Source organism: Coenobita brevimanus, chromosome 1 (assembly GCF_032717465.1).
Source record: "Coenobita brevimanus isolate Jiangsu-jjx chromosome 1, ASM3271746v2, whole genome shotgun sequence".
NCBI lineage: Eukaryota > Metazoa > Arthropoda > Malacostraca > Decapoda > Coenobitidae > Coenobita > Coenobita brevimanus.
The window spans coordinates 55,079,746-55,223,924 of NC_136954.1; the positions used below are offsets into that span (position 1 = coordinate 55,079,746).

Below are 144,179 nucleotides of genomic sequence, written 5' to 3' on the forward strand. Positions count from 1 at the left end.
TTGCCCTAGCATAATTTCGTTGTTTGGATATGGCAACACTGCTCTCTGCCTCGCATTCTTCAGTCCACGCCTGACTGCCTTAAGTGGCTGTTGTGGTTGTAACCACACTATGATATGAGCCTCTTGCCTCCCACTTGCTTTCCACATGGCCCCAGGACATAAGCCAGCCTCACCAAAGGCTAATACCTGTAATACAATTAGTAAGAACTCCAAAGTGACAAAACGATCAAGTTATGACCTTAGCAGAGAAAATTGTGTTACTGGACAAGCTAAGAAACAACCGTGCGAGTGTTTGCTATCACCAGTTAATGCATCTTTTTATTTTGTACTGTTTTGTTAATAAATGTGTAGATAATTGTGTATTACAGTGCGGTGTTTACGTTTTTCCTTCATAATGGAGTATGTGCTTTCAATCTTGTAAGAAGGTATTTCGGGATGAGTATGGAGGTTTCGGGACAATTCGCAGTCACAACAAACACAAAACAATTCGCCTTCATTAATGAAGATAGCTATGGGTGACGCTAGAATATAATTCAAAGGCGACTACAGCGAGGAAGAAACAAGTTAATTATTGACTAAAGGTGCAACTAATAAATAATATCCAGAACCTACGCTACTGAACATAGACTTTGCTGGATCCCCCTGAAATATAGTTATTAAAGTATTGATTAATTAATAATAAGTATATTGATGAAAGTATTGATTGGTATATTTATAGAATGGCGGGGAATCGTCCAGGGTGCGAATTGTTCTGAAGGGGAATTGTCCATGTTTTGACGGCGAATTGTCTCGCAATCAGTATGGACATGGACTGTGTGATGGGCAGCATGGTGGACACAAGTGCAAGTTTTCAATTGTTAATAGAGTATTCGCGGAATTGACTTTTCGCGGGGGTTACAAGAACGTAACTACCGCGAAATATGCGGGATTACTGTACTATTTGGTATAAGAACAGGGCATAGGGCTTATTTCAATGGATGAAATCAGTGGAAATTCCAGGGAAGATTTACTTAGCGTTGAATACAGTGTGGTGGCCTGCAATGATTAGGTAGTTCCAGGTGAATGTAAATATCACTTAGGCATCTCCCTTCCTTTCTTATGTATATTTTTATAACAAGAATAGATTATACGGCATATTTCAAGGGGAAATAAACAGCGAAAATCAGCGAATGAGTGCACATGAGGTGCTGTCAGGTGATAATTAGCCAATTCCAGGTGTATGGCACTCTCACTTGCCTTATTTCTTTTTTGTATATATTATTTGGTATAAGAATAGGGCATAGGGCTTATTTCAATGGATGAAATCAGTGGAAAATTCCAGGGAAGATTTACTTAGCGTAGCACGGCCGGGCAGGTGAGAGGAGAGGGTAATGGAGGGGAGGTAGGGAGGGAAGTCAAGAACGGGGAGAAATGGCTAAATTGTCAACAATGGATGGGAGTACAGATGAGATTAGGAGTGCTGACTAGTGCTGGACATTGGCAGTACTGATAGATGATACAAGCCACCACTTGAAAGCCCAGGCGAATTCAAAATAACACAGAATCACAAAAGTGAAGCCCCGAGGTATGATCCCTTGCTCCCAAGCGTCACGAAAGTGACGCCCTGTGGTTAAGGGGTTAAAGAAAAGGAGGAGGAATTATAATCTTAAAAAAGAAAAATCTAAGAAATAAAATCAAAGAAATAAAAATAGATACCAGGTATACCCGGCCCAGGCAGAACTTATTGCACTGGAGATTAACACATCTAAAGGGAAATTAATTGTGGCAATGTTCAACATGCCACCCAAAACAAACCCTTGGGAAAGAGGTGAATATGAAGACCGGGCAGAAAGTACAATTCAGAGTTTAAGAACATTACTACATAGAATGGAAGAGAAATCTGAAAGAATTATATTAACTGGAGATTTCAATACAAATATAAATTGGAATACTCTTGATGTAAGAAGCCATGAAAGCTGTTGGGATCAAAAGCTCCTGGACCTTGTGCAGTTTTTCCTAACACAGCATGTAAAGGAAAACACCAGAAAAAGAGGACATGATGATCCATCACTACTAGATCTTATATTTACTAGGCAAGAAAATGATATTGACTATGTAATGTATCCCTGCCCATCTGGCAAAATCAACCATGCAGTATACAGCTTCATAATTGCATATGACATAGTTACCAGTAATGAGAGTTACAAAAACAGTCTAAACTACAAAAAAGGCAACTATCATGACCTGAGGAAGTCAGATTGGGAAAAGGAGCTTAGAGGACAAAACTTAAATATTATATACAGAAAATTCTGTGACTTTTATGAAATAGGAGTCCAAAATTACATCCCTCAGCACAAAGAAATGGAAATGAAAATAAAAAAATGGTTTAATAGAGAATATAAAAAATCAAAAGAAAAAAGACTTGCTGTGGAATAGATACAGAAGACAAAATAGTGAGAGGGCATATAACAACTATAAACTGACAAGAAATTATTATACAAAGATAAAGAGGAAGGCTCAGAGACAGTTTGATGAAGACATTATAAATAAAAGTAGTGATCAACCTATTTTACAGCTACATCCAAAGCAAAACCAAAGTTAAACATAAAATACAGTCTCTTATTGAGGAGGGGATCATCTATACACAAGGGAAAGATATTTGTGATGCACTAAATAAAAACTTCCAATCAGTTTTTACAAAAGAAAATAATTTTGAAAGAGATGATATGGAACATGCATGCTCACACATATTACCAGGTATACAAATATCAGGAAAAGAAGTACGTGAAGAGTTACGTAAATCAGACTAAGGAAAAGCATGTGGTCCTGATGGAATTTCAGGTTGGGTGCTACATGAATGTGCAGAAAAGTTAAGCAGATCATTGTATTTACTATTCAAGGAATCCTTAGGTCAATGTTAACTACCTGATGTTTGGTAGAAAGCAAACATTGTTCCCCTATTCAAGAAAAGGAATAAACAGAATCCACTCCAATACCAACCAGTATCACTGACCAGTGCTGTAAGACACTAAAAAACCTGATAAAAATTTGAGTAAACTATCTAGAAGAAAACAGTATGATAACAGAAAGGCACTTCAGTTTTAGAAAGGAAAACCATGAATTACTAATCTATTATGCTACTATGATACAGTTCCTGAAACATCACAGAAAAGAGAAGGATGGGTGGACAGTAGCTATTAAGATTTCAAGAAAACGTTTGTCAGAGTACCGCACCAAACACTTTTATGGAAACTGTACCATCAAGAAGGTATCCAAGGCAGCCTGTACTGTTGATGCAGGATTTTCTCAGAAAAAGGGAAATGAGAACAGTACTAAGGGGAAATTACTCATTATGGAGGGAACTGACTAGCAGAGTTCCACAGGGCTCAGTGTTGGTACCAATTATGTTTTTAGTAGCTCTATGTAACTGGACAGTAACACTGGAAATGTAAGCTATCTAAATATGTTTGCAGATGATGCAAAAATACAAAGGAAAATGACTAAAACAGATTTTTGCAAAGGGCTACAAGAAGAATTAAATACGATTCATGAATGGAGCAATAAATGGCAAATGGAAGTTAATGTGGACAAGTGTCATGTAAGTAAGTTTGGTAAAAGTAAGAACAGACCAAATTGGGATTATAAGTTAGGAAGATCAACCCTACACATATCAGAATGGGAGAACGACCTTGAAGTGATTATCAATAACAGACTATTTCTGGCTGACCATATCACTGAGAAGATACATAACATGTATACACTGCTTGCTAATATGAGAATATTGGTAGCATTCACATATATAAATGAAGACATGCTCAGAAAGATAAAATCATTCATCAAACCAACCCTGGAGTATGCATCAGTCATCTGGAATCCTCATCTCATAAAACACACAGATAAGATTGAAAAAGTACAAAGGGCAGCTACAAGATGGGTACCAAGCTTAAGGGATCTAAGCTATGAAGAAAGACTAGAAAAACTGATACCCACACTACAGGACAGAAGGAAAAGAGGAGACATGATTATGAATCTCAGGGAAACAGAAAATAGACATAAATGAATACCATATATAACCTATGGGGAAGCATCACCATGAGGACTCTGCAAAAAACTACATAAAAAGAGAGGTGAAAAAGACGTAAGAAAATTCAGTTCCCCAAATAGGGCAACTGATCAGTGGAATGCACTACCGAATGAAGCAGTAAGTGCTAAAACTACTGTATTCATACATTTATGGATATGTATGATAAAAATGGTTTAATACACAGGACAGCACAAGCTTGACTCATTCCTGTTAAGATACAATCAGGTAAGAACAATTGGGAAAGTACACACACACACACACACACACACACACACACACACACACTCTTTAATTTTCCTACACACATTCATTGTTTGCATATGACAAAGGGTCGTGTTTTGAGGGAGCCTGGAGACTTTCTAACAATGTTTTCTTACTGATATATTCTGTTGACCTTGGACATTAAAATTCACTTATTATTTTCACATATCCATTTTAAAACTATCTATCTATCTATTGCCAGAAGCCTCAATCCCGTTTGGGGTGGCCACAAACAAATTGCCTCCAAGTCGCCCTGTCCCCCGCCGTTTCACTGCCCTGCTCCCAACTCACACCCCCCTCTCTCATATACCTCTCCACCCCATCCCTCCATCTCATCCTCGGCCTCCCTCTCCCTCTTCCCCCCTCCACCTCACTCACATACACTCTCTTCGTCAGTCTTTCACCCTCCATCCTCTCCACATGGCCAAACCACCTCAGTGTGTTCCTCATAATGCTTACTACCACATCCACATCCACACCACAACGCTCCTTTATATCCTCATTCGTCAGCATGTCTCTCCATGTGACTCCACAGGCTCCTCTCAAATAACTCATTTCCACTGCTCTCACTCTTGACTTGTGTCCTTCCAACAACGTCCAAGCTTCACTACCATACGTAGAGTTGGCATCACAATACTGTCATGTAGTAACTTTTTCACTTCCATGCTCACTTCCCTGTTTCTTATCACTGCTTTCAAAGAACCAGCAACTTTTCTTCCCTGCTGTACCCTTCAAGCACTTCACCCTCCAAACCTCCATCCTTACTCATCACACTACCCAAGTACTTAAACGTACTCACATTTTCCAATTCCTCACCATCCAACCTCGTTGTACATTCACTGACTTCACCTCTCTCAAAGACCATCACTTTACTCTTCCCGACATTCACCTTTAGATTCCGTTTCTTACACACTCTCCCAAACTCATCCACCAAGCCTTGCAGCTCCCTTTCATCTTCACTCAACAACACAGTATCATCTGCAAACAACAGTACAGAGAGTTTCCAAGCATTACCCTCTCTCACCAGGGCCACTCCAACATCCACTACCCTACCTTGTACCTCTTTTATTACCCCATCCATGTACAGATTGAACAACCATGGAGACATGACACATCCCTGTTTCAACCCAACTTTCAAAGAGAAAAATTCACTTAGTTCACCATCCACACGCACTGCAGCCTTCGCACCATCGTACATACTCTTCACAGCATTCAACAACTTCCCATCTACTCCATATATTCTTAACACTTTCCACAATCCTTGTCTATCCACCCTGTCATATGCTTTCTCCAAATCCATGAAAGCCGCACACAACTTCTTTCCCTTCTCTAGAAACTTTTCCACTAAAGATCTAAGAATGGATATCTGATCTACACAACCTCTTCCCTTCCTAAAGCCTCCCTGTTCTTCTCCAACTAATTTCTCTGTTCTTTCTCTAACTCTGTCAATAAGTATCCTACCATACACTTTTCCTATTATACTAAGAAGACAAATGCCCCTATGATTACCACACACTTCTTTTTCCCCTTTTCCTTTGTACAAAGGAATAATTATACCTGACTTCCAATCCTCCGGGACTCTACCTTCCTCCCAGGCCAATCAGAACATCTTCCACATCCATTCTACTACTCTCTCTCCCCCATGCTTCAGCATTTCACCGCACACTCCATCAATTCCTGGGGCTTTCCCCTATTTAACTATCTTCATTGCTTGCACAACTTCTATCCTACTTATTTCTTCTTGTCTTCTCACCTCCCTCCTCCTCCCAGCCATTCCCCAGCCACTTATACTCGCATTACTTCCATCCTCTACGTTCAACGATTCCTTAAAGTGTTCTCTCCATCTGCTCACTTTTTCTCCCTTCTCCACTAGTAATCTACCATTTTTATCTTTCACTCCCCAACTAACTTCACTTCCACCCTGTCTTACTCTTTTCACCTCTTTCCAGAACATTTTCTTACAGTCCCTCCACTTCACACTCAAATTCCTTCCAAATTCCTCATCCACTCTCTTCTTACTCTCTCTTACTAATCTTTTCACCTCTCTCTTTCTTTCTACATATAACTCTCTCTTCTGCCTCTCAACTTCTTCCACGCCCCTATTTCTCATCCATTCATTGTATGCTTTCTTCTTTTGTGCCACAGCCTGTCTCACCTCTTCAGTCCACCACGCTGTTCCTTGCACCCCCATCTGTCTTCTCTTCCTTCCACACACCACATCACATGCTGCACATATTTCTTCTGTAAACATCCGACACACACACCTTCCACGTCTCCCATCTGCTCCAATTCATATTTGCCCAATCGTTCCTCCACTTCTCTCTTATACTCTGCCTTTTTCTCATCCTCTTGTAACCTTTCCACTCTCCTTGCAACTACTCCTTCCTCTCGTCTTTCCCTTCTTCTATTCCTCCATCTTACTTGAATCCTAATTCTGGCCACCACCAAGTAGTGGTCAGAAAGTCCACTCCCCCAACCTCTATAAGCTCTTGCATCCATTACACATCTTCGCATCCTTTCGTCCACACACACATAATCAATCATTGCCTTCATTTCATTCAGTTCACCACCCACCCTTCTCATCACTCGCCATGTATACCTGTGGATCATTTTATGCCTGAAAAGGGTATTGGCTATCACCAACCCCCTTCCAGCACAAATGTCCACTAACGCACTCCCATTCTCATCTATCTCAGCAGGCACACCCCACTCACCAACTATTTCATCCACCTTTACATTCCCAACTTTACCATTCATATCACCGATCAAAAACACTCTCTTATTCCTTCCAAACTTTTCCATGCACACTTCTACATTTGTCCAGAACTCTTCTCTCACTCTTTTAGCACGATCTTGCGTTGGCGCATACACACACACAATCGCCCACATTTGTATTCCAAATTTCAACTTTACCCACACAATCCTTGACCCAACTGATCTATACTGTCTTATGCTCTTCTTCCATCTTTTACTCACAACTATACATACTCCTTCCTTTGCCCTCTCATTCTCACCTTCTCCTGCACATATACCCCATCCATACTCCCATTCTCACACTTTCTCCTCTCCATTTTGTTTCAGTTATTCCACATACATCTACTTTCGTACCCTCAAGCACCTGGACAATCGCTCTCTCTTTCACCTCATCATTCACTCCTCTTACATTCCATGTACCCATTGCCAAGTTCTTTGTCCGGTCCTGGGTCGTCATCGTTTGGTCAGTCCTTGTCCGAGGCTTCTTGTTTGTTTTTTTAGTTAGTTGTTTTCCGGGGAGGGGCACTAACCCTCCGCCAACCCTTTTAGTCGCCTTTTACGTCAAGCAGGGATACTGGGGGAGTATTCTTGAAAAAAAAAAAAAAAAAAAAAACTACATTAAAATACTCACATGAGGTAACCAGGATACATCACAAAGGAAGTGGTGATAGAAAACCTCCTTAACTATGAAACTTGGTGTCAAAACCTCAGATGCACCACTCACCCTCAACTGTTTTGGAGTAGGGTAATATGGGCCATGGAAGTTCCTTGGCCTAATATCCCTTAGCTCCTCCTCAGTCAGTTGACCTCTTTCCAGTCTCCTGAAGTAGTCCTGGATGTCTTCAATCTTTTCCATCACCTCATTCTTAATATCCTCCTCAGTGAAATCACTATTGGACCGTTTTTTCTCAAAGTTCAGCCAATAGTTTAACTCATCAGGTATTTCTTCAATTTCTTCTGGGGAAACCCCTTCTCCAGCAGGAAACCTAAAGATAGTATCCTCAAAATCTCTCAACTGTCTTCTGTACTCCTTGAACCCTGGGATTCGACCTCCTCCTGATATATTACACGGAAATGAGTCATCATACGTAGGTTCAAATAGCTGGGTATTATCCACTGTTAAAAGCCCCACTAGTTCCTCTTTTACAGCAGCTTCAATAACTTTAGCACCAGCCCTCTTCACATTTACCTTGCCCCTCTTCTTTCTTCTCTGTTTCTTATGCTGTATCTTTGATGGCAAGTGATACAACTCATCGGGATAGTCAACATCAACTGATCCGGGATCCGTTTCAGAAAATGTATGAGTGTCTGTTTCAGAGAAAGTGTCAGTACCAGTGCTCTGGAAATCATCAGTTGTACTAGCTTCATCCATGTAAGATGGTGGATGCAATGCTTCAATAATTTCATCTTTCCTTAAATAACTTTTAACTTTTCTTGGGCGAGCATGTGATTTAGGCACAGCAAAATTATGGACATTTCTCTCAGGTAGATTTACTGGTAGCTTGTCTCTTTTGCTCTTGTTCAATTTTTCCTTTTTTACTTTCTTTCTTTTTTTTTTATGGTCACTTGCACTGCTGGAAGACTCACCAACACATGCACTTACTGGTATTCTATCCATGATTTCAGCAACATTACAATTCAGATTCAACAGCTCTTGGTCCATTTCCTATCTATAAATGAAATTACATGCACTGTTCACTGAATAGTGGTAATGTTTTTGCTTTTTAGACAATTCACAATACCACTTCACGTCAGTCCTGTTGTTATTCTCACTGTTTTCTTGTTGAAAGTTGGTCAAAATTTCTGTGCTCCTCTTTCTTTTTTGCTTCTTACACTGGCTGACTCTTCAGTTACTATCACATTACTTTCACCACATGTCACACTCTTTTCTCTACTTGTTTTTTTTTCCATTTCAAAACACATTTTTTTTTTTCTTTTTCTTGCCCTTCTTGTCTTTAGATTCTCTGCATTCCTTCAAGTGCTTATTTTATCTGCATTCCTTCAAGACTGCCATAGCTCTATCTGCTGGAGGAGTTACAATTTTCTCCGGCCCCTGACACTGCTTCTCTTACTGTGCTGGTTCCTGCTTTACTCTGGAATAAAAATTCATACAAAAACACCATGAAATCGATTACTGCTGCTACTACTATACTACTATGAGTATACTTCATGGTAACCCCTTCAATCCAATGACATCACTTTCATTTTAATCAGAACACCACTACATTTGGTATAACTGAGATATTTTGTTTTAAAGGGGTTAATGAAGGCTATATCTATCCCCTCCAATTAAAAAAAAAAAAAAAATTTTCCTTAACTGAATACACTCCAGGTTACCCTTGTTATTTGACTGACTGGTTTGTGTTCATTTTCTTACAAGATCCCAAGATTTTTAGCACCCTTTTATCACTTCCCAAATGACATTTTCATTTACGAAGATACAATCCCATACTGTGTCTCGCTTCCATACAACAATAAGCAACAATCCATAAGAACCCCATATGCAAGGCACAGTTATCGTCTCTTTCAAATGGGCCACATATTGTATGCACTTGCTACCTCACACCAGGAGTTGACTGTAGCACCAGTCGAGCAGGGCACTATTCCCATGGTGGATGGAAAGCTGAAGACAGGGACAGATGGAGCTCACATTTCATCAACCCTCAGGACTAGTTCCTGACTATCCCCCTTTGCTGAACTTTTTCAGTGTTTCATTAAAACAGAGAGTATGCCAGCATGCTCTCCAATACAAATTCCTAGAAATGTCAATACCAAACTACATGCACAGTACACACTACACTTCCTTTTCAAAATTAAAAAATAAAAGTGGCGTCCAATAAACAAGCCTCGGAGTCCCTGGGGGAGGGGGGGGAGGACATAAATGCCCCCACCATCCGCCCCTCTCCCGGGAACAACTCATGAGCTGCCTGGAACCACTGTCTGACTCACTTCTTCTTCCTCATTTCTGCAACATTCGTGGCCTTTCCTCTAACCTTCTCTCTGTTGAGCACCACCTCTCCTCCTCTAAACCTCACCTTCTCTTCTTAACTGAGACTCAGCTGTCTGATGCAACTGACAGCAAACACTTTTCTGTATCCTCCTATTTTCTCTACACTCATTTCAAAGCCGAAGGTGGCTGTTGTGTATATTTACACAATGACTTATCTTGCTCTCGTGTTCCTGAACTAGATTCTTCAGAATTATCTACACTCTGGCTTCGGCTTTCCTGTCATTCTCTGACTAAATATATCTGTGCTGTTTACTTATTCCCTAATTCTACTGACTATGAAAAATTCTTCGACTATCTTACTTCTACGATGGAACACATTCTATCCATTTCTCCTTTCTCTGAAATCTCCATTCTGGAAGATTCAACGTTCACCACCACCTTTGGCTCTCCTCTCCTTTCACTGATCCATCTGGTGAACAATCTTACATCTTTTCTATCCTTAATGACCTAGAGCAGCTTGTACCTCACCACACCTGAATCCCTGACTGCTTTGGAGAGAGCTCCAACATACTTGACCTCTTCCCTACAACTAATCCTTCTGCTTACACTGTTCATCTTTCCTCTCCACTGGGCTCCTCCGATCACAGCCTTATTACCTTAACCTGTCCTATCACTCCGGTACAGCCTGTGGACCCTCCAAAGAAACGTCGTCTGTGGCACTTTGGAGCTGCAGATTGGGAGACCCCCAGGCAGTATTCTTTGATTTTCCCTGGAATGATTATCGCTTCCATGGCCGGGAGCCATCTGAGTGAGCCTTGCGCATTACGGAGGTTATTCTCTCGGGCATGAAGGCATACATTCCTTTCTCATATCCTTTGACTAATGCAAGACAACCTTGGTTTAATCATGCACATTCTAATGCTCTCCACAACAAGGAGAGGGCCTATAAAAGGTACCAGAGCCAACCCACCCCTGAATCACATCCTTTTTATGCTTCTGCCCGGAATCATGCAAAGTCTGTTCTTCGCTCTGCTAAAAATAATTTCATCTATACTAAATACTGTACTCTCAACTCTCTAACTCGAATTCTTCCCGCTCCTTCTGGCACCTTGCCAAAAAACCTTTCCAACAACTTTACCTCATCATCCTTCCCTCCTCTTTTCTACTCTGATAGCTCTGTAGCTATTTCTTCTACTGATAAACCAGATCTCTTCGCTCAGACTTTCTCCTTCAATTTCACCTTAGACGATTCCGGTGCTGTTCCTCCATCACTTCCACCCTCAGACTTCTCCATGGCTGACATTAAAATTTCTTCAGCTGATGTATTTTCTGCCATCACTGGCCTCAATAATAACAAGGCATATGGGCCTGATGGGGTACCTCCTGTTGTCCTCAAGAACTGTGTTTCTGTGCTCACACCCTGCCTAGGTAAACTCTTTCGCTTTTGTCTGTCAACTTGTACCTTTCCTTCTTGCTGGAAGTTTGCTCTCATTCAGCCAGTCCCAAAGAAGGGTGACCATTCCCAATCCTCTAACTATCATCGAACTGCTTTAACATCCAGTGTCTCAAAAGTTTTCGAGTCTATTCTTAACAGAAAAATTTTAAAGGCATCTTTCCTACTACAACCTTCTTTCTGATCGTCAGTACGGGTTCTGTCAGGGACACTCCACTGGTGATTTTCTCACCTACCTTTCAGACTCTTAGTCATCCTCCTTTCGGGACTTTGGCTACAGCTTTGCCACTGCACTTGACATCTCAAAGGCTTTCGATTGAGTCTGGCATACAGTATATCTTTAATTTCCAAACTGCCCTCTTACGGTTTCTATCCTTCTATCTGTGCCTTCATCTATAGCTTCCTTTCTGGTCGTTCTATAGCTGGTGTTGTAGATGTCCATCATTTTTCTCCTAGATCTATCAACAGTGGTGTTCCTCAGGGCTCTGTCCTATTGCCAACTCTCTTCCTCATATTCATCAACGACCTTCTAAGCTGTACATCTAACCCTATCCACTCGTACGTTGATGATTCCATCCTTCACCTTTCCATTCGGTTCCTGCAACGTCCATCTCAGCGGTTACTTCAACAAACAAGGGATGAGGCTATAGCACACCGATTGTCTGACTTAGCTCGTATCTCTGACTGAGGTAAAAATAATTTTGTTGTTTTTAATGCACAAAAGTCTCAGTTTTTACACCCATCAACTCGACAAAATCTTCCACAGGAGTTTCCACTAATATTTAATAGTATCCAGCTCAATCCTGCATCATCTTTGAACATGCCTGGGGTTTCATTCACTCGGGACTTATCTTGGAAAGATCATATTACATCTTTTTTAAAATCTGCTTCCAAGAGATTAGGTGTACTAAGCTGACTCCGTACCTTCTTTACCCCAGCAAAGTTGTTGACTTTAAACAAGGGTTTTATTCGCCCCTGTGTACAGTACACCTCTCCTGTATGGGGAGGCTCCCCACATACAGCTCTTCTCAATAGGGTGGAGTCAAAGGCTTTTCGTCTCATTAACTCTCCTCCTCTTACTGGCTCCCTTCAACCTCTGTCTCTTCACCACACTGTTGCATCTTTATCTCTTTTCTATCACTACATCAGTGGTCACTGTTCCTCTGAACTGTCTACTTGCATCCCTCCACCTCTACGACGGGCGTGTAGCAACTGTCTAGCAACAAACTCTTATCCCTTTTCTGTCCAACTCTCTAATGCAAGAGTTAACCATTATTCCTTCATTTATGCAACAGGTCAACTCTGGAACTGTCTCCCTCTGTCTGTATTTCCTACTTCTTATGATCTGTCTTTCAAACGCAGTGTCCAGGAATCTCGAAATGAACGGATCTTGAATTTGGCTCTCTTTTGTATTATTCTTCACTCTCATCTTAAATGTCAGGACCAACTGCCTAGCCCCGGGCTCCTACGCTCCTCATGGGGCAGCGTAGGATTGGATGATGGATGGATGGATGGATTGTTTTCTTCTTGGAAAGAACGGTTTGAGGGCTCCTGGCCTTTGGTTCCTTCTTCCTTGCATATATATATATATATATATATATATATATATATATTCGTATATATATACAGTGCTCGTCAGAAGTATGGAGCACCCTGCGTCTCTCCTGAGAAACAAACCTTTCAACATTGAAAAAACATATAAATACTGTAATGCATTTTATTTACCTTTAGTGCTTCGTAGGGTAGCCTTTACGTTTCTTCACGGACCTGAGACGTCTTGGAAGTGAAAAGGCAAGGCTCCTGAGGTGCTGGAGGGGTATTTTGTACCAGGAGTCACGAATGGTGGCTTCCAGCTTAGGCAGAGAGCTCACGTCTTTCCCTTGGAGACTCTTCTTTACGAGGTACCAGAGGTTTTCAATCGGGTTGAGGTCTGGGCTATTTCCTGGCCAGTCTGTCATGAATAATACCTCGCAGTCACGAAGCCAATTGGTGACCGATTTGGCCTTGTGAGCAGGTGCACCGTCCAGCTGAAACACCCGTGCACCTGTTAGCTCGAAGGAGTCTGGTAAATGATCACACAGAAGCTCCAGGTAAACATCCTGATTCACTCTGAGGTTCTTGGGAAGTACAACAAGCTTCCCCAAACCCTTCCCTGAGAAACAACCCCATACCATGAGTGAATCAGGATGTTTAACTGTGCTTTCTACATACCGTGGGTCAAGTGGGTCACTACCTTTGCGTCGATACACACGTGCTCCTCTGTTACAGGTAACACTAAACGTTGCCTCATCAGACCACAACACTGACAACCATTGCTCCTCACCCCAGGTTAGATATTTCTTAGCAAAGGCAAGCCTACGAATTCTCTGGCTCTTGGTGAGAAGAGGCTTTTTCACAGGCCTGTGACTTGTGTAACCAAGCTCATGCACCCTACAAGACACTGTTCTCACTGACACCTCACCAAACACTTCTGGGTTGCTCTCCTTAATTTTCCTGGCACTCACACGAGGATTAAATTAAAACATTAACAGACCTAGGGGAAGTTTTCCTAGGCCTATCAGACCTCGGTTTCTTTGTGGGAACTTCACCACTGTTTTCCTCCTGAAACCGCACACACCAACGATGCACTGTCAATCATGCCACACCAACCAATTCACTAATTTCCTTTGTCTGGTGGCCTGCCCCCTTTAGAGCAATGATCTGGGATATGATTTCACTCGATAGTTCACAGGTAGGTGCCATAACAAAGTTGTGAAGGTCAAAACACTGCGGGACACTCGGTAAAAAATGGCGCAATTTGAGAGAGACACTCGGCAGAGTTCCTCTCTCTCAGGCAGCCCGTGGGCGACTGAGGCGGGAACCAACCAGCGCGTCAGAAGGACTCAGGCTACAGTGACGTCATGCTCGGAGCTCAAACTTGTGGCTCAATTCTTACCCCCCAAAATGGGTGATTCTTTTGGGGCCATAAGTATTGCGCGCCCGGCGGACAACGCTGAATACTTCTGACAAGTACTGTATATATATATATATATATATATATAAAAGTCCTGCTCACATCACCAGCTTTGACTCCCCTGCCTAGTATCCTTTGCCTACCTTCTTTCACTTGTCTATTATTACTCTTCTGGGCCAGTATGCACAAAGCTCCATCAGGAGGCAGCCTTATGTGAAATATTTAAGGCAGGCCTATGACTTCCTCAAAGGCCTGTATATAATTACACCTGACCTTGTCTTAAGGTTGACTTAAGTTTATTCCATCGACCTTCTATGAGTGGACCTACTCTGTAGGGAATGTTGGTGGAGGGAGGGAATTATATGTGTCAGCAAAGACCATGTCAACCAATCATATGGCAGAACACAGAAACACTGGGCCAATCACAAAGCTGGGATGCAAGAAGAAGACATCCCAATTTTAGTGACGAAGAGATTTACATAATTATCAAGGCAAGTGAGAAGAGAAAATTTCTGGGGCAAAAGTTTGGACGGAGTATAACAAAAGAAATGAAAAAAAGTGCATGGAAAAACATTGCTGAGGCAGTAAGGAGAGTCAGCACTATTCCTCACCAGCGCAAAAGCGTTCTAAAAAGAATTTATGTGGCACACAAAGTCATTTTAGAATGCATTTGTACTGGCAGAGAAGAGAAATATGAGATGACTGGAATAAGGATTTGCTTTGTTGGACAAAAATACTGAGCTTGCGGTTCCAAAGTCCTTATTTTCTGCAAAACAGCTGAGTGGCAAGTAAGGGGTGGAGTAATGGCTGGTCACGTTTTCGTTTTCGGTTTTAAAAGCTCCAATATGCTTGCATGTGTCGGCCTTGGTCACCTAATGGCGGCTCTCCACGCTGCACGATCCACTGCAGCCTCCCTGTTCAGTCCCTTAACCCTGAGGTCACACTTAATGACCTCGTCCCATGTCTTTCTCGGTCTACCCCTCATAACCCCACCCCCAATATTAACACTTCTCACCTTCCTCACCCAATTATCATCCCCCATCCTCTCCACATGTCCAATCCATCTCAATCTACCTCTCCTCATCACAACACCAATACACTCCAGTCCCATCCTACCTCTCAACTCTTCCATCGTAAACCCAGCCCCTCCAGGCCTTGGACGCAGGGACGCACTGCACATCCACCTAATCATTGTCATTTCTGTATGTCTGAGCCGGCGAATATCTTCCTCCTTCACTGCCCGGGTCTCACTACCATACAGCATTACACTCCTAACACATGCTGCATACAAAGACCCCTTAACACATAGGGAGAGTCCTCTCAGTGTCAGGAGAGGCAAGAGCTCCCTGAACTTCTTCCAACCACTTCTCACCCTAGCCACAGAGCTAGCTCCAGCCCCACCTCCAGCACACAACATGTCTCCCAAATAACAAAACTCTTCCACACACTCAAGAGATTCACCAGCAAGTTCAATCCTTTCACGTATGACAATCTTCACCTGCTCACCCCCACACGACATACACATAAAATCAGCATTATTTCGCAGTCTACCTCTCATACAACTACATCTCTTATGCACTCATTTATCACACACACCGCACAAGATGGAATTACTTCCCACACCCTTGTGGCAAACTGCACATGGCCACTGTCCCTCGTCTTTGACAGTACCGCCACCAACCCTAGATATCATCACTTTTGTTTTATCTGCATTTACCCTTAAACCCTTTTGCCCCATACCATCTCTCCACTTCCTAAACCTTTCCTCCACCTCCCTTTCGTTCTCCGCAATCAACACCAAATCATCAGCATACAACAACTCCCACGGGAGTCCGTTTCTAAAGTCACGTGAAAGGGCTTCAAGTACCATGATAAACAACATGGGACTCAAGACTGACCCCTGATGCACACCAACATTCACGGAAAACTCATCACTCAAATCTCCATTCACTCTTACCTGGGTGTGAGCACCCACATACATAGCCATAACCACCCTAACCAGCCACTCCTCCAAGCCAAGCTTTCTCATTGCCCACTTCACCACCTCTCTAGGGACTTTGTCAAAGGCCTTTTCTAAATCAACAAAAACAAAATAAAGATCCCTTCTCCTACCAATATATTTTTCCTGAAGCTGTCGAACAATGAATATGGCATCAGTGGTCCCCCTACCTGGCATATACCCAAACTGCATCTCATCAATATTCACTCTTTCTCTAATCATACCTTCTAAAACTCTCTCCATTACCTTCATTATCTGATCTAAAAGCTTTATACCTCTATAATTTCCTCTTTCCAGGGCATCACCCTTCCCTTTATACACATTTACAATTACACTCTTCAGCCAATCATCTGGGACAACACACTTATAAATAATCCCATTTATCAGGTCAGTGACTAAACTCACCCCTATATCGCCTGAGGCCTTCAACATTTCGGCTGTCAACCCAGACACACCTGCTGCCTTCCCTACCCTCATCCTGCCTATTGCCTCACTCACAGTAGCAGTATCAATCAAAGGCCAAGGGCCAGACACTGGATCTGATGGCTCCAAACCTTCTCTGTCCCAGTCAAACTCCTCATTCTACAACAGGTTATAATGTTTTCACCATGCATCTTTAATATCCTCACTGTTCACCACTACCCTTCCTTCACTATTCTTCACACACTGCTCACCTATAATATCCCGATTATTCCTCTTCACTTGACCTGCCACCCTAAATATCATATTTTTCCTTTCCCCATGATTTAGGTTATTAAGTAATAGTCTCTGTGACTCAGACTTTGCCCTGTATACCTCTCTTCTAGCCCTAGGCTTGGCAGCCAAATATTCCTCTTTGCTACCACCCTTCTTCCATTCCTGGAAAAGCCTTCTTTTCTCCTTAACTGCAGCTTCTACACCCTCATCCCACCACCAAGTTACTTTATGTCTTGGTGGTCCTCTTGTCCAACCGCATGTTACATCAGTAACTCTCAAGAATTTGTTCTTGAGGGCTCTGTACTGTTCATTAACGCCTCTGTCTACAGCTCCCTGTTCAGCCACCACTCTCCTCAACTCGCTATAGAAGGCATCCCTTACTTCTTGGTTTTTCAGCTTCCATATTTTCCTCCTAGATACATAAGTCCTCTTTTTCATCCCTTGTTCTTTAAGCACCATATCACAAATCAATAGTTTGTGCTGCTGCACACACTCCTCACTTCCTATAACTTTAACATTCCTCACTAACCTCCTATCGGCCCTCCTAACCAGAAAATAATCTATCTGACTGCTATTTCCCCCAGACTCATACGTAATTATCCTACTGTCTCTTTTCCTAAAATATGTGTTGCACACAATCATGTCTGTTGCCTCCCCAAACTCGAGTATCCTTTCCCCTTCTGCATTCCTTAGACCATACGCACATCCCCCATGCACTCCTTCATAACCTTGTGCTGCTTCACCTACATGACCATTTAAGTCCCCTCCCAAAATCACTATCTCATCATCCCACATACCACCCACTACATGTATTAAATCATCCCAAAATCTATCTTTCTCTGCTTCATCCAATCCTGCCTGTGGAGCATATGCCGATATAATCGCAGCTATCTTTCTTCCCAACAGAATTTTCACTACCAATATCCTATCGCTTACTCTCAAAACATTCATAACATATTCCACCCATTTCTCCGCAACCATCACACCAACACCTCCATATCCGTCTGTCCCCCCCTGCCAAAACAACTTATAGCAACAGTCCTTCCCAACAATCTTTCTGGCTGATCCACCCCTGTACCGGGCTTCCTGCAAACACGCCACATCCACCCACCTCCTACTGAATGCCTCAACGGCTTCCCCCGCTCTTCCCTTCAAACTTCCCACGTTCCATGAACCCACCCTCTACCCAAGGCAAACTATACCTATTTTGGGGTACCCAAGGAAGCAGCCAGGTCACCCACAGTAATGATTACCAATGATCTCACCAACTGGCCGCAATGTTTACTAACCATCACTGCGACTGGAGACATCAGTGTATCCCATGTTAAAACAATCAGACACTTAATGATTTAATCAAACTTAACCTAACCTCACTTGCATTAGACAGCCAGTTTTCAAATGCAAAAAATGCGTTATGAATGTTAAATATGGCCAGCTCCTGGCAGACGTTGGAAGAGATCCGAGGCAATTAAATATGAAATTTTCATGTTAAATATATATAGTATTTCCAAAAACAAATTTAAAGTGGAATAGACTCAAACTAACGTGGTCTACAAGTAGGTTGTGTCAGATTACCTGGATCAAGTGATGTGAATTATCAAAAACTGACCACTGGCTATCAAATGCATGTGAGGTTTGGTTGGAGTAGGTTTGGTTATATCATTAAGTTTCCCACTGTCTTGACACGGAATACACTGACACGTCCAGTTGGAGGGATGGTTGGTAAACAATGCGGCCGTCAGTAAGATCATCGATAAACACTATCACAGGTGACCTGGCCACTTCCTTAAATACCCCAAAATAGATATAGCTTTCTTTTTCCAATCACTTCTTGCAGTCCCAATGTGGTGCTTATGAAACAAATTAAGATCGTGTTTGTTATGATGTAGGTGGAATCACCGTGCCTGTTTGGTAAAGAATTACTGAAAGGAGGATACAGAGACAGTTCACGTAGCTGAGGCCAACTGACCAAAATCATCAGAAGGTATCTTTAACCCTTTAAATGCGGATCGTCACGTTTGCGACGCTCAGCAAAAAGGACATAACGGCGGAGCGTCGCGTTTGCGATTTTAGTAAATTTTGAATAACCGCGGGCAGGCAGTCTCCAGCTGGTATTGTGTATCAGTACCACCACCCTTTAGCTACTTTTAGCACACTTGACCTTTGTACCACTGACCTCCGTTGTTGCCAAGTATCGCATTTTTCCCCCGTCCCCCCCCCCCACGGCCCCTGCCAGCCTGGCTGTGATACATGGCAGCGCTCTGAGTGCTCAGAACTGTAAATCTACGCTCTCCTCTCACAAGCAGTTTATGGTAATAGGAAACACTTGTTTCCCCAGTTGTAACACTAGCTTTTTTTCTCACGGTTTGCCCCTGTTTAGCGTCAGTTTACCGCAGGCTTTCAAAGTGACATTATGGCGAGTTCTAGCTCTTCCGAGTCAGTGCAAGCAGCCGACAGGAACGAGAATAAAGTGACGGGCGTAAGGCAGAATAAAAAGCGTGCCGTGGTGATCTTTTGGGAAGTAATATGATTGAAAATAATGTAGTATACATGTTTTTAGCTGTGAAAATGGAAATGTTTGTTGAGTGACGGGAAGACCGCCGCCGCACTGCATGTCAGCCGTACGCTCCGTTGATTTTAGCCTCATTTTCAGTGCTTATTGTACAAATACGGATTTCTAACTACCTTTACATTGTAGTATAAAGTTTACTGTGACAGAATGAGGCTGTGGTAGAGGGGAAACCGGGTTGCTGGAGGTGTGAAAGTGAAGATTTGGTTACTCAACTTTGCAAGTCTCCACAAGTCCTTGGGTAGTCCACGAAGGCTCAATACCTGTCTCTGGAGAAAGCTGAATGTAAGTACTATCTGCCATACCAAGTATAATGTTCTAGGGTTAATCTCTGATTTTTGGCGAATATTTTCCTACAGGTACTCAGACCGCGATACAACCCCGCCACTCGGGGGGGAACGACTGTACACGGCCACGTTTAAGGGGTTAAAGAAAAGAGCAAATATTTTGCTATACGCATGAAAGAGGATAAGAGTGACCCTAGCAACTACAGACCTGTGATCTTTACAAATGTACTATGCAAAATTATGTACGGTACAGTAACCATTGTTAAGGCAATGAATAATTAAGAAAATCAAACATACAATACAGTCACTATTTTCGGGATATATACTCTCGTGAAATATCATTTTGCGATGGCAAGGGAATGTTTTTTTCCAAGGAGTCTTACAATTTGCCTACGATTTTCGTTAGCCCACGCATCTCTGCAGTCACTTGTTTTGAACCGACCATTGAGGAGATGTTAGAAACAGACGAACAAGTCAATGACAACGAAGTTCAGGAACTCTTACCTGTCCCACCAGGTGAGCCAACATCTCGCCAAATCACAGACTTGCTGGCAACCACTGCTCATCTGAAAGAGCAAATTGAGGAATGTGATGGGAGGAGAGAGATCAGGGACACTTTCCTCCCGATGGTGGATAGACTTGTGGCTAATTACAAGGACCTTTTCAATGCCATAGTTCATGCATGTCATCAGACTCTGATAACATCATTCCTGTCCTCTCGTATTCAACAAGTCCAGGCTTTGGAGAACATACAGGCTTGGGAGGACGAAGGTGGTGTGGATGAGGTCATTGATGACACTGGGGACCTTGATGAGCTCTCACTGGATTTTGAGGGCTTTGATGTTGAAGCATCGGGAAGTGGTGGTGTGGGGGACTCAACAGTGGTGGCGGGGAGCAGTGAGGGGGCAGATGGTAACAAACCACCGCTCACAGCCTCAGAACTCATCATCTTCAAGCCCCATCAAGCAATTTAGCCTAACTGTCAATGTTAGTAAATTCTCTGTTCAGTAATATATTATGTCTGATTAACTGTATGTAATTCACAGTAAGGGTACCGTATTGTGTCATTAATGGGTAGCTAAGGAGGAATGAGGTGGCTGACCCCAGAACCAATTACCACTTATAACATGTAACGTATACACACGAATTTCGCGAGTTTAAGTTTCATGCCGCAATTGCGGTACCAATTAGGTGCAAAAATAGTGACTGTACTGTAATTTGCCCAGAGACAGACAATGTGGATTTGTATCATGAGAGTCCACAACATGCTGTCAAATGAGAAGCAAATTCTGTCCAGTTCTAAAATTAAAAGCCTGAAATATCGAACCTAGGCTTGAAAAATACAGATTTGGGGGTATTTATTACTAAGAGGACCATACTCACTTCACTGATGATTGGAGTAATTTTTCAGGTTCTTTTTTGCTTCTGAGTACAATCCAGGGCATGGAGGTCATCGGATTTCTAATAAAAATTACATCTGACAAAATTTTTGGTTCCACAACAATAAACCTAATGTATCCGATATCAAGCAGGGAGGCAGCAGGGCCATCTTAATTACCTCTCTCCCACACAGCCCACGGCTAGACTGAAGGCTGTGCCATCTGGTGGCGCCTTTGCTCCAATGAACGCTCTTTTTTACTTCGCTCAAATGGGAGCGGCCAATCAGAGTTAGGGTACCTATATACTGAGAGTAGCGACAATTCAAGACTGGATGCCATTTTGACTCCAGCCTAGCGCGCACATTTACTCCTCCCTGCCCGGCGTGCATGCTGGTCTCTCTCTCTCTCTGGTGCAAAGCCACAGTACTCTCTCTCTCTCTCTATCTCTCTGGTGCAAAGCCACAGTACCGTACTCTCTTTCTCTATCTCTCTCTGCTGCAAAGCCACAGTGCTTGCTGTGATTACCAAAGAAAGCATAATATACGAGCAGATGGTTCAAGATAATGAATGAGAAGTAGGATGTTTACAATCAATTTTCACTTTATACAATGCTAGGCTTAACAGTACATGCAACACTGTGGGACAGGACCTACTGATCACTTTATATTTTTAACTAGTTTTCTCATTGCTATAATTTTACTATCAAGTTTTATCTTCTTTTTCTCCTGTTTTTTTTTAAGTTCTCCATTCATCTTTTTGTGGTGGAAATACATGCGAGAGTTAATGAACTCATAATAAGGGTTGTGACAGGTGGGAAGTTCAAAGTCTTTTATTAAATTTATTGCTTCATCCATGAGTTGTTGTTTTTTTTTAATTTGCCTTTCCTATTAAATCACTTTGACCTTTCCTAAACATAAGCTCTACTTTGAGGCTTGTCTGACACTGTAATAAGTTGTCGTTTTTTATACACCCTTAGCAAAGTAAGGTCTGCTACTTTGTGAACTGCCTGATCGGGTGATGCTATAACTTCTCCCAACTTACAGGTGGTTTTTGTGTTTTGATGCTGTAAACACAATAACCTATCAAGCTGTATATACTGTTACTCTCTGTCACTGGAAGTCCAGCTCACATTCATCAATGACGGATTTTGTTTATCCATATTTTCCTTCTTTCTGGATTTGCAGGAAATCTGTACAGCATAAACCCTTTCTCTGACCTATTACAGTGGTCCCTTGCATTTAGAGATTTAAATAAATCTAGTCTGGCGAAACCATCATTAAATGCAGTTTACTTTATATGGGAAAAATATTAATTAGTCTGAACCCATCCTCCAAGTCACTCTTTTGATCACTAATTTCCTACTTTAAAAGCTGAAAATGAAACAATGTATTAGCAATACATTATGCATATATAGTACTGTATGGGTATACATCTACTCACCAGTGAAAAACGTTAAATGCTCGGCACTGAGAGAGAAAAAAAAAGCACCCAAGGTCGCCAGACGCTCACAACAATGATAACAATGGTGGTCTGGTGGCGGGCGGGCAAGGCATTTCATGCCCTACCTTGCTAAAAGTGTAAGACAATCGCTAAATGCGTGGGATTGGTACAGTACCTATTCTAACCTATTGCTAAACACGAAAATCGCTAACTTGAAACACGCTAAACACGAGGGACCACTGTACTCCATCCATAGACACAGCAGCACGGCATCACGTCCACTTTTATCAGCAAGATTCAAGCAACTGTGTGGAAAAAGATATTACAATGTAGTAAGTGAGTGACAAAGTGAAGTCAAAATGGCGACCAGGGGCCTCATTTTCTGTTATACTGGGACCTCCTATGACGCTACTCTGAGTATGTAGGTATTCTAATCAGAATCAGCAATCTCAAATTTCCTATTCAGATTCCCTCCTTCGATTCAAATTTAGTTTCAACATGGAGCATCTTTGTGATGGCTGTTCCCCTCTTCCACTACAGATTTTGAAGGATGTGTATGAAGATAATGAAATAAAATTAGAAATTCTAGCTGCACATGGCGTCCTTCCATCATCCGTGAGGTGTCCACGTTATGAGCAACCCTGCACATACTGCAAGGACAAAAGACAATGGGTTTGTGATGGTATATAAGTTATTCCCAAAACCAAGAAATACAGAAGATGTGGCTTTACTGTTACTCACTTCAAGGGAACCTTTTTGGAAGAGACCCATATTCAACTGTGGAAAGTGCTTAGTTTTGTAATCCTATGGCTTGATAAGAAATCTGACCACAAATATACTCTTTCAAATTTGCAAATTTCTCTCAGGGTGAGCATTGACTGGCATTCATTTTGTTCAGAGGTGACTGAATATTGGTTCAACAGTCAGGCTCCCATTCGAAGAGATGGGGTAACAGTGGAAACAGATGAAACCTTAGTGGTTCACAGAAAACACAACCATGGTCGTGTTGCCAGTGGAAAGGAGGGTGAAGTCTGGTTGTTTGGAGGGATCGAGCGAAAATCATCCCAGAGGTTCATTCTTCCATCGACTGATCCACTAAGGGAATAAAGGAATCGTCAGACACTAGTCTCAATTATCAAGTGTTACATCAGACCAAATTCCATCATCGCCAGTGACATCTGGGCAGCTTACACCGGTCTTTGTAACGAAGACTACACTCATCAGGTAATTAATCACACGGAACATTTTGTGGACCCAAAGACAACAGAATCCACACTCAGAACATACAAAGGCTGTGACGGGATGCAAAGGAGTATACCACATGTCCAGGGATCCGTCGCCAATATCTGAAGTAATATTTGGGTCACTATATCTTCCTGAAGGATCACCCTTGCTTTCCCCTCCATGAGTTTCTGCAACAAGCTGCTCTCCTGTACCCGCCACAGTCGGAATGCCAGTGCCAATGACCACAGATCCCTGTCCCTCACGACTCTGATGAGGACCCTGACAATCCTGCCCCACCACATTCTCGTTTACCAATAAGACTTATCAATAAAATCAGCCGGTTCGCTATTGATCTATATAGATCCAATTGCCCGCCTCCATTTCCACCTGTACCATGTATTTATCATACCTTTCCTTAAAAATATTTATTGAGGACACACTTACTATATTCTCTGGGAATCTTCCAGTGACTGATTAAGGTTCTCTGTGGGCAAATGTGTTTCCAGTTTATGATTTATTGAATTGCTTATTGTACAGCTGTCTTGAGTTCCCTTGTACATTGGTATCTGTCCTTTGAAAAAAGCCTAAATGATTTATGTTCTCATGTTCTTCCAGTATCTTATAGACTTCAATCATATCTCCTCGTCTTCTACGCTCCTCCAGTTTTGGGAGGTTAAGAGTTTGAAGATGTTGTTCATAGGTATGGTGTCTGAGATGTGGGATTGTCCTAGTGGCTCTTTGTTGAACTTTTTCAATTTTGTTTATGTTTCCTCTTTGCTGGGGAGACCATACTTGAATGGTATTCTCCAGCTGAGGTCTAACATATGTCCTGTAAATAGTGGTGAGGCCCTCATTCATCCAATACCTGAATGTTCTCTACAATAGTCCAAGGATACTGTTTGCTTTAGACACAATCCTATCTATGTATATGTCAAATTTTAGGTTGTCACTAAATAATAGCCCCAGGTCTTCTGATGTGAACTCTGATATATTAACCCCTCTGATGTCATAGGTGTGCCGTGGATTGTTCTTTCCAACATGCATAACTTTGCATTTAGGAGGACTGAATCTCATTAGCCACTTATCAGACCATTCTGCCATATTGTTTACATTGCCTTGTATTATTTGGCATTCTTCTGGTGTATTGACTAGGCTATATATTTTTGTCATCTGCAAAGATTTTGCATGTGGAGCTCACCATTTTGGGGAGGTCATTGATGTATACTAAGAACGACAAGGGACCTAGTACAGAACCTTGTGGGACACCACTTGATACCTTAGTTAAGTCAGACTTGACACCCATTATTTGCACAGTTTGCTCTCTGTTAGCAAATCTTCAATCCAGTTTAGCACATTTCCTCCCACCCCAATTTTCCGCAGCTTGTAAATTAGCCTGGCATGTGGAACTGTATCAAAGGCCTTGGCAAAATCAAAGAAGACTACGTCAAAGGAATGATTATTGTCGTGCATTTCTGACCAATCTTACAGCATTTCTAGCAAGTTTGTTGAGCAAGATTTCTCACTTCTGAACCCATGTTGGTTTCTGCATAATACAGTACATTTCTGTCTTTGAATGATTTTACTATACCTCATACCAATTAATCTGGCCAGGCATGCATGGCAACACTATTCCCCCGCTGAGATTCTGATTGGCTGGAGGTGTTTGTTCGATTTCATTGTTGCTTAAACCAATACTCTCTTTATAATCAGATGTGATACTGAGTTGATCAACAATACAATCATCAAAAGCAATGAGAAATCCGTTATATACTTAACAACAATGAGATTTTCATACGAAGATAGAGATATGAGTCAATAAAGTATTATTGTAGTCCAAGCCAAGGGCAGCATTCGAACAATTCCTTTATGTCTCTGATACTCCCTAATATAACAGAAAATTATGGACACCTGCTTAAACTAAGCATTGGTATTACACATATTTAAATTTTAAGGTCAGTCCACATACTTAAATCACGCCACAACTCTCCATAATTAAAAATTTTAATGAAAAGACGAGTTCTGAGGGGAGGGAAGTTTGAAAAAATTGCGAAAATCAAAGTAGGCTATAGGAAAACTTTTTTTATTATACATCCTCCATTATCACAGTACGGACTGATCTTAAAATTTAAATGTGTTATACCAAAGCTTAGATTAAGCAGGTGTCCTTAATTTTCTGTAATACAGTATCAGAGAGTGTCGGAGACATAAAGGAATTGTTCAAATGCTGATCTTGGCTTGGGCTATTATAATACATTAATCCCTCTAATATCTGAATGCCCACTATCCGGACATCCCCATTAACCGGACATAATCATCCCGGGATCCAATATTCCCAAAATGGTCCGAAAACCGCAAAAAATTCGAGGGGGGGGGGGAACGATTTTTTTTTTCCCGCCCATAATTTGAACTTGGCACGTGGGGCGCAGGACAGTTTTTGTTGAGGCATGTCATTCCTCCGATATCCGCTAGAGCGCCCCTGCATCCTCCCCACTTTCAACCTGTCTCTCGTCACGAGTGAATGCTCGTCGTCATGGCTGCCCACGTGCTCACTTTTGTGGTGGTGCCTTACCTCCTGCAGGCCCTCCTGCTGCTCTCGGGCCTCTTATTAGTGTGCGTGATGATGGCCCCGCCGCCTGAGAAGAGGAAGAGAGTGGTATTGACTCTGGAGAAGAAGCAGGAGATATTGGAGAAAGCAGATGCGGGATGGACTTCTTCACACATCCTCCGCGAGTTTAACCTGGCCCGATCTACTTTGTTTGATATTAAGAGATCCCGAGACAAACTCATGCAGTACACGGCTGACTTCTCGTCGAGAAGCAAACGCAACGTGGAGAGGAAAGTGGTTTACTCCCAAGTTTGCTGAAGTCGATAGCTCCACGTTGATTTGGTATCGACAGCAACGTGCTGCTGGTGTGATGGTACGTGGTATGGAGATGAAGGCTGCTGCTGAGAAATTCGCCAGGCTTCACGACGCCCTAGATTTCAAGGCATCCAAGGGTTGGCTCTTCGCGTTTCAGTTACGGCATGGCCTTACCAACCGTAAGTCTCGTGGCGAAGCTTTGGACACTAACGAGGATGGAGTTGACGAGTTTTGGCACAAGGTGAAGGACTTGATCGACAGGGAGGGCCTCACTCTCGGTCAAGTCTACAACGCTGACGAAACTGGTTTATTCTATAGCTCTTTGCCAACGAACACTCTAGCCGAGGAGACGGAGAAGCGTGTACCTGGCTGCAAGCTCTCCAAGCAACGGATATCTGCTTTGTCTTGTGCCAATGCTAACGCCATGCACTGGCTTAAGCCCGTTATTGTTGGCCGTGCAAAGCAGCCTCGGTGTCTTCGCGGGGTGATGGATGTCCTTCCTGTCATCTGGTACCATTCTTTGAAGGCATGGTTCACAGCCCAGATCTTCAAAGACTGGTTCCACCGCCATTTCGTCAAGGAGGTCATACATTACCAGACGGAGAAACTGGGAATCCCACGCGACCAGGTAAAGGCCCTCCTTCTCCTCGACAATGCACCTGCCCACCCGTGCGACAAGGACTTGGTGGCTGAGAATGGCCACATTAGGTGCATGTTTCTGCCACCTAATACTACTGATCTCATCCAACCAATGGACCAAGGAGTGATCATGGCAACAAAATGCCTATACCGCCAGAAGTTCTTGGACGAGGTGATGGTTGTTCTCGAGGATGAGGATGAGAGCAGGGAGGGACGGGACACGCGAGGCCAGCGGACTTTGGAAAACCCTTGCCGCTACAACATCAAGTCTGCAATCTACAACTGAGCCAGTGCATGGAAGGAAATCCCTGTCAAGACTCTACAAAATGGTTGGTCTTGTCTGCTTCTCGGAACGGATGCGGAGTATGATTTCCTAGGTTTCGACGTAGATGACTTCCATGCACGTCTACGTACGCAGGCGACGATGTTGATGTGGACAACGTGCGTGAGTGGTTGGATGACGACGAGGGCGATCCTGGGTATCAGACCCTGTCTGATATCGAGATCGCATCTTCAGTTGCAGGTGTCAGTACCCAGCTTCAAGATTCCGACGAGGACGGCGACGATGATGCGGACTCCTCTCAGCATGACACTACTCCAGCCATCCTCAAGCTGAGAGCACTCCGGGAACACCTAGAGTTCGTTCTGGACTACCTGGAACACTCGGACTGCGACAGGGAGATGGGGCCCTTGGGACTTGTGGAGGAAGTGCGTGCTTTCAGGCAGCGCATCATCAATCGTCAGAATTGTCGTTCCTTGCGTCAATCAACGATTGACAGCTTTTTCAGGCCCGTGACCCTCGCTGTGCCCAGCCTTGGCTCCACTCCGTTGCCTCCCCAAGACAGGCCCTCATGCTCCAAGCCAGAGCCCAGCACATCAGCCACGGTGGAGTCACCGCTCAACGTGAGTTTGCGTCTGTCTTCAGAGTCGTCTGCAGTGGATACGCCATCACCACGACCCAGCGACGCACCCCTAGGTCACCTCCCTGTGCTACTCTCAGACTCTGACAGTGATTAGACGCCAAGAACTTCTCCACTAGACCACACGAGAATTTACAGTGTTGTGCAGTGAAAAAAAAACAGTGCATTGTGTTAACGATTTGGAGTTGTGAGTGAAAAGACAAAAATTTAATGGACCGTAACTGTAACATAAGTTAACAAGTGTTTTTGGTTTAGAAAATGGTTTTAAGAGTGGAAAGACTTAAAGTGCAGAGTGCAACACTTATTTCATTAAGGTACAATGGAGCGCAAGTAAGACAAGAGTGCGCACTATGAAGAGAATGGACTTCTGAGTGCGAATGACTAAGTTCAGTGCAAGACTTCATGAACAGTGTACTGCAAGTGCTTCAGGAAATCCTTCTTACTGTCAGAGTCTGAGAGGAGGCGGTTATTCATCGAGATGGCCAAGGACTTGCTGTAAGTGGGCAGAATGTTTCATACTGTACTCTACTGTATTTTCCATACTATACTTACATCAAACACCTCATTTCACTCTTTTATGTCCCTTATTGGTGTGAATATGCTGTGTCTTAGGTGCTATGCATGTGCAGTAGGGAGGTGTTTTTCTGAGTTAGGCTAGGTTAGGGTCCATAACTACCAGTCCAGGAGCCAGGGCCTTGTAAGTACCCAGAATGTTGAATATTGTATGAACCTACCTCAAAAACCTCATTTTATGCTTCTTTTGCATTTATTTCAGTCTTTTATATCCCTTATTGGTGTGATTTGGGTCTTAAATGGGTGCTATGCATGTCCAGAGGGAGTTGTATAGGTGTCTTTCTGAGTTAGGGTCATTAAGTACAAGTCCAGAAGGCTGGGGCCAAATATCCGGACAGGACCACTATCCGGACATGCCTATGGCTCTATTATGTCGGATATTGGAGGGATTACTTTTGTTGATTCATATCTCTATCTTCCTACAAAAATTTCACTGATGTTAAGTACAGTAAAACCTTGATGTAACGGACTTCAATAGACCAGAATTCGCTTTTATCGGACTCGAGGAACTACCGGATTAAATTCTTATACTGTATATCGGAAAAAGTCTGATAAAGCCAGAAGCAGTACGGACTGCCTGAACGCTTTAGCAATGTTCACCACAATAAGGTAAATAAAAGACATGTTTATGAGTGTACAATACAGTATTATTATACATACAGTAAGTCCTCAATATACGAAAGGGATAGAGACCAAAAAAAACTTTCGTAATTCGAAATTTCATATATCAGGAGCGTTGTGGTGTTGATGTGGATGTGATAGGAAGCGTTATGAGGAACACACTGAGGTGGTTTGGCCATGTAGAAAGGATGGAGGGTGAAAGACTGATGAAGAGAGTGTATGTGAGTGAGGTGGAGGGGGAAAGAGGGAGGGGGAGGCCGAGGATGAGATGGAGAGATGGGGTGGAGAGGTATATGAGAGAGGGGGGTGTGAGTTGGGAGCAGGGGAGTGAAATGGAGGGGGACAGGCCGACTTGGAGGCGATTTGTTTGTGGCCACCCCAAACGGGATTGAGGCGTCTGGCAATAGATAGATAGATAGATAGATAGAACAATTTTCCCCATTGAAATATACATATAAATGGGGGGATGCGTCCCAGGACCCCCCAGACGCCCATCTAAACTTTACCCCCCCCCTATTAAGAAGTAAGTAATACCTGTATACAATTGCAGAGGAGGTAGCCATATTCTTGTACATCTCCTTTTTCTTCATCACAGTCCCAACAGTGGAAACAGCAAGGCCTAAAGCACGCCCGGTCTCCGAGACTCCATGCCCCTCCTCATGGGGTCTTGTAATTTCCAATTTCCTTTCCAGAATTAGAGTACAGTGCTGCTGCTTCTTTGCAGCAGGCTCCCCCAATGCTGGAGATGATGCAGGGCGCTTGGGAGGCATGGTGAAACAATACAAAAAGGTGAAGGGCTGCGAAAATATCCTCACATACAGCGAAGCTGTGAGGAGAGGAGGGACATGGACTCAACTGAGAAGTGCGCGAAAATTTGTTTACAAAAGAGGGGTTAGTTCATTTTCTCTCGGCAAGCAAGCACGGTGCATAGCACCACGTCCATTTTGAATTTTTCATACAGTATTCCATTAACTCCTTCATAGCTGCCGGCCTTGAACAACACTTCACTGTTTTGGTATCAGTGACGTTGAGTTAGGGTGAGTTATAAAAAGTTGCGAACAATTACGGGAAGGGAACGAAGGTCACTGGAGTGTTTACACAACCCTACTCTACCATCCCATCAGTCAGGCGTTCTCTTCACTCCAGATGTATTCGCCAATGTTTACATGCTTATGTTACATGCACCCTAATTTTGAGTAAGTTTCTTTCAGCAAGAGAACATAATTTACCATCCTCAAAATAGTAACAAAAATATAGAAGACAAACAAGAGGAATATGAACTGAATTGGTAAGGTCTTTAGGCTGTATGCTTACACGAAAGATTTTGGGTTTTAGGTTTCCTGTCAGCCAAGAAACCATTTACAACGCTGGGTGGTAACCATATAACCAAACCATACGTGCTCCCTACGTGCCAACAAGTGGGTTGGTGGAGGGTTAGTGCCCCTTCCCTTAAAACAAATAACTCAGAGTCAAGTGGCCACCCCTTACGGGATTATGGCGTCTGGCAATAGATAGAATAGTTTTAAGAGACGATATGGAACAAAAAAGTTTGCTAATCAGAAAAATAAATTACGCTTTCGTCCCACATGTTCTCGTAGGTTAGCATTCAGTTCCACATTCTTCGTTAGGTATCACTCTTCCCAGTATATTTCGGACCGACTAAGCACAGTTATTTCTGCTCCTTAGAGTTAGTGTACATATACTGCTCATTCTTTTGTTTGTTCTTATGTGTATGTGCAAAAGAGAGAGGGCTGATACAAACAATAAGGTATTCCATTATCGCTTTCATAACTGGTGGCCCTGAACAACGCCTTACTGTACAGGCGTCAGTGACATTGAGTTAGGGTGAGGTATAAAAAACTGCGAGCAATTATGGGAAGGGAACGAAGGTCACTAGTGTGTTTACACAACCCTACTCTACCACCTCAAGCAGTCTGGCGTTCACAGTTCACTTCGTCCCAGATGTTTTCACCAATGTTTACATGCTCATGTAACACGTATCCTAATTTTATTAATTCTTACACGAATCATAGCAAATCACAGGATGGGTTTAGAGGAAAAAATAATTAAAAAAAAAAAGCCCGGTGTGCCAGACGAGTCTTTTCACATATGTAAGAAAAAGAAATTGATTTTAGAACTTTGAAAAAATGGTCCCAAGAAAAAGAAATTGATTTTAGAACTTTGAAAAAATGGTCCCAAGAAAAAGAAATTGATTTTAGAACTTTGAAAAAATGGTCCCAAGGCCAACCAAGGAAGCACGCAAATATCTGAACCCACATCCATTGAGGAGGCTAAACATACGTTGTACTTTAAGCTATAAAAGCACCTTACCAAATCAGTTCTTCCTGATGGTCTGTTATATTTTTCAGATTATTTCTGGGTTGGTAAATACCGGTACAGTAAACGTTTCTTATTAAATCTGTTTCCCTGTCATTTTTAGCTGTTCTGGTGTGACAACTCTTGTTTATTTTGTTAACGTAATGGCGGAAAGGATTGTTCTTCCCTAAGTGTTTAACTAAACCTGGCCTAACCGAGCTTATCTGTACCTAATAATTTTTTAACCTAACCTAACCTTCAGTTGGGAAACGATATCCACCTTTGAGCACGCTGAGTTTCTTCCACTGTGCTGGAAACGATCATAGGGGAAAGTGACGACAATAAAAGGGAGGAAATTTTTCAGCAAGAAAAAGTAATTTACCAAACTGAAAGTTGTCAGAAAAAAACAGAAACAAACTGGAGGTATGAACTGAATTGGTACGGTAATGTCTTTCTGCTGCTTCAAGTGTACAATGAAAGACAAGTATCTTCCCAAAGTCTGACGAATATAGCGAGAGAAATCGAACCATTTAAAACACGCACTGTTAGAAACGGGGTTTTCATTATATTTCGCCTGGTGTAAATTTTCTTCATACTGAACTGGGAAGATAGCTGTGTCTTTCATTGTACATTTGCAGGTAAATAAATGAATCTAACGGTACTTGTGTTTTGTTTCCGCCAGATTAATTGTGATTTCAGACTATTCAGACACTTCTTCACACCATATACAGTAGTCTGGATAATCGGGCTCTCTCTGTATTTCCTTTAGTATCGATTTTCATATCATCCAGACAGATATTTTTGTATTATGGAATTTGCCCTATATCAAATGCTTTCGTGCCATCGAAAATTCGTACTTCGGGTTTTCGTATTTCGAGGACTCACTGTATTATACCATATGGTTAATGTAATGAAGTTATAACACAGTTCAGTACTGCAATAGTAGTCTATCTATCTATCTATCTATTGCCAGACGCCATAATCCCTCATGGGGTGGCCATTTGACTCTGAGTTATTTGTTTTACAGGGAGGGGCACTAACCCTCCACCAACCCACTTGACACGTAGGGAGCACGTATGGTTTGGTTATATGGTTACCACCCAGCGTTGTAAATGGTTTCTTGGCTTACAGGAAACCATTTGGCTTGTCACTCAATGTAAAGCCACCTGTAACGGAAAGAAAAGCAATAAGCAGTGACAGGAAAGATGGGAGAAATAGGAAGAGAGGAGGGCAGGCACAGAAAAAGAATGACAAAGCCTAAGGAAGAAGTAGGCAGCACTACATCAAGTGAGTGGATGATGGTCGCCACCACCTACCACTAACAATGGTAGTCAAAATAGTTTAAAAACCGTTTTTGCAATCCCCCTGCTAATTCGGACCTTTTCTGATATATCGGAAAAGGTCCGAATTAGCAGGGGGAAGCCTGGATGTTGCTTTTATCGGAATTTCACATTTTTCAGAATGGTTTGGGCCCCAATTACCGGTAGTCTGTTATAGTGAGGTCTTACTGTATATAACGGATTTCTTATTGCTTTTGGCGACTGTACTGTCGACAAACTCAGTATTACATCTAATAATAGAGTATCAGTTTTAGCAACAACGAAATCAAACAAACACCTCTAGCCAATCAGAATCTCGGTGGGAACAGTGTTGCCATACATGCCTGGCCAGATTAATTGGTATGAGGTATAAGTAGTCCCTTATTGTATCTTCATGAACCTTTCTGATAACATTTGTCAGGTTCACTGGACTATAGTTTCCTGGCTTGCTTCTACTACCACTTTTGAATAAAGGAGACACTAAAGCCTTCTTCCAACTCCTTGGTACTGTAGCAGTTTGAAATGAACAGTTGAACGGAATCGTTAGTGGCTCACTAAGGTCCTCTGCTAATTTCTTTAATACTGTACTTTAGGGTGTATATTATCCGGTCCTGGTGCCTTATATTCATTTAGTACACAGAGTTTGGCCTTGACTGTTTTTGTCAATCTGAATGAAGTTAATCACCTCCTCAAACTCCTCAAAATAGAAGTCTAGTGGCTCTGGCACTTGGTCACTAGGTGATGCAGAAAATCGCTTAGCCAGAATACATCTTGGTCCTCCTCATTTATGAAAACGGTACTGAATGGAAGAAGTTCCTTAATACATTGGCTGTTTCCTCAGTAATATGATGTAAGCATACCATCAGACTTTTCTACTTTAGTTAAACAGTCTTTTATTCTCATGTTGCTGTTAATGTATTTATACAGTGCTTTAGGGTTAGCTTTTACCTCACTGAAGAGCTATAATTCATAGTTCCTCCTTCTTTTCCACAGTGCCTTGGTACAAACATTTCATTTTTTAACATGTTCTTTACAGTATGTGTTCTCCAGTTTTGGTTTTCCAAATACATGTATCTAGCCCATGCACAGTGTTTTTCACAGCCTTTTCTGAAGTCTTATCGAGCCATGGTTGTTTTACCTCTCTTTGGTTTATATTCTTTTTTGGTATGAATTCCTTTATTCCTTCAGTAATTTTCATCTCTGTCCCTCATTTCATGCACATTTAAACCAAGTAATGTTTCTTTCCAGTTTATTTGCCCTATTTTCTCCCAGAATTTGTTGTAATCACATCTAAAGAAGTTAAACTTATTTGTTTCACCTTCAAACTGTGGTGGTGACATATATATGTAGTCAAATCAATAACACCATGAACACTTCTACCCAAGGGATTTGAGACGTTTATTTCCTCGATGGAGTTTTCTTCACTTGTGATGATGAGGTTACGAGTGCTTGGTCGATGATCCCCCTCTTACCCTTGTGGCCTTTGTAATATGCGGAAATAAAAATCTATCTTCCAAGCTGTCCAGGAATTTTTGTTCCGGTGAATTTATTCGTGTTAGCGTAGTTTTAGTTCTCGAGTCAATATTCGGTAAATTGATATCACCTGTGAGGAGCACATTGCATTTCATAGTGCCGATTTTTTCATACACTTGATGAAATACTCTATCGTTTTGTTCTGTTGACGTTCCTTTTCAATAAATACATCCTAAGGTTAATAGATTTGGTTAGGTTAAGGTGCTGGTGACCATCATCCACTCACTTGATGTAGTGCTGCCTACTTCTTCCTTAGCATTTATCATCCTTTTTCTGTGCCTGCCCTCCTCTCTTCCTATTTCTCCCATCTTTCCAGTCACTTCTTACTGCTTTTCTTTCCCTTACAGGTGGCTTTACATTGAGTGACAAGCCAAATGGTTTCCTGCAGGCCAAGAAACCATTTACAACGCTGGGTGGTAACCATATGTGCTCCCTGCGTGTCAACAAGTGGGTTGGTGGAGGAATAGTTGCCCTCCCTGTAAAACAAATAACTCAGTCAAATAGCCACCCTGTACGGGATTATAGCGTCTGGCAATAGATAGATGGATAGGTTAGATTTGGTTGGGTTGGGTTTGGTTATGGTTAAAACATGTTTTTCCGATAATTTATGTGATTTTCACCTTCTAAATCCTCAGTTTTGCTTCGTTTTCCCTCATTTCCCCACCCTAAACCCCGCATTCCCACGGGTACCCGGTACCCTATATTGTTGGGGAGGGGGAGGGGGGGCAAACAAAGCATTTCCGACGGAAATGATGATCAAAATCACACGAATCAACAAAAACCATCAGAAAACAGGTTTTAACCATAAAGCCGAGCACAGCCCTCTTACCCGGTAGTAATATTTACCAATTTTGGTACATCAGCTACCACGTCAATGAGTTCATACTGTTTTCCTCCCTACTGTAATTAATATCATATATGCAGTTGCTTGATTATTTCCTTACCTTACTAAACGTCTAAAGCTGCTGACAATAAAAGCGCAATGCATCCCTGACAGCACTTTATTTGCAGTCTGAAATAATCGAGTCCTAACAGCGGTTTCCAACTTTGTTGACAAACCAACTGGAACAATCTTAACATGTGCAACACGAAAATTTGATCTTCTTCTTCTTCTTCTTAGGTTGAGGGTAGTGAAGCAGTGAAGCTTGTTAATATAACTTACTCATTCCCAGTGGTTTTCCTGCAGCTGAATATCATGGGGTTATCAAATAATTTATAGGCTGACAACGCAGTACTTACGATGGGTCTCAATGGGTTGCACATGAGAACATAAGAGTTTCTAGCATTGCCTCCGCTAACAGTGACAACATTTTTCTGGATCATAGTTTTGTAATATTTTTAAACTACAGTATAGCTTATTTGATACAAAACACGGAAAATTAACTGAAGCGTGTAAATACAATAGTTATCCATACCTTGATATAAGAAAACGGAAGTATCTTACACTATTTTACGACAAATAACTACACGAAACATATAATAAGCAGTTTATAACATGGAACTTTATAATCCCGTAGAAGTAGTCTTACTAAATCCGAAGCGAGGAAAATATTTACATGTATGAGTTTAAGAAATTATGAATGTCGGTTGTGTGACGTCATGTGTTTGGCTTGTGTTGTGGTCCTGCGATTATAACCATGATATTTAACTGTTTAAGGCTGCTTTGGCTCCTATATCTCCCATTATGTGTTGTAACAGGTAGGTCACTAATATGGGAGTGAATATGGCTGTATATTACCGTTCCAGGTGATAAAAAGTGGTTGTAAGTGAAGGCTGAAAATGAAAACCCCACCCATTTAAACTTCCATTCTATTTCGCAAGCACGTAATATATCAATTTCATAAATTATTCCTGAGCCTTATTTAGTATCAGTAAATGGAAAACTTGACATTTCTTGGCTTGTGGTAAACTTGCAGCCTTCTGAAATACATTTACGGTCCTATACCCGTTCAATCTCGGCATAGTCAATTTCCGGTAGATATTCGGAATAATGTTTACAAAAAAATAAAACCAGATTCCCATGAAGTAATAATGGGAATCAATACGCAGCACAGTTCCATGTCAACTTTCTTCAGTGACGTTTCTTCAGCAAATAAAAAATAAGCCAGGTATTGTGGGGTCTTTAATGCGTACCTGTCCTGGCGATTTGTTTACATTTCGTCCATTTAAAGCCAAAGCAAGTTTTATACACTATGGCACAAGTGCCTGGATGATTGTAAAAGTAAATTATGAGGGATCTCTATTCAGATATCAGATTAGACTGCAAAATGAAAATAAGTGGACATTACCATACAGAACATTATAGGATACAGAACACTAGTAGGGAAAAGATTTGGGTAACTCCTGAGCTAATAAATGGCTATAGAATCATATCTCGGAAAATCACATCGTGCTATTTGTATTTGTGTTCTGCTACCTTACACGAACGTGGGAGGTTGGGTCAGGAGAATGAAGATATACTTAACCCTTTTACTGACATTATCATACATAGATTCTCTTTACAGTGCCTTTTTTCTTGTTCTTTGTCTTCTTTTTAAAAATTAATATTAAAATCACCAGATAAATTGATTAATCCTAGGACAGAAATCTTTTAGTGATGGGATTATTGGTGATCATTTCAAAAACTACTTATCACCAATGGACTTCCCTAAGGCATTCAGATGATTTTGTTGGGTTTGAGGGCATCAGCACCACTAAAAGAGAGAGAGAAAACATGGTGGAAATTACCAGTATGAAGCTTCCTTGCCATCATTTAGAATTATCAGTTTTACGTTTTTACTCCAGTACAGTACACAGGTTATTGAAATACATTTTCAGTCACATTCTCATGTACCAGACCTAAAGTGCTTTATAAGTCTAATGCCTTTACTTGTTTTCAGACTATTGCGAGTATCCACTTCTCGATGATGCCTCACTTCGAGCATCCTCAGAGCTAGTAACTCGAGAGGCAGATAAAGCCAGGCTATTTGGTGAGTATTTAAATGTAACAGCATTGTAAACAGTAAGCACAAAAACTATGGTACCACATTGTGATAAGGGGAATTATTTTGTGACAATGATTTTATGTTACATATTCCTGTTACATTATGCTGTACAGTATTATGGTATTCATTCACTTATAATATGCTCTGCTTATGGATAGATGTTGCTTAACATCATCTGCTCTGTTTTAGATTTGAAGTCATGGAAACTGATAAAGCTGTGTCAGTGTCCTGCCCAGTGTAATGATGGTAGCATACAGTATAGGATCAGTGTACTGTATGTCCTGTTCTGGAGGAGGTTCACATTTTAAAAATATCTTACATTAAATACATTATCAGGTTCAGCTCAGTGATATGTAAATCATACTCTCTCATTAGTTTTTTAGGTAACAGCAGTATTTAGCTACTAGCTAGTGCTGCTTTTAAGATAATTAGTGAACTGATAGCAGCCATTTTTCATTCAGTGTATAATGTACTCTGTACTGTATATTACTAAACTCTTGAGCTAAAGTTTAATCTGTTTCATGTCTACTTTCATAGCACAGATGCTGCTTAGGACTTTCCATTTAGAAACTGCAGTTTATTAAATCAAGAATATAACAACAGGATATTTATTATTGACTATAGTTATGCACATTGTACAGTTCTTGTGTTTGTTGCATAAGAAGGGGGATGTTGTACTAGATGCACTCCTGTATTTCCTTCCATGCATTTTGATTAACGGTGTTGGGTTTTTTCTCCTTCAATTTCAGTTTAAATTGTAGCTAGTACACATAAACTTCAGTTTTTACTATACAGTATATGCCGCTTAATGTGTGCCAAACCAATATGCATGTCATGTTACAGCACCTGGTGAAAATTTTTGTGATAGCTAATATTTATAACTTTTGTTATTTTTTTTTTTTTTTTTTTTTTTTTTTTTTTTTTAAATGTGAAGCTAAAGTACGTGGTGAAACCTTTTGGCATATTAGATGAAGCAAGGATTCCATGGGCTGGAATAATGAGTGAGTGGATGCTTGGCCTATTGAATTGGGTAAACTTGACTGTCTGGACACTGCTACTCCTCACCCCATCCTTGGGTAGGAAAGGAGGCCAGGATGATGATGATGATGATAATTATGATTTTGGCTGCAAGGTTTAAAATAAGAACCTCAATATGACAGTTAATGCTCGAGTCTGGCATTACCCACAGAAAATAATAAGTAGGTAAAATACTCTGTATTTTAGTTCACACGTGCATCAAAGAATTTCACATTTAACATGTTAAATGTGTTGTATATATATGAGGATAAAATTTTATAATACATCCGTTCTCCAGAGACTATGAGTGTTAAGAATCATCATCATCATAATCATCATCATCCAGATCTTCCTATCCCAAGGTTGGGAGAGGTAGGATCCAGAGTGCCAGAACAAAACTGATACAGTGAGATACTAATTACCGATACCAATAAATACAATATAATAATGTAATACCACTACTGGTTTGAGACTGAAGTATGTGTTTCACTGTTAGTTGGGGAGGTACTGCTGGCTGATGTTGCAGACTCCATTGCCAGATTGAGTTTGGCAGCCTGACAGGCTGTATGATTTTGAATGTTAATTCATGAGAATAAAAAGGGCGAGGGGAGTACTTTGCGTTCCGTGAATTTGTAGACATAATTTGTACTACGATTATATGAATAATCAGATCTCTTTGGTACCTGGATGCCATCCAGTAAATATATACTTAATGTCTTACTGTCTGAATTGTTTTTGTTATTGGCAAAGAACCACAGTATGTGTGGTAATAATTTTCTTTTTCATAGGTTTGTGAGGAAGAAGTGTGGTGGCATCCAGTGTTGACTCAAGGCTAACATGGACCCATAACACTTAATGCAGAGAGAGAAAAAAAAGATAAACTTGAACATACTGCAAGTGTTGTGTAGAACTGATTGTATTTATGAAGTGGATGAAATATAGTTACTCATACTGTGTAATACCAAAGAGGAAATCTATAATCATGGAAAGTATTAGATGGGCTTTCAACACTCGCCTCTGGACACCTAACAAAGCTGATTGGATGACAGCACTTTCCCTGATCCAGCCGGAAGAGAAGGAACGAATAGGGCAATTTGTGTTCAGGAAGGATGCAAAGTCATCGATGGCAGGAAGGCTTATGATGCGGAAATTTGCCACTGAAGTCTTGGGCCTTTCGTGGTCTGAAGCAAAGTTCCAGAGAAGTGAGAAAGGCCGTCCATATCTGGTGAACATGCCAGTGCAAAGATCAGGTGTAGATTTCAATGTTTCACATCAAGGTGGTTGGGCAGTAATGGCAGCTGATGTTGGGAGTAGTATTGGCATTGATGTTATGGAGGTGGAATATAGTGGAGGCAAGAGTGTTCCCGAGTTCTTCCACACAATGAGACGTCAATTCACCTCCAGTGAGTGGAGTCAGATATACAGCTTCAATGATGAGGCTGGGCAGCTGGCATCATTCTACCGTCACTGGTGCCTCAAAGAAGGAGTGGTGAAAGCCCTCGGTGTTGGCATAGGGTTTGAACTCCAGCGTGTATCCTTCCAGCTAGCTACAAAGACACTCCCAGTCAACAAGATCACAGCAGATACTCGTGTGAAGATAGATGGGAGTTTTGATGACTGCTGGCAATTTGAGGAAACACTGCTTGACCCCACTCACTCAGTTGCTGTTGCCCGACGTTATGACTCTCCACAGACTGGTATCAGAGTAACAGAACTAGTTCCATTTACCCAGCTGAGCTTTGATGACATGATAGCCAGTGGAGAGCAACTGACTTGTCCAGATGAAACAATGGCAGAAGAGCTTGTAAAGAAAGAAGAAACCCCCTGGTGAAATTGGAAAATTGCCAGAAAGACAATATGATTTGAACATCATTATACAGTAGATCAGTGTTATGTTTCTTTAAAAATATACTTGTTATGGGTTCAGTATTATGTTTGCCTGTCAACTGTATTTTATTTGGCAACTGATAGCCGTTGTTTTAATACTGTATAATCCTTATTAAGGCAGTTTTAAGAGGCTTATGTAGTGCTAGAAGGTAGTATGAAAGTTACTATCCAGGCCGCTCATGCATTGGAAAAATTCATGGTTGTCATGGGGCAACATAGGATTGGATGGATGGATGGATGTCACTATTAAAGCTGATAATGTTTGTATATGCTTTTATCATTGAAGCTGATGACCTTGAGTTCACTTGTTCAGTGTGGGATGGTCTGGGTAGCACCACTTTCCATGTTATGATTTACTATTACCAGTAGTCTTTACAGTGTTTGGGGGTTGAGGCACCAGCATTTGATGAAGTGTGTCATTGTGTTATTGAACTGCTGATTTTCAGGTCTGTGTGATCACTGGCTACATGAAAATGCATATTGGTTTGGTGTATCATTTCTGTGTATTGCACATTAGTAAATAAAACAGGGAGGATGTGAGGTCTTTGATTTATTTATACATGATTGACATTTGCAGCTGAGAGGTGCTTGTTGCAATTTTCCAACCATATACAATACACTTCACTTGCTGATGATAAAACTACAATATCATGGTTGTATTTTAAACCAAACAGACTGATTTTACGCACTCATTTCTGATAATAGTGAGTTTGGGAATGCTTAAGTTTTGCTAATGCATCACAGTAATTGATATTAGTACTTGGCTTTCATCAGCAGCCTGTGTAGTGTAATGTGTGGCCTGGTGTTTTTCTTGGTGCTCTTCATTCTCTCTCGCAGGTGTTGGGTACTGCAGAAGCTTTCACTCTATCTACATCTGTCCCACAGCATAAATAGTCATGTATGGCAGCATCAGCCAGTAAGGATACATGTGGAGGGTGTCATAGTGTCAATCAATCAATCAATCATTTCCTGTTGCACCCCACGGGATGCATAGGGCCTCAATGAACTCTCTCCACCAATATTTGTCTCTTGCCATCTCCTTCAGGTCCCACCAACACTCCTCTCCTGCTTCTTTTTTCATTGTCCTCAACCAGGTTTCCCTCGGCCTGCCTCTACCTCTTCTTCCTCTAGCAGTCCACTCTGGCACATCCTGTATTAAAAAAACTAAAAAAACATTTTACTGTAACTTGTTCAGTATTTATGCTTGAAAGAAGAAGAAATATTTTAAGTTGTTTACGAGTACAGTATTGCTTTGACTGTAATGAAAGCCTCTGATGTATAATACCAGGGAGTACATTTTGCAGATGCAAGTTTTTGTTTTATGTAACCAATTTTAATAGATACCAAGCTTGGTCAGTAACAGTCATACACAGTAGTATGTTTGATGCAGAGTGGTTGTGGGAAAAGAAAAAAAAAATAAAGAAAAAGTATGCCATAGTCTACTGCTTTTTGTCACTGGTGAGGGTTGTGTCCTTGGTGGTGGAAATATCACTGAAACCTGATGTATATTGCCACAACATGAAGATGACAGTATGTTAGTGGGTTCATAACATTCAGCCCTTGCAGTACACTACATATATATCTTGCAACCCTAAAGGTATTCATACTACCTGTTGTAGCTATCTCAGCTATTCAGAGAATCCTAAGATGGTGGTTTTCCCAGCTTCTGTAAACAGTTCCACTGCAGTATAGGCTATATGGTTAAATTAGAAAACTTGGTTGCCTGAAATTCTGAATATTTTTTTTAACCTAATTTCTCCTACTATTTTTTGGTCTTAAAGATTTCTGGAAGCTAGGTTAATGCTAAATGGCTAACAGGTAACTTGACAGTATTATGATTGCCATTTCAACTACTGGTATATTTCAGGCATAAGAGAGGAAGGTATTGATTAGTATGAGAAAGATGTGAACTGTCATGTATTACATATGATCACAGTACTGTAATAATATTCAGTGACTCCGAATGATGTTGACTGTGACTCTGGATGCATTCGTACAAAATGGTAAGTACTGTACAGTAATAAATAAACTCCACAGTTTTACTGTATTAGTATTAGGTGCATTGTATGCTATGCATGAATCACCCTTTTCTAAGTTACAATACTATGAATACTAGTGCTGCACAGTAGTGCTTGATGTACTTCCTCTGATTGTGTTGTGGATCTTTTTTATCTTTCTTGATTCTTAATTATTTCTCCTCCTTCCCCTTCTTTTTTTTTAAACATGTTGGCAAGGCATCATTTCTCCATCTAAGTAATATTGGTCCATTTGTTACATTATTAAAGGTTTCATTCATAATTCCTGTTGTCTGCCTTGTTGACATGATGGTGGCCTTCCATGCTACACATACTGGCAGCATCAGTGCTCAGTTACAGTCCCATAACCCTGAGGGGATTTTGTAGGACCTCATCCCAAGTTTTAAGCTGTACCCCTTGGTACTCTACCTTTCACATTCACACTCCAATTGTGTTGTAGTCATCCCTTTCTGAGTGTTATTTTTGCTCAGGTGTCTGCCCTTTCCACTCCTCCCTCCTTTCTGTCCTTCCTTTACTGTCTTTCTTTACTTCACTCTCTCCTCGTCATTCTGCCTATAGGTGACTTTACACTTCTGTTGTCTTTCTTTCCTCCATTCTTTTCTGTTCCTTCTGCCTATGGGTGACTCTACACTGAGTGGCAAGCCGAATGGTTACCTGTACACCAGGAAACCACCTAGTATGCTGGCTGGTAACCATATAACCAAATTATAGTGCTTGGTGGTTTAGTGGGTAATTAAGGCTCTCCAGTCGAATTGAGCTGGTGAAAGTTTATATCCAAGGGATGGTTGGGGTTTATTGCTCTTGTAATGCCATGCAGGGATGAATGAGGCTGGTCACTCTCATCTTAAATGTCAGGACCAACTTGCCTAGCCCTGGGCTCCTACGCCCCTCATGGGGCAACGTAGGATTGGATGATGGATGGATTTTGCTTTTAGTTGCATTCACATTCATCTTTCTTGTTGATTCTCTTTCAGGTCCACCATTGTGTGTAAATTTCTTTCACTTGCACTGACATGCCACTTTCGTCAGGTGTCTCTAGATTCACATTTTTGAGAGTAGGTTTATTCCTGCACAATGCATTGTTGCAGTGAAACACTGCTATGATGTGTTGTTGCATTATTGTCAGTCACTTTCCCCCCCCCCCCATATACTGTGCTGAAAACCTATTTTCTTTAGTAGCTGTGTATTACATATGGTGTTTTAATGTCTTTAAAAAAGTGGGAGCACATTCCTGCACTGTAAATGAGTATTACTTTTATTGTCTTTTCTGTATTACTTCTCTGTGACTATTATGTAATAATGTTTCTCACTTCCTTGACTAAAGTATTAATAGAAAGAATGTGATCCTAAAATGTTGCCTGTCATCCATAATGCTTGCAGTCAGTACAAGTTACTTTGTATTATGTTGGCTGTCAGTCCCTAACTGCCTTTGCCTGTTTTGCTGTGCTAGTTAGTAATCTGGTTCTTCCCCCAAGCATTGTGTACAGACACACGCATGAGATGCAGGCTGAGCACCCATTGCCTCTCCTAACAGAGCCAACAGCATGGACTGCCAGGAATGCTGACTACCTCCAGTTTCTTGAGGTGGACCTAAAGGATACCATGAATGTGACGGCCATTGCTACCCAAGGCCGTGAGGACTCTAAGGAGTTTGTCACAGCTTACACCATAGAGTACGGTCGAGATGGAACCCTCTACTCCGTTGTCTTGGGCTTTGATGGAAGTGTGTGGGTGAGTTCAAGCAGTGGGATGGCAAAGATGTTACATCAACATTTGAAAGCATTTGTGTAGTATTGTACTTTGCACCTTATGTACTTGAGGGATTTTAATGCTTCTGTGTATATTTATGCTCTCAGAAGTATAGCTATGTACCAGATATACTGTATATATTGCTACTTATTTTAATGACAGCTTTGACAGTGATGTGACAGTGGGTTGGAGGAATGGAGCAGCATTGATGTGGATGGACATAAAGTTTTGATATTCTGCATTTATGATGCTCACAGTATTTGGTATCAGAGCTGTTCAGGATTTGAATACAGTACTAAATCAGCTGAATATTTTATTAACGTACGGTATTGTCTAGACAGTATCTCCTAACTGCATTTTAACTTTTAAGCATCTAGCTATGGTGTTGGGTGTGCAAAAAGGAAGTCCTCTGCTGTGTGCCTCCTGGGAAACCTTGTGACTCTCTTAACCAGTATCATGACACTCCCTGAGGGCCTTAAGAATAATTTATGACAACTGAAATGAGTTTTGTCTTGGATTCTTGAAAGCCCTTGTTATTGTATTCTGGCAGTTGTGAGTGATTTCATATGTTGTCACTGGAATTCCCATTATTGGTACGGTACTCGAACAATTAAGTCCAGTCTCATACTTTGGACAGAAGTGGTTGTTTAGCTGAACTCCCATGATTAGACACTGCTTTTGCATTTGATAGTTGTGGTTCTTGGTTTTAGAACCTTTCCAGTGTTGCTGTAATATTAATGGCTGTGTATATGCATGGTGTAGCCACTGCATGACCGGTACTCCCTGCAGTCGAGTATAAGTGATGAATAAACCCATTCATTTTCTTTGGTTGTCATAGTAGAGTAGCTGGTGCATTATTCTGTATGAACAGTTTGACACAAAAGTTCACTTAATGTTTCACCTATTTTATTTCTTACTTTGCTGCACAGGCAAATCTTCTCAAACTGCGAGAAACTTGATATGTTCCTCAGATTACTCGTTTTTATATGATGCATCCTGGAGGAAAGTGACAGACGTGTCCTTCATGTGAAGTAGATGCAGTGGAACAAAAGGTGAACTTTTTACCAAGACTGTATCACTCTGATAGCTCTCAGCCTACACGAGTTTTGTTTTGTGTAATTATGGCTTACGTTGTACAGAAAGTTGTCATCTGGGGAGGTAAGTTCGTGTGGTTTGGCTTTGGAAGAAAAAAATAATCACCATGGTCATCACAGTAATTTTAGGTGCAGGTGATCTAATGTCAGAACACTTCAGTCGGAATGACGGCCTTGGCAAGCACAGAGATTCGATCTCCAAGAGGTGGCTGGAGGTTTTTCAGTTATGGATTACCATCAAGGGAAGTAGGCTGATCACCTATTCTTAAATGTGCTGTACCGATGGGAATGTATTAGAGTTTGATGAGAAAGGGTAGATTGAGATGGTCTGGGCACATGGAGAGGATGGAGGATGGCAAAGGGGTGTGGAGGGTGAGGTATGTGAACATTGAGGGTAGAGTTGCAAGAGGTTGACCAAAAAAGACTTAAGATGAAGTTATTGAGTGTGACCTCATGGATAAAGGACTGAATAGATAAGCAGCTTGAGAATGAGCAGTGTTGACAGCAGCCATCAGATGATCAAAGCCGATGCATGTAAGTACAGTATGTTGGAGTTTTTATAAATGAATGGACAAATCAGACTATGATAGCTTTGCCTCAGGTCTTTCCACTTTAAAGGGGGTAATATGGGACTGACTGTTTCCAATACTGTTGTATAATACAATACAGTACTATACAGTATTGTAAATGTGAGTAGGTATTGCAATGTGCTGATTTTGCAGATGTTAAGGATGTAACTGTATCTAAGTGGGTTGCACAAACTGGACAGGATAAGCAGTTTATAGTTTTATGAAGGTTCTCGAGAAAAGAAATCTTGCTCAATCAGAGGAAAGTTTACCTAGATGGTCACATAAAGAGATAAAAGGAGGTGAAAAAGTAAATACCACAATATTTAAAGGTAGAAGGAGACACGGAAGACAAAGATGGATTGATAAAGGTAAATGAACATTGAAAATGAAAGTTGAAATCTAAGGAAGCAAGAGATCTGACAAAGAAATATATCATGTACTGGGAAGGATGAAGTGTGTATGGAAATGGAGACAACAATTGTACTCCATTGTAGCCCATTTTAACTTGGTAGCAGATGAAATGTTCTCTACCTATCATGTGTTGCTAGAGTGGTGTAACTAAATGAAGCACACAGTATGGAAGGCTCATACCTATGAGTTGTAGGTTAAAATTCTGATGGCTTCAATGATGTATGTGAAAGGATGATGGCCTATTGCACTGGGTACACTGTTGGTTGTTCTCCTACTTTTGTATTTTTCATTTCCTGTTTTTGGAACCGACGTACCCTGTTTATCAGTGACAACAGGGTTGCGGGATGAATTTAATTTGAATTCATGGTACATAATTTTCTGTTAATTTTTCAGAACCTTGTTATGACAGAAGAGGACATCTTAATCACTGAAAAACTTGCAGGCTTATTTATCCATTATGTAAGAAACATTTGCATTCCTTGCACACATCATGAAGGTGCAGATAACTTGTTTAATGTTTCTTTATTTAAAGTTAATATTGCAGATGGTGTACAAGATTACAGTAATTTGCATTATACTGTATTTATATTGTGTTTCTTTTATCCTCAGAGATGCTGCCAGTGAGACTAATGTTTAACTGATAGTTACTGTACCTACAATGCTGTCCTTTCAGAGTACTGTATATATACAGGAACTTTGTGTTACATTTCGTCTGTCTTCTGACCCTGTCAATTGTTTCCTCTTTTGCATGCCAAAACACAGGAGACCTGGCATGGTCAGCCTCACTGAACAACTACTACCAACATCTGACTGTTTCTCTGAGTGAGAGGAACATTGTGACCAAGATTGCAACGCAGGGGAAGCAAAACACACGCGAATTCATCACCGAGTACATGATTCAGTACTCAGATGATGGGGATATTTGGAGAATGTACAGGGGCCCAGATGGAAATGCTAAGGTAGAGAAGGATGTTGTAGGGTTAGGACTTGTTGAGCCTTTCAGTGCGTGACAAATCATTATTTTATCTTAGCTAACAGCTGATGGTTTTATGAAGCTTCAATTAGTCTACTTTGCTCTAGTGGTTATACAAACAGTAACCTTTTCACAAAAGGCCCATCATACTGGAAGAGTTAAGGGGGCAGAAATTTATTTTTATGTCATTCAGAGTGTTATGAGAATGGTTATGGGAAACTGAAATACTGTACTGTATGTTAGTGGTCGTACAGATAAGGACCACGGAACGTTAGGAAAGTGTCAGGAAAGGAAAGTACGCAAAATACAGTAAATAGCTAAGGAAGAGCTGTTATGAAGTATCCTAAGCCAGTGCAGATACGACCCCAGACCACTATTAAAATTCATAACAATAGATCATATGCATTCCAGGGAGATTATATAACTATAAAGCCACTACACTCTGGGATGTCTTTTTTTCATTTAGTTCTTGCTCTCTTATGAAGATACTGTTCAGCTTAGGATAAACTCTTCAGACTGGAGGGGTTAGATACAGCCTAGTAAACCCATTCACTATAAGAGGATTTTCCTAAGTTTAATTTAAACTTCCAGTACTATTGCACCACCAGTGAGGTAAAAAGGGCATCATGTGGATTTAAGGGTTTTAAATAGAGACTGAGATGGTGTATACAAGCTTGTAATATCAGAGTCATTTGTTAAACTTCTGATAAAAGTACAGTGTGCTTGGCATCTCAGTCATACTGCTGGATGCTGATGAGGGATGCCTTCATGTTGTGGCACCAATATAACAGTGACACCTCTGCCCAGTTATACAAATCTCCCTCAGTTCCCTCGTTCCCCCAGAAATGGTGGACTGCAGGAGGAGGATAACATCAGCCGGCAGTCCACTGGGTTCACATTTCAGATGAATGTGGGGTTATAACAACTACTACTACTACTACTACTTCGGCTGATTGCACTCTGTAATTAATGAAAGGCCAGTCTCACCTAATCCTCACAGCAGCTCCTTAAATGGGTGTCAGGAACTGAGGACTGCAAATACATTCACTATCCCACTTTTTAGATCATGACCATTAGTTAATGAGTATGAGGAATCTTTGAACCTTCATGCATCTTGCTTGCTTTCATGGATTTACTTTGATTTCATGTTTGCATCTATTCCTTGCACGTCTTCAATATCACCCCAACCTGTTGCATTGTGGGCATTTTTCTGTATTGTACTGATCATTTTAGTTTTGTTTTGAGATTCGGTGCAATGTACTGTATACTGTACAGCATATGGTGTGGACTTAAATATGTACTGTAGTCTCTGATTACAAGTGTACCCTATTAGCTCCGTCAGTACAGTAGTATCCTTTCTTAATTAATTCTGAGTGCCATCAGATTATTTTACTTGGCCTTGGAGATGCCCATTATTGCTGATGGGGATAAAACCATCTAGGTTAATCCCTTCACTATGCAGCCATTCATCTCTTTCTTGCAGTTGCCAGTCAACCTCTTGTACTGAAGGTGCTAATCAGTCATACACTTGGCTTCTTGTAATTTATATTGTTCCATTATTTGCAGATCTTGTGATTGTTGATTGCCTTTCTTTCAACTGCTGTACCAGTCCTTGTCCATACTGTCCAGTAATAACTTATTAGCTGTCTTATTTTATTTACAGGTTGGAAAATTTTATTACTGATAGTATTTTTTATTTATTTTTTATTTTTTTCAGTGTTTGTTAGTGATGTAGAACTTTATTAAATTCATATTGCATCACTTGTGGTATAGTTACTATATTAAAAATAATGTACAAGTAGTATACAGTTTAGTGCTTCCAGTAGTACTGTACTTGTCATAGAATGTGTTTGTTGTAAAGTTAGTGTACCTGTATTTGTTTAACAGGGTATTGTACCAAGTTGCTTTCTGGATTATGAAACTTAGTAGAAAGCATAATATCATGTATACTAGTATCCATTACAAAGATGAGTTCACACTATATACTAATCCCTCCATCTTTCTCCCCCTTCCTCCATATCACAGCAGTAAAATTTGTCTACGATGAATGTGGATTTGGAGAAAGCATATGACAGGGTGGATAGACAAGGATTATGGAAAGTGTTAAGAATATATAGAGTAGATGGGAAGTTGTTGAATGCCGTGAAGAGTATGTACGATGGTGCGAAGGCTGCGGTGCGTGTGGATGGTGAACTAAGTGAATTTTTCTCTTTGAAAGTTGGGTTGAAACAGGAATGTGTCATGTCTCCATGGTTGTTCAGTCTGTACATGGATGGGGTAATAAAAGAGGTACAATGTAGGGTAGTGGATGTTGGAGTGGCCATGGTGAGAGAGGATAGTGTTTGGAAAACTCCTTGTACTGTTGTTTGCAGATGATACTGTGTTGTTGAGTGAAGACGAAGGGGAGTTGCAAGGCTTGGTGGATGAGTTTGGGAGAGTGTGTAAGAAATGGAATCTAAAGGTGAATGTAGGGAAGAGTAAAGTGATGGTCTTTGAGAGAGGTGAAGTCAGTGAAAGTACAGTGAGGTTGGATGGTGAGGAATTGGAAAATGTGAGTACGTTTAAGTACGTTTAAGTACGTTTCTGGTTCATATTAATGCTCTCTTATCTGTCACTCACAATCCCGTTCACTCATATGCAGATGACTCAACACTACATAGTTCATTCACACTCAGACATCCATTTACAAAGTCTAATATCTCTACCTCTCAACTCAGTACAGCCATCTCCATAAATCAAGATTTACCTACAATCAGTGAATGGGGACAAAACAACCTTGTCTCTTTTAATGCTAGTAAAACTAAATATATACAGTTTACTAACAGACAGATATTGCCAGATTCGTACATTACCTTCAGTGCTACTAATATTCCCATCTCCAAAAGTATTGAAATTCTTGGTGTCTCACTTAACAATGCCCTCAGCTGGACCTCTCATGTCAGATCACTTGCTAAAACCGCCTCAAAGAAACTTGGATTATTGTACAGAGTCCGTAACTTCTTCGCCAATGAGCAGTTAGCTATAATTTATAAGAGTCATGTGCACTCTCAGCTTGAATATTGTTCACCCTTGTGGAATGGTTGTGGAGAGGTTGCATTAAGACAACTAGACAAAATTCAGAATAAAGCTGTTAGAATCATTAACAACCCTGCCATTACATATAGACTACCTCCCCTGCAAGTAAGAAGGAATGTTGCCTCCCTTGCATTATTTTACAGATATTTTTTTGGCAAATGCTCAGACGAAGTTGCGTCCATGGTGCCACCTCTCCATGCCTTCCCTCGTGCTACACGGGCATCTGGTAGCGCTCATGACTGGAATGTCACTCAACCATATTGCAGAACTTCTGCCTATCTGAATTCTTTCATTCCCCAAACTGCATCTCTCTGGAACTCGCATCCCCAGAGTTGTTTTCCTCCAGATTTCAACCCACAACTGTTCAAGTCTAACTGTTACAGATATTTTATGAATAGACGACACCAGTAATCTGGTGTATGGATTTTTTTTTTTTCCCCATTTGTTTTTCCTTCCTCCGTTCTGTTATTTAAAAAAAAAAAAAAAAAAAAAAAAAAAAAAAAAATTGGGTAGTGTGATGAGTAAGGATGGAGGTTTGGAGGGTGAAGTGCTTAAAAGGGTACAGCAGGGAAGAAAGGTTGCTGGTACTTTGAAAGCAGTGATAAGAAACAGGGAAGTGAGCATGGAAGTGAAAAAGTTACTACATGACAGTATTGTGATACCAACTCTAACGTACGGAAGTGAAGCTTGGATGTTGTTGGAAGGACACAAGTCAAGAGTGAGAGCAGTGGAAATGAGTTATTTAAGAGGAGCATGTGGAGTCACATGGAGAGACAGGCTGACGAATGAGGATATAAAGGAGCGTTGTGGTGTGGATATGGATGTGATAGGAAGCGTTATGAGGAACACACTGAGGTGGTTTGGCCATGTGGAGAGGATGGAGGGTGAAAGGCTAACGAAGAGAGTGTATGTGAGTGAGGTGGAGGGGGGAAGAGGGAGGGGAAGGCTGAGGATGAGATGGAGGGATGGGGTGGAGAGGTATATGAGAGATGGGGGTGTGAGTTGGGAGCAGGGCATTGAAATGGCGGGGGAGAGGGGGACTTGGAGGCGATTTGTTTGTGGCCACCCCAAACGGGATTGAGGCATCTGGCAATAGATAGATAGACAGAATGTGGAATGTACAGTGTATTTTGTTGTTTGGCATATTTGGCCTAAAATTTTGGATATTTATAAGTTGATCATAGCTAACTCAATGCACTTAGTAATGATATAATTTTTTATTTAACTATATAACCAACAGGTGTTTTTCCATCAGCTGACAGTAAAATTTATCTTGACAATATAGAAACTACCATTTGACCCAGGATACAAAATAAAGAGCTTGCAACACTTATTACTGCAAAGCAGGGGCCACGTAGCAGCTTCATATTTGGCTTGTTCATACTTCAGTGTGTCAACTGTGATATAGTAAGACTGAAATGGGTTTCTGATTAAAGACTGGCATACCTTGCCTCCCAACATACAGCTGATATCATTTGTACAACTTAGTGCCTGGTTAGAATTATGAATAAAAAATGCACCTCAGCATTCAGTGTACTCAGAACATGCACAGATGCTGACTTTAGAGAAGACAGTAAGTAAGATCAGCAACAGACCACCAGCCTGGTATGGGCACCCAACTTGTCAAACCAATCAGAACATTCACTGTATCATCACTGGATGCTCATAATATCTAATCTAAAAATGACCCCATGTTTCTTCTTAAGGAATGCAGGGGTTGGTCATGGTACAGCAGATGTTTTCCATAGACTGGAAGCTAAACCAAATACCAAAATCAGCTAATTACTTCCAAACAGTTGCTGGAAGCAGTTTGGAAAAAAAGAAATTTGATAAATGTAATAAGTTTAGTAAGAATGTGCGAATCTCAGCTTGGACTCTGACTCTGTATGCAGTCATTAAGATCACTGAGTGATTGTATTCGTGACATAATGTTTCCAACCTGTAGTTACCAAGCTTGTAACCACATTTCACTCTCAGGGTAGTTCCTCCAAGGGTCAATGGTAGCCACCCATCTACTACCTAAAGGATACACATAAATACCCATAAAATGCTTAAGACACAGAAACTAGAATTACCATCTCCATATGAAGGCTGCACAGATTATTGTATCAGCAGTTAACAACCTCCAAGACTTGTGACACATACAAAAACATACTGTATTAGTACAGTGTCCGTAATAGTCCATCAAAGCAAAACCTTGACCCACAGACAACCCAGATATACAGATTAAACATAATTTTGCACTGTCCATCAATCACACTACTGAGACAACAACTAAAATTCTTATGTGTCTTAAACCTGTGGTCCACTTTGATGGAAATGGTTGGGCATCTTGACTCCAAGTCTGCTTAGTCAGAGCTGATAATGAGTATATAAAATAACAACAATAACAATCCTTTTGAGAGCAACTTGATGCCTCGTACTTCTAGGTTGTTTTGTTATGATAGTTGTGGAGGTGAACCCTAACTGCTCTGATTGTTGGATGTTACAGCTTTTACTTTTGTCAGTAGCTGAAATGTCTCTTAGATTTTATTCCAGTTCATATTTTTGATTGCATAGAAGATAGCTTTGCTTGGTTGAAATAATTATACTGTACCAGTACTTGATTTGGTTTTGTCATTAGGGTATGAAAGCTCTGCTGATTTTGCTGCATTATGTCTATAGGCAATAGTTATACTAAGAATTTATGCTTCTCTCCTGAATACTGTTTGTCTTTACACTCTGGTCCTTTGCCATCATTTGTAGTTGGATGAGTCAGACACTGTAGCTGAGACTCATTAGAAGCTATTCATGGATCAGACATGCCTGCTTTCCCAAGTTTCCTGATAAACATTTATTTTCTCTTTTTCTGTGTTTGACTGCATATCTAATATCAGAACTTCTACATACTGCAAGCTGCTTGTACTGTATTACAATTATAAGAATTCTCTGGGCCATACAAACTGTGATAGCATATATTGGCTGAAATTACCACTACTTCAAACTCAGTACCTCTGTTCCAACCATTTTCATTTAATTTCAAGCTAATGGCATTTTAACATATTGTATCATACCATGAATTGCTAAAAGATTTATTTATTTATTTATTTTTCCATATTTGTTATATAGTGAAGATTTTAAAATATATCTTAGTGTCAATTTATCATTATGCATGATACAATATTGTGTCTGAAGCAGTTCCATATATAGGAGTATTAATTTAATGTTCCCCACAACAGTATTGATTTAATGTTTCTCATACTGTCCCAAATAGCTGAGAACATACTATTCAAGTGCAGTATGCCCCATTATGTCACCTTTTCTGTATGTCTTGCTGTTAACATTACAGTATATTTCAAAAACTGCCAATTATAGTTCCAGTGCTGTCTCTAAAGCTGATCTACCAGTTTCATCAGTTTATAATACCAGTTGTGTAATAAAGGTTGAGGTAATCTGGAACTCATCAATAGGCCTATATTGAGGACCACCTATGCAATTCTATGATCATCCAGGCTTTTATTGTATCGTAAAAATCAGAACTCTGAACCAATACTGAGTCAGCCATATGCACAACAGGCATTTCCCGGGAACAAAGATGGCAATACGGTTGTGACCAGTCTGTTTGAGACGCCCATCATCGCACGCTACATTCGAATCAAGCCCACCAGATGGCGGGATCGAATATCCATGCGACTGGAGTTGTATGGCTGCAAATACAGTAAGTAACATCTTCATTCCTTGAAAACTTCCAATCATTTATCTGTGACCAGGCACCTTTATCCCAAAGAGGGTAGCCACAAACAAATCACCTCCATATTACCCTGCCCTCTGCCATCTGACTGCCCCTGCCATCAAGAATTTGGCAGTTATTGTTGGTGTTTGGTTCCTGGGGCTGAATTCACTGATAAACTTATGATCAGTTCCTTGTCGTAACCAAGAACTGTTTTTGCTGGAAGAACTAGAGACAAGATTCTGCAGTCTCCATGAGAAAAAATTCTTAGTTACATGATACTTTTACTCTCATATGTAAATTTGTTTTAACTATAAGGAGAGAGAGGAGAGGGTTCAACACTCTCCTTTCCTTGTCCATGTGAATCTGGGCCCTGTTTGGCTTTTCTTTGTAATACTCTGTTGTAGTATAATTTAGGAATTTTACAGGGGTCACATACAAAAAAGCCATGTATTCACTGAAAGTAATCCTGTACATTTCTGCTGTACTCTGTTCATGGTGCTAAGTATTACAGTATTTGTACATGGATCCTTGCCTGTTCAGTATCCTTTCCACAGCCTTAGTCAATCAGTGTCTGTGGGGACTCAAAATTAATCATTACCAGATTAGTATTATTTCCACAGCCCCAGAGTCAATCAGTTTCCTTAGGAATTTGAACTGTTGACATGTATAAACTCCTTTCCACAGCTTTTGAATCAGTGATTTTCCTTTTGGACTCAGAATGAACCCTTGCTAGTTTATTATCCTTTCCACAGCCCTAGAGTCTGTCAGTTTTCACAGGGACTCAAAAGGAACCCATGCCATTTTAGTATCATTTTCACATTTCCACAGTTCCCAAGTCATTTTCCATGGAGATTCATAATGAGCCGTTCCAAGTTATGTATTGTTTCCACAGCCCCTGAGTCGATCAGTTTTAGAGGAAACTCCATGGTTGTGATGGACTACACCCACGTGCCTATTCGTTCACTGAGGGATCACATTCGTTTCCGTTTCCGCACCACCCAACCTGACGCCATGATGATGTACAGCCGAGGCACCCAGGGCGACTACCTTTCCCTCCAGCTGGTCCAGAATAGAATGGTGCTTAATATTAATCTAGGTAAGTCTGGTGTTGGAACAAACTGCCATGATGTCTTCTGTGTTAAGGCAACATTGTCATTCTCTCCATGACTTCAGTTTAACAAGAAATATCCTCTTGTAGTGGCAGAAAATCAGGTGTCAGAGATGGTATTGATCCATCTGTCCATCCAATCCTACGTTGCCCCATGAGGAGCATAGGAGCCCGGGGCTAGGCAGTTGGTCCTGACATTTAAGATGAGAGTGACCAGCCTCAGTCATCCCTGAGTGGCATTACATCAGCGATAAACCCCAACCACCCCTTGGATATAAACCTTCACTGGCTCACTCTGATTGGAGCGCAATAATTACCCACTAAACCACCAGGTTGATATATAAAATTTTTGTGTAAAGTTGAATTAGATATCAAAAAGCAGGACCTTTACATTGCATTCCACCAGTTTCAAAATGAAATAGATATGATGTACTGTACTATCATAGTAAAGGTCCCAATCATACCACCAATGTTGAGCTGGATAAAGTCCCAAAAGGCTTACTTGGAATATCAGAGTACAGTACATCAACATATTTTATGCTGATTTTCCTTTGAATTCATATGATGAAGCATGTATTTGTGTGTATGAAATTTTTATTACCAGACTGAGCTTTTCTTACGGCGAGTCTTAGTTGCCTAAAGTTGAATAGTTTCGTGGAAATAGACTACTTGAAGCCAAAGACTAATCCCCCCCCCCCCCCATATACAGATTGTTTTGTGTTAGTGTATAGTAAGTGTACGGTAATTTCTAAATCGGCTGTATGCTGAATTCTTGCATTGTGAAGATGATGGCAAGCCTCCAGTACAGTATATGACAAAATTTCTGAAGCCACTGTTGAAGATAGAATGTGTTTGTCCTTGGTGTCACTGCTGACTGCACCTTATAATGTTGGATGCTGGCTTATCACATATAATTACCTTAGGCATTCCACAAATGTTTAGCTTATATGAAGGGATTACCTTCCTCTTTGTGATTTAAGTTTTATGCATGATGGCCATTACTGTTACATCATATCAACCATACGCATTAGTAGGGAAAATAATTCAGATGCCTGTCATTCCAGGATCAAAATTAATGACCTCATTGTCCGTGGGATCACTACTGGATGACAATGCTTGGCATGATGTAGAAATTCGCAGAGAGCAGCAGAACATTACTTTCCTGGTGGATCGTGTAAGAAATGACGACATAATCTTTGGAGACTTCAAGAGGCTTGATCTTAATCAGGAGGTATGAAAGAAAAGTACAAAGCTGAGCCTCTATTCCACTGAAACTTTATATAGTACTGTACATACAGTTTAGTTAACTTACAAATTAATTATTAGTTTAAAAGCATTGTAATGTGGGCTACAGGCAGTGCTGATTACAGGTCAGGAATGTGTTACAAAATAACACAACTTTTTTCATACAACTGGTACGTAAATTAGGGAGTTGGCAAGTCAGAGTGGGGCTTTAATAGGAAAATTTTTATGTAATTAAAGGGCACTTGATGGTAACAAAGAACATGAAAGTTGCTTATAAGGAGGATTAACTGTATTGGCATTATGCTTATACAGTATTTCAGCTCAAATTAGGTCTTTCATAGCATAAAATTTCTATTTCAGCTCAAATTAGGCCTTTCATAGCTTAAAATTTTTTGGGTTTGATCCCTTTGTGAAGAAGATTAGGGTGATTATTAATTTGCTTTATTAAAGGTGTTAATATGTGTTTTCCCCCTGCAGCTATACATTGGAGGAGTGCCAAACATGCAGCTTGGTATGAATGCTCGGTATAACTTCACTGGCTGCATGGAGAACCTCTTTATCAACGAGACGGCCATCATCCCAGAGATGAGGAATACCGATGACTACTACTCTTCCTATTATAGCCGACCAAAGTACACCAGAATCAACACTTCGCCTACCTGTCCTGTGAGTCATAACCCATGAAACTGAGATTTGCATGAAGCTGAATTACTGTACTTTAGCCTTTATAAAATCTTTATATCTCTGTCATCCTGTAGGGGTTAACAGGTAAAGTTTTCATTCTTGCCCCCCCCCACCCACTCCCACCACCCACACACACTTTTCTTTCCCCCTAATACCACACAGTTATGTGAAGAGGTTTGAAGAATGGGAGGGTAGTAGGTGTTGGGGAGATGATAAAATGAACCAGAGAATGGATTGCTGAAAAAAATAATAGAAAGCATGTGACAAGAGTTATGCACTTTACATGGACTGCACCCTAAGTTATCTGGATTTTTGACAGAGGTAGGTGGGGGTGCTCACCATCCACTCACTCGATGTAGTGCTGCTCTCGAGTGACTGCCCTTTCCTTTCTTTCTCTTGTCTTTCTTTCCTTCATTCTTTCCTCTTCCTTCTGTGTGTGGGTGACTCTACACTAAGTGACAGGCCAAATGGCTTCCTGTACACCAGGAAACCATTTACTATGCTGGGTGGAAACCATATAACCAAATTATGGCACCTGGTGGTTTAGTGGGTAATTGTGGTGCTCCAGTTGGATTGAGCTGGTGCAGGTTTATATCCAAGGGGTAATTGGGGTTTATTGCTCACATAATGCCACTCAGGGATGAGTGAGGCTGGTCACTCTCATCTTAAATGCCTGGACCAACTAGCCTAGCCCTGGGCTTCTATGCATCTCAAGGGGCAATGTAGGATTGGCTGATGGATGGATGATAATGATTAGTATATGTACTACATCTTATGCCAACGGCCATACCACGTTGAGTACACCGCTTCCCGTCCGATCAGCAAAGTTAAGCAATGTTGGGTCTGGTTAGTACTTGGATGGGTGACCGTCTGGGAACACCAGATGCTGTTGGCATAACGTTCTCCCTACTTGTCAAGTGAGGTTGGTGGAGGACTAGTGCCCCTCCCTGTAAAACAATTAACTCTAAGTCTCGGCCACCCCGTTTGGGATACATGGCGTCTGGCAATGAATGAATCATGTGCAATCCATGATGAGCAACCTTTCCAGAGAGAAAGAGTTTACTTTATAGGCAGGTGCTTCTGGAATAGCTGAGAATTATATTACAAAACATTTATTTTAATTACATAATTTATGTGGTCTGCTCTTCACAGTTTGGAGACTCGGCTGACCTAACACTGACATTCCTAAAGCGTCAGGCACATCTTCGCTACCCAGCTTTTGAGGATCTTCGTACCATTAATGTTTCCCTTGAGTTCCGGACCTACGAAGACGATGGTATTCTTATCTACCACAGTTTTGCCACCAGTGGGTATTTTAAGGTAAGTTTGCAGGCAGTCTGAAACTTTCATTTTGGCTTTGTTTTATTTTATCTGAGAAGGACAACTTTTGCAGGCTTACAGGCTGTAGCTTTTTCATACAATACAAAGATTGGTATGGCTAAGAGCAAATGTGGTACATCTATACTTTATATATACAGTATATTGAATATCAGCTTGTCTGATGAGAAGTCCTTGGCTGCAATAATAGCTTCAGTGGAGTGCCAAAATCAACATTCTCTATAATCATGCTCTTTTCTCTTTATGAATGACAGTTATATATGCTGGAGATGTTAGGAAACCTGCATGTCATAGTAAAGTATATCCTAAATAATAATTTTTGTTTCAGTTGTTCCTGGAAGAGGGAAAGGTTAAGGTAGAAATCTTAGCACGAGACACTCCAGGGAAGGTGGTTCTGGACAACTTTGATGTGTCTTACAATGATGGCCGCTGGCACAAGGCAATGTTCACCATCGCACAGAACAGTATGATCCTCACAGTAGATGATGTACCCATGAAGACTGTCAGAATTATATCCATCATCTCTGGCAAATATTTCCTCATTGGAGGTAATTATTCACCAGTGTATGTCACTTCCAGACCTTCTGTATAGTGATGTCTTTAAAATAATTTCCATATACCGGTATATGAGTATTTTAATTTGTATATGACTGAGGTGGTATCAAGACCTATTTTCTCTTTGTACAGGTGGTGTGTACGGCTCCCCGGGGTTCTTAGGCTGCATGAGGAGGATATCTGTGGTTGGCTTCATGCAAAAGCCCAAGGAAGATGTAAGTTACATTGAGAATTAGAAATTTCAAAATGCTGTACCAGTTGCATTCCTGGTGCTGAGAGAATCTTCCACACCAAGTGTATTCAGTAAATTATGGCCTTTTTTAACACCTCAGGGCTGCAGTGAGGGATGCCTATAGTGTACCTTTATATAGTGCTTCAAACACGTAAAGAAAGAACCCACCCTAATTGCAAGTAGCCCTCACTTCCTCATGAGCCCCGAATGGAAGTGGCTGACTGTAGTGAGGTTCATGTGGGAAAAGCTAAAAATTAATTACAGGTTATCAGCCACTCCAACAGTGCTGTCTTTTCTGTAGTTGGTTGAGGTTTATTGCTCACGTAATGCCACTCAGGGATGAGTGAGGCTGGTCACTCTCATCTTAAATGTCAGGACCAACTTGCCTAGCCCCAGGCTTCGACGCTTCTAATAGGGTGGCATAGGATTGGATGATGGATGGATGGCTGTTCTTACTACTACCAGACAGTTTTATTCGGCATACGAGACCTCTGGTTTTGAAAGGGTTAGGGAAGGCTGTATGTTAGGTAACTCCTCCAAGGAAAGTACTGTATATGCCAAATTGAATAATATTGTCTAGGGGTAAGATCAGAATAAAAAATACATCTGAGGGAAGGGTTTAACACATTTTTGAGTGCTGTGATTTCCTGACTTCACATGTACCTGGGGTTACTGCTCCAACAAAAGCAAATCAGAGCAACAGATATTCATATGAAGCTGTTGCTTATGATGTACATTCATGGATACAAACCCCTTGCAGTCTCATAACTGTGTAAAAAACATCATGAGAGCTACTCGAACTAATTCATCAAATTGGTTGCAGTATTTTCTCATAACCTCAGACATGTAAAGGCACTAGGTGTTAAGTGTGGGTGTACCTAATATTCAGATAGCTTAGTCTTTTTCTCTCACTGTGACCTGACAGGAGATCAGTGACCAGTCAGGGATAGTACAGGCTGCGTGTCAGATCATGGACCGTTGCAACCCTAATCCATGTGAGCACCGGGGCAGGTGTAAACAAAACTCACAAGAATTCTTCTGTGACTGTGAAGGCACCGGCTACTCTGGGGCTGTCTGCCATGCTCGTAAGCTCTGTATTATTTGATTGTTGTACATCCATTTCTTTAGTTCTTTTTATTTTCTCCATAGATGCATACTTTAAGTTATGCATAATTCCACGACTGCTCCTCAGTACATTAGATTAAATGTTTGTTGTACTTCTGTTCACTTAACCTCGGGGTTATGGCATGCCATTCAAACGTGGTTGTTTGGCAGTCAACAGCATGTCATAAACGTCTTCTGGAAGCAAAAATACTGTTGCTGCAGCAACATGCAGATCTGGTATTGGTCTCATGAAATTATATGAAACTGTGCTGTAATAGTTTCTGTTTCGTGATTACCGTAGTAGAGTGAGTTCTTGTAGTGCACTGACGTACAGCAGTTCATGGTTATTATGCCACATTTTAAATATTCATTGTTGCTTTTAAACCTCAGTAAATTACAGAAGCATTGCCAGCTAAAGTATCACTGATACCTATGAAGCTGATTTGCCACTTTTCCAGTTTACAGCAACAAATGAATGGAAAAAGTTGTGATGTATTTTGGTGAACCACATGTTTATTATTTCTTGTTATTTTCTTTGACAGCACTGAACCCTATCTCGTGCGCCGCATATGCTCTACAGAACAAAGGCATCAGGAGAGCAGAGATCTATATTGATATTGACGGATCTGGACCACTTGTACCGTTCCCAGTCACCTGCGAATTCCACAGTAAGTCAAGAATTCACAAGATATTTAAGAGTTTGTTGGAATTTGAAAGAGTAGAAAATTGAATGAATGAAAAGCAGACCAAGTGATAAGGGTTTGCTTTTAAAAGAGTATAGATGATAGATAATCATAAAGAATAGTGATGTACGTAATGAGTTATTCACCACTCATGATTTACTCTTTCAACCAGATGATGGAACTGTTCTCTCAACTCTGAGTCACAAGCATGAAAAACTGACAACTGTTGATGGATTTGAACGGCGAGGGTCTTACATCCAGAACATTATCTATGATGCCGGGATGGAGCAGATTGAAATATTTGTCAACCGGTCATCAACTTGCCGCCAGCGCATCCACTTTGAGTGCCTTAAGGCAAAGCTGTTCAACTCTCCATCACCTGAAGACCAAGATTTCCAGGTGGGTGCATCACCATAATTGCATTTCATTTGTTCTTATGGATAGGGAGATCCAGAACAAGGCTGATATGGAGGGAATAATAATAAAATGCTTGGAAAGGAGGTAAAAGAAGTTTGAGGGTGATTAAGAACAGACTGCAAAAGCCGTGAAAGCTAAAAAGGCAGTAATACATATCATACATTAAAAATGCCTTCCTTGCAGCCATATACATGGTGGGTGTCACGTAACAACCAGCCAATGGACTACTGGGGTGGGTCTCTGCCTGGCTCGCGCAAATGTGAGTGTGGCCTCATGGGGACATGTGTCACTGACCGGTGGTGCAACTGTGATGCTGGTGAGTACTGTTTTTCTTTGCAGAATATACTATGTCCCAAGTTTGAATGTCTGCAGTATGTTGCAATTACTGTTATCACACTAAATTGTGTAGGTTACATCAGCTGATAGCAGCTTTCATGTCATCATCATGAGCCATATCTTTGCTCAGTCTCCAAGCCCTGAGGTCACCACAGAAGACCTCTTTTATTATCAGATATCCCAGCCAGATATTTAAGGACTTGTATTTTATTTTTCAGGTCTGGAGTCGTGGCTTTATGACAGTGGTGAGCTGACTGTAAAGGAACATTTACCCGTGCGTCAGCTGCGCATTGGGGACACTGGTACCCCACTTGATGGCAAGAAGGCTCGCTACACTCTGGGGCCACTTATCTGTGAAGGCGACAGTCAGTTTTATTTTATTTTAATCTTTTCCACAGGACACTCATAACTTTACTGATATTGTTTTCTTTATGTGGTGGGTGGAGGTGCCCCCCATCCACTCACTTGATGTAGTGCATCCTTCAAAGAAAATATTGAAGAATTAAATCATAGTCAAAGAATGAATGAAATAATAATGACTAACAATCAGGTGCTTCCTTCAAGATGGGGCAAGCCACCTACGATTTTAGTTTGAGCAAGTTGTTTTATGTGGCTATATTTCATCTTTGATTTGTTATTTTACTGTGCAATACAGAACCATGTTTTATCTTTTCATCATCATTTTTCATTCTTTTTTTTTTTCCCCTCACATGGTTACTTGTTTTCCCTCTTTTTCCATTTTCCTACTAAGTATATATATATATATATATATATATATATATATATATATATATATATGCTAATAATGTTTATCCATTTTTTTTCTCAGATGTGTTTGACAATGTTGTGACTTTCCGTATTGATGACGCCACCATTGAACTGCCACGCTTTGACATGGGCCACTCTGGAGACATTTTCTTTCAATTCAAGACAACCACTCGTGATGGCTGTCTCATCCATGCCAAGGGACCCAATGATTACATCAAGGTCTCCATTGTTGGTAAGTACAGAATTGTTTTTCAGTTGTTTCTATTATTTCAGCTAGCATTAGTCTGTGTTTTTGCTTTCTGCCGGTCTCAAGTTATATTGACAAAAGAAAACCTGCTTAACTCAGTTTAAATGACAGTTTTCATGTGTAGTTGCCTACTGTGGGTTTGCATACCATGAAGAGATACTATGAGTGATGTTGTCATGAATCAAATTCGCGACATTTTCCTTTTGTGAGAAACCACGAACTATTAGTGGAAAACTCACTGTGTATCACTCAGTTAACCGTTTCTCTCTTCATTTCGGTGGTATACTTTTCAAAACATTCGTCACTGTTTCAAAAGTGACCGATCTAATGTACGTCATTAAGTGCTCTACTGAGCGATATTATTGTTTTTTTTTTTTTGTTCGTCCCTGCTTTCCTAAACCGTTAGCCACGCTTTCTGGGCTGGCCTGTGTGTTCTACCACACGCATCGTATTTGAATAGTCAGTCAAGTGTCTGTCGTGACGGAGTGAGGTTCGGTGCTCCAGCAGTGAGAGGTCAGCTAGCACCCAGACTCTACTAGACTACAGTTCTCCAGGCTCCCACCCTTCTTGGTGATACACCACATTCATTGACCAGTATTTTCTTTTCGTTTTCCTAGACTTAAGAATTTAGTTAAGGTGCTTGTCCTAGGCGTAAGAATTTAGCTTTTGAGTGAGTGAGTGAGTGAGTACGATCTCTTTATTTGAATTCATTTGAAATGTAATGTTAAATTTATTTCTTTATAATCAATAAATTTAACAGTTCTTTTTCTTGAGCTTAATGTAATGTAAACTCGTGTTTCATTTCTCCACAATTAAGCTTATTTCCCTTATAGCTCCTAGCCTGCATAAACGTTTTGCCATTCATAACTGGTACTTAGGCCAGTCTTGTTGTATTAAGCTTAAAATCCGTTGTGCCTCCTAGGAGTTACGCATCAGCAAGAACCTGATATTATTAATAGTATTAGTTATTTATTGTCAGGGGTGAAGTAACTTTCTCCAGAGGCTAACAGTACTAATAAACAGCAATTGAGTAATTAGTCTCTGCTGTGTACTGTTGAGAAAGTTTATAAATTCTCGTTCTTAGAGAATCATGCGAAGCAAGCCAGCATAAAGTAATCATTGCTTGATTTAGCAAGACAATTCTTGTTCCTGCTGTTCAGTATTATTGAACATTATCATTTAAATATTTACTTTTATTTTAAAAACCCCGTGACAATTGGCGACCTCATTCCAGGATATTAACTCCTAGCTCTAAAGCTATTCACGAGATAATACTCACTCGTTAATATTTAGGTATTTATCATTAAAGTTTATAGGCACAAGTTTACTGGTGTTTCCCGTTAATTTAGCTAGTGAATTTTTGCTTTATAAATCCATAGAGTACTTAACTCTATTTAGTACTTTATTCTTGGTAACGCCAGACGATTTTATTCGCTCCTGGGAAGTCGCCGTACCCATTGTGTTAATTATTGAGTCTTCCCAGTCATTTACATTTTTGCTTTATTCTTTTCCAATTAACTAGATAAGACTGGTCACCACTAGCTTGTGTCTGTACTCTTTACTTGTGTTTATTAGCATTCGTTTGCAAAGTAGCAGTCAGTACTGAGTCGCTAGTTATTAGATTGAGCTAGCATCATGGCAGCCAGTGACTATGTACAGGAAGCTAAAGATATGGGCCTCACAGACCCAGAGAAAATACAAACCTACGTCCTCTCACGGTTTAATTACGAGCAAGAACGTGAGAAAGATGCTCGTGAAGAGCGTAGAATCCAACGTGAACACGAGCGAGAACAGCGCGAACACGAGCAGAAACTGCGCGAACACGAGCAAAAACAACGCGAACGCGAGCTAGTACAAGAGCAAGAACAACGCAAATACGAGCGTGAGCAACGAGACAGAGAACGAGAACACGAACATGCCAAGCGAGAAGCACGTGAAAAACATGAACTTGAAGTGCTGAAGCTCAAGCGAGATTCCTTGGCTTCAGGCACATCTGGTGCAGTTGGTCCAAGCTCCACGAGCGTTCTCCCTGCACATGTCCTGGCGACCCCACGTATCAAGCTTCCTTCATACAAGGAAGGCGAGCGAATCGAGCCATACATAGCTCGTTTTGAGGACATGGCAGACATGTATCTACTGGATGAGGCAGCTAAGCGGCTCCAATTTCTTAGTTTATCTGAGGGCCCTGCCCTCGATACTCTCCACAGAATTCGTGGAGACAATCTCACGTATGAGATGATGAAAGCTGCACTCATTAAGGCGTATGGTCTCACAGTAGACAACGCCAAAGTTCAGTTCATGCGAGCTCGTCTCCAAGACAAGGAGACAGCTGTTCAGTTCCTCAACCGTCTCACTGCTTACCTAAATGAGTGGATGGAGAAAGATGAAACTCCTTCCATGCGTGAGGGGATAATTGACCTTATGCTGCGTACACAGCTAGAGAGGTCGTGGCCTGCTGAGCTCATAGCACAGCTTAAGATCTGCCAGGTGAAAGATGCCAGCCAAATAGTAGAAAAGGCTGACGCATTCTTTACTGCATACGGGTATCAAACTCATAAGCAAAACACCTGGAACAGGAAAGCTGATAAATCTGGGAAACCGTCTTAGATTGAACCCCAGCAACAAGGCCATTCTCAGAATAATGGCCAAGGTCCAAAACCGCAGTGGAAGGACCAGGGGCAAAACACTCAGAAACCTGAGTGGAAGAGGTACAACAAGTACCCTAACCAGCAGCAGTATCAGCCATGCAACCGACTGACGGGACTGTCCTTTTCACCACCAGCTCAAAAGAGGCAGGAAGCGAACGCAGCCTTCATTCCTCAGCAGCAGCACGGTGGTCACGTCCCTACCAGTATGGGTACTCCCCCACAGTTCGCTAGTCCCACAGTGACAGTGAACCCCCCTCCACAGATGGCCAATGTTCCATCTCCACAGGCAGTGAGTACGACCCCTCAAGTTTCTAATTCTCAGGGCACAATGTTTGCCGCATCAATTATTCAGCAGCCTCATTAGTGGCTAGCTGCATCCTTCACAGGCCCTCCCACAGGTGATAGTACCTTCCTTGTTCAGCCAGGGTTTGTGGGAGCCATCCCTGTGAAGGTCCTGAGAGATAATGGATCCTCAGGTTGCTTTGTTAAGCAGAGTTTAGTTTGGCCTGAGCAATACACAGGTCGACAGATCCATGCAAACCTTATTGATGGATCAGTGAGATTGTTCCCTGAGGCATGTATCCAGGTGGCATCTCTATTTTATACTGGTACGACACTCGCAGTTGTCATGCCAGAACCCTGATTTGACCTTATTATAGGCAACATTCTCGGTGTCAAGGATAGTTGCACCGAACATGACGCTACTCAGACTTTGGTTGCTGCGGTAACATGACCCATGGCTGAGGCTCCAGACTGTGTCACCCCAGTGACCAATGAATTGCCGCAAGATCTGATGTGTAGCCAACTTGTTGTTCAAGAACAACATTCTGACCCAACGCTTGCTGTTGCGTGGAAGAAACAAAAGGGTCGAGTGATTAAGTACAGTATTCACGGGGAGGTCGAACCAAGTTCCTTTGTAAACAAGGACAGCTCTACCGTGAGTCACAAAGACCCAAGGACGAGGTTCGATTGCAGTTTGTTGTTCCCACCAAGTACCACCAAGCAGGGTTAGAATGGGGTCATTGTTCAGCCACAGGAGGTCACATGGGCAAAAGGAAGACCCAGGGCCGTATCCGAGCTGACTTTTTCTGGCCAGGGATGGGACGAGACATAGATAGTTTTGTGCGTTCCTGCAGGGTGTGTCAAAGTAACACCACTAATCAGGGACATGTCCTTCCTGTGCCGTTTGTAACCACACTCGTAATCTCTGAGCAGTTGAGAGACAGGGTAGTGGTAATGTGGGTGTAGACCCAATGTCTCACCTACTAACTGCTTACTGACTAGCAACTGTTGTATGCTGGGTTCCGTAAGATAGGTGGCCTCAGAGATTTGAGTAATCCAAGGACCAGCCTGGTTCCCAGTTAAAAGTGTAGACCTGACATCTCACTTGTTGGACTCACAGGACACAGTATGTCCAGGGCCTGTACATACACGTGTTCCGTAGTTTAAGGGGGGAAGTTTGAGAACTCCGCAGAGGCGACTCGAGGCTACGTGAGCCCGAGTTTGCACAAGGATTCTCAGCTCCCCGATATTAATATAAGTACTGTAGGTTAAGGGGAAAGGTCGAGAGAGAACTCCGCTGAGGCGACTCGAGGGTACGTGAGCCCGAGTTTGCACAAGGATTCTCAGCTCCCTGATATTAATATAAGCCAGTCTTGTTGTATTAAGCGTAAAATCCGTTGTGCCTTCTAGGAGTTACGCATGAGCAAGAACCTGATATTATTAATAGTATTAGTTATTTATTGTCAGGGGTGAAGTAACTTTCTCCAGAGGCTAACAGTACTAATAAACAGCAATTGAGTAATTAGTCTCTGCTGTGTACTGTTGAGAAAGTTTATAAATTCTCGTTCTGAGAGAGTCCGGCGAAGCGGACCGGTAAAGTAATCATTGCTTGATTTAGCAAGACAATCATTGTCCCTGCACTTCAATATTATTGAGAATTATCATTTAATTGTGCATTTATTTTAAAAACCCCGTGACACAAGCTTGGCAGATATCCATAAAATTATTCAGTTTTGGCCAGGGGACTTGTATAGACTCTCTACTTGGCATATCTGGTCTTCATGGGATGAGGAGACAAAGCATAAAACCTACATATTTCCTGTATGTCATTAAAGCAGGTGAAAGAGAGTTGGTGGTGGGGTCAGGATCACACTATCTTTGAATGGTCTCTCCAGAAAGGGGTTACATGGAGACAGATCTGGGTCCTGTGCCTCTCGTGTCCAGTAAAGCTAGAAGGCTTATGTGGCTGAGCAAAACGTGTGAAGTGTAAGTGGAAATGGTGCTTTAATAATTTAAGCAGAAGTTGTGAAAGGGAGAGTGTTACAGTGCTGTAATTCATTTGCTTCCCCAGGTGGCATGCAGCTGCAGTTCCAGTACCAGGCTGGAGCAGGTCCAATGAGTGTGAGTGTGGAGACAGCGTACGTCCTCAATGACGATGAATGGCACTCCGTCATGGTGGAACGCAACCGCAAGGAAGCACGTATGGTGGTTGACGGAGGCAGGAAGGCTGTTATGAAGGAGCCACCAGGACCAGTCAGAGCCATTCATTTGGACAGTGATTTTGTTGTTGGTGAGTAATTAGTACAATGGTGCAGATGTTACTGGTTTAGGAGTTATTTTTGAAAACTGAAAACCATTGCATTTTATCAGGTTATATTCAGCCATACTGCAGGCTTTTCATCATTAACCTCCACATATAACCACTGCATTTTATATATTCAGACATATTTCACTTTCTCATTATTATTCATCATATATATTCCATCCCAGGGGCCACAGTGGACTATTTAGATGGTTTTGTGGGATGCATCCGGGCTCTGATTTTGAACGGTGAGCTACAAGACCTACGAGGGCGGGCAGAAAGGGGGATGTATGGTGTGCAGCCTGGGTGTGTGGGCAAGTGCAGCTCTAGCCCCTGCCTCAACAATGGCACCTGCCATGAGGGTTATTCACACTATGAATGTGACTGCCGATGGACTGCCTTCAAGGGCCCTATCTGTGCTGATGGTGGGTTCAGCTTGCAGAAAATCCTTGTTATGTCACCTTTATTGACATTCTTTTTCTTAGTGACTACACTCACCACAACATATATAAGTTTTACGTCCTTGTTTTTAATTTTAAAAAAAAAATCATGCTGGAACACAAGCTTCTTAAAGCAATTTTATCTTAACATGATAGTTTTAAGGAATAGTGTAAGTGGGGATTTACTGTATTCTGTATGTAACTGTATAGCTGTAACAGAGTTCATAATTGACAAAAATCATATGTTACAGAAATTGGCATCAAGATGTTAACAGACACAATGGTGAAATATGAAATCCCCGGCACATACAAGTCCACCATTGCTGAAAGGATACGTGTGGGCTTCACCACGACCAACCCTCGAGGCTTCCTTATGGGCCTCTATTCAAACATCAGTGGAGAGTACCTCACCCTCGCTATTTCTAATTCTGGTTAGTATTTACCATTCCCAGACTTGTCTGACAGCATTGGAAAATAAACACCATATCAACAGGAATGGCCTCTGTTAATCATACTGGATATATAGAAAAACCTTCAATTACATATACATCCATCCCTAAGGGTGTTTGGATACTTAGTAATAATAATGCACAAAATCAGAAGGTGCTGTCTGAGAGTGTGACTTTGGCAGAAGTGAAAAATGATATAAAAAGGTTGAAGAAAGAACAGGCAGCAGTGTTGATGACGTATATGCAGTGATGGAAAAATATATTTTTGAGAGGTAATCCCAGGTGTGGATGATTGGAAGTGCACCAATAGAAAGGACAAAAGCTTTGACTGTACAGTCAGGACCCACTGTTAGGGTTTTATACCAGAACCCATCACGAATGTTGAATTCTGCGAATAGCGCAGACCTACCAGAAAAGTCACTGATTTCAATGTTTTAGCTATTCCTATTACCTACATAGCTATTCCTAATACTGTACCTACAAACCCATTACAACACCTGTAAATGCATTTTGACTAATACTTCCTGAAAAGACAGTACAGGATGGTACACAAGCACTTCTGAGTACAGTGTGCTGTACTCATTATGTGATGATGATGATGATGAGAGTTTGCTATGTGTCGAGCAGCATTATCTGTACAGGGTAACTGCACAGTTAAACTGTATAAGACAGTATTTCTTACAGAAAATATGCAAAATAATCACTTATGAATGACTAGGAACAGCTGATATTGTGGAAAAAGCATGAAATATCTTGAAACAGAAAAATCTGGGAATATGTCAACCCACAACTAGTGGTGGCTGACTGTACTTCTGTTTAAATGTAAACTTAACCAAAGTCAGTTTTATCACATGGTAAGTCTGCTGAGTGCTGCAGAAAAGAGAAGGTTAGAAGTAGATATGTCTGCTTTGTGGTAACAGAAAAATACATGAAAGAAGTGAATATAAAGAAGGTATGGACAGTATCAGAATGCTTAATGTTGTCACCTCACAACATACCCTTCCTTCCTTTAGGCCACTTGAAGGTGACATTTGACTTTGGCTTCGAGCGGCACGAGAAAGTGTATGGGAAACGAACCTTCCATGAGGGCCAGAACCACGACGTAAAACTTTACCGATCAGACAGCGGCAGGAAACTCACCATGCAGGTCAGTGGAGTGGGTTAATGTGGCATTACAGTTTTGTTTGAGTCACAGAAGTAGTATAGATTATACTGTAATTCATTCACCTTGATTTGGTCCTGATTTTTGTCCTTTTGCAGGTTATTTCACATACTTTAATGGGAGAATAAAATACTATAATGCTGCTTCTCTGCATCCTTTCTGTGGCTCTTCATTGTGATTAGCATCATATTCTAGTGTTAAGCTGTTGTAACAGCTCAGCATTCAGGATGGAGTGACAGCACTTTTAGACTGTTAGAGCAAGAAGAGTATAATAGCTAATTTTTCATATATGGTACCTGCTTCCATATGCCAGTTACTGTAGTTGTGTAACTTTCTGCTAAATATCAGTTACTGTAGGTCACTAAAATCATTTTGGGCCTGACCTCTGCTAGGGAATGAATATAGAGGCTGCTAAAGATTGAGCAGCATAGAGAACCGCCATTAGGTGACCAAGGCTGGCACATACATGCATGTTGGAGCCTTTACAAGCAAACAAAGGAGTGAAATTAAATACAGATGAAAGAAAGAGGGATTGTTTTGAGAGTAAGAAGTGAAAAAGATTAGTAAAGAGAATGAAGAAAAAGGTATGTGATGAATTTGGAAGGAAAATGAATGTTCAGTGTCTGAAAATGGATAACTGTTTTTGGAAAGATAGAACAAGAACCCTCAGTTTCATAGTAGATTGGCCATGTATAGCTGAGGGTAATTTGTCAGACCTGGAAAAAGAAAAAAAAAAAAGTGCCACAGAAGAGTTTTCATAAGTACATCAGGGTACTTCATATTTTTGTTAGAAATTAAGGAACACCAAGAGCAAAGTGTCACTAGAGGTGGGTAGAAGACCGAACGTTTTTCATTCCTACAGGTTGACAACTACGAACCAATCTCATGGACTTTTGATGTGAAGGGCTCAGCTGATGCCCAGTTCAATAACATCCAGTACGTGTATATCGGGAAGAACGAGTCGATGGCCGAGGGTTTTGTGGGGTGTATATCTCGGGTCGAGTTTGACGACATCTATCCTCTCAAGTTCTATTTTCAGCAGGACCGACCAGCAAATGTCATTGCAGAGTCAAGTGAGTATTAACCTTTTTGCTGTGCTTAGTGGGTTTGGGTATTTTCAGGGTAACGGTAGAAGACTTGGTTCAACTAAGAGACGTCCTTGGAGGTAAAGGCATCACAAAGTATTCCAAGCAACCATTTCTCAGCTATTAGGACACCTAGAGTTTTTCAGTTAAGAGTAACTCTCTGTTACATTTCCTGTTTATCCTCTTCATTCCCTCTCATCTTCATCACATATACAGTAGTTCCACCATGTCATATCTTCCTTCCTTCCTTTAAACACCTTTAGCACCATACTTATACTATCAGACGTTTTTCATTTGTCCCATTGACACCCACACAACTGAGTTTTCACTGGCTCTTCAGGCACAGGACCCAGATCTTACGCTTGTAATTGATTTTAGATGGCTGCATTGAGGGTATGGAGGCTCCTGATTCACACCATCGTCTCCCTTTTGAGAACTGGATGGGTTGTATTCTTTCTTTCTCCTAGTGCCATACATAAAGGTCAGAAATCCATGTGAAGACTTGCAGGTGCTAGAAACTGAGCTTAGACTAATTGTAGCTGAAGTATTTGCCAAATTGAAGGATTAAATGCCACATTATCAAGCTCTTAGCCACACTTACGCTCATTCTCATTGTAATACAGTTACTTCCCCAGTCTAATAAAAATTGAACTCTCTAGCTGTCCCTTGTATGTGTGGGTTTTCAGCTAGTAAGGGTCTTTTGCAGTGAAACTGTCAGCTACTAATACATTTGGGGCATTTTCCCATTCAGTCAGATAACAGAAAGCCAACTCCTTTTCTCTACCTATACTTTCCTTCGTCAGACCTGACCTCACCATTCATCCATGTACTGTAGTCTTAATGATTATCATCAACCCTTCCCAAATACAGTATAGTAACTGAGTTTTAACTTTGCATTCACCCATTTATGCGGAAAATCACTCCTAATCACATTTCCTTGTCAGTCACTTGGATGGTTTCTTTGCCATTTTATGCATTTTTCTCCCCAAGCATGCAAGGCCAACAGTGGCTGGTAGCAAGCCAGACAGCAGTTGTTTCCATAGAGAGATTTTGGCCGAGCCATTAGGCTCCCACGTAAGTTCCTGGACTGGTAAGATGTTAGGAGCTACTGAATGAATGGCAGCTGTCAAAGGAGATAAGATAGTTCTGACCATTACAGCAGCAAGCTCTCTGGAAATGCAGCATCGAGCCAGGAAGCAAACCTGCACACTCGTCACAGCAAGGTGCTGTGTTCACTGCAGGGGAACATTGGTTCTCATCACAGGTCAGACCTGCAACACGGTTCCTTGCCTGCAGTTGATGAATCTGTGTGGCCAGACAGACCGGGGTTACGTAACAACAAAAGCAGCAGCAGCAGTAGCATCAAGCTGTATTTCTTTATTAATATTCAGGATGCTTTAAAAAACATATATATATATATATATAGGTATAAGCAAAGTGTATAATCGTATACCGACCCTCTCCATCAGTGTTACCTGGAGAAAAAAAAAAAAAAAAAAAAAAAAAAAAAAAAAAAAAAATAACCCCCCCTTTCAGTATGGTGACACTTCATTCCTGTTAACACTATTACTCAGCTCATGGGATCTGTTAGCCTTTCCAGGCCTCCTGGCCACTATTGTGGCTTTATGGGTATAGGTATCCTGGCCACGATCGTGGCTCGCCTATTTGTGCAGGCGATTTTAAACTGTGGCAGGAAGCTGGTGAATGGTATCAGGATCTCTCAATATTTACTCACTTCCTGGGCATTAGACAAGCCAGTTGAGAGGAAATAAACCAAGATTTATGATTTTAAGTTAGTAGGATTGTTTCTTTGTCATTTTGTACACAAACACATTTATTTGTTGTGACACGACACACAACTTGCTATGCAACTTCCCATCATTATTACACCTCTTGTATGGTAAGCAGAGCCCTAATATTTGTAGACATAGGCACATTATTTTCGTATGCATAAATATAATATTTTTTTCTAAATTTACAAACCTTGTTGGAGTGGCCCTGGTGAGAGAGGATAGTGTTTGGAAACTCCCTGTACTGTTGTTTGCAGATGATACTGTGTTGTTGAGTGAAGACAAAGGGGAGCTGCAAGGCTTGGTGGATGAGTTTGAGAAAGTGTGTAAGAAACAGAATCTAAAGGTGAATGTAGGGAAGAGTAAAGTGGGTAGAAATGAAGTCAGTGAATGTACAGCGAGGTTGGATGGTGAGGAATTGGAAAATGTGAGTACGTTTAAGTACTTGGGTAGTGTGATAAGTAAGGATAGAGGTTTGGAGGGTGAAGTGCTTGAAAGGGTACAGCAGGGAAGAAAGGTTGCTGGTTCTTTGAAAGCAGTGATAAGAAACAGGGAAGTGAGCATGGAAGTGAAAAAGTTACTACATCACAGTATTGTGATACCAACTCTAACGTACGGAAGTGAAGCTTGGACGTTGTTGGAAGGACACAAGTCAAGAGTGAGAGCAGTGGAAATGAGTTATTTAAGAGGAGCATGTGGAGTCACATGGAGAGACAGGCTGACGAATGAGGATATAAAGGAGCGTTGTGGTGTTGATGTGGATGTGATAGGAAGCGTTATGAGGAACACACTGAGGTGGTTTGGCCATGTGGAGAGGATGGAGGGTGAAAGACTGACGAAGAGAGTGTATGTGAGTGAGGTGGAGGGGGGAAGAGGGAGGGGGAGGCCGAGGATGAGATGGAGGGATGGGGTGGAGAGGTATATGAGAGAGGGGGGTGTGAGTTGGGAGCAGGGCAGTGAAATGGCGGGGGACAGGGCGACTTGGAGGCGATTTGTTTGTGGCCACCCCAAACAGGATTGAGGCGTCTGGCAATAGATAGATAGATAGTTTTTTTCGGAGGGCAAAAAATGCAATTTCTCGGATTGGATCTACAAACCTATTTGCGATCTGAAAGGGTGTGAGAAGAGGATAATGAAGACTTGTCCACTATCTGATTTCTTCAGTTCTGGAAGTCTCTCCTACTCTGAATAATATGATATGGCAGTTGACAGAATATAATGAGAAAGACATCAACTTGAAAGTGTAGAAAAAAAAAAAAAATGGCATATAGGAATAGTTAGGACTTGTCAGCTTTATTCACAGTGGAGCAAGTTAGCCACAGTCCCAGTCTGTTTCATTGTAGAGTACCAGTATACTGTACTGTACCCTTCAGTCATTCGGTTCTGTGCGTGAAGTTTCAGTGGTTACAGTACAGTGTTTGGAGGTTAATTCAAAAGCCAATAAAGATGGTATTTTTTGACTAGAAAAAAAAAAAAAAAAAAAAAAAAAAATGTCACATGGCCTTTCACCCTTTGCCTGTGTAGTGAGTCACTGCCTGGTGCATACGTGCATCTGTGTGTGTGTGTGTGTGTGTGTGTGTGTGTGTGAGCTAGTGTGATGCTGAACTTGCACTTCATTTTTATGACTTCACCTTTTGTTTTATATGACCTTGGTTTCCTCCACACATGAAGCTGAGGAATATGTTTTTAGTAATTAAGTAAGTTATCTTTGTTTCTTGATTCTTGTGTGTTGAGGAATATGTGGTATTATGTCCTGTTATGTTAAGAGAAATTCCTGAGATGATTTGGCCATGTGGAATGGATGGAAAATGAGAGACGGACTAGAAGAGTGTATCTGAGAAAGGAGGAGGGGGAAGAGGAGACCAAGGAGGAGATGGAGGGATAGAGAGGAGAGATCTATGAGAGAGGGGGTGTGAGTTGAAGGGTGGGCAGTCAAATGGTGGAGGGTGATGTAAAGGCAGTATAATTGTGGCCACCGTTGATGGCAGGAAGGTGTTAGGCAGTAGATAGATAGACAGATAATACTTCACATGATTACCAATACTTCACATGATTACCAGTAGTACTACACCAGTTTTTAAAAGCACAACTATGCATTTTGAAATACAGTAACTGTTTGAAGTTGTTTGGTACTTTAAAATACATCCATCACCACCATCATCTTAACCTTTCCCTCCTTAAGGATGGGGTAATATCCATCACCACCATTACCCTAACCTTTTATGCCTACTACAGATGAGGTATTAAATGAAACCTTGTATGTGCTAAAGTCACTTAACTCACACCTCGCGCGTCAACTGCCACACTTCTCGCTGAAGAATTATACTGACACTTGACTTCCTTGCTTTACTGTACTATCTCCTACTTTTCATGACCTGTTTCTGTTTTACTTCATATCCAGTGTACTCTTGCATATTCTAAACTGATCTGATATACTTTATACTATTTGTGTTGCATATTTTTCACAATGCTTTGGTGTGTGAATGACTGTGGGCCCATTAAGCTAGGTATAATACTGTACTGAGAGCTCTAATACTTTTATACTTTCTTTCTACCTACCCCAACTATAAGTGTAAATAAGGGTTATAATAATTATATGTCTGCAGAAATTTTATTACCGGTTGTTGGTTTTATATGGTTACCTCACCGATGTATTAAAAAAAAAAAAAAAAAAAAATCAGTTTCATTGGTACCTACAAAAGCTGATTTTATTATCTCCCCTAATTAACAGTATGAATAATTTAAAAATATATGTATTTTGGAAAACATACCTGACCACTCTTACTCTTTCTCTCTCAGCAGTATGTTCTTGCTGCCTATATATGCTTAAAAAGATTAGCACTTCCCTCCCTTCTACTCCCCCGCGTGATGACAACCTTCTGAGGTGGTGTTGTTTGGCTTCTGCGTTAATCCAGTGATGCGTGTGTGTGTGTGTGTATGAGTGTGTAAGCAGGTAGTGGGTCAGGGTGAAGGAACTGTGGCAGTCAGTGGTGTGCAGTGCAGCTGAAATGTGGCAGGCATACACTGTTGCGTGCATAGCGTACCAGAGAGGCAATGTAAGTGTGTGTTTGTGTGTCTGTTGTTATTTTTGTGAGGGATATTTGTGCAACTACCAGAAAATTTTTATTCAGCTTAAACAAAAATGTTTGAAGGGTTAGATGGCAATCGGTAAACCACTGATTCTGGTGAATCTCTTCTGAATAATATCACCTGGCAATAGCATGGGAAAAAAGAAAGAAAAAAAAAAATAGCGATGGAGTCAGGAAGTTGTCAAATTGATTTTAAAATATGAATCATGTTACTGGGAATTTGCTAGTGATAGAGCATATCCAAACGGGAAGTAAAACATGTACAGTAAAGTTTGAGATTTCATGAAACTGATGTGCAAAATGGCTTAGAAAATGTGATTGTTGGATATTGTGTGAAGATTCATAAACTATATTTATTACTCTCTCATCTGGAAGAGACAAGAATAATTCCAGTTAACTCACATCTGTTCATTAATATTTCCACCTTCATTTAGCCATCCCCAGGAATGGCTATAAGGTGGACCACTCTCATCATACCACTCATTCATTTACCTCTCAACTTTGTCCATCCACCTCATCCTCAATCACCTCCTCCCCCTCTTTCTCCACCTTACTCAGGTGCAGTACAGTTTCTTTGTCATTCTTTCTTTCATTCTTCAATTTTCTCCGTGGCCAAAACAACTCATGATACTTCTAACACTTTCCAGTGCATCCACGTCAACACCATAATGCTCCTGAGCTTCTTCATTTGTCTGTCTGTCTGAAGAATGGATATATTCTTGACCTTACATTCTTAGTGGCATCTGAAGGTGACAGAAGCCACACCTGAGTAAGCATGTAACTTGGACAAAGACATTAACCATATAATTATCCACAGTACTGTACTGTACACAGTTTGGTTAAGCATGAGGGTGGTTTATGGAGTGAATAATATTGTGCAAAATATCTTCCCAGTTTCAATATCAAGTTGCTAATTTTTTAACAGCTCTCATGATCTGTAATATTGTAATGTTGTCTTGAAGTCAGAAATGTTTAATACTGTATGTGTTTAGTGTGAGTATAAGCTCTTTCTTGAAGAAATTGCATGCATAAAAAAAAAAAGGTAAAAAGTAAATATTAATAATAATAGAAAAGTAGCATTTTGCTGCCAGAATTGATGTTTGGCCTGACTGCTGATTTTGGATCCCTTGTTTTGTTTGTTTATATGAATCTGTAACCAGACACTTTAATTGCATAAGAGTTGGCCACAAACGAGTCATCCCCATGTCACCTTGTCCTCTACCAAAAGGCTGCCATCACTCAAAATCACCTCCCCCCCTCATATACCTCTTCACCCCCATTATTCCATCTTATCCATAGTCTTTCCCACTCCACTTGACTCATATGCACTCTCCTGATTAGTCTAGCACTGTTTATCGCTGGGTTTATTCAGTGGCAGGCTGTCACCACCAGTGGCATGGCTATGACTCCCCAGAAACCAGCAAATGGGCCCTTTCACTCACCATTCAGGCCTTTAACACCACCAGCCACATGATGAATTTTGTACTATATTATGTTCTTGCCACTACCAAACTGTTTTATCTAGCTTAGGGGTGACTTCGAGTTAATATAGCCTTCATTGAACCTGCTCACTTCTAAACATCACTCAGATTGAATAAAATCATCTGGAGGTACTGTTTAGAGGAAGATAAGTGTATAATAGGGAGAAGCTAATATAATCTGGAGGTATTCTTTAGAGGAAAAAAGTGTATAATAAGAAACTAATATACATTGGAGGTCCTGTTTTAGTAGGTTAATCCCTGAATTACAGGTGGGTTATAGGTACAGGTACTCTTGTGTTCATTCTCCAGATGGTTACAACTGGAACACATGTAATCCTAAAACTTATGGTGCTGTAACTTAAATATCTCCATTCCAGATATGTCCACACCTTTCAAGTCCATGAAGTCATGAGGTTAATTCTCTTATTTGCAGGGTGTAAAGTTATTGGAGTCGAGATCCCCTTTGTCTTGTGTGTAGTAGAAAGGCAGTGCACTGGTAGGTTAAAAATATTGGATGAGGAAGTCCTTAGGCTTTCGTTTCTGGTCACTGCACTGGTGTGGCTTCCTTATTTGTTGATGTATTGATAATCTCTTAGCTGATCCTCAGCTACTAGGAAGAGTATAAGATGCATTCAACTGTATGCCATCATTATGTGGCTGATGAAATTATATGGAAGACTGAAATGAAGATTAGTGCAGTACTGTATTAGAAATAGTCTTCCATTAGTTCCTTATCAGCTGTTTTATTATCCATGCTCCACATCATCTAATCTCTCTTCCTCCTACAGTCTCCACTTTGAAGACACCTGTGAAATTCAATAACAGCTTCCATCATATCACTGCCTCTCAAAGCCTTCTTATGTCACTGCCATCACATCAATTTCTAAGGTCCATATTATCTAACCTCTATTCTCCCCAGTCTCCACCATCTTCGAAGATTACTGTGGAATCGAGCCCGTCCGCTATCCGGAAGAAGAAGCGGAGACGAGGCCTCCACCCGAAGTCGACGAAGAAGTGCTCATGGGATTGTACTCAGACAACTCGGCGGTCCTTGGGGGTGAGACTTGATAATTTTTCTACTACCAGGTTTATTTTGATTGGAAAATGAATTAAGTCACCATTTTAATTTGCATTTTAAAAGTTTCTTTGCTGCTAATTAAGAGAGAGAGAGAGAGGACTGTTTAAGAGAGTAATAGAGAAGTATGTGAGGATAATGTAGCATGGATGTGTTTCTGTCATGACCATCCCATTTGTGGGTTCCCAGGAGGGTGCAAGGCATCGGAAGTGATTGATTGACAAATTTCATAAAAATGTTGTGATGCTTTGGAACACATCCCTGATATATGATGAGAACCACCAAAGTTGATGTGAATGTGCAGGAAAGCATTAGAAGTGCCTTGAGAGGATCTGGCCATGTGGGGAGAATGGAGGATGAAAAAATGACTAGGAGAGTCCATGTGAGGGGGAAGGGTAATGAGGAAAAGAAGATGGAAAGATGGGATGGAGAGGTATGTGGGAGGGGGTTGGAGTTAGGGCAACCTGATGGCAAAGGACTGAGTTATACAGAGGTAATTTAATTGGGGCCAGCCTTTCCAGGATTAAGGTATGTAACTATAGATTGATAGATACATATTTACCTAACTGTAGGATACAGGATTTGAAGTGAGCATGTGTTGTCTTATTATTTACTTTACTACTGATCCACTGCATTTACTTATTGTCTCCTTTGCAAGATGCTAGGTAACTAAGAGCAGTATATACAGGCAGTCACTATTGTAAGTCATAGCTTTTTTTTTTTTGCAACTGGAAAAAGATATCATTCAGCTCATGTAAACCATTCAGAGTGGATGGGATTAAACAAATGAGAGCAATTTACCAGAATGTTTGACAGTAACATTAGTTAATCTATTTTTCCTTTTTCTTCAGGAGTTCTTGGAATCATTTTTCTTGCACTGCTGTGCATGGGGTTCTTGATTGGCCGCTACCTGGCTCGTCACAAGGGAGATTACCGCACCCACGAGGCTGACGGAGCTGATGCGGCACCTGACGCTGACTGGGCGGTACAGCATGGCACCACTGGCCCACAGGTCAAGAAGAACACAGAGATGTACATTTAACACTCTCACAGCACGGCGCTGAGCAGTGAACTTAATTTATCCATTCAGGTAGAGCATCACAAAGTGATCTTGGATATACTACTGTACATATTTACACCTTAACACAGATTGTAACCTAAGTTTACACATCATGTACTGTACAGTAGGTTGCATACACTGTACTCTGAATTCCATAATGTATAGCCTACACAGGAAGATTTGTGTGTCCCTACAGATACTGAACATTAACTCATTAAGTTTACAGTTTATTTGCATTTAACACTTTCACATCACCCCACACATTTTTGTTACATTAAACAGGCAGCTAATGAAGCAGCTACAGTGGTTACCCTCCTCTGACAAGGAATCCTGAACACAAAACACTTTCCCTCCATCTCCATCCTCCCAGTAGCACTACACCACATCTGTGAGAGACCTGCTGTGGTAATCTCACAGCAGTGAACAAAGCACCCCCAGGACCGAAAGGGATGTATATTATTATTTTTTGAGGTTGTATGCTTGATATGGTGTAAAATTTTAATGAACCTGGGATGTGATTTTGGTTGATGAATGGATGTGGGTGAATAGGTAGTGACTTGGAATCCAGGGTCAGAAGCAAATGTAGTTGTATTACTAAGCAGTGAGAAGAAATATACCAGAGCAGTAGCTTGTTCTGGCACAGTGTGAGTATATTACTAAGCAGTAAAAGGAGATAATGTATATCAGAGCACTAGCTTGTTCTGGCATAGTGTATTAGAACAATAATGGTATTTTACAATCCACCTCAAACAAACAGTATCAGCAAACTTGAAGTATTGAAGTCCAGTACTTTTATTCCTACTAGTAATAACCATGTTGCATGGGTCTTGTCTTTTATCCATAGGTAATGCTATTTTTAACCATAATTCCATATTAGAATAGACAGACTGGTATCTTTTTTACTTGTTTATAAACAGATCTTTGTATGCCAGTTTCTCTTTCCTAATAGCTAACAGACATGATCCCTTATTGGTTCTCTGCTGCCAGCATTATTGTTACTCATAATACCTTATGTACTTACAGCAGGGTAACATTTTGAGTCTCTTTGTGACTTCCGTCTTTCATAGCTTGAGATCTGAAAATTTTTTGGTTTTTCTATTTTCATATTACTGTACTGTCTCAGGGGTGGGAACGTATTTTGTATAACTAGCTAGCTTTAAAACGTACTATTACCGGAATGATTAGGGTAAACTGTTGGTCACATGGTAGAATTTGGCCTATAGTGCAATCATACTACCACCAGTAAATACTGTCACAAGTCTTGGCTGTATTTGTGGAACGTAGAAAGTTAATGGTGTAGCAGTGATGAGTAGTGATGACTGAGGTAATTACAGAGGTACAGCATTAGATTATCTTGCAGAATTCAGTGTATGGAAGCTTAACCACTTAAGTTCAATGGCACCTTTTTTTCTTTAGTTCATCCTTGCTGGTAGATGATTTTAAGAAACTTATTATGAAAGGCCTTTGATAGTGAGGGATTAGTGAAGGCTGTATCTACCTAGTCTTTCCAAAGTCCTCCTAATCTGAATATAAGGCTCAAAAAGTAGGAAGAAAATAATAAAAACTACCTGTGTCACTAGAGCAAAATGGTTAATGGAGCATAGTGAATTACTACAAGTATAATCATGGAGAATTAGCACTCCCAGACCAATTGGAATTATTCAGTGATTTGTCAGTGTTCTGTTATACCTGAGTGTTTGTTCAAAAAGTGTTATTAGCTTATATCTGACAACAGTATTTGATTGCCACTTCTACGAATCTCGGTTAATTACTATATCTTAGTGAGTTGTGTGTGATTTCCTCTTGTATCATTCCTTTCTTCTGTGATTATTCCATTCCATGTTGTTTTGTTGAAATTATTTATCTTTTCAGTTCAGTGAAAACTGATTGACTTATGTTTGTGTTGTTGTTCTAAGCAGCAACTTACTGTACATTTCTGTTTTGGTCAATACGGTTTCCATATCAGGGGTCTTCCTAAAATGATTTAATATTCTGGCAGAAGCAAGAATAAAATATGAATCCCACAAACTGAATGTTAGAAACTGTGATCTCATTTTCTGATAAAAGTAAGACTTGAACAAAGTATACCACATCTGTATGACATTTGGTTCTGAAAGTGAACACTGAAATGTTTAGATGAAAGGTGGACTGCATACCGTGAAATACATGTACAACTGTGAGCTCTTCGGATTTGGTTGCTGATGAATCCTCTGAATGGTCTGAAGCTTGATAAACAGTCATTTGTATAATTGATGGTATGATCTACCAGCTTTAGCTTTTGTCACAAGCCCTTTCTATAAATTAATTGAGGACGTTGCAGCTATTCGTGTTGATGTCAAATGGGAAAACCCCTGTTTTGCAAGTTTAGTAGGCCCTCACTACTACCTTTTGTATTTCACATTCTTAGAGTTTTCATTATTTACTACTAAGTGTGCAGTAACTTAGAGAAATCTGTGTATTAAAGTTCTATTTTACCCATAAAGCTGATTTGCCCCTCGTTTACAGTAACAGTGATGAGGAAAAAGGTTCAGCATTTTTAGAGGATATCCCTTACTTTTATAATGAAGACTAACTGTACTATATGTCATTGGTGATGACCGGTAGTCTTACAAGCTGATTAAATTGCACAGGTCTATATTTGCAGTGCAAAGAGATTTACAGTGAGAAACAAAGACTTACACTGCACTGCCAGGGTAGTGTATTGCTGCCTGTCACCTATTTAAAGCAGCACAGTGCCACAGAATATAAGTACATGATATATATAATAGCACTGTATAGTATACCAAAGATATACTGTTACATTTTTCAAGCTGTTTGTTCCATCCACTTTCTCACAGAAGCTATAGCATTCATATATATTCTTCTCCACCTATGTATATTTGCTGTTTTACTTTCCAGCTGTATCAGCATGTGACATTTTTATTTTATTTATGTGGCACTAAAATCATCTATCACCGCATTTTGTGCATTGTGTTATGACCAATTTATTTGAAGTTTTGTATAAACTTCCAGGGTTGAAATTAAGCTAACCATAGCTTTTGTCACTAATATAACAAATTTTTTATGTTTTGTAAGTCTGTTTTAGTACATGTACAAGCATTGCCTTCATAACTATCTACTCTCCATTTCATAAGTCTAAATACACAGCACTAGTTACACTACCCACAGTTATAGTATTTATCCTCTTTAGGCCAGGTACTGTACTGGATATTTTAAGATATAACGCTTACACCAGTCGTGATGAAGGTTTTGTGTCCCTTCACTGTGAATGCATGCTGCAAAATGTCTTGTAAATGATGAAGTCAACCCCTAAATAAAAACTATTCAGACTCTTGGTAAGTTGCACATAACATTAACATGTATACGATTTTGGTTTTCAGTCCTGTATAGTATTTTATAATAGCTCTGTCTACTACCAATAATGGGTTGAGCATAATTTTCACTGTGGTACTACGCACTGATGCAGTAATTAGCATGAATTTATATCAACATCTGTAGCTGCTAGTGGAAGTACAGTACAGCATACTGGTAAGAGGCCAAGACAGGGATTAATGTAAGCTGTCAAGCCACCTCAGGCACGTGCAGACTGGATGCTTCAGTACACTCGGTATCAAATGTTCTCTCATACTTTTCTCTCTCCATGGACTTTGAATATCAGTGTGGTGCATTCAATGCAAACGACATTTATGACGGTGATGTGTTGCGATGGAAAGTCATCAGTGCTTGTTGTTGAAAACTCACCATGCTGATTTTCAAAGTCCACAGGCAGAAAGACAGAAGAGGTGACAGGATTGTGATGCCAACCGTACATAAAGTACATATATACTGTACATACATGTACAAGGTGTGATAGCCTGCCAGGAACTGCATGGTATAAATATTTGGTGAAGTGTGAGTTGCCAGTGCCAAGCTTTGCAGTGCATTCCAGGTAGCTGGTGAAAAACTCTGCATTATTGAGATTTTACTTTATCTGAAAAGTCTCAGGTTTCTTTCATACATCCTGAGATGAAGTGGTTAAGGACATTTCTGCTCAAAGCTAAAGCCTCTTTGAAATATCCCAGGCAACTTGTGAGCCATCCATTACCTTACCCTTTACTGCCAACATGTTCCCTTTGTACTGTATGGCCATTCCAGTCCCCATCCCCTAGTTGCATTCCGTTCCCCCCCTTTCCCTCATTCCAGTTGCCATATACCCAGTGTACACCATATTCCTTACTTCTAACATGTCATCCTCATCCCCTTTCAGCCCACTCTCCCTTGAGTTGTATTCTTATCAGTTTAGGAGACTTTCTAGATCCTCATCCTTACCAGTCCATTCTTGAATTTGGTGGGTCAATGTACTCGTTTTAATAACTGTCAATACTGTACTGTATTATAAAGTCATAAATAACATAAAAGAGACTAGCAAGGTATATAGAAAATATATCACTGTTAGAGGTTTTTGAGAGACTCCAAGTTGATGAAAATACAGCTCCTAGGCTCTCAATTGACCTTCTTTGATCTCCCCCTCCCCCCTCCTGTACTGTCCAGCAATTTTCTATCCTGTCCTTCTCCCCCCATTATTTAAACACTGCTCACTGTATCTCAGTATATGCTTCAGCTTGAAAGTATATAGTAAAGCCAAGCACAGCCCCTACTTGTTTAAGATTGATGTCAGGTGTGTATTCTTCCTGGCTAATACTAAACTGTCCATTAGCTCTGCAGGAACACTTGCTACTTCCTAGATCTGGCCTTAAACTGCTCACTCAAGGCAGTGTAGTGGAATGGACTCTGTAGCTCTCCAAATTTGATTAATGATGCACCACACTCAGTGCCTGAAGCCAGATTCCCCCCACCTCCCCTCTAACTGTAACGTCCATTGCTGTAGTTGTCTGGGAGGTTCACTCAATGGGTTTTAAGCGTCTACCCAATGTTAGTACAGTATTTTATTTCTTTTTCTACCGGCGGGATGAAGTATAAAAGGAACCTAATCTAAGCATGGTATGGATATCTAGCTTTCCCAGGCTCAAGATCCTTAGAGGCCAAGAAATTATACATACAAATGGTACAAACATGAGTGATGTAAGAGAACTGAAAGCAACATGGCATGTTTCTCTGTCCATAACATGGCACCGTCTCATTCTCATTATTTCATTTCAAAGAGAGTGCAACAGTTATGCATACACTGGGTGGTTTTATTGCAGTGTACCTAACCACGGTTTTATCTTGCTCCATAACTGCTGGATTTCTGTTATATTAGTTATGACCTACTACAGAATGATAACTGACCTACAGTTCTGGTGTTGAGAACAATTTGCCATACATCTTTTTTTACAAGTTTCCTGTTTTATGAATATTTTACTGACTGGTTTCTGTCATATATATAATGGGAACTTTTTTTTGTTTCACTGTTTCTTGTTTTTCTGTATTTAATTATTTTGCTCAGTTTGTACAATAATATTTTTATCCTACAGCCTATATACTTTGACTTTACATAATATTTGCAGTACAGAAACATTGTATGGATGTCTGTATGCTGTGTAGTATTAGCAATATACTTTTGTACAAATGTATTATACTCGCTGTTTCATTACCAAACCTTCTCTATCACTGGATGACCTGCTTTGGTGAAACTGCCTCACCTTTAATAACAACAATTAGTAAAGTAGATATAATTATGCACGTGATAAAAAGGTTGATAACGAATGATCGAATAAAAGGGACACCAAGAGAAAGACTCCTATGATTTCTAAGACTGCAGTAGGTTCTCATTTAATGGTGTTTTGCAAAGCTGTTTCATTATTAAGTTATTGATGAACGATGTGTGTGTGTGTGTGTCCATCAACCATCTCGCGTTCTACACTGTATTGTTGCAAAGCGCCCACCAAATCCATTTTTCCTTTCTGCCTGGATTACCGTGTGAGGAAGAGGATGCTCTCAGATGCACGCCAAATATATACATTCACCTGAAGGCGCTTTTGGTTAAGGCCTGGTCACGTCCGCCATATTGGGTCCAAAATGCGGGGTTTTGTGGGATTCTGGGTGCGTTTTTAAAGGAATTAGAAGCTAATTAGACCCCTGGGTGAACAAAAGAGTCTTATTCTTGGACTAAAATAATTAAAACATACAAGACACGGCACATACCTCAATCTCGTAGTCGTATGTGGAAACAAAATGGCGGCCCTGACCAGCTAACAGACTAGAACTGGAGATAAAAAATATGCCACTTTGCCTTGGCCTACGCCAGAGAGAGAGAGAGAGTATTCTCACTAATATGTGATCCTAATGAAAATTTCAATATACAGTGCTACAATCATCTGCTTTAATTCTCTCTCTCTCTCTCTCTCTCTCTCTCTCTCTCTCTCTCTCTCTCTCAAATGCTACATTTCCGTTCTCGCCTCCCTTTTTCCTTCACTCCACTAATCTCCTAGGTTTTTATTCCATTCTCTCTCTCTCTCTCTCTCTCTCTCTCTCTCTCTCTCACACACACACACACACACACACACACAAATTCAAATCTACCCAGCCCTCCCACCTCCCTCTCCTCTTCCCCCCTTTTAAAACAATTTCCTGATAACATAATCCATTCTCCTTAACTTTAACTTTAAAATAGTGTCAATGGCATCCCCCTCTGATCTGGAACTACGCTAAATCCTCCCCGGCATCCTAACTTTGGCCTTAAAACACACGAAAACAAAGGAAGGGCCGAGGCAAAATAAACTACGCATTCGACTCGGCCTGGAAACTTCGGTAAACTGATTTCCATACGTTTCTATGTTTTGCCTATACTGGAGCAATACATAATGGAGAAATACTGACGCTGGGATGCTATTTTAAACATATCTAAATATACGGTAAATCTAAATCCACATTGAAGCTTAAATTTAAACGCAGTATCTAATATATACATCGCTTTCATACTACTTAATTCTTTACGCCACGTCTCTATACACTATATCTTTATACGCAAAGTCTGTACGTTAAATCAACGTATATACACTTTAAATCACAAAATATCTATCAACAAAGATCCAGATACCCTTCCCTCCATGATTAACACTGATGGGTGGAATTCACAATTTTTTTTTTTTTTTTTTTTTTAAGGAAGATTTGAGACGGGGATAATGTCCTAATATTTTCTTCCTTTGTCCTTCCATTACGAAAACAGGTGACAGCTGTGAGAGAGAGAGAGAGAGAGAGAGAGAGAGAGAGAGAGAGAGAGAAATAAAAAATAATAATCTTATGCATTCGAATCTTCTTAAAATATCGAAAAAAATTCTTCTCCCAAAATTGAGTTAAATAAAAAAAAATAATGGACTCTTAATACTGCTTACTTTAATACCAAAACACGCATAATGGAAGCCGTGTGTGTGTGTGTGTGTGTGTGTGTGTGTGTGTGTGTGTGTGTGTGTGTGTTCTTACCTAATTGTATCTTTACAGGAATGAGTCAAGCTCGTACTGTCCTGTGTCTTAAATCATATTTATCGTACATATCCTTAAATTTGTGAATTGTTTTGGCACACACTATTTCATTCGGTAGTGCATTCCATTGATCAATTGCTCTGTTTGGGAAACTGAATTTCCTTACGTCTTTATCATCTCTCTTCTTATGCAGTTTTTTGCAGTGTCCTCTTGCTGATGCTTCTCCATATGTTAAGTAATCATTTATGTCTATTTTCTCCTTCCCTGATATGCACTTATATAGCATTCTCATGTCACCGCTTTTCCTTCTCTCCTGTAGTGTTGGTAGATTCAGTTTATTTAGTCTTTCTTCGTAGTTTAGGTCCCTTAAGCTTGGTATCCATCTTGTAGCGGCCCTTTGAACTTTTTCAATCTTGTCTATGTATTTTTTGAGATGAGGACTCCAGACTACTGATGCATATTCCAGGGTTGGTCTAATGAATGATGTTATTATCCTTCTTAGCATGTCTTCATTTATGTATGTGAATGCTATTCTCATATTTGCAAGCAGTGTATACATGTTCCGTACCTTCTCGCTGATGTGGTCAGCCGGAGATAGTCTGTTATTGATAATCACACCTAGGTCTTTCTCTCTTTCTGATGTGTATAGGGTTTTATTTCCTAATCCAATCAGGTCTTTTTCCACTTTTACCAAACTTGATTACATGACACTTGTCCACATTGAATTCCATTTGCCATGTACTACTCCATTCATGAAGTTTATTTAATTCTTCTTGTACCTCTTTACAAGAGTCTGTGTTAGTAATTCTCCTTTGTATTTTTGAATCATCTGCAAACATATTCAGATAGCTCTCATTTCCAGTGTTACTGTTTATATCATTTATATACACTAATAACACGATTGGTGCCAGCACTGAACCCTGTGGTACTCCACTAGTCACTTCTTTCCATGATGAGTAGTTTCCTCTTAGTACTGTTCTCATTTCTCTTTTTATGAGAAAGTCTTGCATCCAACAAAGCAGTTTGCCTCGAATTCCTCCTTGATGGTACAGTTTCCATAAAAGTCTTTGGTGTGGTACTGTGCCAAAAGCTTTCTTGAAATCTAAATAGATACTGTCCACCCATCCTTCCCTTTCCTTTATTGTGTTTGTTACTCTGTCATAGTAGCTCAACAGATTAGTAACACATGATTTTCCTTTTCTGAAACCAAACTGTCTTTCTGTTATCATACTGTGTTCTTCTAGATGATTTACCCAAGCTTTTCTTATAAGCTTTTCTAATACCTTGCTTACAACACTGGTCAGTGATACTGGTCGGTAGTTGAGTGGATTTTGTCTATTTCCTTTCTTGAATAAGGGGACAATATTTGCTTTTTTCCAAATATCAGGTAGTTTACCTTGACTCAAGGATTTCTTGAAAATTAAAAATAATGGTTTACTTAACGCCTTTGCACATTCTCGTAATACCCAACATGAAATTTCATCAGGACCACTTGCTTTTCCTCTGTCTAATCTACTTAACTCCTCCTGTATTACTTTTTCTGCTATTTGTATATCTGGTAGTATGTGTGGACATGCATGTTCCACATAGTCCCTCTCAAAATTTTTTTCTTCTGTAAAAACTAATTGGAAATTCTTATTTAGTGTTCACAAACATCTTTCTCTTGTGTATAAGTGATTCCCTCGTCCATAATGGATTGTATTATATCTTTTACTTTGGTTTTGCTTCTGATATAGCTGTAAAACAGCTTTGGTTGATCACTACTTTTATTTATTATATCCTCCTCAAACTGTTTTTGGGCTTCCCTCCTTATTCTTGTATAATCGTTTCTTGCCTGTTTCTAATTATTATACGCCCTTTCACTATTGTGTCTTCTGTATCTATTCCACAACAAATCTCTTCTTTCTTTCGATTTTTTACATTCTGTATTGAACCATTTCTGTATTTTCTTATCTCCTTCTTTGTGCTGTGGGATGTACTTCTGGACTCCTATTTCATAAAATTCACAGAATTTTTTATATACAGCATTTAAATCTTGTCCTGTAAGCTCATTTTCCCAATCAACTTCTAAGAAATACTTCTTTAGGTCTTGATAATTTCCCTTTTTATAGTTTAGGCTCTTTTTGTAACTGTCATTGCTGTTTACTATGTCATATGCTATCCTGAAGTTATAATTTAGTACTGCATGATCGCTTTTGCCGAGTGAAGGGTGATATATTAAACTGTCAGTATCATTTTCTTGCCTTGTACATATTAGATCTAGCACTGAAGGTACATCAAGTCCTCTTTTTCTGGTGGTTTCTCTCACATGTTGCGTTAGGAAAAACTCTTGCACGAGATCCAGGAGCTTTTGGTCCAAACAGCTTTCTTGGCTAATTATATCTAGAGTATTCCAATTTATATTTGTATTGAAATCCCCAGTTAGTATAATTCTTTCCGATTTATCTTCCATTTTATGTAGTAATGATCTTAAACTCTGAATTGTACTCTCTGCCAGGTCCTCATATTCGTCTCTTTCCCATGTGTTTGATCTGGGTGGCATGTACAAATTGGCTACAATTACTTTACCTTCAGATGTGTTGATCTCTACTGCAATCAGTTCTCTTGTGTGTGTGTGTGTGTGTGTGTGTGTGTGTGTGTGTGTGTGTGTGTGTGTGTGTGTGTGTGTGTGTGTGTGTGTGTGTGTGTGTGTGTGTGTGTGTGTGTGTGTGTGTGTGTGTGTGTGGTTTAAGGCTGTTCCTTCTCTTACCTGTCTATCTATCTGTCTGTCTGTTAGTCTATCAAGAAATTTTGTCTACCTATCTATCTACTGTACCTACCTACCTACCTACCCATCTATCTATCTATATCTAATGTTCACCTTCCTATCTATCTATCTATCTATATACCTAGCTATCAATAAACCTCTTTTACTAGATGCTCTCTCTCTCTCTCTCTCTCTCCCTCTCTCTCTCTTTCTCACCTCACTGCCTTTCCATTACCCCTGAAGGGATTAAGGAAATGGAAGAGAAAAGAGAGAGAGAAGAGAGAGAGAGAGAGAGAGAGAGAGAGAGAGAGAGAGAGAGAGAGAGAGAGAGAATCAATGTTTGAAATCTCGATCAGTAAGTAGGGAGAGATGGAAGGAAGGATGGAAGGAAGGAAGGAGGGAAGTAAGGGGAAGGAAAGAAGGAAGGAAGGAATCAAGGAAGGAAGGAAGGATGGAAGAAAGGAATCAAGGAAGGAAGGAAGGGAAAGAAGGAAGGAAGGAGAGAAGGGAGTATAAAAAAAAATAGAGAGAGGAAATGAGGGAGAAAAGAAGGAAGAGAAGTGACATATGGAGGAAAAAGAGGAAGGGAAGATGGTGATTATTTCTCCTCCCTCCCTCTCTCTTTCTCTCTCCTCCCTCCCTCCTATTCATCCCTCGTTATTTTTATACGCAACTTTTTTCCTTTCATTCAAATTAATCTTTCTCTCTCTCTCTCTCTCTCTCTCTTTCTCTCTCTCTTTCTTCCTTTCACTTTGTCTCTCTCTCGTTCTTCTTCCTTCCTTCTTCCCAGCTTTCCTTCCTCCTTTCTCTATTCCTTCTCTCCTCCCCTCCCTCCTTTTTCCCTTCCTTCCCTCCCTCTCTCCCTTTCCTTCACTCATACCCATCCTTCCCTTCCTCATTCCTTCTCCTCTTTCCTCGTCCTCCCTTCCCTCCTTCGTTCTTTTTTTTCTCCTCCTTCCTCTTTTCCTTCCCTCCTCCCCTCCCTCTCCCCTTTCATCTCTTCCTCCCTCTCTCCTCCTCCTCTCTCTCCCTTTGGCAGTATCATCCTTACCATCTTGTTTGCTGAGAGGCCTACTCTCTCTCTCTCTCTCTCTCTCTCTCTCTCTCTCTCTTAAATTCACAACCCACACCACATTCACAACGAAGGAAGTGATGCTAAAATCCTTCCTTAATACAGAACAAGACATCACCGACTCAGCACCAATTAACACCTGAAGAAGACGCAGAGGGGAGCCAGCCGGGGTCATGACAGAAAGAGAGTGAAATTTGAGTCTCCTTGGTTACTAGTGATTTTTTTAATGCAAGGAAGAAGGAACCAAAGGCCAGGAGCCCTCTAATTGTTCCCTCCAAGACAAGAACAAGATAACAGTGAGCCAAATTCAACACCCGTTCACTAATCCTAAAACCTGACTACATTCGGCCACTGACATACGTGAAGGAGGTTTGGGATTTTTGCCAGGCGGGAGTAAACACACTATAGGCACATATGCTTCTTCAAGACGTGATATTGGGGAGGGAGAGGTGGGCGTGGAGACAGGTAAGACAAAAATGAAAAGGAAAAAAAAGGAAAAGAAAAAGGATGTGTTTCTCCGCATGAGTATTGCTGTGCTGTGATGTAGAGATGGGTAGATAGATGGATGGGTAGATAGATGGATGGATAGATGGATAGATAGATAGACTGACAGATATAGAGACATAGATGGATGGATGGATAAAGAAATACAGACAGCCAGACATATACACAAACAGAGAGAGAGAGAGAGAGAGAGAGTTCAAAGGCGTGACGGTACGTAAAATTCTCACCCCTCTCTCTCTCTCTCTCTCTCTCTCTCTCTCTCTTCATAATTTCTTTCTCTTTTTGTCTTCCTGTGTAAGATAGAGAGAATGGCAAACGAGGGAGTGAGAGAGAATATTTGAGTGGCTGTGTGTGTGTGTGTGTGTGTGTGTGTGTGTGTGTGTGTGTGTGTGTGTGTGTGTGTGTGTGAGAGAGAGAGAGAGAGAGAGAGAATTAATCATCTCTCTTTCCCTCCCTACTCTTCCACTATCTCTCAAGTACATTTTCATTATTTTCCTCTCTCTCTCTCTCTCTCTCTCTCTCTCTCTCTCTTCCTTACCTCCCTCCAGCAGTTTTTCTCTCTCCTTCCCTCCCTTTCATCCTCCCTCTTCTCTCACTTTTTATCTCTCCCTTACTCTCCATACCTCTCTCTCTCTCTCTCTCTCTCTCTCTCTCTCTCTCTCTCTCTCTCACACACACACACACACACACACTTTCCCTCCCTCCCTTCTCCAATTTACTTCCTACATAACTTCCTTCCTCCCCATCATTCATCATTCCTTCCTTCTTCCCTCTACTTCTCTCTCTCTCTCCCCCCTCTTCTCTCACTTTTTATCTCTCCCTTACTCTCCATACCTCTCTCTCTCTCTCTCTCTCTCTCTCTCTCTCTCTCTCTCTCTCACACACACACACACACACACACACACACACACACACACACACACACACACACACACACACACACACACACACACACACACATTTTCCCTTCCTCCCTCCCTCCCTTCTCCAATTTACTTCCTACATAACTTTGCTTCCCCCTATCATTCATCCTTCCTTCCTTCCTTCTTCCCTCTCCCTCTCTCCCTCCCTCCCACATCAACAATAGCTATAATAAAAAAAAAAAAAATCCTTCACTGACCAGCTGACCACAGGCTGAAAAGATCTCCCTCATTATCTTCCTTCATTTCTCCTTCATTCTACAATTCATACCTTCTTTCATTCTTCATTCGTTCCTTCATGCAACAATTCATACCTTCTTTTATTCTTTATTCGTACTTTTATTCCTCCTTCATCTCATTTTTTTCTTCCTTCCTCCCCTCTTCCCTTCCGTCTTTATATCCCTTCTTCCTTCCTTCCTTCCTTTCCTCTGTACTTTTCTTCTTTCCTTCCTTCTATCCTTTCTTCCTCCCCTCTTTCCTTCCTTCTTTCCCTTTTTCCTTCCTTCTTCCTCTCCTTTCTTTCTTCCTTCCTCATCTTCATCCTTCCCTTCCTTTCTTTATCTCCCTTCATCCTTCCATTCTTCCTTCTTTCCCTTCTTCCTTCCCTCCTTCTCTCTTTCCTTCCATCATTACTCCATAACCTCTCCCCCTCTTTTTTTAATTTTCCAAGCTATTTACTCGAATATCCTACTTTTTTTCTCTCCTCCCTCCCTCCACGTCTCTCTTTTTTTTCCCTCCCTCCCATTATTCTCCCTCCCTCACCTATCATTAATTTCTTTGATGTTCTTTTATCATTCTTAATTCCTTTGTTTCTCGTTGCCTCTCTCTCTCTCTCTCTCTCTCTCTCTCTCTCTCTCTCTCTCTCTCTCTCAGTGTTTATAATAGTACTGATGTGGTGTTAAATCCGCTTGTGTATTTTTATTTCTGTTTTTTCCTGCTTTTCGTGGATTTGCATTTTTCCGGCAGAGAGAGAGAGAGAGAGAGAGAGAGAGAGAGAGAGAGAGAGAGAGAGTGTGTGTGTGTAAGGTGGAGGTCACGGAAAGGTCAAAGGTCGAGGTCACTGGAAGGAGTCAAAGGTCACATGGAAAGGTCAAGTGGAAGGGTTAACGGTCAGGCAAGAATGAAGTAAGTCGATTTTAAGAGTAACATGTCGATGGTCAAAAATTAGCCCCCCCCCCTTCTCTTTCTCTCTCTCTCTCTCTCTCTCTCTCTCTCTCTCTCTCTCTCTCTCTCTCTCTCTCTCCTTTTTACCCTCCCTCTCTCCCTCATCTCTCTTGGCGCCAGACTGTTTCAAGACAACAATAAATTGATCTCTCTCTCTCTCTCTGGCGAAGGAAAGGAGAGAAAAAAGAAGAAAAAGGAGAAAGGGGGAAGGATGCGAATGATGAAAGGTGGGAGGATACATGAAAGGATAGGAAGGAAGGAAGGAAGGATGGAAGGATGGAAGGAAGGAAAGATGGAAGGAAGGAAGGAAAGATGGAAGGAAGGAAGGAAGGAAGGAAGGAAGAATAAATGAAAGAATGACATTGAGAAAAAAGAAAAAAAGCAAGCCAGACAACAGATAAAGAAATAAAGGAAGGACAGGAGGAGAAGGAGGAGGAGGAGGAGGAAGGAAACGTCAATGGAGGAAAGGAGGAAATGGAGGAGAGTTTGTGAGGGAGGAAGGTGGAGTTAAGGAGGGAGGGAAGGTGAAGGAAATGAATGGAGAGGGGATAAGTGGTGCTGAGAGAGAGAGAGAGAGAGAGAGAGAGAGAGAGAGAGAGAGAGAGAGAGAGAGAGAGAGCGGAAAGGAGGGAAGAAGGAGGAGGATTCAGAAGGGGAGAGGAGGGAACTGGAAGAGGTAGAAAGGAAGGGAAGAAGGAGGAAGGAGGAGAAGGAGAGAGGAAGGAAGTGGGTGAAAGTAGGCTATCTGTTGGTCCTTTCGTGGCTGTTGAGATAGGGATGGGTATAACAAAGCTATTCTATCAGTTAAAGACAAGGATAGGCAAGCAGGAAGGCAGGGAGGGAAGCAAGGACAGGAGGGATGATGACGGAGAGAAAGAAAGGTGGGGAAGGAGAAAAAAGGATGAAGGAGAAAAGGGAAGAAGAGGAAGGAGAAGAAAAGACGAGGAAGGAGAGAAGGAAGGATGATGATGGAGTGATGGAAGGATGATGATGGAGTGATGGAAGGATGAGGAAGGAGTGAGAAGAACAGACAGAGGAAGTGTGTAAGAGGATAATGAGAAAGGCGAGATAGAAGGAAGAAAGGAAGGAGGAAGAGAGGGCGGGAGAAGGAGACCAGTTGAGGAGGAGGAGGGAGGGAGGGAAGGAGAGACTGGAGGGAAGTAGAGAAGGGTTATACACACGTTACTCAATTAACTCCGGGTCACACAACAGCGAACGGAGGCTTTGATGTGAGGGGAGGGGAGGGAAGGGGAGGGGACGGGAGGGGGAAGGGAAGGGAAGGGGAGGCAATAAGAAAGATAGGCGGGCAAGGAGGGAGGTAGGGAGGGAGGAAGGGAGAGGGGAAGGGATGGAGGAATATTAAAGAACAACAAAGATTAACAAACATCATCAGATTTATTCATTCTTACGTGACACTTCTTTCTTAGTTACGATAAAAACTGTGATATCTCCATTATGAGAGAGAGAGAGAGAGAGAGTACAAACAACCCTCCACTATCTTGACTATCATTTTCTCATTACTTTTTTCGCCATCATTCTTCTCCGTCACTCTCCCTCCCCCTCTCTCTTTCTCTCTCCCTCTTCTTTTTCTTCTCCCCTTCTCCCTCCTCTTCCAACTTCCTCTCCCTCCTTCCTTCTTTCTTTATCTTTTTTCCTTTCTCTCTCCCTCTTTCTTCTCTACCTCCCTCCTTCTCCCCTTTCCTCCTCTCCTTTACTTCCTCCTCTCCCTCATCTTCCTTGCTTCAATCCCTCCCCCCTCCACTCTCCCTCCCTCTCTCAGTTATCATTAATTTCTTTGATGTTTTTATCATTTTTAATTCCTTTGTTTCTTGTTTCCTCTCAGTGGTTTTATCCCCTTCTCTCTCTCTCTCTCTCTCATTACTTCTCCCTCTCTCTCTCTCTCTCTCTCTCTCATTATTTCTCCCTCTCTCTCTCTCTCTCTCTCTCTCTCTCTCTCTCTCTCTCTCTCTCTCTCTCATTATTTCTCCCTCCCTCCCTCCCCCAGCTCTCTCTCTCTCTCTCTCTCTCTCTCTCTCTCTCTCTCTCTCTCATTATTTCTCCCTCCCTCCCTCCCCCAGCTCTCTCTCTCTCTCTCTCTCTCTCTCTCTCTCTCTCTCTCAAAAAAAAAAAAAAAAAAACGTAAAAATAAAAAGAAATAAAACAGACAAACCTTCAGGCGTGTAATCAGATACATATATCCCCCATCAACCCTCTCATCGTCAAGGCAACTCTTGCATTCCACTCCAGATAAGACCAGACGATTAAATTCAGCTGAGAGTGAGTCAGAGGAGCTAAAGAGTTAATTCCCATCTATCTATTTGTCTCTGCCTGCCATCAAGCCGCCCTTTCTCCAACACACAACCTCCTCACATATACCTCATCTCATCCCTTGGTCTCCCCCTCCCCCATCCCCTCCAACTCATATACATCATCCCATACCTCGGTCTTCCCCCTCCCCTTCCACCTCCACCTCACCCACATGCACTCTCCTAGTCTGTCTTTCATTTTAGGGGAGTGTAAATGAGATGACTATTATACCGTTGCTACCACTATGCGATTTCATTCATTTACGATGACCCTATATGAATAAAGGCATAATTAAAGAAAAAATTACCATGTCCTTCACTACGATTAAATTTTCTTTAATTGTACTCCTATTACAATGCGATTTAATAGGGTACACACAAGAAAGACCTCTCGTAGTGAAGGGGTTTAAAAAAAAAAAATCATAATAAGTCTACGGTCGCATCAAGCCAATTTTACGCACTTCATCTCCATTTCGTACACTTTTTCGGTGTGGACCTAATCTCCATGGAACCATTTTAACTCTGAACGTGATTCCCAGAGAGAGAGAGAGAGAGAGAGAGAGAGAGAGAGAGAGAGAGCAACTGAATCCCATGTAAATCAGATCCAATACTGTACCACCCCGACATAAACAAATCAAACTCTCCATTACCGCTGCTCATTTGTTTTCCCGCCAATTCATGTTCTCTGTAAATTCCTCCTCCTCCTCTGGGAATGGAATTAATTTGGTATTCGCTTCCTCGGCATTCCTCAGCCTCACTCCTTGGGAGTATAAATTCCTGAAGTTATAGCTGCTGCGGTGGTGTTGAATTCTCTTATTGTTAATTATCGTAATGGTTTTCTCCTTCCTTCCGTCGTCTATTGCAAGATGGTGCCATTATGTTTGACCACACACACACACACACACACACACACACACACACACACACACACACACACAGAATAAAACCAAAGAATAGGACTATAAGGTGCTGAAGTCTCTTCTCACTGCTATTTATAGTAATGGTTTCAGACTTCCTTCCTTCGACTACTGCAATATGGCGCCATTAACTCCATTCATCCAATTCCACACATAGAAAAGGGTATACTATTGGCCCCTCCAAGGGGGGAATCACCAGCCGCGAGCCGATACACATCTAGCGCGGCTCGGAATACGACCATGACCTTGACCTACTTTCACCAATTTCGAACTCGTAGATTTTCATCCTTACTACACACCTGTAGAATTCTGGGATATCTTGAGCGGTTGCGAAGTTATCGTGGTAACAGACACACAGACGACTTACTTTCACCATTTTCGAACTCGTAGATTTTCATTCCTACTAGACACCAGTAAAATTTTGTGATGATATCTTGAGTGGTTGCGAAGGTATCGTGCTAATAGACACACAGACAAACTGAAAACAATACTCGTAGGAGATATTCATCCTTACTAAACACCTGTAAAATTTTGTGCTGATATCTCGAGCGGCTGCAAAGTTATCATGGTAACAGACACACAGACCTTGACCTACTTTCACCAATTTCGACCTCGTGATCATTTTTTTCCCCTGCTACACAGCTGCATAATTTTGTGATATCTTGAGGGGTTGCGAAGTTATCATGCTAACACAAACACACAAACAGACACAAAGACATATTGAAAACAATACCAGCTTCGCTATCGCGACTGGTAAATATAACCAAGAATACGTTTATCAGAAGTTTGCAAAGAGTGACGAGATACTGATAGAAGGCAAGAAAAGATGGAATAGACAGTAAGATTATATTTGGCTCTGCAGGAAGGTTCTGGAGGCACTTGGCATCTCCGGCCGCCGATCCGTATAAATTCCAGAAGAGCCAATAAACGTCAAAATCGCGTAGGGTCGGGGAGAAGGTATGGTCGATCCTCCTCGGGGCGGGTTCGGATTATAGATGTCTTTCCGGATCGCATTCCTGGCCGGGGCTGCTTACGGAAAAAGGTTTACGGCGAGGAGACACTCACTTCCCTTATAGCCGCCCTGCTTTTGTGATTCGCTCTCGGCTCCCTCGCCTCCTCAGCGTTGCCTCGCCTCCTCAGCGCTCCCGCCGGTCGATTTATGGGTATTGGAAGTTAAGCGTTTCCACTCGTACATTTATATATATTTTCGGCGAGGGCGGCAGTGCATTTCGAATAAATTTTGGCGGTATATGATCTCATGGTACTCTGTCTATCTATCTATAGCCAGACGCCATAATCCTGTAAGGGGTGGCCATTTGTTTCTAAGGTAATTGCTTTACGGGGAGGGGCACTAACCCTCGGCCAACCCACTTGTTGACACGGGGGAAACACGTATGGGCTGGTTATGTGGTTACCACCCAGTGCTGTAAATGGTTTCCTGGCTTACAGGAAACCATCAGGTTTGTCACTTAATGTAAAGCCATCTGAAACGGAAAGAAGAGTAATAAAATGTGACGAAAGATGGGAGAAACAGAAGGCGAGGAGGGCAAACACAAAAGAATGATAAAGGTGAAGGAAGAAGTAGGTAGCACTACATCAAGTGAGTGGATGACGGCCGCCACCACCTACTCCTTTTTTTTTTTTTTTTTTTTTCCGAATAAATTTTGGCGGTACAGGATCTCGCGGTTACTCGTCATCGGTGTAAAGCTCTTCCTGTATATGGCGAAAAATGGATTCCGGAAAGCACACAGACGCCGATCTTTAGCACGTCTTTACCGCGGCCATGAAGCGGGTGTTTACGATCTGTGACGAAAGGCGGAAATGAAAAGCGGCACTTCCTCAAAAAAAAAAAAAAAAGAAAGAGAGAAAAAAAAAAAACCTTTTTATATTTTAGTTTTATTTTTGTATTTAACTTTCAATCTTTTAGAACCTCTCTCTCTCTCTCTCTCTCTCTCTCTCTCTCTCTCTCTGAGCAAATGCAACACTAGGGTGGGTGTCTGACTGGGTGAGAGTGGGGTGGTGATGAGTAGGAGAGGATTCAGGGAAAGGACTAATCAATGAGAGGTTGGATAGGAAAGGGAAGGAGGAGGAGGAGGAGGAGGAGGAGGAGGAGGAGGAGGAGAAGAAGAAGAAGGAGGAGGAGGAGGAGAAGAAGGATGGATGAATGGAAGTATGGATGGATAAATCGATAGAAGGAAGGAAGGAAGTAGAAAAAATAGAAAGACGAAGGAGGGAAAACAGAAAAGAAAGGAAGAAAAAAGGAAATATATGAAGGGTAGGAAGGGTGGAATGAAGGAAAGAAAGATGGAAAAAAGAAGGATGGTTGGAAAGAAGGAAGGAAGGAAGTACAAGAGGCGGAAGTCAGACATATGCTTGACAGATTATAAACTTCACACACACACACACACACACACACACACACACACACACACACACACACACACACACACACAATTATGGGGTCTTGGAAGTCATCACATAATTCTAAGTCAATTATTAAGACGTTTGTGAGGCGCTGGGGTCAGGAACAGGGTCACAAAATAGGTCTTGGCAGTTTTATGTTTCTCTATCTATGCATCTATCGGTAAGTATATCTATCTATCTAGTTAGGTACCTGTCTATCTATCTCTATCGGTCGGAAGGTCTGTCTGCTTGTTTATCTATATCTATCTACTGTACATCTGTCTATCCATCTGCATGTACCTCTATCTATCTATCTATCTATCTCTATCTATCCATGTCTGTGTCTGTCTGTCTGTCCCTGTTTGTATGTAGGATGTATGCATGTACGTACGTCTGACTAACCTGTTATCTAATGACATACCTAACATACAGTATACTTCCCTTTCGTTATTATTTCTCTCTCTCTCTCTCTCTCTCTCTCTCTCTCTCTCTCTCTCTCACCCCTAACTAACGACTCTGCCCTAATCACATCAATCACACATCACATCACGTCACAGCCGATGGGGACGTGAGCGTATCAATAGCAGGTAGGGTAAGGCAGACACCAAACAAACTTAGGCCGCCTGGAATCAAACTTCAATAAAATAAATAGTAAAAAAAAATAATAAAAGCCTTGTGGTGGAGATGGACGCCTTCGTGGGGTGGCACTGATATACCCGGGCTGCTCCTCTGAACTCTAACTTGCATCCCTCCTTCATTACGGTAGGCGTGCAGCACCCGCATGGCAACGAACTCTCACCCATTTTCTTTCCAACTCTCTAATGCAAGACTTATCCTCAGGTCTTCATGCATGCAACAGGTCAACTCTGCAACTTTCTTTCTCATCTCTGTTTTTCCCTCTGCCTATGCCCCCCTGTGTTTTAAATGTAGTGTCCAGGTCTCTCTCTCTCTCTCTCTCTCTCTCTCTCTCTCTCTCTCTCTCTCTCTCTCTCTCTCTCTCTCTCTCTCATATGCGAGGGTGTCTCTGGTGCAGCCCTGTCCGTCAGTCACTTCCTAATGTTTTACGGAGGCGACGTGATTCATTCCCGTAGAATTTAGCAAAACTTCAAATTACGGCCCTCGTGGTCCCGCATCTGTTTAGTAATTCTGCACATGTTTCAAGATAGAACACCTCCCCCCTCCTCCTCCCCCTCCACCTCCTTTTCCTCCCCCTCCTCCCCCCTCCACCTCCTTTTCCTCCCCCTCCTCCCCCCCTCCACCTCCTTTTCCTCCCCCTCCTCCCCCCCTCCACCTCCTTTTCCTCCCCCCTCCACCTCCTTTTCCTCCCCCTCCTCCCCCCTCCACCTCCTTTTCCTCCCCCTCCTCCACCTCCTTTTCCTCCCCCTCCTCCACCTCCTTTTCCTCCCCCTCCTCCCCCCCTCCACCTCCTTTTCCTCCCCCTTCTCCTCCTCTTCCTCCTCCCCCTGCTCCTTCTCCTCTTCATAATCACCATCACAATCGTTATCATCAACGCTTTTATTATATATCAAAGACAGTTTCGTCATCATTTCCATTCAATGCATGTCAACATACTCAGGAAACTGTACTCTTTTCACTCCAACTTGGCCTAGAATTGCCATCCCTCCATCTTAAACACTGAGCTGCAACAATAAAATAATACTAGAATATAATGCTAGTCACGAAGCAGTGCTAGGGAAAGGATGTAAAGCCGTAACATTTTTCCTGCCACTGAGCTACGTGAAATAAGATACAAAAGGACGAAAATCAAGGCCAAGTTAAGGTGAAAAGACTAGTTACTGAAATCTCGGTAAATATAATAATATTAATAATAATAATAATAATAATAATAATAACAACAACAACTGTACTTACCATTACGGAGTGAAATAAGGGTAGAGAAGTCCGTAGAGTGTTTTGGGAAACGTGGTCTGGGTTTAGGACTTGATATCTGGGGAAGAAATACAAAAATGTTAATGGTAATGTGGTGGGGTGAGACATACAGAGAGAGAGAGAGAGAGAGAGGGTGACTCACTTAAAAATGGCTCTTTTCCTCGATTCCACATATCACTGAGCAATCTGATATTTCAAGGAAGAGGACACACACACACACACACACACACACACACACACACACACACACACACACACACACACAATTCCTCCTCCCACTTTCTTCCTCCTCCCTCCCACCTTCCTCCTCGTTTATTCTTTAGCTATTTCTCCTCGTCCTCTTGCCACATTCCTGTACATCTTATAATTTTCCTCTTCCTTCTATCACCCTCCTCTTCCTCCTAACACTTTCCTCCTCTCTCCGTCTCCTCCTTCTCCTCAATCCACCTTTCCTTTTCTTTCTCCTCCCCCTCCCACGCCATTCCCCTGTCTCCCCCCCCACTCCTCCCCTCGTCTCTCCCTCCCCCACCCCTTCCCTCATCCCTCCCCACCCCACCCTCTCTGTCAGTCCTTTCCCTGCCTGGGCATGTGGTTCTTTGTTTACACTTTTTACCTGTGAAAAAATGCCCGTAGTTGTCAGGTGTGGGACGGCCCTAATGAGGCAGGTGAGACGCTAGTGAAGGGAAAGGGTAGAGGAGGTAACAAGACGAATGTGACGGATGGTAAATGCCGAGGAAAGAAGAGGAAAGATGGGAGACAGAGGCGAAGACGTGGAATGATAGGAGATGAAGAGGAGGAAAGTCGGGAAAAGAAAGATGAGAGGAAGAAAGATGGGAAAACGGGGAATGATAAACGAAGAGGAGGAAAGAGGAGAAAACAGAGGAAGTGGAATAATAGGGGATGAGGAGGGGGAAAGAAGGGAAACAGAGGAAGTGGAATGATACGATATGGAGAGGAGAAGAAAAGGGAAACAGAGGGTGTGGAATGATAAGACATGGAGAGGAGAAAATAAGGGACACAGAGGATGTGGAATGATAGGAGATGTAGAGATGGAAAGAAGGAAAACAAAAGGTGAAAAGGTGAAATTATAGATGGCCAACGAGATATGTTATGTACAGATGAGAGGATGAGTGCAAGGGGACGGAGAAAGTTACAAGAGACAGGGAAACGAAAGAAGTGGTATAAGGAAGAACGACAGGAAGTGGATGTCTGAGAAGAAAAATATAAGGAGGCAAATAAGTTGAGATGGACGATAAAAAGAAAAGCGTGGGAAGAGAAAAGGAAGAAATAAGGGAAGGAGAAGAAAGAGAGAAAGACTGTGATGCAAGGGGGGGGGAGGTAGAGGCCTGGATAACGAGACAAATGTGACAGAGGCAAAGGAAAGATAAATAGGAGGAGGAGGAGAAATGAAGAAAAAAAGATAGGAGAAGAAATGAGGAAGGAAGAAACAGGAAGAAAAGGGGGAATGCACGTGAAGGGAAAAGCAATACGGAGGACGGAATAGGGAAATAAATATGCTAAAACAGACGATAAGGAGGGAGGAAGAGGAAAGAGAAGAAAAAAGAGGAAGGTAAAAATGAGAGGAAGACAGTGTTGCAAGAGAGAGGGGTTTGTGGGGTAGGGAGTACAGGGAGATGGGAGAGAAAAAAGAATTACTGAAGGAGATGAGGAAAGTGTCATGTGAAGAGAAAGTGGAAAATGAAGAAGAGGAGGGATGGGCAACAGTGAGATGGAAACGATGAACAGTACAGATAGATGGACATGTATAGAGAGAGAGAGAGAGAGAGAGAGAGAGAGAGAGAGAGAGAGAGAGAGAGAGAGACGAAGGCAGTGCTGGGGGGGTTAAGGGCACTAACAAGACGAATGTGACATGCAAAACCACGAATCCAAAAACATAATAACTACTACATCCACTACCACTACCAACGGCAAAAAAACAGTAGTAGTGGTAGTTGTAGTAGTAGTAGTAGTAGTAATAATAATAATAATAATAATAATAATAATAATAATAATAATAATAATAATGAGATCCACACATGCAAAAAAGGCAAGAAAAAGGAAACTGATAGGAATAAAAAATTTGAGGAAGGATGAGGAATGTGACAGGTAAAGGGACGAGAGAGAGAGAGAGAGAGAGAGAGAGAAATACTGGTGAAGTCTATGAAGTGTGTGTGTGTGTGTGTGTGTGTGTGTGTGTGTGTGTGTGTGTGTGTGTGTGTGTGTTTAATACCACTTCTGAATCATTGATATACATTACGAATTGTTTGGATAAAATATGAAAACAGTTTGTAGCAATGAAAACACATATGGCTGTTTGCTGCTGGTATGGAAACACTCTAACCTGTTTATAGAGTTACTCCATTTACACCACTACCATCATCATCATTATCACCACCACCATCTTCATCATCATTATCATCCATACCATCATCACCACCAACACTACCACCATCATCATCCTCGTCACCACCACCAACACCACCAACACCATCATCATCATCCAGTCAGTTATATATATATATATATATATATATATATATATATATATATATATATATAAAAGCAGAAAAAACATCAATATTTTAGCCTCCCCCCCAAAAAAAAAAAAAAATCCAACCACACATTTTCCCCACCATCTCCCAAATAAATAAATAAATAAATAAATAAATAAAGGGGAAATAAAGTGAGTCAATTTACTGGCGATGAAAGGCAACATGGAGGCGTCTTTTGAGGTTTTTAGACACTTCTCAAGACGACTGCCACTCCCAGGGCTCTCTCTCTCTCTCTCTCTCTCTCTCTCCTAATTTTTCTCTTTCATGTCTTCTTTCTTGTCTGTCTGTCTGTCTCTGTCTCTCTCTCTCTCACACACACACTCACTGATAATAACCTGAACAGTGAGAGAGAGAGAGAGGATAGGCTAATACAACCTAAAATAAATCATATACCATATAAAAAAAGAAGCAAGTGAGAGAGTGAGAGAATTAGAGAGAGGGAGGTAGAGACACACAGGCCTGACATAGTGGACACAACACTGCTTTTACCTCCTGACTCAATTATGGGCCTTTTTATTTTACCTGTCAGCGCTGTCAGGAGGGGGAGGGGAGGAGGGAGGGAAGAGGGGAGGGAAGAGGGGAGGGAAGGGGAGAGGAGGGGAGGGGGAAAAGGGGAGAGAAAGAGAGAGAGGTCTTTTGTTTACCTGTGTTTGGGAGTTATTGGGTTGAACAGTGGGACGTGTGTGTGTGTGTGTGTGTGTGTGTGTGTGTGTGTGTGTGTGTGTGTGTGTGTGTGTGTGTGTGTGTGTGTGTGTGTGTGTGTGTGTGTGTGTGTGTGTGTGTGTGTGTGAGAGAGAGAGAGAGAGAGAGAGAGAGAGAGAGTACTTTTAATATCACGGAAATGGGATATGGAAGGAGGGAGGAAGGGAGAAGGAAGGGGGGGGAGACGGGAGAGAACATGGAAGGGTAGGGGAAAGGAGGAATGGGAAGAGGAGGAGGAGGAGGAGGAGGAGGAGGAGGAAGAAAGAGAGAGGGAAGGGAAGAAGAAGAGATGAAGAAAGGAGGGAAGGGAAGAAGAAGAGATGAAGAAAGGAGGGAAGGGAAAAGGGTAGGGAAGAAGAAAGGAAAGGATGGAGGGAGGGACAGAAGGGGAAAGTGAGGAGAGAGAGAGAGAGAGAGAGAGAGAGGAGAGAGAGAGAGAGATATGAAGTGGAAGGAGGAAGGAAGGGTGGGGGGAGGGGGAGGGGAAGGAGGAAATAAAGAGGATGAAAAGGGGAATGAAATATTCAGAGATCGTTCACATTGCGTCTCTCTCTCTCTCTCTCTCTCTCTCTCTCTCTCTCTCTCTCAGGTTCCTTTACGTCCATCATATCAATTCAGATCAATCCAAGTAAACTCAGGACGAAGTGGAGTGGGTGGAGAGGAGTGGGCGGAGAATAGTGGGTGGGGAGGAGTGGGCGGGATAGGCTGGGATGAAACTGGGTAGTGAATTTCGACTAAGGAAAGTACACCCTGCCAATACCCCTTGTAGGTAGACTTGTATACTATTTTCATAGTATACTCTTTTCACTGTATACTCTTTTCACTGTATACTCTTTTCACTGTATATTTTTCACTGTAGACTCATTTCACCGTAATTTGGCCCAGATTTTCGTCCTTTTGTACCTTATTACATCGATCTCAATGGGAGAAAAGGACAATGCTACGGCTCTCCATCCTTTCCACTGCACTTCTTCGTGACTAGCGCTAAATCCAGGGTTCTCAAGTGATTAACAGAAGGGAAAAAGCCACATACAAATCCGCTTTTAATGACAGAGTGCATAGAGGTCGTTTTGGAGTGCAGAATGGGTGTAATTTTCGACCCTGTTGCACGCCATTGCTAAGTGGGTCTGGAGGGTGGGTTTGTTTCCAATGCAATGTGACGGGTTGCAAAGCAGGGGGAATTACGGTGTGTGTGTGTGTGTGTGTGTGTGTGTGTGTGTGTGTGTGTGTGTGTGTGTGTGTGTGTGTGTGTGAGAGAGAGAGAGAGAGAGAGAGAGAGAGAGAGAGAGAGAGAGAGAGAGAGAGTTCACTATAAACATTCCTATTCATCCAACCAGATGCCCTTCCTTTTTTTTTTTCCCCTCCCTCCCTCTTTCCCTCTTTTTTTTTTCTCTCTCTCTCCTTCCTTCCCTTCCTACCTCCTCCCTTCCCCCCCTCACACACACACACACACACACACACACACACACACACACTTCTATACCACTTCTTTATCACCTCCTCTCTTCTTCCTTTTTCCCTTCTTTCTTAATCTTCCTTCCATTTTTCTTTATCTTTCTTCCCTTCTCTCTATTTCTCTCTTTTATTCATTTTTACATTTCTCTCTCTCTCTCTCTCTCTCTCTCTCACTTCCACGTACCAAGCACACTCAACCTCCCTCCTTTTCTCTCTCTCGCCCTATTCTTCCCTCCCTCCCTTTCTCCCTACTTCCCTATCTCCCTCCCTCTCTGCTTTCCTCCCTAACATCCCTCTCTCTCTCTTCTTTCCTCCCCCCCCTCCCTCCCTCTCTTTCTCTCCTTCCTTTTCTCCCAGCTTCCATATCTCCCTCCCTCCCTCTCTTCTTTCCTCCCTCCCTCCCTCTTTTCTTTCCTCCCTCCCTCCCTCCCAGCCACGCCCTTCTTTGCCTAGTCTGGTTGGCGCCTTCTCTATGGGAGAAGAGAGAGAGGGAGGGAAGGAGGGAGGTAAAATAGGTCTGGAGGGAGGGAGGGAGGGAATAGGGAGGGTACAAGGATGGAAGGGAGGGAGGGAGGAACGAGGGATGAACTATGAGAAAAAATAATGGTAGAGGGACCTATTATAAGGAGAGAGAGAGAGAGAGAGAGAGAGAGAGAGAGAGAGAGAGAGAGAGAGAGAGAGAGAGAGAGAGAGAGAGAGAGAGAGAGAGAGAAGGGTGTCTTTATATGCGACAATAATGATCCTAGAATGACTCATCTTCAGGGAGGGAGGGAGGGAGGGAGAGAAGGAAGGGAGGAAGGAGAGAGGGAAAGAAAGGAAGAAGGAGAAAGAGAATGATAGAAAGATGGATAAAGATAGACAGATAGGCGGATAGACAGATAGAAAGATAGGTAGTGTCCTATTCAGTATATACAGACTGACAGACAGAAGGGTAGAGATAGAAAGGTAGGTAAACAGTGATGGACAGTATATTAATAGATGGCTAGACAGATGGACTGACAGATAGTTACACATATCATACGGTGCCAGTGAGGCGGTCTGGACCTAATATTAACAATAATGATTTTGTTGTGATAAAAATGAGAGAAAAGGATAGGGCAGCAGAAGGCTCTCTCCCACCCTCCGGAGAGAGAGAGAGAGAGAAATGGATGACTGGAAGCTGGCGCAAGAGAAAGTAACACACACACACACACACACACACACACACACACACACACACACACACACAAAATACATGAAAAATCTACATCAGGGAAAAAAATACATACATGGGAGAAAGAAATATAGGGACAAACAAACGACAACAGTAAACAGAAGCACAAGAAAAAAATAAATAAAAATAAAAACAGATGCAAAGACAACCACGCACAAAAAAAAAAAAACATAAGAAAAAGATAAAAGAAAAGCAAACATACGACCCAGACAAGAAAATGAGACAATGCAAGACAGACAACAGAAAATTGGAACAGAACTAACAGAAAAACAACAGGAAAAAACAGCAGCTAACATAAAAAAAAAACAAGAAATAGCTAACAGGAAAAAACAAGAGCTAACAGAAAAAAAAAACAGGTAGCAAAAACAAAAAAACAGATAACAAAAAACAACTAACAGAAAAACAAAAAACAAGAGCTAACAGAAAAAAACAACTAACAAAAAAACAGAAAAACAAAAAACAGGAGCTAACAGAAAAACAAAAAAAGAGCTAACAGAAAAACAAACATGCAACAGAAAAAAAACAGCATACACAAAAACAACAGCAAATACAGAGAAACAGAGACAACAGAGGGTCACTAATAGATCAACAGGAGGCAACAGAAGGAGCAACAGAAAGTGAGGATGGATTATAGAGGAGTCTCGTTATAACCAGCTTACGTTACGGCGGTCCAGGCGGGTGAGAGAGAGAGAGAGAGAGAGAGATTAATAACAACAAAAATAATAATAATAATCATCATCATCATCATCCTACCCTTATTTCCCAAGAACGTGGAGAAAAACAAAAAAGGAAAAAAAAATGTGACCTTCCTTCAGCCCGACCTCATTCCACCCCAGCACAGCTTCTTGACCTAATACTACGGAATGATAGTGAGCGAGGTCATCCAGGTGGCTCAGTTGGTATGGCACTCGTCTCACGGTCAGAGGCGGCGCTGGAGAGAGAGAGAGAGAGAGAGAGAGAGAGAGAGAGAGAGAGAGAGAGAGAGAGAGAGAGAGAGAGTCCCTAATTTCTGCCGATCAATTTTGGAACATCGGTAAATGTTTGGTATGGTTAGCCTGCATCCTACATTATTGAATGCAGTCAGCAAAGATACAGAAAAGTGACTATATCGACATCACATCACTGTCTACTAGCTCTATCTACTCCGTCTGTGTCTTGTGTCTACCCTACCCTTCTCCAGCACATCACTATCACCATATTTTTTTTTCTTCACTATCTATATCCTATCCTCCCTACCCTTATCATATCCTCACCATATAACAGAGGTCAGTAAGGGGGAAGAATATCCACTTAAGTGATCGAAGAATTATGACACAGATGCAACCAAATATAACTGAATCCCTAATAAAAAGGTAGGTACAATAAATAAATTAATAAAATAAATAAACAAAATAGATGTAAGTAAAGAATGGGAGTCTCAAAGGTGCTTAAGATGGAATTTCTGTTGTATCTTAGTTTTTGCACGATGATCAACGGCCTTACAATCTTTCCCTGTTAGAATCCTTCCCTGTTAGAATCTTTCCCTGTTAGCATCTTTTCCTGTCAGAATTTTTCCTTGTAAGAATTTTTCCGTCAGAATCTTCCCCTGTTAGAATATTTCCCAGTTAGAATATTTCCGTGTTAGCATCTTCCCCTGTCAGAATCTTTCCCTGTTAGCATCTTCCCCTGTCGAAATCTTTTCCTGTTAGCGTCTTTCCCTGTTAGAATCTTTCCCCGTTAGCATCTTTCCCTGTCAGAATCTTTCCGTTTTGCGTTCTCAGGTTAAAACAATGGATGATATTTAGCAGAAGCCACAACTGGAAATCAAGTAGTTTGAAGAGTTTTGTTTATGTATCATCATTTGCTGACACTTTTCCTCCATGAAATGCCCCCTGGGATTACAATTAACCCCCATGGCGGATTAACGACCTCAAACGGGGGAAAATTAATCTGTAAAAGTGTGATAGAAGAGTCAGCAAATCGACTATATAAATCTCAATCGACTTTAATCATCCAAACTTTTTCTTACTGCTGCCAGGTGATCTGATTCAACTGAAGATCTTTTTCCAATTCTAAGGAGCTACAGCAAGTCTCTTCAACTTGTCTTACTTTAAACAAAATCACCTGGAGATGGTAAGAAAATATTTAAAATGGCGCCATCGTAGTGAAAGGGTTCCTAAATCAAGAGGAAAATGGATTCGGGAAGATGGGCAGATGCAACGAAAACGGAAACCAACAGGATAGCAACGCGGAAGACCAAATATATATATTGTACACGTAAAAAAGCGTTGTGCCTCACCCCACACTGACATCAAAGAGAAAGAAGACGAAAAAAAAAAAAAAAAAAAAAAGGGAGACAAATCCTCAAACAAGCAAAGATAAAATAATGGCTAGAAATAAGACGTAAATAAGGAAAATATATTACTTCACCAACCTCCTGACCCCTGACGCGCGTAGAAACACACGGTACTAGGACGTAAACAAAGCCGCAGCGCACCCACCCACTGCCTTGCTCCGCCGCGCCAAGTAGTAATCCGGATTTCTGTCCAGATCCTTCTTAACAAGCTGCACTGCACGAACGATGCCGGCTTCCCTTCCCTTCAGTATTTGTAACAGGCGGAGGGAAATGATTAAATTCGAAAACAGAGAAATGGGGTCAGCGAACAATGCATTTATCTGATGCAAAATGAACTCCAGCATTTATTCAGACTAGAAACGAAATCCTCTATGCTCGTTTATTTATTTTCGAACATAACCGTGAAAAGTAAAAGCTTTGTACTTGTCATCTAAATTCGCTGCTAAAATAATATAAAACTGTTAAAACTACTGGCATTACAGTTCAAAAATAGTGTCGACGAGGGGAAAACTGTAGAGGCATGGGGACGAATGCAACAATTTTTGCAAACACTTTTAGTCGATAAAGTATTTGTTATTTTAGTCTTGCTGTCTCCTGCCTACTGCTGCGCTGGAGAGGGACGCCTTCAAGTGGTGGCATCGATACGACAGGGCGGTGGATCTGCCTGGCTATACAAATTTCCCACAAGGTCATACAGTATATTCCTGGATTTATCATTTTTGTTTACTGTGTCTGGGTGCGATGTCTAAATAATAATGTCAAGGACTGCACGTTTTGTATTTCATCACGATTCTCCATGCGAAACTGGTAATATTGTAGCACAGAAGCCAAGAATAAGATTATTACTGAGAGAGATTTGCATGTCAGTTCAGTGGTGGACTGCTGTGACACAGTTACGAAGGAAATTATTCTGAATAAACAGTCACGAGGAGAATAATCATCATCATCATCATCACAGTAATAATAATAATAATAATAATAATAATAATAATAATTTGGTCTTCCATTCTTCCAAAGCGAGAGTTCTTCATAAGGAATTCACTAGCTCTCGCCACTCATTTACACCTTCACAATAACTAAAAGATAAAATAAATAAAATAAACAATAAAAATGGTGCGTTTTATTATGCCAGCCTAAGGCATGTTAATATCCTCCTCTTCATCTTTTCATCATTCTTTACAATTTAAAAGCGTAAAAAAAAAATCTTAACATTATTCTCGTCAATTTTTCATCATTTTTCCTAGTTAAAAATAAGTGTTATATTACCTTCATTATAAAAGGAAAATGATCATAAAACCACGGGAGGAAAATGACATGAAAGTGATATTATAGAGGCCATCCCTAATCACAATATATCTTTTTCATCTTTCTTCCATATATTTTCCCAATATGTGTAAACAAATCTTCATTACGAAGGAAAATGATCTTACATAACCAAGAGAAGAAAATGACAACAACATATATACTAGAGGTCATGCTTAATCACTTTATATCCTCTTTGTCAACATGTCATCACTCTGTCTAATTACGGGGAGTGCGGGAGAAGTGTGAGTTTTTTCATACTTACAGCGGTGTTCATTGCTAATTAATCTGTGTGAGCGATATAAGAAGGGGGATTAGGAAGGGAAGGAGGGAAGGATAAAAAGATGATAAAGATGGATGGATGGATGGATGGAAAGAAGGAAGGAAGAATGGATGGATGGATGGAAAGAAGGAAGAATGGATGGATGGATGGATGGATGGAAGGAAGGATGGATGGATGGTTGAATGGATGGATGATGGATGGATGGATGGATGGATGGAAGGAACGAAGGAAGGATGGATGGAAGGAAGAATGGATGGATGGATGGATGGAAGGAATGAAAGAAGGAAGGAGGAAAGAAAGGAAGGAAGGATGGAGATAAAAGGATCATCTTTTGTCCTCTTGCCTATGCTCCCTTCATATTCTCTCCCTCCTTCCCTCCTCTCCCCTCTCTCTCACCTTCCCTCCCTCCCTCTCCCGTTTTAATCTTCCCATCCAGACACCTCAAAAAGAAAGAAGACGACAGAAAAAAGAAAAAAGATGAAAGAACCCATTAAAAAGCAAAACAAACTCGTCATTATCTCTTCCGGCGAATCTATTAATTTTTTCAGAGGTTAAAAAAAAAAAAAAAAAAAAAATGGTGAATGAAAAGACCTGAACCTTTTTCTTGACGAGGGATTAATAAGGTGGGGTTAAGTAGCTAGGTAGGTACAGGTAAGTATGTGTCGGTAGGTAGGTAGGCTGGTAAGAATGTATAGGTGTGGTGGGCGGGTACATAGGTAGGTAGGAAGGTTGGTAGACTGATACAGACAGATAGACAGACTGATAGGTAGGTAGGCAGGCAGAAGAGTCAGCTGATAGATATTGATAGACAGACAGACAGATGGGGTGGTAGGTAGGTAGATAGGTAGGCAGATAGACAGACGGACACAGGATGGTAGGTAGGTGCGTAGGTAGGTCGAATATGTGAATACTACCCTCTGATTGGTTATCCGTGAATCCTGCCCCTAATCCTGCTCTCTGATTGGCTGAGAAGATAAATCCTACTCTCTGATTGGTCGCCTGTGAATCCTGCTCCTAATCCTGCTCTCTGATTGGCTGAATATATAAATCCTACTCTGATTGGTCGACTGTGAATCCTGCTCCTAATCCTCCTTTCTGATTGGTCTAAAATCCTGAGCGGTGATTGGTGGGGTATTAGAGTCTTGCTTCCTGATTGGCTAATTATTCGATTCGGCTTCTCTCTCTCTCTCTTCTCTCTCTCTCTCTGCTGCCGACCAATTAAAAGTTTTAATGAATCCTGAGAGAGAGGAAATAAAGAAAGGGGAAAGGTTAATAAAGACTGCGATTCTCTCTCTCTCTCTCTCTCCCCCAATTCTCAGATAAAAATAGTCATTATCACGGTGCTGTCTGTCTATCTGCCTGTCTGTCACACACACACACACACACACACACACACACACACACACACACACACACACTCCAAAATATCCACCATACACAATTATCACACTTTCACTAAAAACAGGCATTTCAGTGAATATCAGTCTCTCTCTCTCTAACTTATAAAAACTTTTGAAATTTCTAAAATTATAACTATCTACACGTTTGACTGAAAAAGCAAAAATTCTGAGAGTAATGAATAAGACAGGCACTGAAACAGAGAGAGAGAGAGAGAGAGACAGAGACAGAGAGAGAGAGAGAGAGAGAGAGAGAGAGAGAGAGAGTTAAATATGTGAAGTGATATTTTCTGTTCAGACTCTTCCATATCTTATTTATCTTTACCAGAAACTTAACAGATTGACAATTAACAAGGAAGAAGGAAGGCAGAGTGAAGTGAAGGAAGGAAGGAAAGAAGGAAGGAGGGAAGGAAGGAAAGAAAGCAAACAAAAAGGTAAGAAAACTTGGGAGGAAAGACAGTGAAAGAATGAAAGAAGGAATGAAAGGAAACGAATGAAAGGATAAAGGAAGGATGAAGGAATGAAAGATGGAACGGAATGAAGGAAGGATATGGATGAAAGGATAAAGGAATGAATGAAGAAGGAAAGAAGGAATAAAAGAATGAAAGGATGAATGATGGAATGAGAGGAGACGAATGAAAGGATAAAAAGGAAGGAATGAAGGAATGATAGTAATGAAGGAAAGGCCTGAAGGAATGTAAGGCCTGAAGGAATGAAGGAAGACATGACAGACCTACCAATATTGCCACTTGAACGAGCTGCCTGAAAGCAAGAATTCCTCTCTCCCTTTTTCTCTCTCATGTTACCTCTCGCCCTCCCTCTCCCCCTCTCTCTATCCATTGCTCTTGCTTGTTACTTCTCTCTCTCTCTCTCTCTCTCTCTCTCAGCTGCCAGGGAATCATACAAATATTTTCGTTGGTACTATGAGAAAAAAAAAAAAATCATTCTGAAGGAATCACGAATTACATTACAGGGTGACTAACGAGGAGGACGGCAAGGTGTAGTAATCAAAGTAAATCGCTTAGGAGGAGGTGTTAGGAAGCTTCCTTAACCGACAAGAATACGCGTCTATAACTGGCAGAAAATGGAGCTGGGTAGAGGATGGTAACACTAAATAAACCGCTTAGGAAAAGGTGTCAGGGAGCTTCAATAGCTGACAAAAAAAAATAAAAAAGATAACTGGATGAGCTGGGATGAGTGAGCTGGAGCATTGTCGTGGTGGAGCTGCCAGTCCTGCGCTTCCCGCAACTCTCGTGTCTTGTTTTTATTTTTATCTTTTTTTTCTGGCCAAACAGGATCACACAGGCCCAGCAAGCCCCCCACCCTCCTGACATAGCTCCCTGCGACTTTTGGCCACTTCCTAAATTGATGATGCCGCTGAAGGGTTTGAGATTAGAAAACACAAATGAGATTAAGACAGATGCGACCAAGATCTTGTTTACCGATCCCCAAAACTGACTTTACAAATTTCTGAAGGGGATTAAATAATGATTTTTCCCCCACCCGCTATAAATCAAGTACTTTTCAATTAGGCATCGAATTTCATTGTTAACCTATTGCCAAAAGCATTCATGATGGGGAGATGGCAATTTTAGGCCAAGTTTGAGAGAAAAAAGATGGAGAGATGGCAATTTTAGGCCAAGTTTGAGAGAAAAATGATGGAGATATGGCAATTTTAGGCCAAGTCTGAGTGAAAAAGGTATTGCAGAAAATGAAGCTGGGTAGGCACTGGTAACTGAGCAGTCCCCGCAACACACCATAAATAAGCCGTCCCCGCAACACACCATAAATAAGCCGTCCCCGCAACACACCATAAATAAGCCGCCCCCGCAACACACCATAAATACTGAGATGCGGTACATATGGTCCATCCTGTAAACAAACCACATAATAGGCCACATACGATACTTCTGGCCTTGATGATATATGGCCAATCCGTTCAAGTAATCCTGATAATTATTTTGAACTCGTAACAAAAACCCACAAAAAACACTGTACCAGAAGCGATAACAAAGCCAAAAGACCCACAACTCCGCCAAACCATCCATCATTAACCGCCAAACCAGCGGCCATTAAAACCCTCCTGCCCCAAACCCTTCCCCGCCGCAAAATCAACATTATTCCGCACTGCCTTTCACAGCAATTTACATCTTCCATAAATTCACCAATATGGCAACACTCCGCGAGCACAAGTTGCCAGTTCGCGTCATTTTCCAGCGCTCTCCCCTCCCCTCCGCCCCCGCCCTCTCCATGACGCATTGCTCCCGTCAGTTTTAACTTCATGAAAACACGGAGGAAAATGGATGGGCGGCCTTATGCGTTCAGAGAGTGATATACCACGGCGAGGTGGAGTATATCATGGCCGGGGACTTTTATATGCGGTAATGTTGGGCGGGACCTGGTGCGAGATGGCAACATTTTGGGTGGCAAGGGTGTTGATTGGTCGCCAGGCGTGACGTCATTGAGTGTTCTTGAAGCTGAGATTGAAAGTATATTATTATTATTATTATTATTATTATTATTATTATCATTATTATTATTAACTTTCTTCATGGTTCACGCAAAATATTCCTTTCATATGATTTTGCCCACTAGGCGTGGCATGACGTCACTTAAGTGCTCTTGCAACTGAGATTATTATTACTATTATTATTATTATTATTATTATTATTATGTTTTCTATTACGATTATTTTACTACTATTATTAGTAGCGTAATTTTCAGCACGTCATTCCTGGCAAAATATCCCTTCCATATAATTTATCACAGCCAAAATGCCCTCGACAACCAGCAGCCAAATGAAAAACAATAACCACACAAAAAAGGGAAAAAAAGGAAAAAAATACATACATACACACCAGCCTGCCATCACACACCCCTATTATTTTCCAAACCATTTACAATCATCAATAAAGCAAAACAATAGTTCAGTACAATCCCACAAAAGCCACAACAACAACAATCACACCGCCAAGCCAGGCACAAAATGGCGGAGGGGGAAGCCAAAGAAGTCCACACAGAGCACGAAATTAAAATGTTATTATGGTAAGGGGGAGTGAGGGGGAGGGGAAAAAGGGAGGGGGAGGAAGAGGGGGAGGGGAAGAGGGGGTGCTGTTTGGGGCTGACCTTACTCTGAAGGTATTATTATTACCATTATTATTATTATTATTATTATTAATTGATGTGTGAATTGAAATGGTGATGTGAGATGACGTGTGGGACTGACGTGGGAGTTTGGATTTTTTTTTTTTTTTTTTTTTGGTGTGTGTGTATGCGTGAGTGTTCCTCCCCATCCTAGTATAAACTCTCTCTCTCTCTCTCTCTCTCTCTCTCTCTCTCTCTCTCTCTCTCTCTCTCTCTCTCTCTCTCACCCCGCTACAACACCCAAAGAAATGTTGAACCTCGTTAACAAGACGCCGACTCAGGGAACTTACTATAGTGACTGAGAGCGAGAGAGTGAGAGAGAGAGAGATTACATAATGTAGACGTTCCTTCAGATACACTAGTTCTAAGTTACTAAGAAAACTAGAAGGAAGTCAGATCTAAATGTCATTAATGTTTCTAATCAATCGTTCACTGGATGACATTACGTACATTACACAGATTCGCACACACATAGACAAACACACACACATGGATACGCACATGAATATATATTACTACACATACATACACAGATATACACAAGCATTTATACACACACACACAAGTATACAGAAACGCACATGCATATACGGTACACGGTCATACTCCGATGCCACATGCATCTACATAATCACACATACATACTCATACACGTACATGCACATACATACACATATACACTCAAAGACGCACATACATCTATATAATTATACAAAGATAAATAAATACAGAAAAAGGAAGAGAGTAATTTTTAAGAGGGAAGAAAAAACGAGACAAAAAAAAAAGGGAAAAATAAAATAGAAAAGGAAAAGAAGAATGACATGATAAAAGGAAGAGAGGGATTTTGATGTACGCGCATTGTCTCCTTTCTGATTAATTGTTCTGTAATGATTGTGGAGAGGGAGACGGAGACACATCAGGGGAGGGACGGGGAAAAACAGAGGATTGAAGAAAGGGAGGAGGAGGAGAGAGACAGATATATAGGAAGTAGATAGTTAGAGGAAGTCAGACTGAAAAAATACAAATATAGATAGACAGATACATACATAGCGAGAGAGAGAGAGAGAGAGAGAGAGAGAGAGAGAGAGAGAGAGAGAGAAAGAGAGAGAGAAAGAGAGAGAGAGAGAGAGAGAGAGAGAGAGAGAGAGAGAGAGAGAGAGAGAGAGAGAGAGAGAGAGAGAGACTCACACACAGAGACAGAGAGAGGAGAGACAAAAGCTAATGATTAATTGTACCAAAATTATTATCATTCTTAATGGAAGGAAGGGAGAATAGGAAGGAAGAGGAAATGAAGGGAGGGAAGGAGGGAGAGTTGGAGGGAGGGTGGAAGAGAGAGAAGGGGGGAGGAAGGGAGAGATGGAGGGAGGGAGGGAGGGAGGAAAAGATGAACTGACTAATAGATGGATGGAGAAAGGAAGATGGAGGTAGTGAGATGCATGGATGGATGGATCAGGGGGGGGGGAGAGAGAGAGAGAGAGAGAGAGAGAGAGAGAGAGAGGATATCCTAGTACCGGCATCATTTATAAGCTCATACAATTAATATATAAACAACAAACATACAAAACTATTCACATTGTATTAACATTTACATACACCCAACTACCATTGCAACTACCACAATTACACTACCATAACTACCACCACACCTAAAACTACCATAACAACTACCAAAACTACAACTACCATAACAACCACTACTCCACCAACCATCTAGTACCACAAGCACTTCACCTACCACAATTATCTCCCCAACCACCACCACCATCACCAACCACAACTACCACAATCAACCGAAACCACCACCACTATCTCCATTCACCACCACCACCGCCACCAATACCACCTCTCTCCTCCACCACTAACACCCACCACCACCACCACAACCACCACAACTACCACATCCACTCGGCTATGCATAACCACCAATATATATTCAAAATGCCACTTATTCTTCAGCCTGCCCTACGAATCTGCTGGGAGAGAGAGAGAGAGAGAGAGAGAGAGAGAGAGAGAGAGAGAGAGAGAGGGGCATTTGGTGTGTGTGTGTGTGTGTGTGTGTGTGTGTGTGTGTGTGTGTGTGTGTGTGTGTGTGTGTGTGTGTGTGTGTGTGTGTGTGTGTGTGTGTGTGTGTGTGTTGCTCTTCAATTTCTGCATATAAACAGTTTCTCTCTCTCTCTCTCTCTCTCACTCCTAACATGCCAATATTTCACACACACACACACACACACACACACACACACACACACACACACACATCCCCGTCCAATGCCGTGTGAATTAAAACACCTCCACACCCCCCTACCCCCCCGCCCCCTAAATTTTCCCTCAGCACACATCAAAAAAGTTATATAATGGAAAACCGGCCGAACAGGAATATTAAAAAAAAAAAAAATCCATGCCTCCCCCCCCAAAAAAAAAAAAAAAATGGTATGGTAGTGATTTCCATTTTCAGGCTTGTTGAAACGATGGGTAGATTGTGGTAGTTGTGGTGGTGGTTGATGGTGGTGGTGGTGGTGGTGGTAGTTGTGGCGTGAGGGATGTGTGTGTGTGTGTGTGTGTGTGTGTGTGTGTGTGTGTGAGAGAGAGAGAGAGAGAGAGAGAGAGAGAGAGAGAGAGAGAGAGAGAGGTTGTAGTACAAGTTATAGTATAATAATAATTGTGGTTATAGTAGTAGCAGTAACAGTGTTTGTTGTAGTATTAGTAGTAGTAGTACTAGTATTAGTGTAGCAGCAGAAACAATAGCAGTAGTACTAGTAGTAGTACTAATACTGAATAGTAGTGGCAGTAGTTGTGGAAGTAGTAGTGGTAGTAGCAGCAGTATTGGTAGTTACAGTTGTAAGAGTAGTGGCAGCAGTAGAAATGGTAGTAACTGTAGTGGTGGTAGTACTAGTAGTATTGGTAGTGGTAGTAGCAAAGCCCCGTTATTGCTACTACAGCCCATTGCCTCAAATTCCCCTTAATATATATATCTTTTATTTCTCCACTGCAGTGTTGCGATCAATTGCACAGCTACCGTACAGCTGCAATGGTAGGCAGGTGACGGCCGGAATGGTTGTTATGGTGCCAGGCCGGGAATGGTAGAGGGGGAATGGTGGTAGTGAGATAAATGTTGGTTGGTGGATGGTGGTGAGGAATACTGGTTGGTGAGTGAGGGACTGATTAATTGAGTGAGTGAGTGAGTGAGTGAGTGAGTGAGTGAGTGAGTGTGTGAGTGAGTGTGTGAGTGAGTGAGTGAGTGAGTGAGTGAGTGTGTGAGTGAGTGAGAGAGTGAGTGAGTGAGTGAGTGAGTGTGTGAGTGAATGAGTGAGTGTGTGAGTGAGCGAGTGAGCCAGCACGTCCCCCCCTCACCACAACACATTCGTCCACAAGCCATTTCGTCACTATCGAACTGAACATTTCTTGCGGGTCATTTGCTGCCGAACTCTCTCTCTCTCTCTGTACGTGTGTGTGTGTGTGTGTGTGTGTGTGTGTGTGTGTGTGTGTGTGTGTGTGTGTGAGAGAGAGAGAGAGAGAGAGAGAGAGAGAAAGTGAGCGAGGATGGGTAAAAACACAGGCAGGACAGAAAGACGCGAAAGAAAGTGAGAAAGGGAAACTTAGGAGAGACAAACTTTTCCCCGATCACTCTTTCCTTCCCCTCCCCCTCCCTCTCTCTCTCTCCCCTCCCCTCCCCTCCCTCCCCCTCTCTCTCTCTCTGACAACTTTTTCAATAAGACTCCGAATTTGTGTCAAAGTCTTCCCCTCCGCCTCACCCGTGTACTTAGCAAATGAACTCTCGATCTAACAAGTCTTCAAAATTTCTAAATAAATCTAAGAAATGCCTTGAAATTTTCTATATATAAATCTTTCAAAATCAATATATGAATTTTACAAAGTCCTCTAAATTTCTAAGTCCATCTAAAAAAAAAGGCTTTAAATTCTGTATCTCAATCTTCCAAAATCTAAATCTAAAAATCTTTTAAAATTTTCTAACTAAATCTTACAAAATCATTCTAAATTTCGAAATAAATCTAACAAAAAATAAATGTTATAAAGAAATCTAACAAAAGCCTTCACAAATTTCAATATATAAATCACACAAGTTTTCAAAATTTTCTATACAAAAATCTGAAAGAAAGCAAAATTTTCTGTATCAAATCTAACTAAAAATATTTGTAATTTTCCTTATTATCCCAAACCTTCCAAAATTTTAATATCATCCATGAATTTCTAGTTATTTTTATTATTATTATTATTTTTTTAAAGACAGTACCAGTGATTTAATTTTTGTCTTTATGTTATTTTCTTGATGTTTTTCTCGTTTACTAAGACACCGCACCCTTATTTCACAAACAAGACGATTTTTCCACTTCATTTTTAATTTTGCCAGACGATTTTCTTAAGGGACCTCTCGTACTGAAGGGTTACAGGTCATTTTAGGTCAAAGGTCAAACTTAAAGGGAGTTCACTCACTTTTTCTTTTTTTTTTTAGATTTTCCTCTTTTTCTTGATTATTTTCCCATATCTCAATAATTGAATACGATAATACTAAGGCCTTCTATCCTCTCCATCGCACTTCTTCGTGATTAGCGCCTTACTCTGGTCTTCCATCTCTAGCTCAGCATTCACGATGGAGGGATGGCAATTTTGGGGCAGTTCAAGTGAATAAAGTATACGTATCAGTTATCTTTAACTCTCTCTCTCTCAATAGATCACTTACTTCCTATCAGTTATTTCTCGTTTATCTGTAGTTTTTATCATCAAGTTATTTCTTTCACAAACTTCTCTCTTAACTTTTACTACTTTTTTACAGCCCCCCCCCCTCTCTCTCCAACCATACCCCCCTCTCTGTACTGCCAATATTATCCATCTCTCTCTCTCTCTCTCTCTCTCTCTCTCTCCTGCGTGGGTGTCAAAGAAAATCCTACTCATCACAAAACTCCCATCTCCTCCTCGGGCCCCTCCCCCCTTGGCCACGCCCCCTCGCCTTCGCAAGCCAATCATCGACGACGTAAACAAAAATCAGCTGATCGAACATAAACACGACCCACGTTGGCTCAAAAGTTCTGCGTTTTTTATGGGATTTTCGCCCCTATTTTTTTCCTTTTTTCTGAGACCACGTTTGAGTGAGGTGATAATGGATTGCAGCAGGAATGGCCATCATCATCATCATAGTCGACTAGAACAACTATCAACATTACTTTTTTTTTCTTTTTTTTTTCTATACATCACCTCCATCCATTGGTGAATTATATTGTGAAGATCAAAACCAACCTTCCTAATACAGTTCACCATTTGAAGTTGTAATGTGAAGGTTAACACTAACCCTCATATTACAATCCGTTGGCCCCAAGCACGCCAACGGCTGTGGTTACCAACCATCTACTATTACTATTATTATTTTATTTTATACTGATATTACAGTGTAAATAAAGACATTAAACTATTGGAGTCGCTGGTCTATGCGACTCTCGACCACTGTAGCTTCGTAATCCATACCCGCCAGAGAGACAGGCCTGAGGGCTGATGATCTTGTGCCCCTGAGACATAGCAGAGCAGACCTCACGAGGGAGAATGACAGTCGACATTTCATCCAGGCCATAACAGAACTCTGCGGTTGACGTTTCTTCTCAGAAAGAACCTCTGCCAGTCTCGAATAGAATCTCAGTGCCTCTGGACCCATCCCACCTGATGTCGTGAACACAAGGGGAGTGAATCGACCGTGGTCCACATGTTGGATCCTTTCTTGATAATTTCTATTTTTTTCTTGCTCATTCCTCTTGTGTGCAGCTTCGAGAGACAGTTCACGATGACATGCTGCCATGGGATCGAATATCCTGATGTCGAAGAACGCCCTCTGCCCACGTGTCCAGAAACCTCGAGCACTGACATCCACTCTTGCATCATTTGATGTGTTTGCTGTTCTGTGGGTGAAGTGCTCGCCGTCCAGGGGTAGCAGAGCTGGCTCAATCGTGACATCATGGCATATTTCCTGCAGCATTTTGGCAGTGAGGTCGCGTACTTCATCGTGTCGGATGCAAACAAAGCCTCCCTTCTTGCATGTGGTTTGCATCAATGGCAGTGCCACAGGCACAGTGCTGAGGTAGGTTCTCTATTGCCCATCCGTATCTCAAGGCTATGGCGTCAATAAATTCTTGTTTGTCGAAGTGGAAGTCCTTTGCCTTGAGAGGCAGGGTTGTGAGCCAGTTCGATGCCCCAACCTCCTGTGCAATTTCAACTCTTCTGCACTGGTCCGGTGTTAGATGTTCGATTATGTGCTGCAGTTGGTCTTTTTGTCTTGCTTCACGCTCCTTGCTTATCTGTGTCTTTATGTCTTTCTGCCTTTGGTGGTCGATTTCACTAGTCTCAACCTGGGCGCAGATCTTCTGTGACAAGGATTCGGTGAGCCTGAGTGAATTTCTGTGTTCATAGCTTGCCACGGCTACTGGATTTATAATGCCAAGGCTTCCCATCCTGGGTGGTAGTGCTAGAAGGTCCCTCTCTTCTGGTGTGGGGATGTGGCCATTGGTTAGAGATGGGAGGAATGAATCCCTGATTGCATCCTCCAGTGGTTGTAGCAGCAACTCGATGTCTGGTATGGTCCTCATCACGAAGGTCCACTTGTGCTTTACACCATAGGTAAATGCACTGTATGCTGCATGGGGTTCTGTTTTTACGTGGCTGGATAGTGTATGAATTTCTTCTACCCATGTCTTTACCTTGTCACTCACATATTTGTCTTTGAATTCCTTGGTTCCAATCACAGCCCCTAGATGCCTCTGACCTTCCTTAGTCACTATCAAGTTTGTGCCTCTAAATGCTTCTTGTGCATCTTGATAGTAAGCTGGTTTCACGATCAGGATGGACTTACTGGCATTAGGGTAGTAACCTATTTCAGGGCCATGAGATGTTACAAGGTCCCACCATTTCCTCACATCCTCAATCTTGCCGGCACCCGTGAGATCATCTGCATAGGCTACCTGTTTTACATTGGTGGCCTCGTATTTGATCTGTTGTTGCAGCACTGTCATCGCCAGGGCGTACATAGCCATGGCAACGGGGTCCCCCTGGGTAGTTCCTTCTGTGGACTGGATTACACCGACGTCGTGAGCCGCTGTCTTACCCACAATATAGAGGTCTGCTGGTTCTTTGTGGGTGTTTTCCACATATTGGGCAAATGCTGGGCATTTAACCTTGATATTGTGCAGCATTGCCTCCCGGTTGATGGAATTAAATGCATTTGAGGCATCAGCTAATAATACTGCCTCACAGTCCTCTTCCTCAAATATTTTCCTCATGGAGTGAACTGCTGCCTCACCTCCAGCCGGCTGGCCTGCACACACCTGGAGGTTGCCAACTGCCTGCTTCACATCATCTTTCACCACGTCCATGATGCATTTTCCTATAATCCGTCTTAAGACTTCACCCACCCCGATGGGCCTGCATCCAGGATTCTTATCAAGGGGGATTAGTCTGCAAGCCGTCAGTGCTTCGATGTTACTGCACTGACTTGAAGCCAGCTTCCTCGCCAGTGAGGCAATGGTGTTACATGGGTCTGTTGCTGCCTCCCCAGACTTGATGTTACTGAGGATTACTCGCCAAGATTTTGCATCCAGGCCTGACGGTCCTGCCCCTCCCTGTGTGTGCACTGCCTTCCGCCACACCATATCTCCAGTTATCCTGTCATATATGATGGGATTGGGAGGAGTGTAGTTGCCGTCAAGCTTTGACTGGGCACTTGCTTGTCGTGCAGTCGGGTGTTTTTCTTTTAGTTGTTGCATTGTTTCATCTGTCAGGTCAAGTACTCCGTTTGGTGATTCAGTTGACAGGGATCTTGTTGCCATCGAGACCTTCCCCTGTCTCATCTCGCTGCCACAAATCCTTGCAACATCGTTGGTATTCTGATTTCTTCTGCCTCGGTTGTTTATTCTCATCTGCAAGGCCCTTGCTTCCTCAAGTAGGTTGTCGATTTCACCTCTTTTCCAAGTTTCAACCCGCCTTTGGATGGCCTTAATATCTTCTGCAAAGCTAACTCTCGGGCGGGTCTTGTTGAGGAAGAGATGTGGTATTAGTGCAAGGACCTTAAGAGAGAATGAGGCAATGGGTGAGTTATTGTTGTAGTTGGCTATCAGGCGAGTGATTTCTTTGATCATGTCAGTTGTAGCATTGCAATTGGGAGGTTCAAAAAGGTTACTTGAGGACCATCCAATTTCATTATATGTGGTGTTCACCCAGGTTACTGCATTTTCTCGGGATTTGCTCATCCAGTATGTGAGACGACCTTCTCGCACAGACCTTTGAGGCTGTTCTGCTTCCTCGTTGTTTGTGTCACTACCGTTCTGAGGACGTATAATACCTGGATGATTCCCTCTTTCATGCGCTCCTCTATGGTGGTCTTCATCCTGAGTTTCATTTCTATTATAAACCTCATGATGTTCCTCACCCCCAACTTCACTACTATTCACTTCCCCATGGTGATTTAACCCACCCAGCGCTTCCAAATCTCTCGCATCTTGGCGTCCATCCCTATCCCTCGCTTCACCACGGGGTCTTTCACCACCACGCATGTCCGTGTGATCGTGCATATTGTCAGTGACCGCCCCATCAATTTCCATGTCACCAATCTGTCGCCTGCCATGTTGGAAGCGGTCAAGTGCCGCTTCTGGTGGGCTGTGATTCCCTAACACATTCATACAGAAAGGTCCCATCCTACAGTATGTACACGGTGACCTATTTGTTGCACATGAGCACCTGATACACTTATGCTACCTACTGGAGCACTGAAAACAATACTGTGGCGTGGCCATGGTGTTAAAGTTTTTATACCGTGGTACAGTATTAATAATAATAATTATGGCTACTTTTTGTAGTACTTTTAAATGAGAATTAATATATAATGTTACTAGAACTACTATTTTACTATACGAATTTTAAATTAAGGTTTGATATAAGTGACGAATGTGCTTGTTTTACTTCTGTGTTTGTAGATAATATGATTAAGTTATGAAGCAGTTTGCTCGTTTTTCTCTAGTTTTGCATATCAGTTAATATCTAATTGTTCTGTTTTATACTAATAATCGACTGAACTGATAACGATATGTATTTATAGTTTGATATGAAGTAAAACAACGCTTCTTTGTTCAAAGGTTAAGTAGGTGGCCAATTGGCGTGGTGCAATAATGTGGAGCCTTGTTTATTGGTAATGGGTCTTCAGGCGTTAAGGTGTAGGGGTAAAGGTGGTGTGTGTGTGTGTGTGTGTGTGTGTGTGTGTGTGTGTGTGTGTGTGTGTGTGTGTGTGTGTGTGTGTGTGTGTGTGTGTGTGTGTGTGTGTGTAGTTTAGTGATATTGGGTCTTCGGACGCTATGGTATAGGGGTGAGTGTGGTGTGGCGTGTGGCGTTGGGACAGTGTGTGTGCGTGTGTGTGTGTTGGTGTTGTGACATGTGATGTGTGGTTGTGGTGTGGTAAGATAGAGGCACCTTGGTTTACTAAGGCACATTGGCATTAACAAGGTTTGTTTAGTTTTTCTTTTGAATATAAAAGAGAATTTTGAGAGGGTTGAGTAAGTAGTTCTAGTGTGTAATTTTATGGAGTTTACATTAGTCCTATTATACAGATATTATATTAAAAATACTCTTATTACTATTGTATTTAATAATAACAGTGTGCTTAAAACTAGGGTACTATGTTTAAATTTGTTATTTAATTGAAGTTATATTTATTAATTTTATATATTAAAATTAAAGTTTTAATTACTACTGTACTGTTTATTATTATATTATAGACTTATCTACTGTGATTGGTTATATATTTATATGATGAGAGTCTATGTATAATATGTTTTATAGTTATTTATTATCAGCATTACTACTACTACTACTACTATTACCACTACAACTACCAACCATGTGGACACAGCATTCTTGCATCTGATTACTACTACTACTACTACCGCTCCTACTACTACTACCCATGTGGACACATTTTACACTTTACTACAATTACTACTACTACTGCCAACCAGGTAGACATAGCATTTTACATTTCCATTCTGCTAAAACACACACACACACACACACACACACACACACACACACACACACACACACACACAGCTACACTTCCTGGTATACACCCCTGCAGGAGTCTGGGAGGTACACAGTGGTTGCAATTTTCCATTTAGGGTGTACTTGTCTATTTATGACAATTACCCCAACCATCCCACCGTGCTCTTATGTACCCACCAAACCCACAGCCACACGCCTTCCCAATACAGTCTAACCAAATTTCCTCCCTCCCTCCCTGTCTCTCCCTTTGTCTCCTACTTTTTTTTTTTCAATATAGAAACTTGATCTTTCTTCTTTACTATCACCATCACTTTTATTTTCAAAGTATCATAAGTGAGTGAGGAAATGAAATGCAAGTGCCAGACAACAAGGATCAAACGGCACTGTGTTATGATTTGAAGGTCTAGTAGGGAGCAGGGAGGATACGGCAGGGGATAATCAGACACTACAGGGAGGATTTTAGATTAGGTGTTGAATCTGGAATGTCAATGGGAAGTCCTTAAACTAATCCTGTCATGACGCAAAATAAACCTGATAGAAATGCAGGGAAAATGAAGGCCGGAGGAAACACAGAAATATCAAGAAGAGAGGTTGGACAGAAGAGAACGGGACAGTAAGGAGAGAAAGATGGAAGAGAAAGATGGGAGACGAGCAATGATACTGGGGAAGTATTCTTTACCCCCCTCCCCAAGGGTAGGTATTATAAATGCTAGTTTCTATCATCCAAATGCAAGGATTCCGAAATAGCTAGCCAAATTTCGATAATGTCACACAAGCACCACTACTCCTACTTCAGCATCATAAATCATTACTATTATCAATCTAGGGACATTGCGCAAGAATACGTAACACAGCAAGAAATAGTCTCTAAGATGTCACAAAAGGAAAGCGGGACAAATATTGCGAGCCTTTCAAAATAGCCCGCTAAACCTCAGTAAATAAGTCACACACACACGCACGGCCAACTGACCCTCCCGCCTTTGTCAAGCCTTCCATCCATCACGGCGGGGAATATCGCCGCTCTAAACCAACCTCTCCACTAAATTCCCCAACCCTGTCATTTTCCCCACGTAATTTGAAGGCTGGGGTAATGGGGAAACGAGCCGGGAAGGAGGGGGAGGAGGAGGGGGGGTGACTTATTTTCCAGCTGTGTTGTTTATTTTTTGTCGTCCTGGCGGTGATGTGGTGACGGAGGAATTGACATCTTGGCCACATTTTCTCTCGTCATTCTTTCGTCGTCACTTTTCTTCCCATCTTTCTTCGTCCTTCATCTTCTAACTTATTCATTCTCCCCTTTCTCTCATCTTTATCATCATATTCTTTATTTTATTTTTCTATTAATGGTGACTTGACTCCCTCACTATATCTTCAGCTTCTTTCCCTTTTCCTTATCTGATTATTTTCCTCTTTTTCTTTTACTGTTTCCTACAACTTTCCTGAGTTTTTCTTGCACCTGCTATATAACGATGCCTTTTTATTTTTTTCTTCTGCATATTATTCAATTTCTATGGGATTTCGAAATGGGGGGGAGGGGGTTCATACAGCCTTCAACAACCCCTTCAAAAATACACGATTTTCGAAATAATATAAACATAAATCGTCTGAAAATAGCAAGCATAAAAATAAAATAGATCTTAATGCAGTAAAGCAGATACAGGAATATTATATTATTCTTTTATTCTCGTTTTTATTTTACTTTCTATACTCTGCTTACTTCTCGCTCACAAAATGGCGTACACACACACACACACACACACACACACACACACACACACACACACACACACACACACACAGTTTCTCTCTCTCTCTCTCTCTCTCATTTTTTGCTCTTTTTATTCTCTCTCTCTCTCTCTCTCTCTCTCTCTTCCTCTCTCTCATTTCTTGGTCTCTTTATTCTTTTTTTACAAGAAAAAGAGAGGAAGTGTTTTGGACAACGGATAAGGAAACAGCTCGTCATTTCCTTTCTCCTTGCTCTCTCTCTCTCTCTCTCTCTCTCTCTCTCTCTCTCTCTCTCTCTCTCTCGTGTAATTGTTAGTTTCGTTGTCAATTACCGATGAAGCCATAGAGCGTTAGGCCATTGTTGCCCCCAGGCCTCTCTCTCACTCCCTCACTTTCTCTAACTCTCTCTAACTGGCTCACTCTCACTTTAACTCCCTTGCTCTGATTCTAATACTCTCTCTCTCTCTCTCTCATTAATCACAGTATTTAATTAAGGAAACTCTTGCTACTCTGGTGTACATGATTACTCACACACACACACACACACACACATTTAAGTATATATATTTCTCTCTCTCTCTCTCTCTCTCTCTCTCTCTCTCTCTCTCTCTCTCTCTCTCTCTCTCTAACAAAAATGCAGAAAAGTCGAAGAATGATCAAAACAATGTACTTAATGAAATGGCAGACAAATCCATATCCGCATCTCTGCTTAATGTGTGTGTGTGTGTGTGTGTGTGTGTGTGTGTGTGTGTGTGTGTGAGAGAGAGAGAGAGAGAGAGAGAGAGAGAGAGAGAGAGAGAGAGAGAGAGAGAGCACCTAATAATCAACACCTTCCTAATAAACGATAAAATAAATAAATAAACATATAAATACACCTAAATCCACCTCTAATCCATCCAAAGCCTCAAATCCTAAACCTCTATAATCCAATTCCTTTAAATACAGCATTTATCTCTATCTCAAGCCTTTCATCCAAGCATCTAGAAATCGAACTCGCTCTCTTTCAAAACATCTAAAATCCAAAAAAATCATCTGAATCCAAAATCATAATCGACAGTTCATCTACATCCAAAAACTCAAAGCCAAAATTCGTCTTTAAATCCAAAAACTAAATCAGAAATTCATTTAAATTCGAAAATTAATCCAAAATTCATCTAAATCGAAAAACTCTAATCCAAAATTCATCTATATCCAAAAACTGATCTAATTTCCATCAAAAAAAAAAAATCTTATCCAAAATTCATGTAAATCTAAAAACTCTTCATCCGAAAATCAAGTAAATCCAAAACATCTAAAATCCGACATTGACCTAAAATCCGGAATATATGAAAAATCCGGTATACCTAAAATCCGGAATATATCTATAATCCAAAATATATCTAAAATCCGGGATATATCTAAAATCCAGAATATACCTAAAATCCGGAATATACCTAAAATCCGGAAAACACCTAAAATCCGGAATATAACTAAATATCCAAAATATACCAAAAATCCGTAATATACGTGAAATCCGGAATATACGTGAAATCCGGAATATACACAAAATCCGGGATATATCTTAAACCCATCAACCCTCAAATCGGAAACCTCGGGATCGGAACTGAGGCCCGGCAGCTGGAACCTCCTGGAGTTATTTCAGGGCTGACTTGGCGGCTAATTGAGGACTTTGACGGCCGGCGAGTGGCTTTTGTTGACCGTAATAGCCGGCCTTTGTCATCCTGAAGGCCGGCCCAGGGGAGGGGGGGAAGGGGGTTTCTCTCTCTCTCCGCTTGCAACTTTTATGAACTTATTTATTTTTGATGTGTGGTGCGTAAGACGACTACCAGGCCTTAAGGATATGGCTGAGAGAGAGAGAGAGAGAGAGAGAGAGAGAGAGAGAGAGCAGTGAGGGGGAGGGGAATAAGTCTTTGATTCCACCCTGCTAAGCTGAGTTGTGTGTGGAGAACCTCCTGCACGTAATATCAAACAACAACAACTCTCTCTCTCAGTTTGCTAGTTTCTATTCTTCTTATAACTCTCCTCCTTTTTCTTTCATTCTTTTCTCTATCTCTATATCTATGTCCTATCTATCAATATCTATACATGTATTTATATATGGAGAGAGAGAGAGAGAGAGAACCCGACAAAGCGAGAAAGGCAATCTGATTCACCCTAAACGTTCCGTCCTCTCTCTCTCTCTCTCTCTCTCTCTCTGCCTTATATTGCTTTACCTGCCTGACCCTTCCTCTCCCTGCTTCTCCTGCCTCATCTTGCATCTACCCCCGCCTCTCCCTACCTCACCCTGTTTCGCTCTACCTCACCCTGCCTCTCCCATGCTCATCCTGCCTCACCCTATCTCATCCTGCCTCACCCTACCTCATCCTGCCTCTCCCTAATTCATCCTGCCTCACTATGCCTCTCCCTTCCATTATAAAATTGTTTACCCATGTGTAAGAGTATCGCTTTTTCGTCTCTCTCTCTCTCTCTCTCTCTCTCTCTCTCTCTCTCTCTCTCTCTCTCTCTCTCTCTCTCATTTTATGGGTGTAGGTAAGAGTAAAACTATTAATTACATCACTAATTACATCACACTTCAAAACCTAACAATATCTGACTTTTATACACAAAGATGCTAAATTGTGACGTCCGTATTCCCCTCACGACTATACCCACTCTGCTACACCTCCCACTCCACCACATTTACCACAACCGTCTCGCCCTTCCCACTTAGCACAACCACCAAAATCTACCACACAACTATCCCACCTACCACAACCACCACAACCATCACACTCCTCCAACTTACAATACCACCATCACCCCACCTGCAACCATCCTACCTAACACAACCACCACACCCATCAAAACTACCACAACCACCCCACCCACCACAGCTACCACAACCACCACAACTACAAACATGGAGCGATCAGAGTGTGTTTGGGTTATTGCCTACGGGTGTGTGGATATGATATTGGAAGTGAAGGGGGGAGGGGAAGGGAGACAAGGAGGAAGGGGAAGGGGGAGGGGGAGGTGAGGTGGAAAGGCAGGGGAAGGGGAGGGCAGGAAACAAGAGGGAAGGTGAGGTGGAAAGGAAGGGGGAGGGAAAGAGGAAGGGAGGGGAGAGAGGAGAGAAACAAGGAAGGAGGGGAGACGGAAGGGAAGAGGGAGAGAAACACAGGAGGAGAAGGAAAAGTAGAGAAAAAGGGAGGGAGAGATGGAAGGAACGGGAAAGAGATACAAGGTGGAAGGGAAGGAAGAGAGAGAGAGGAAAGGTAGGGAAGCGAAGGTGAAGAAGAAAGGTAGGGAGGGGTGGCTGGTGACGGAGGGAAGTGAAGAAAGGAGAGATGGAGGGGGAGAGATAAATGGGAGGGAGATAAACAAACAAAAGCAAAACAAGCAATAAGCCCCCAAACAAAAACAGAAAAGCAATGACCCCAAACACAAACAAAAACAAACAAGCATTAAGACCCAAACAAGGGCAAACAAAAACACAAACAGGCAAACAGATTCCAAACAAGCACAAACAAATTACACACTAAACAAATCACACCATAAACAAACATAAAACACCACAAACAACAAGCAATATTATCACAAGAGAAAAAACACAAGCCCAAAATTCGCAAAAATAAACAAAAACCAAGCACTACCACACACACACACACACACACACACACACACACACACACACACACACACACACACACACACAACTGCACTCTACCCTCACCCCCTGGGAGTAGTGAGCGATAAAAGTGGGATAGCGAACGAGACATTGTGAACAGGCCATTAGGGGGTTAATGATTACCATAAACTCTCGCACGCTCTCACAATTGCCCGTCTGATTCCTTCCCTTGGGGGGCTGAGGGAGAGAGAGGTGGAGGGAGGGGTAGGGGGGGAGAGAGGTGGGGGAAAGGAGGGGAAGAGGGGAGAGAAAAGGGTACAAAGGGAAAGGGGAGGAAGAGTTGGGGAGGATGGAGGGTGCCAGGAGGTGTGTGTGTGTGTGTGTGTGTGTGTGTGTGTGTGTGTGTGTGTGTGTGTGTGTGTGTGTGTGTGTGTGTGTGTGTGTGTGTGTGTGTGTGTGTGTGTGTGTGTGTGTGTGTGTGTGTGTGAGAGAGAGAGAGAGAGAGAGAGAGAGAGACAGTAGGGGGGGGGGAGATAAATATACCCAGGGGAGGGATTGAGGTAGCAGGTGGCTATCTCTTCAACGGGAATGCTTAGGTGTGGCAAAAGATTACGCTAGTCACGAAGAAGTGCTGAGGGAAGGATGTAGAGGCGTAGTATTGTCTTATTCTGCCACTATAGTCACGAAGAAGTGCTCTAAATTCTTCTTATATTCTCTCAAGGACTCTCCTAATACTTCCCTTCTCTCTCTCTCTCTCTCTCTCTCTCTCTCAGAATGGAACCCGAAGAGAGCAATAATGATGGCGGGGTAATCAGAGGGACTAATTAGAGAGGCAAATGAAGAGAGAGTGGTAATTAAAGGCCAGTAATTAGCCTGCACAAAGCCTGCTCTCTTCCGATACACCTTTTTTCACCTGTTAATTGGTAGAGAGGTGAGAGGCATGGATGGATGGATGGATAGGAAGGTACAGTGGAAAATATACTATAGAGATTGACAGATAAGCATACAACTATCTATCTACCCATCTATCTATCTATCCACCCATCCATCTACCTATCTTTCTATGTATCTAGCTATACATCTAGTCACACCGCCAGACGACTTTCTTTACCCATAGGAAATCCACAGGGCTGACATACAGTACATATATACTGATACATGACAGACAGACAGGGATAGATAGATATAAATAGACTAACAAACAGACAAAGTGATAAATGAATACATGTGATAGTAACAGAAAGACAAAGTCAAAAACATACAAACTTAACACACACACACACACACACACACACACACGTGCACACAACCCTCCCACACACCCCACACACTTCCCCCAATCACCCCCTCTCCTCCTCACACTAACAATTCCCTCTCTCTCCCAATCACCTCCTCTCCCCACGTCACAATCCCAGATCAGACCCTCCCTATCAGCCAGAACACGAGCACAGGAAACGCTTGTCCTGTTAATAATAAAAATGTTGAAGGTAACAGACAGGAAGATGGGCAGAAAGGAAATTATGCAAGCTGGAAATAATGAGGGAGAGACAGCCGGCATTGCATACTGGCTGTGTGTGTCTATTTGGGAGAGTAGATAAAGAGATAGCTTGCTAGACTGGTAGATTGATAGATAGATAGACAGATAGACAGACTGGCTGATATATGAATGGATGGATGGTGGACTTTTTTTTTTTTAATTATACAGTACCTTAACATCGCATGTGGCCTAAAAAAACACCCCCCCCCACACGCACGCACACACACACACACACACAAAACACCCCCAAACACACACACACACACACACACACACACACACACACACACACACACACACACAAAACACCCCCCAAACACACACACACACACACACACACACACAAAACACCCCCCAAACACACACACAACACCCCCCCACACACGCACACATACACAAAACACCCCCCCCACACACACACCACACCCCCCACACACACACCACCATCATCAACATCATCATCATCACCAACCAATTCCCTCCCAATATAAGTCCAACCTGTGAACGAAAGTGCACGTAATTAGATTCACACCCAGGTAACACAGGCAGGCAATTAGAGGGCCCACTAATTACGGTAGACAAAGGCAGCTCTCACCCACCACCATTGGCAGCCTCTCTTATCAGCAAATACTTCACCAACTTGGGCCATCCTCACCCCAAGCCTGATAACACTTACATACGGGCGCTGATACGGGTGGGGTGGAGTGGGGTGATGGAGTGGGGTGATGGGGTGGGGTGAGGGTTAGGGTGGTTGGTTTAATTACTCTAAATTGGTGGCTTAATTAGGGTGGGTTAGGTTAAGAATGCCGGGTTGGGTTTGGGTTAGGTTTGACTGGGTTGCATTAAGTTACGGGTTACGGGAAGACAGATTTCTTTATTATAGTACTTAGTCTCTCTCTCTCTCTCCCCACCACCTTTTCCTCTTCCAACCCATCCCCCTCCTTCCTTCCCCGTCCCTCCTCACCTTCTCCCCCCCCCCACCACAGCCACTCGACCTACCTGTGCACTATTAATTAGGTCAGATAGCGGCCACTAATCACCTCACCTGCCCAGCACCCTCCTCATATTAGCAAATTAAGTGGGGGATGGGGAGGGGGAGGGGTGGGGGAGGGGAGATAATTGCTTGAAAATTACCGTATCACACCACCACACACCTGCAGACTCCCCCCTCCTTCCCTCCCTCACTACTCAAACCCCTTTCCCTCTTCCTCTCTCCCCCTTCCCTGCTCTCTTTTCCCCCCTCCCTCCCTCCCTCTCCCTTTCTTCCCTCCATCCTCTCCCACTTCCTCCCTTCTCAGTGCTCCCTTCCCCTTCCCTTCTCCCTCTCCTTCACCCTACTCCTCTCCTCCCCCCTCCCCCCTCCCCCCGCTATCGTGTATGTGGCTTTGGCTGTGTAGTGTATACAGTGGGCTCGTCTTCACCTAACAAAAACAAAACGCACACACACACACACACACACACACTGAAAGACGGAGAGACAAAACGAATATCATGAAGGAGGGTGTGAATGCGAATGGAGAGAAACAAACTCGATGTGAGAAAGTGAGAAAGTGAAGGAGGGTGTGACACAGAGAACAGGGTGCAGTGGACAGCAGTAAAGTCCTGATTGAGTTGCCTGGATCTGATGGCCCTCTGATTGGGGAGGGGGGAGGGGGAGGGAGGGAGGGGAGGAGGGGCGATTGTAGGGGGGGAATGTGAATGGGTGGAAGGATGGAAGTGAGAGAGAGAGAAAGAGAGAGAGAGAGAGAGAGAGATCTTGCCCCTTTAAAAGAAGGCTATTAAAGAAAAAAGAAAACAGGAAAGGAAAAAACAACATCCGTCACAAATATGAAAAAATAAAAACACAAAAAAGGGAAAAAAAGATCCCTGTCCAGCAAAACAAAACTAAAGAAAAACGATTAAAGAAAAAAATCTGTAGCCAATAAGAAAAAAGATAAAGAAAAGCAAGAAAGAAAATACAAAAATCCGTGGCAGCTGAGGAAGGTAAAAAAAAGAAATAAAGAAAAAATAAAGAAAATGAAGAAATAACGAAGAAAAATGGAAAAATAAAGATAAAAAGAAAAAAGAAATACAGAAAAATAAAGAAAGGTAAAAAAAAGGAAAATAAAGAAACAATAAAGACTGAGAATAACCACTCGTATGAACATAGTCACTGAAATAAGGCAAGAAATTCCAAAAAGCCAGAAATAAATCGCTGAAAGGATAGACAGGAAATGAAAAAAGAAATTGCCCCGGACCCTCTCAAGATTCTCAAACGTCTTGGGCAATAGGGAAGTTTCTTGAAAGGAGGATGGGCAAGAATCTGAGGGGAATGTAAGAGGGGCAAAGGGGCTCCCCTGGGAACCCACACTGAGGGGAAGAAAGTAGGTGAGGGGAGAGGGGGAAAATTATTATTTTTTTTTTTCTGTTTGAGGGTATTGTGAGAGTTTTGTAAGGGGGAAGGTGTGTGTGTGTGTGTGTGTGTGTGTGTGTGTGTGTGTGTGTGTGTGTGTGTGTGTGTGTGTGTGTGTGTGTGTGTGTGTGTGAGAGAGAGAGAGAGAGAGAGAGACAGAGAGAGAGAGAGAGAATCCTCATAACTTCTGCTCTTCTTTTTTTCCCTCCATCTTCTCTTCTTTTTCTTGGTGTCATTTCCACACTTCGTCTCTCTCCCTCTCACTCACTGTATCTCTCTTTTCTAAACAGGTGAAAAAAAATAGATCGATGAAATAGAAAATAGATTAAAAAATAGATTATATCCCTTGAGTTGCCACGCCAAAGCTTTCCTGTCTACCTCTCTCTCTCTCTCTCTTTTTTTCCTCCATATCTACCTCCCTCCTTCCCTCCCTCCCTCCCACTGTCAGTCTGCCTTCCTGCTTTCATTCCTCCTGCCTACCTTTGTTCCTCCATACCTCCCTACTTTCCTTAGTACCTTCCTCCCTGTCTTTCTCCATACCTTCCTCCCTGTCTCTCTCCCTCCCTTCCGCTCCCAGCCTGCCTACCTCCTGCCTACCACCCTTCCTCCATGCCTCCCTATTTCCCACCCATCTTCCTTCCTCCCTCCCTCTCGCTGCCAGCCTGCCTTCCTACTTGCCTCCCCCTACCAGCCTGCCTGCCACACTGCATCCCCCTGCTACCTCACTCCCCTCCATTCCTCCTACCCTTCAGCCTCCCCCTCCCTGCCTGCCTGCCTGCCGCCGGGGTGTCATCATCAGGTGCGGTGGTGGAGTTTATAGAGACAAGAAGTGAGGCAGCCGTCACACCATGAACCTGCCTCACCCCTGCCTCTCCTGCCTCACCCTGCTTTATCCCTGCCTTGCTTCACCCTGCATCGCTACATCCCCTGCCTCACCCTGTTCGCTGCTTTCTAAAACTCGGTCTCTGCCTCTCCCACTTTATGAACTAACAAATCCTGCCTCATCCCATCACCAACTGCCTTACTCTCTCTTACCCTGCCTAACCCTTTACCATCTCTTACCCTGCCTAACCCTACCTTACTATCTCTTACCCTGCCTAATCCTACCTTATCATCTCTTACGCTGCCTTACCATCACTTACCCTGCCTTACTGTGCCTCTAAAAATTCACCACCATCTTCCATGTTCCTGCCTTACCCTACGCTGCATTACACTGCCTCCCTGCCTCACGCATTCAATCCCTTTACCCCCCCCTCTCTCTCTCTCAAACTGCATTTCTCCTTCGCTCTTCCCATCTCGTCTCTTTTTTTTCTCCCCGTAGCATTCTTTCTTTCTCTCTCTCTCTCTCTCTAACCCATACCCTTCCTTATCCCTCCCTCACTTTGTACACTTCCCTCTATCTCATCTCGCCACCCATCAACCAGACTCTGCCCCCCCCTCTCTCTCTCTCTCTCTCTCTCAACCCAGTTAAAATAATCAAAAACTCAAACCTAGAAACAGAACACAATTTTTCACACTCTGAAACACACACACACAAAACTTTTTCCAACAACTAATACAGAATGAGAGAGAGAGAGAGAGAGAGAGAGAGAAATTTGAGTATATAGGAAAACTCTTTAGGACGTGAAAAGCGAAATGATACAAATATATTAATAAAAATAAAAATAACTGCAATCACAAAATCACTGTTGTTGATGAAAGTGTTGTCAATTTTAAATATTTCTGTGAGATGTGTGTATTTTGTCGCTAGGGATGGCAAATGTATAAATGTATTGTTTTTTTTTAGGCTGATAGATAGATGGATAAATAGATAGACAGACAGATATGAATGAATGGATAGATAGATAGATGGGCGGACGGATGGATGGATGGATAGGTGACAAGACAGACACAGATAGATAGATGGATATAGATAGATATAAACAGATAGATAAAGAAAGGTAGACAGAATCAGACACAGATTGATAAACACAGATTGATGGGTGTATGGATGGACAGAAGGACGGAAAAATAGATACAATGTTAAGATGGATATAGATAGACAAACTGATAGATATAGACAGATAGATATATAGACGGACAGACAGACAGAGAACATACCTTTCGTGGTGGTCAGACTTTGATATTTGAAGAAAAACTCATTCCTAGCCACACACACACACACACACACACACACACACACACACACACATAAGGTCTGCTCTTTCTCTCTCTCTCATCTCAATATTCCAACTCATTTCCTTCTTTAACTTCTTTCTTCTCCTTCGTTTCCTTCCCTAACTCTTCCTTCATTCCCTCCTTTCCATCTCTCTCTCTCTCTCTCTCTCTCTCTCTCTCTCTCTCTCTCTCTCTCTCTCTCTCAGCCTAAGAGCTTTCTGCTATACGTTACCCAGTATTTAACAGATCCATCTCCTCTAAGACACTGCGGAGGAGCGAGGGAGGGAGGGAGGGAGGGAAGGAGGGAGGGAGAAAAAAAATGAAGGGAGAAAGAAGCGGATTTAGGAGGCTGAGGAAGAGAGGCGGAGAATGGGAGTGAGAGGAAGGAAGGAAGGAAGGAAGGAAGGAAGGAAGGAAGGATGGATGGATGGAGGAATGGATGGATGGATTGATGGATGGATGGATGGAAGGAAAGAAGGATGGATGGATGGATGGATGGATGGATGGATGGATGGAAGGAAGGAAGGAAGGAAGGAAGGAAGGAAGGACGGGAGGGAGGGAGGAAGGAAGGAAGGGAGTGAGGACGGAAGGAAGGAAGGGAGTGAGGACGGAAGGAAGGAAGGGAGTGAGGACGGAAGGAAGGAAGGGAGTGAGGACGGAAGGAAGAACGAAAGATAAAAATGGAGGAATAGAGAAAGAATGACAAGATAGAAAGGAAGGAAGAAAAAAGAAGGAAAAAAGTTAGATGCAAGGAAGGAAAGAAAGAAAAAATGAAGAATGCTGGAAGGAACGAAAGGCGGGAGTAAGTGAAACGTGGCGACTGGAATCCTAAGACTTTCACGAAAAGGACACCTTATTCCTCCTTCCCATGTGGCCTTGACCTTTGAGCCACTGTCTTCAGAATCCAGTACCTTTGTTCCTTCCTTACCTTCAACCCTTTCGCCAAGTTTGGTCTAAATCGGATCAAAATTAAGTTACTTTATAAACACAGACACACACACAAACACATCGAAGGAAACAATATCCCCCTAGCGATTTCGTGCGTGCAATTGTAATGTTCATTTATTTTAACAAGGTCATTTACCTTTCTATCTATCTATCTATCTATCCATCTATCAACCTTCATCTACCTGTCTATCAATCTATCGAATTAATATTTTATTTATGTACATAATTAAATATGAATGTTAACTATTAATAGTAGTAGTAATAATAATAATAATAATAATAATAATAATAATAATAATAATAATAATCAAGCTCGCACTAGCAAGTAACACCATGAAAATACCACACACACACACACACACACACACACACACACACACACACACACACACACACACACACACACACACACACACACACACACACACTTAAAAAAGAAGACATCTATATTTTTCACCTGACAGCAATTAACCCAGAGACTCACTTGCTATCTCTCTCTCTCTCTCTCTCTCTCTCTCTCTCTCTCTCTCTCTCTCTCTCTCTCTCTCTCTCTCTTTCTCATTCCAATTGTACTTTCCCTCAGTTCTCTTTTCGTCTGTCTGTCTATTTTTTCGTATTTCTCTCTCTCTCTCTCTCTCTCTCTCTCTCTCTCTCTCTCGTCACAAATAATTAGTCCAATTTTTTCAGCACAAACAAAGACTCGTCCGATTTTTTTTTTTTTAAATAATTTCGCCTTTTTCCATATATATTCGAGAAATCCTGGACCTCATTTCGAAGCAGATGATGCTGAAATGCCCAGAAAAAAATGCATCAATGAGCGAAAATATGTGAAAAAAATGTTCAGAAATGCCAGGTGATTTGATGCAAGGTAGAGCTGATTTTTATAAATATTTTTTTGGAAAGGGGTGGAGTGTGTTGGAAAAAAATTTGGGTGTTAGTCGCAGATGTGATGGGTTGTAGTTTTATATATATATTGGAATTTTGAGTAGCTGTCTGTCCGTCTGTCTGTCCAGCTATGTACTTGTCTGTCTATCTGTCTGTCTCTCTAGCTATGTATTTGTCTGTCTGTCTGTCTCTCTAGCCATGTATTTGTCTGTCTGTGTCTAGCTATGTATTTGTCTGTCTGTCTGTCTGTCTGGTTGTGCATTTGTCTGTCTGTCTGCCTGTCTATGTACTTGTCTTCCTGTGTCATTTTTCTTGTCAATCACACTCCTGTTTATAAAAATTGCCAAATAAAAAAAGAAATAATAAAAATAATTATAACTATTAATTGCATGTATGAAGGGTGGAAAATTTGTACATTCAGTATATATATAGGAATTTCCCATATCTATCTGCCTCTCTGTCTATTTTATCTATCACGGTTTTAGCGATATAGGTCAAATGAATTATAAATGATGGCGTCCGCTGCAAATACCTCTATGCTGGATGGGAATTAAACATACATACATACACACACACACACACACACACACACACACACAAACACACACACACACACTAATCCTAACTACACTATCCCTCCCACACCCCCATCACGCCGCAATGAGCAGGTATTTAATTAAACTTATTCACTCTACCTGTGCCCTCAGGTAGACGACTTTCACCAAAATTTATTCACTCTCACCTGTATTGCAGTCAGGTAAAGAGGATACATAACTCCTTTTCCTCAGCGGTTTATTCAATGACAGGTTATTGAAGGTACGTAATTTATCAGCGTTAAAAGGACAGGGGTTAATCTGTCTGTCTGTCTGTCTGTCTCTCTACTTACCTACCCCTGCCAATCCCATCTCACCCCGCCTACTCCTGCTTACCTATCCCCTGCCTACCCCTCCCCTCCCCTACCTCAACCTACCGACCCCTGCCTCTCCCTCCCTGCCTCTCTGCACCTCCCCTACCTACTCCCTACCTCGCTCCTGCCTCATTCTGCCAACCCATGCCTATCCTCCTGCCTCTCTCTACCCCTTCCCTCCCTACCTACCCATCCCCTGCCTACCCTTGCCTCACCCTGCCTACCCCTACTCCTGCATCACCCTGCCTACCCCGGCTCCACTCTGTCAACCCATGCCTACCCTCCTGCCTCTTTCTACCCCTATCCTGCCTATCCTTGCCTCACCCTGCCTATCCCTAACTCTCTCTACCCTTCCCCTGCCTCCTCTGCCGTAATCCCCTGGCCACTCAGAGCCTTGCCACTCAGAGACCACCCCTTGATCTGATTGTCACCCATTATGTGTATGTGGATTACGAGCTGTGTGTGTGTGTGTGTGTGTGTGTGTGTGTGTGTGTGTGTGTGTGTGTGTGTGTGTGTGTGTGTGTGTGTGTGTGTGTGTGTGTGTGTGTGTGTGTGTGTGTGTGAGAGAGAGAGAGAGAGAGAGAGAGAGAGAGAGAGAGAGAGAGAGAGAGAACGATTGTTTTCTATTTTTTCTTTATTACTCTCATTTTATTTTCTGTTTACCCCCTTCCTTCCCTCCCTCCCTCCTCTCTCTCTCTCTCTCTCTCTAACCTAGCACCCAAGATACTTCCCACTCTAATACCCCTCCTCTTAATATCTCCCCTCCTCTCTCTCTCTCTCTCTCTCTCTCCAAACAATGTCCCCCACTCACCCTAATCCCTTCCTCCCAATGATTCTTCCTTCCTTCCTTCTCTATCTGCTCTTGTTCTCCTCTTCCTACTTATCTTATTACACCTGCTCTCCTTCAAGTACTTCCTGTCTTTTTCTCCCTCCCTCCCTTTCTCCCTTTCAATAATATATTCTTTTCCTTCCTTCCTACTTACATTCTTTCTTCCTCCCTCGCATCCTTCCTTCCTCCTTCGCTGCCTACACTATATCCTCTCCTTACGAAACTGTTCTTCCTTCCTCCTTCCCTCCCTTCCTTCCTCTCTCCCTCAATATACTCCCCCTCCTCCCTCCCCTAATATTTCTACACTATTAAAAGGACACTCTTGCATGTAGATGAGTCTCCCTGAACAGTGCCGGGCCTGGGGAGAATAGCGGGACTGAATTTGGGGGAATCTGGGGACATTTTAAGGTATCTAGGGAAATCTGGGGAAATGTTAAGGGATCTGGGGAAATTTATAAGTATTCATTCATAAATATATACATACATACATACATACACACACACACCACATAAACATCCTCTCTCTCTCTCTCACACACACACACACACACACACACACACCAACCCACTCACACACACACACAATAACCCACTCACACAAATCCTCTCTCTCTCTCTCTCTCTCTCTCTCTCTCTCTCTCTCTCTCAAAATACACGCAGGCGATGAAGGCAGTTAAAGACGCCAATGCACTGAGGCGCGGGCTGTAATCCACGAAGCTTTCCGTTCAGTAAATCCGCTTAAATCCCTCCTTCAATCCGGCATCGAGTGTTCGGTAATCCTTCTTGAGGTGGCGGGCCGATGAGAGAGAATGCGGGGAGGGATTGGATGGAGCCTGATTGGTTGAGTGGGATTAGGCGACTGATTTGTGGAGAGAGATGCAGACAGTGGATGATAAAATGACGAACACACACACACACACACACACACACACACACACACACACACAGTTTCTCTCTTGCTACATGTGTGTGTGTGTGTGTAAGAGAGAGAGAGAGAGAGAGAGAATAAAGTAGACACCTCACCCTATCTGTTTACCTTCACCTGTCTATCTAACAACCGGTCTATCTACCTCTATCTATCTACCTTTCTATATCTATCTGTCTGTCTATGTATCGTTTATTTTTCTATGTCTCTTCCCCTTCCTCTCTCTCTCTCTCTCGGCAACGTGAGAGAGCGAGAGACAATTAAAGCGAGTATTACAGAGCAAATTAAGAATGAATCCTGCCTGATATCTCTGGGGGGGGGAGAGAGAGAGAGAGAGAGAGAGAGAGAAAAAAAACGAATGAATGAATAAATGAATGAATGGATGAATGAGGGAGGGAGGGAGGAAGAATCAGAATCAGAAGAATCAGAATAGAATCAGACGAGACAGGGAGGGAAGAAGGGAGAAAGGTAGGTATGGAGAGAGACAGGGAGGGAAGGGCGAGGGAAGGGGAAGAAGAGGACGTCAGTAAGCTAAGTAGGCTACAGGAAGGGAGGGAGGAGGGAGACACATGGGGAGGGGGACGGGGAGAGAAATGGGGAGAGAGAGGGGGAAAGATGGGGAGGGGGAGAGATGGTAGGGAGGGAGAGAGGAAGTGAATACCATCTGGATCCTGTAGAGTTCAATACTTGTTTCAAAAGCATCTCTCTCTCTCACTCACTCTCTCTCTCTCTCTCTCTCTCTCTCTCTCTCTCTCTATTTTCCCTTCCCTTATTTTTACCCATTTATTTTTTCCCCTCACCTTTCTCTCTCCTTTACTGCCTCCTCTTTCCTCTCATCTGTTATTCCCCTCCAATATTTCCCCTTATTTTCCTCGCCTTTATTTTTCACTCCAGTGATTCCTCTTATTTTTTCTCCCTTATTTATTTCTCACCCTTATTTCCCCTTATTCTCCCTCCCTTATTTTTTTCTTATATTATTTCTTTTACCTTTCTTCCTTATTTTTCTCTCCCTTATTTCCTTCCCTTTCTCCCTTATTTTTCTCTCCCTTATTTCCTTCCGTTCCTCCCTTATTTTTCTTCCCCTTGTTTCTTTCCCTTTCTCCCGTATTTCTTTTCCCTGATTTTTGTTTCCCTTATTTCTTTCCCCTCATTTTTCTCCCTTATTTCTTTCCCCTTACTCTGTTCTCCCTTATTTCTTCCCCTTATTCTGCTCTCTCTTATTCCTTCCCATTATTTTTCTCTCCCTTATTTCCTCTTATTTTTCTCTCCCTTATTTTCTCTCCCCCACCAGGCCAGGGAGACAATAAGTTCCGCGTCAGCCAGGGAGCTGTGTAAATAAGATAGTCTCCCTCACCCCCCCCCCGTCTCTCTCTCTCCCTAGTGTTTTACCTCTCTTTTTTTTCTCTTACCATTTAACTAACTTTAATCTTCAACTCCCCCCGTCTCTCTCTCTGCTACCAATATATCACCTGCAATTTCCCTCCCCATTGCCTCTCTTCCTCTCTCTCTCTCTCTCTCTCTCTCTCCTTTTTTCTTATTTCTTTCTACTTTCTTTCTTATCCATTTCTCTCTCCCTTCCCCTACCTCCCTCCCCCTTTCCCTCCCTCCCTCCTGGTCAGAGAGAGAGGGAGGGAGGGAGGGACAATGGTTCAGTGGAATTAAAAGCAGCCTCTTTAGTAGCGGGGGGAGTGAATATTTTAAGAGGAAGGGAGGGAGGGAGGGAAGTAGGAGGGTAGGTGAGGGAGGAAGGGATGGAGGGAGAGAGGAAGATAGGTGAGGGAGTAGGAAAGTGGTATGAGAGGTATGGGAGAGAGGAAGAGAGGAGGAAAGTAGAGGAAAGTTGTACGCTGTGGAGTTGAGGGAGAGAGGAAGGGTGGGAGCAGGTAGGGTAAGGAAGGAATGGTACAGTAGTAAGAGGGAGGAAGGCATGGAGGAAGGGAGGAGAAGCAAGAAAAGGAGAGGAAGTGAAGAAGGGAGGGTTAAATCAGTAAGCGAAAGGGAGAGAGGAAGGCTGAGAGGGAAGGAAGAGGAACGGAGGGAGGAAGAAAGGGAGAGAATAGTAGTAACAAAAACAGGGAGGGAGGAAGGATGAAAGCTGCAAGAAAGGTGAAGGAAGGAGGGAAGAAAGCAGTCAGGAAGGGAGGGAGGGGAGAGGGTAGAAGTAAGGGAGGGAGGGAGGGAACTAGCAAGGAAGGGAGAGGGAGGAGAAAACAGACACAGAAGGGAGGTACAGGGAGAGGGAAGGGAGGAAACAGCAATAATAGAAATAGAGGTAGAAAGGGAGGAGGTGAGGTAGAGGGAGAGAGTCAGGGGTAGGAGAAAGGGAGGGAGGGAGTGAGGGGTAAAAGAGGGGGAAGGAGGGTGTAAGGAAGAGAAGGAGGGAAGGAAGGCAGAGAGGGAGGGGGGTAGGGAGAGAGGTAGGAAAGTAATGCCATCAGTATGAATTATTAAAAAGGGTGTGGTGCTGTATGCTCGTATTTTTATTATCATTATTATTATTACTCTAATAAAATGCATCTACGCTACTCACGAAAATTATTTCAAAATTTTACCGAAATATACTAACGCAAGAGAATAATTACATAAACAAAAACAGTAAACATACCAAACAAGAAACAGAAGAAATA

At 41.7% G+C, this 144,179-nt stretch overlaps 3 protein-coding genes and 1 non-coding gene across 4 annotated transcripts in view; 3 read left to right on the plus strand and 1 right to left on the minus strand.

Annotated features, from left to right (window-relative positions):
- Nucleotides 1-8,450, minus strand: part of LOC145398117 (uncharacterized) — a 207,073-nt gene extending 198,623 nt beyond the window's left edge. Inside the window, exon 1 of the mRNA XM_080271099.1 lies at nt 7,803-8,450. Within this exon, the coding sequence (XP_080127225.1) occupies nt 7,803-8,450 (648 nt within the window). The remainder of the gene's footprint in view (nt 1-7,802) is intronic.
- Nucleotides 8,451-36,411: 27,961 nt separating this feature from the next.
- Nucleotides 36,412-80,897, plus strand: Nrx-IV (neurexin-4). Its single transcript, XM_080279901.1, has 23 exons — nt 36,412-36,507; nt 37,689-37,778; nt 44,268-44,464; nt 54,160-54,301; nt 55,209-55,412; nt 56,489-56,655; nt 57,147-57,335; nt 58,506-58,673; nt 59,020-59,239; nt 59,379-59,461; nt 60,404-60,563; nt 61,125-61,250; nt 61,438-61,664; nt 61,866-61,998; nt 62,237-62,383; nt 62,848-63,018; nt 68,035-68,253; nt 68,454-68,690; nt 68,957-69,136; nt 70,168-70,301; nt 71,179-71,389; nt 78,681-78,818; nt 79,688-80,897. The coding sequence occupies exons 1-23, from the start codon at nt 36,447-36,449 to the stop codon at nt 79,876-79,878; spliced, it is 3,795 nt and encodes a 1,264-aa protein (XP_080136027.1). The 5' UTR covers nt 36,412-36,446; the 3' UTR covers nt 79,879-80,897.
- LOC145415909 (L-aminoadipate-semialdehyde dehydrogenase-phosphopantetheinyl transferase) lies at nt 39,604-40,751 on the plus strand. The gene has a single exon (XM_080264745.1). It carries the CDS (start codon nt 39,733-39,735, stop codon nt 40,639-40,641), a length of 909 nt encoding a protein of 302 aa, XP_080120871.1. The 5' UTR covers nt 39,604-39,732; the 3' UTR covers nt 40,642-40,751.
- On the plus strand, nt 58,130-58,248 carry LOC145390099 (5S ribosomal RNA). Its single transcript, XR_013895575.1, has one exon. It is a non-coding gene; the product is annotated as a 5S ribosomal RNA (ribosomal RNA).
- Nucleotides 80,898-144,179: the final 63,282 nt, after the last annotated feature.

Excerpts from the sequence above, each read along its gene's own strand:
- Nrx-IV (XM_080279901.1), top strand. The coding sequence starts at position 36,447 with ATGATATTTAACTGTTTAAGGCTGCTTTGGCTCCTATATCTCCCATTA. Across the intron at positions 57,336-58,505 it reads ACACTTCGCCTACCTGTCCT|TTTGGAGACTCGGCTGACCT; the intron begins GTGAGTCATAAC and ends TGCTCTTCACAG. Across the intron at positions 61,999-62,236 it reads GTGGTGCAACTGTGATGCTG|GTCTGGAGTCGTGGCTTTAT; the intron begins GTGAGTACTGTT and ends TTTATTTTTCAG.
- LOC145415909 (XM_080264745.1), top strand. The coding sequence starts at position 39,733 with ATGAAGTGGATGAAATATAGTTACTCATACTGTGTAATACCAAAGAGG.